Below are 102,946 nucleotides of genomic sequence, written 5' to 3' on the forward strand. Positions count from 1 at the left end.
AGCTAAACCATCGTGAACTAAACCATCATGAGCTAAACCATCATGAGCTAAACCATCGTGAGCTAAACCATCGTGAGCTAAACCATCGTGAGCTAAACCATCATGAGTTAAACCATCATGAGCTAAACCATGGTGAGTTAAACCATCATGAGTTAAACCATCATGAGCTAAACCATCGTGAACTAAACCATCATGAGCTAAACCATCATGAGTTAAACCATCGTGAGCTAAACCATCGTGAGTTAAACCATCATGAGCTAAACCATCGTGAGCTAAACCATCGTGAGCTAAACCATCGTGAGCTAAACCATCGTGAGCTAAACCATGGTGAGCTAAACCATCGTGAGCTAAACCATCATGAGCTAAACCATCGTGAACTAAACCATCATGAGCTAAACCATCATGAGCTAAACCATCATGAGCTAAACCATCGTGAGCTAAACCATCGTGAGCTAAACCATCATGAACTAAACCATCATGAGCTAAACCATCGTGAGCTAAACCATCGTGAACTAAACCATCATGAGCTAAACCATCGTGAGCTAAACCATCATGAGCTAAACCATCATGAACTAAACCATCATGAGCTAAACCATCATGAGCTAAACCATCATGAGCTAAACCATCATGAGCTAAACCATCGTGAGCTAAACCATCGTGAGCTAAACCATCATGAACTAAACCATCATGAGCTAAACCATCGTGAGCTAAACCATCGTGAGCTAAACCATCATGAGCTAAACCATCGTGAGCTAAACCATCGTGAGCTAAACCATCATGAACTAAACCATCATGAGCTAAACCATCGTGAGCTAAACCATCGTGAACTAAACCATCATGAACTAAACCATCATGAGCTAAACCATCATGAGCTAAACCATCGTGAGCTAAACCATCGTGAACTAAACCATCATGAACTAAACCATCATGAGCTAAACCATCATGAGCTAAACCATCGTGAGCTAAACCATCGTGAGCTAAACCATCGTGAGCTAAACCATCGTGAGCTAAACCATCATGAGCTAAACCATCATGAGCTAAACCATCGTGAACTAAACCATCATGAGCTAAACCATCATGAGCTAAACCATCGTGAGCTAAACCATCGTGAGCTAAACCATCATGAGCTAAACCATCGTGAGCTAAACCATCATGAACTAAACCATCATGAGCTAAACCATCATGAGCTAAACCATCATGAACTAAACCATCATGAGCTAAACCATCATGAGCTAAACCATCATGAGCTAAACCATCATGAGCTAAACCATCATGAGCTAAACCATCATGAGCTAAACCATCATGAGCTAAACCATCGTGAGCTAAACCATCGTGAGCTAAACCATCATGAGCTAAACCATCATGAGTTAAACCATCGTGAGCTAAACCATCATGAGATAAACCATCGTGAGTTAAACCATCGTGAGCTAAACCATCGTGAGTTAAACCATCGTGAGCTAAACCATCATGAGATAAACCATCGTGAGTTAAACCATCGTGAGTTAAACCATCGTGAGCTAAACCATCGTGAGTTAAACCATCGTGAGCTAAACCATCGTGAGTTAAACCATCGTGAGCTAAACCATCGTGAGATAAACCATCATGAGCTAAACCATCATGAGCTAAACCATCGTGAGCTAAACCATCATGAGTTAAACCATCATGAGCTAAACCATCGTGAGCTAAACCATCATGAGTTAAACCATCGTGAGTTAAACCATCGTGAGCTAAACCATCGTGAGATAAACCATCATGAGCTAAACCATCATGAGCTAAACCATCATGAGTTAAACCATCATGAGCTAAACCATCGTGAGCTAAACCATCGTGAGCTAAACCATCATGAGCTAAACCATCATGAGTTAAACCATCATGAGTTAAACCATCATGAGCTAAACCATCGTGAGCTAAACCATCATGAGTTAAACCATCATGAGTTAAACCATCATGAGTTAAACCATCATGAGCTAAACCATCGTGAGTTAAACCATCGTGAGCTAAACCATCGTGAGCTAAACCATCGTGAGCTAAACCATCGTGAGCTAAACCATCGTGAGCTAAACCATCATGAGATAAACCATCGTGAGTTAAACCATCGTGAGCTAAACCATCGTGAGTTAAACCATCGTGAGCTAAACCATCGTGAGATAAACCATCATGAGCTAAACCATCGTGAGCTAAACCATCGTGAGTTAAACCATCGTGAGCTAAACCATCGTGAGTTAAACCATCGTGAGTTAAACCATCGTGAGTTAAACCATCGTGAGTTAAACCATCGTGAGTTAAACCATCATGAGCTAAACCATCGTGAGTTAAACCATCGTGAGTTAAACCATCGTGAGCTAAACCATCGTGAGCTAAACCATCGTGAGTTAAACCATCGTGAGCTAAACCATCGTGAGCTAAACCATGGTGAGCTAAACCATCATGAGCTAAACCATGGTGAGCTAAACCATCATGAGCTAAACCATCGTGAGCTAAACCATCGTGAGCTAAACCATCATGAGCTAAACCATCATGAGCTAAACCATCGTGAGCTAAACCATCATGAGCTAAACCATCGTGAGCTAAACCATCATGAGCTAAACCATCGTGAGCTAAACCATCGTGAGCTAAACCATCGTGAGCTAAACCATCGTGAGCTAAACCATCATGAGTTAAACCATCATGAGCTAAACCATGGTGAGTTAAACCATCATGAGCTAAACCATCATGAGCTAAACCATCATGAGCTAAACCATCGTGAGCTAAACCATCGTGAGTTAAACCATGGTGAGTTAAACCATCATGAGCTAAACCATCGTGAGCTAAACCATCATGAGCTAAACCATCGTGAGCTAAACCATCATGAGCTAAACCATCGTGAGCTAAACCATCGTGAGCTAAACCATCGTGAGCTAAACCATCGTGAGCTAAACCATCATGAGTTAAACCATCATGAGCTAAACCATCGTGAGCTAAACCATCATGAGTTAAACCATCGTGAGTTAAACCATGGTGAGTTAAACCATCATGAGCTAAACCATCATGAGCTAAACCATCATGAGCTAAACCATCATGAGTTAAACCATCATGAGTTAAACCATCATGAGCTAAACCATCGTGAGCTAAACCATCATGAGCTAAACCATCATGAGCTAAACCATCGTGAGCTAAACCATCGTGAGCTAAACCATCGTGAGCTAAACCATCGTGAGCTAAACCATCGTGAGCTAAACCATCATGAGCTAAACCATCGTGAGCTAAACCCTCGTGAGCTAAACCATCATGAGCTAAACCATCGTGAGCTAAACCATCATGAGCTAAACCATCATGAGCTAAACCATCGTGAGCTAAACCATCGTGAGCTAAACCATCGTGAGCTAAACCATCATGAGCTAAACCATCATGAGTTAAACCATCATGAGCTAAACCATCGTGAGCTAAACCATCATGAGCTAAACCATCATGAGCTAAACCATCATGAGCTAAACCATCATGAGCTAAACCATCGTGAGCTAAACCATCGTGAGCTAAACCATCATGAGCTAAACCATCGTGAGCTAAACCATCATGAGCTAAACCATCGTGAGCTAAACCATCATGAGCTAAACCATCATGAGTTAAACCATCATGAGCTAAACCATCGTGAGCTAAACCATCATGAGCTAAACCATCGTGAGCTAAACCATCATGAGCTAAACCATCGTGAGCTAAACCATCGTGAGCTAAACCATCGTGAGCTAAACCATCGTGAGCTAAACCATCATGAGTTAAACCATCGTGAGCTAAACCATCGTGAGCTAAACCATCATGAGCTAAACCATCATGAGTTAAACCATCATGAGCTAAACCATCGTGAGCTAAACCATCATGAGCTAAACCATCATGAGCTAAACCATCATGAGCTAAACCATCATGAGCTAAACCATCGTGAGCTAAACCATCGTGAGCTAAACCATCATGAGCTAAACCATCGTGAGCTAAACCATCATGAGCTAAACCATCGTGAGCTAAACCATCATGAGCTAAACCATCATGAGTTAAACCATCATGAGCTAAACCATCGTGAGCTAAACCATCATGAGCTAAACCATCGTGAGCTAAACCATCATGAGCTAAACCATCGTGAGCTAAACCATCGTGAGCTAAACCATCGTGAGCTAAACCATCGTGAGCTAAACCATCATGAGTTAAACCATCGTGAGCTAAACCATCGTGAGCTAAACCATCATGAGCTAAACCATCATGAGATAAACCATCGTGAGCTAAACCATCGTGAGCTAAACCATCGTGAGCTAAACCATCGTGAGCTAAACCATCGTGAGTTAAACCATCGTGAGCTAAACCATCGTGAGCTAAACCATCGTGAGCTAAACCATCATGAGCTAAACCATCGTGAGCTAAACCATCGTGAGCTAAACCATCATGAGCTAAACCATCATGAGCTAAACCATCGTGAGCTAAACCATCGTGAGCTAAACCATCGTGAGCTAAACCATCATGAGCTAAACCATCGTGAGCTAAACCCTCGTGAGCTAAACCATCGTGAGTTAAACCATCATGAGTTAAACCATCATGAGTTAAACCATCGTGAGCTAAACCATCATGAGTTAAACCATCGTGAGTTAAACCATCGTGAGTTAAACCATCATGAGCTAAACCATCGTGAGTTAAACCATCATGAGTTAAACCATCGTGAGCTAAACCATCGTGAGTTAAACCATCATGAGTTAAACCATCGTGAGCTAAACCATCGTGAGTTAAACCATCATGAGTTAAACCATCGTGAGCTAAACCATCGTGAGTTAAACCATCATGAGTTAAACCATCGTGAGCTAAACCATCGTGAGTTAAACCATCGTGAGTTAAACCATCGTGAGTTAAACCATCGTGAGCTAAACCATCGTGAGCTAAACCATCGTGAGCTAAACCATGGTGAGCTAAACCATCGTGAGCTAAACCATCGTGAGCTAAACCATGGTGAGCTAAACCATCGTGAGTTAAACCATCGTGAGCTAAACCATCATGAGCTAAACCATCGTGAGCTAAACCATCGTGAGCTAAACCATCATGAGCTAAACCATCATGAGCTAAACCATCGTGAGCTAAACCATCATGAGCTAAACCATCGTGAGCTAAACCATCATGAGCTAAACCATCGTGAGCTAAACCAATCGTGAGCTAAACCATCGTGAGCTAAACCATCGTGAACTAAACCATCGTGAGCTAAACCATCGTGAGCTAAACCATCGTGAGCTAAACCATCGTGAGCTAAACCATCGTGAGCTAAACCATCGTGAGTTAAACCCTCGTGAGCTAAACCATCATGAGTTAAACCATCGTGAGCTAAACCATCATGAGCTAAACCATCGTGAGCTAAACCATCGTGAGCTAAACAATCGTGAGTTAAACCATCGTGAGCTAAACCATCATGAGCTAAACCATCATGAGCTAAACCCTCGTGAGCTAAACCATCGTGAGTTAAACCCTCGTGAGCTAAACCCTCGTGAGCTAAACCATCGTGAGCTAAACCATCGTGAGCTAAACCCTCGTGAGCTAAACCATCGTGAGCTAAACCATCGTGAGCTAAACCCTCGTGAGCTAAACCATCGTGAGCTAAACCCTCGTGAGCTAAACCCTCGTGAGCTAAACCATCGTGAGCTAAACCATCGTGAGTTAAACCATCATGAGCTAAACCATCGTGAGCTAAACCATCATGAGCTAAACCATCGTGAGCTAAACCATCATGAGCTAAACCATCATGAGCTAAACCATCGTGAGTTAAACCATCATGAGCTAAACCATCGTGAGCTAAACCATCGTGAGCTAAACCATCGTGAGCTAAACCATCATGAGCTAAACCATCATGAGCTAAACCATCATGAGTTAAACCATCGTGAGCTAAACCATCATGAGCTAAACCATCATGAGCTAAACCATCGTGAGCTAAACCATCGTGAGCTAAACCATCATGAGCTAAACCATCATGAGCTAAACCATCATGAGTTAAACCATCATGAGCTAAACCATCATGAGCTAAACCATCATGAGCTAAACCATCGTGAGCTAAACCATCGTGAGCTAAACCATCGTGAGTTAAACCATCATGAGTTAAACCATCATGAGCTAAACCATCATGAGCTAAACCATCATGAGTTAAACCATCGTGAGCTAAACCATCGTGAGCTAAACCATCGTGAGTTAAACCATCATGAGCTAAACCATCATGAGCTAAACCATCATGAGTTAAACCATCGTGAGCTAAACCATCATGAGCTAAACCATCATGAGCTAAACCATCATGAGCTAAACCATCGTGAGCTAAACCATCGTGAGCTAAACCATCGTGAGCTAAACCATCGTGAGCTAAACCATCATGAGTTAAACCATCATGAGCTAAACCATCGTGAGCTAAACCATCGTGAGCTAAACCATCATGAGCTAAACCATCGTGAGCTAAACCATCGTGAGCTAAACCATCATGAGCTAAACCATCGTGAGCTAAACCATCATGAGCTAAACCATCGTGAGCTAAACCATCATGAGCTAAACCATCGTGAACTAAACCATCGTGAGCTAAACCATGGTGAGTTAAACCATCATGAGCTAAACCATCATGAGCTAAACCATCATGAGTTAAACCATCGTGAGCTAAACCATCATGAGCTAAACCATCATGAGCTAAACCATCATGAGCTAAACCATCATGAGCTAAACCATGGTGAGTTAAACCATCATGAGCTAAACCATCATGAGCTAAACCATCGTGAACTAAACCATCATGAGTTAAACCATCGTGAGCTAAACCATCATGAGCTAAACCATGGTGAGTTAAACCATCATGAGCTAAACCATCATGAGCTAAACCATGGTGAGTTAAACCATCATGAGCTAAACCATCATGAGCTAAACCATCGTGAGCTAAACCATCGTGAGCTAAACCATCGTGAGCTAAACCATCATGAGCTAAACCATCATGAGCTAAACCATCATGAGCTAAACCATCGTGAGCTAAACCATCATGAGCTAAACCATCGTGAGTTAAACCATCATGAGCTAAACCATCATGAGCTAAACCATCGTGAGCTAAACCATCATGAGCTAAACCATCATGAGCTAAACCATCATGAGCTAAACCATCATGAGCTAAACCATCATGAGCTAAACCATCGTGAGCTAAACCATCATGAGCTAAACCATCGTGAGCTAAACCATCATGAGCTAAACCATCGTGAACTAAACCATCATGAGTTAAACCATCATGAGCTAAACCATCATGAGTTAAACCATCATGAGCTAAACCATCATGAGCTAAACCATCGTGAGCTAAACCATCATGAGCTAAACCATCGTGAGCTAAACCATCGTGAGCTAAACCATCGAGAGCTAAACCATCATGAGCTAAACCATCATGAGCTAAACCATCATGAGCTAAACCATCGTGAGCTAAACCATCGTGAGCTAAACCATCGTGAGCTAAACCATCATGAGCTAAACCATCATGAGCTAAACCATTGTGAGCTAAACCCTCGTGAGCTAAACCATCGTGAGCTAAACCATCATGAGCTAAACCATCATGAGCTAAACCATCATGAGCTAAACCATCATGAGCTAAACCATCGTGAACTAAACCATCATGAGCTAAACCATCATGAGCTAAACCATCATGAGCTAAACCATCATGAGTTAAACCATCATGAGCTAAACCATCGTGAACTAAACCATCATGAGTTAAACCATCATGAACTAAACCATCATGAGTTAAACCATCATGAGCTAAACCATCGTGAACTAAACCATCATGAGTTAAACCATCATGAACTAAACCATCATGAGCTAAACCATCGTGAACTAAACCATCATGAGTTAAACCATCATGAACTAAACCATCGTGAACTAAACCATCATGAGCTAAACCATCGTGAGCTAAACCATCATGAGCTAAACCATCATGAGCTAAACCATCGTGAGCTAAACCATCGTGAGCTAAACCATCATGAGCTAAACCATCGTGAACTAAACCATCGTGAGCTAAACCATCATGAGCTAAACCATCGTGAGCTAAACCATCGTGAACTAAACCATCGTGAGCTAAACCATCATGAGCTAAACCATCGTGAGCTAAACCATCGTGAACTAAACCATCATGAGCTAAACCATCATGAGCTAAACCATCATGAGCTAAACCATCGTGAGCTAAACCATCATGAGCTAAACCATCGTGAGCTAAACCATCGTGAACTAAACCATCATGAACTAAACCATCATGAGCTAAACCATCATGAGCTAAACCATCATGAGTTAAACCATCATGAGCTAAACCATCATGAGCTAAACCATCATGAGCTAAACCATCGTGAGCTAAACCATCATGAGCTAAACCATCGTGAACTAAACCATCATGAACTAAACCATCATGAACTAAACCATCATGAACTAAACCATCATGAGCTAAACCATCATGAGCTAAACCATCGTGAGCTAAACCATCATGAGCTAAACCATCATGAGCTAAACCATCGTGAACTAAACCATCATGAACTAAACCATCGTGAGCTAAACCATCATGAGCTAAACCATCGTGAGTTAAACCATCATGAACTAAACCATCATGAGTTAAACCATCATGAGCTAAACCATCATGAGCTAAACCATCGTGAGCTAAACCATCGTGAACTAAACCATCATGAGCTAAACCATCGTGAGCTAAACCATCGTGAGCTAAACCATCGTGAACTAAACCATCATGAGCTAAACCATCATGAGCTAAACCATCATGAGTTAAACCATGGTGAGTTAAACCATCATGAGCTAAACCATCATGAGCTAAACCATCATGAGCTAAACCATCATGAGCTAAACCATCGTGAGCTAAACCATCGTGAACTAAACCATCATGAGCTAAACCATCGTGAGCTAAACCATCGTGAGCTAAACCATCGTGAACTAAACCATCATGAGCTAAACCATCATGAGCTAAACCATCATGAGTTAAACCATGGTGAGTTAAACCATCATGAGCTAAACCATCGTGAACTAAACCATCATGAGCTAAACCATCATGAGCTAAACCATCATGAGCTAAACCATCGTGAGCTAAACCATCATGAACTAAACCATCATGAACTAAACCATCATGAGCTAAACCATCATGAGCTAAACCATCATGAGCTAAACCATCGTGAGCTAAACCATCGTGAGCTAAACCATCGTGAGCTAAACCATCGTGAGCTAAACCATGGTGAACTAAACCATCATGAGCTAAACCATCATGAGCTAAACCATCATGAGCTAAACCATGGTGAGCTAAACCATCATGAGCTAAACCATCATGAGCTAAACCATCATGAGCTAAACCATGGTGAGCTAAACCATCATGAGCTAAACCATCATGAGTTAAACCATCATGAGTTAAACCATCATGAGTTAAACCATCATGAGCTAAACCATCGTGAACTAAACCATCGTGAGCTAAACCATCGTGAGCTAAACCATCGTGAGTTAAACCATCATGAGCTAAACCATCATGAGCTAAACCATCATGAGCTAAACCATGGTGAGTTAAACCATCATGAGCTAAACCATCGTGAACTAAACCATCATGAGCTAAACCATCATGAGCTAAACCATCATGAGTTAAACCATGGTGAGTTAAACCATCATGAGCTAAACCATCGTGAGTTAAACCATCATGAGCTAAACCATCGTGAGCTAAACCATGGTGAACTAAACCATCATGAGCTAAACCATCATGAGCTAAACCATGGTGAGTTAAACCATCATGAGCTAAACCATCATGAGCTAAACCATGGTGAGTTAAACCATCATGAGTTAAACCATCGTGAGCTAAACCATCATGAGCTAAACCATCATGAGCTAAACCATCGTGAGCTAAACCATGGTGAGTTAAACCATCGTGAGCTAAACCATCGTGAACTAAACCATCATGAGCTAAACCATCATGAGCTAAACCATCATGAGTTAAACCATGGTGAGTTAAACCATCATGAGCTAAACCATCGTGAGTTAAACCATCGTGAGCTAAACCATCATGAGTTAAACCATCGTGAGTTAAACCATCGTGAGCTAAACCATCATGAGCTAAACCATCGTGAGTTAAACCATCATGAGTTAAACCATCGTGAGCTAAACCATCGTGAGTTAAACCATCATGAGTTAAACCATCGTGAGCTAAACCATCGTGAGTTAAACCATCATGAGTTAAACCATCGTGAGCTAAACCATCGTGAGTTAAACCATCATGAGTTAAACCATCGTGAGCTAAACCATCGTGAGTTAAACCATCGTGAGTTAAACCATCGTGAGTTAAACCATCGTGAGCTAAACCATCGTGAGCTAAACCATCGTGAGCTAAACCATGGTGAGCTAAACCATCGTGAGCTAAACCATCGTGAGCTAAACCATGGTGAGCTAAACCATCGTGAGTTAAACCATCGTGAGCTAAACCATCATGAGCTAAACCATCGTGAGCTAAACCATCGTGAGCTAAACCATCATGAGCTAAACCATCATGAGCTAAACCATCGTGAGCTAAACCATCATGAGCTAAACCATCGTGAGCTAAACCATCATGAGCTAAACCATCGTGAGCTAAACCATCATGAGCTAAACCATCGTGAGCTAAACCATCATGAGCTAAACCATCGTGAGCTAAACCAATCGTGAGCTAAACCATCGTGAGCTAAACCATCATGAGCTAAACCATCGTGAGCTAAACCATCATGAGCTAAACCATCGTGAGCTAAACCAATCGTGAGCTAAACCATCGTGAACTAAACCATCGTGAGCTAAACCATCGTGAGCTAAACCATCGTGAGCTAAACCATCGTGAGTTAAACCATCGTGAGCTAAACCAATCGTGAGCTAAACCCTCGTGAGCTAAACCATCATGAGCTAAACCATCGTGAGCTAAACCCTGGTGAGTTAAACCATCATGAGCTAAACCATCGTGAGCTAAACCATCATGAGCTAAACCATCGTGAGCTAAACCCTGGTGAGTTAAACCATCATGAGCTAAACCATCGTGAGCTAAACCATCATGAGCTAAACCATCGTGAGCTAAACCATCATGAGCTAAACCATCATGAGCTAAACCCTCGTGAGCTAAACCATCATGAGCTAAACCATCGTGAGCTAAACCCTGGTGAGTTAAACCATCATGAGCTAAACCATCGTGAGCTAAACCATCATGAGCTAAACCATCGTGAGCTAAACCATCATGAGCTAAACCATCATGAGTTAAACCATCATGAGCTAAACCATCATGAGCTAAACCATCGTGAGCTAAACCATCATGAGCTAAACCATCGTGAGCTAAACCATCGTGAGCTAAACCATCATGAGCTAAACCATCATGAGCTAAACCATCGTGAGCTAAACCATCGTGAGCTAAACCATCATGAGCTAAACCATCATGAGCTAAACCATCGTGAGCTAAACCATGGTGAGTTAAACCATCATGAGCTAAACCATCATGAGCTAAACCATCATGAGTTAAACCATCGTGAGCTAAACCATCATGAGCTAAACCATCATGAGCTAAACCATCATGAGCTAAACCATCGTGAGCTAAACCATCGTGAGCTAAACCATCGTGAGCTAAACCATCGTGAGCTAAACCATCATGAGCTAAACCATCATGAGCTAAACCATCGTGAGCTAAACCATCGTGAGCTAAACCATCATGAGCTAAACCATCATGAGCTAAACCATCATGAGCTAAACCATCGTGAGCTAAACCATCGTGAGCTAAACCATCATGAGCTAAACCATCATGAGCTAAACCATCGTGAACTAAACCATCGTGAGCTAAACCATGGTGAACTAAACCATCGTGAGCTAAACCATCATGAGTTAAACCATCGTGAACTAAACCATCGTGAACTAAACCATGGTGAGCTAAACCATCATGAGCTAAACCATCATGAGTTAAACCATCGTGAGCTAAACCATCATGAGCTAAACCATCATGAGCTAAACCATCATGAGCTAAACCATCATGAGCTAAACCATGGTGAGTTAAACCATCATGAGCTAAACCATCATGAGCTAAACCATCGTGAACTAAACCATCATGAGTTAAACCATCGTGAGCTAAACCATCATGAGCTAAACCATCATGAGCTAAACCATGGTGAGTTAAACCATCATGAGCTAAACCATCATGAGCTAAACCATCGTGAGCTAAACCATCGTGAGCTAAACCATCGTGAGCTAAACCATCATGAGCTAAACCATCATGAGCTAAACCATCATGAGCTAAACCATCGTGAGCTAAACCATCATGAGCTAAACCATCATGAGCTAAACCATCATGAGCTAAACCATGGTGAGTTAAACCATCATGAGCTAAACCATCATGAGCTAAACCATCGTGAGCTAAACCATCGTGAGCTAAACCATCGTGAGCTAAACCATCATGAGCTAAACCATCGTGAGCTAAACCATCGTGAGCTAAACCATCGTGAGCTAAACCATCGTGAGCTAAACCATCATGAGCTAAACCATCATGAGCTAAACCATCATGAGCTAAACCATCGTGAGCTAAACCATCGTGAACTAAACCATCATGAGTTAAACCATCATGAACTAAACCATCATGAGTTAAACCATCATGAACTAAACCATCATGAGCTAAACCATCGTGAGCTAAACCATCGTGAGCTAAACCATCATGAGCTAAACCATCGTGAGCTAAACCATCGTGAGCTAAACCATCGTGAGCTAAACCATCGTGAGCTAAACCATCGTGAACTAAACCATCATGAGTTAAACCATCATGAACTAAACCATCATGAGCTAAACCATCGTGAGCTAAACCATCGTGAACTAAACCATCATGAGCTAAACCATCATGAGCTAAACCATCATGAGCTAAACCATCGTGAACTAAACCATCATGAGTTAAACCATCATGAACTAAACCATCATGAGCTAAACCATCGTGAACTAAACCATCATGAGTTAAACCATCATGAACTAAACCATCGTGAACTAAACCATCATGAGCTAAACCATCGTGAGCTAAACCATCATGAGCTAAACCATCATGAGCTAAACCATCGTGAGCTAAACCATCGTGAGCTAAACCATCGTGAACTAAACCATCATGAGCTAAACCATCGTGAACTAAACCATCGTGAGCTAAACCATCATGAGCTAAACCATCGTGAGCTAAACCATCGTGAACTAAACCATCGTGAGCTAAACCATCATGAGCTAAACCATCGTGAGCTAAACCATCGTGAACTAAACCATCATGAGCTAAACCATCATGAGCTAAACCATCATGAGCTAAACCATCGTGAGCTAAACCATCATGAGCTAAACCATCGTGAGCTAAACCATCGTGAACTAAACCATCATGAACTAAACCATCATGAGCTAAACCATCATGAGCTAAACCATCATGAGTTAAACCATCATGAGCTAAACCATCATGAGCTAAACCATCATGAGCTAAACCATCGTGAGCTAAACCATCATGAGCTAAACCATCATGAGTTAAACCATCATGAGCTAAACCATCATGAGCTAAACCATCATGAGCTAAACCATCGTGAGCTAAACCATCATGAGCTAAACCATCATGAGTTAAACCATCGTGAACTAAACCATCATGAGCTAAACCATCGTGAGCTAAACCATCGTGAGCTAAACCATCGTGAGCTAAACCATCATGAGCTAAACCATCGTGAACTAAACCATCGTGAGCTAAACCATCATGAGCTAAACCATCATGAGCTAAACCATCATGAGCTAAACCATCATGAGCTAAACCATCATGAGTTAAACCATCGTGAACTAAACCATCATGAGCTAAACCATCGTGAGCTAAACCATCGTGAGCTAAACCATCGTGAGCTAAACCATCATGAGCTAAACCATCGTGAACTAAACCATCGTGAGCTAAACCATCGTGAGCTAAACCATCATGAGCTAAACCATCGTGAGCTAAACCATCATGAGCTAAACCATCGTGAACTAAACCATCATGAGTTAAACCATCGTGAACTAAACCATCATGAGCTAAACCATCGTGAGCTAAACCATCATGAGCTAAACCATCGTGAACTAAACCATCATGAGCTAAACCATCGTGAGCTAAACCATCATGAGCTAAACCATCGTGAGCTAAACCATCATGAGCTAAACCATCGTGAGTTAAACCATCATGAACTAAACCATCATGAGTTAAACCATCGTGAACTAAACCATCATGAGCTAAACCATCGTGAGCTAAACCATCATGAACTAAACCATGGTGAGCTAAACCATCATGAGCTAAACCATCGTGAACTAAACCATCATGAGCTAAACCATCGTGAGCTAAACCATCATGAGCTAAACCATCGTGAGCTAAACCATCATGAGCTAAACCATCATGAGCTAAACCATCATGAGCTAAACCATCGTGAGTTAAACCATCATGAACTAAACCATCATGAGTTAAACCATCATGAGCTAAACCATCATGAGCTAAACCATCGTGAGCTAAACCATCGTGAACTAAACCATCATGAGCTAAACCATCGTGAGCTAAACCATCGTGAGCTAAACCATCGTGAACTAAACCATCATGAGCTAAACCATCATGAGCTAAACCATCATGAGTTAAACCATGGTGAGTTAAACCATCATGAGCTAAACCATCATGAGCTAAACCATCATGAGCTAAACCATCATGAACTAAACCATCATGAGCTAAACCATCATGAGTTAAACCATGGTGAGCTAAACCATCGTGAACTAAACCATCATGAGCTAAACCATCATGAGCTAAACCATCATGAGCTAAACCATCGTGAGCTAAACCATCATGAACTAAACCATCATGAACTAAACCATCATGAGCTAAACCATCATGAGCTAAACCATCATGAGCTAAACCATCGTGAACTAAACCATCATGAGCTAAACCATGGTGAACTAAACCATCATGAGCTAAACCATCATGAGCTAAACCATCATGAGCTAAACCATCATGAGCTAAACCATCATGAGTTAAACCATCATGAGTTAAACCATCATGAGTTAAACCATCATGAGCTAAACCATCGTGAACTAAACCATCGTGAGCTAAACCATGGTGAGCTAAACCATCGTGAGCTAAACCATCGTGAGTTAAACCATCATGAGTTAAACCATCGTGAGTTAAACCATCATGAGCTAAACCATCGTGAACTAAACCATCATGAGCTAAACCATCATGAGCTAAACCATCATGAGTTAAACCATGGTGAGTTAAACCATCATGAGCTAAACCATCGTGAGTTAAACCATCATGAGCTAAACCATCGTGAGCTAAACCATGGTGAACTAAACCATCATGAGCTAAACCATCATGAGCTAAACCATGGTGAGTTAAACCATCATGAGTTAAACCATCGTGAGCTAAACCATCATGAGCTAAACCATCATGAGCTAAACCATCGTGAGCTAAACCATGGTGAGTTAAACCATCGTGAGCTAAACCATCGTGAACTAAACCATCATGAGCTAAACCATCATGAGCTAAACCATCATGAGTTAAACCATGGTGAGTTAAACCATCATGAGCTAAACCATCGTGAGTTAAACCATCGTGAGCTAAACCATCGTGAGCTAAACCATCATGAGCTAAACCATCGTGAGCTAAACCATCGTGAGTTAAACCATCATGAGTTAAACCATGGTGAGTTAAACCATCATGAGCTAAACCATCGTGAGTTAAACCATCGTGAGTTAAACCATCGTGAGCTAAACCATCGTGAGCTAAACCATCATGAGCTAAACCATCATGAGCTAAACCATCGTGAGCTAAACCATCATGAGCTAAACCATCATGAGCTAAACCATCATGAGCTAAACCATCATGAGCTAAACCATCATGAGCTAAACCATCGTGAACTAAACCATCATGAGCTAAACCATCATGAGCTAAACCATCGTGAGTTAAACCATCATGAGCTAAACCATCATGAGCTAAACCATCATGAGCTAAACCATCATGAGCTAAACCATCATGAGTTAAACCATCATGAGTTAAACCATGGTGAGTTAAACCATCATGAGCTAAACCATCATGAGCTAAACCATCGTGAGCTAAACCATCATGAGCTAAACCATCGTGAGCTAAACCATCGTGAGCTAAACCATCATGAGCTAAACCATCGTGAACTAAACCATCGTGAGCTAAACCATCGTGAGCTAAACCATCATGAGCTAAACCATCGTGAGCTAAACCATCATGAGCTAAACCATCGTGAGCTAAACCATCGTGAGCTAAACCATCATGAGCTAAACCATCATGAGCTAAACCATCGTGAGCTAAACCATCATGAGCTAAACCATCGTGAGCTAAACCATCATGAGCTAAACCATCATGAGCTAAACCATCGTGAGCTAAACCATCATGAGCTAAACCATCATGAGCTAAACCATCGTGAGCTAAACCATCATGAGCTAAACCATCGTGAGCTAAACCATCATGAGCTAAACCATCATGAGCTAAACCATCATGAGCTAAACCATCATGAGCTAAACCATCATGAGCTAAACCATCATGAGCTAAACCATCATGAGCTAAACCATCATGAGCTAAACCATCATGAGTTAAACCATCATGAGCTAAACCATCATGAGTTAAACCATCATGAGCTAAACCATCGTGAGCTAAACCATCGTGAGCTAAACCATCGTGAGCTAAACCATCGTGAGCTAAACCATCGTGAGCTAAACCATCATGAGCTAAACCATCGTGAGCTAAACCATCATGAGCTAAACCATCATGAGCTAAACCATCATGAGCTAAACCATGGTGAGCTAAACCATCGTGAGCTAAACCATCATGAGCTAAACCATCATGAGCTAAACCATGGTGAGTTAAACCATCATGAGCTAAACCATCATGAGCTAAACCATCGTGAGCTAAACCATCATGAGCTAAACCATCATGAGCTAAACCATCATGAGCTAAACCATCATGAGCTAAACCATCATGAGCTAAACCATCGTGAGCTAAACCATCGTGAGCTAAACCATCGTGAGCTAAACCATCGTGAGCTAAACCATCATGAGTTAAACCATCATGAGCTAAACCATGGTGAGTTAAACCATCATGAGCTAAACCATCATGAGCTAAACCATCATGAGCTAAACCATCGTGAGCTAAACCATCGTGAGTTAAACCATGGTGAGTTAAACCATCATGAGCTAAACCATCGTGAGCTAAACCATCATGAGCTAAACCATCGTGAGCTAAACCATCATGAGCTAAACCATCGTGAGCTAAACCATCGTGAGCTAAACCATCGTGAGCTAAACCATCGTGAGCTAAACCATCATGAGTTAAACCATCATGAGCTAAACCATCGTGAGCTAAACCATCATGAGTTAAACCATCGTGAGTTAAACCATGGTGAGTTAAACCATCATGAGCTAAACCATCATGAGCTAAACCATCATGAGCTAAACCATCATGAGCTAAACCATCATGAGTTAAACCATCATGAGTTAAACCATCATGAGCTAAACCATCGTGAGCTAAACCATCATGAGCTAAACCATCATGAGCTAAACCATCGTGAGCTAAACCATCGTGAGCTAAACCATCGTGAGCTAAACCATCGTGAGCTAAACCATCGTGAGCTAAACCATCGTGAGCTAAACCATCATGAGCTAAACCATCGTGAGCTAAACCCTCGTGAGCTAAACCATCATGAGCTAAACCATCATGAGCTAAACCATCATGAGCTAAACCATCATGAGTTAAACCATCATGAGTTAAACCATCATGAGCTAAACCATCGTGAGCTAAACCCTCGTGAGCTAAACCATCATGAGCTAAACCATCGTGAGCTAAACCATCATGAGCTAAACCATCATGAGCTAAACCATCGTGAGCTAAACCATCGTGAGCTAAACCATCATGAGCTAAACCATCATGAGCTAAACCATCATGAGCTAAACCATCGTGAGCTAAACCATCATGAGCTAAACCATCATGAGTTAAACCATCATGAGCTAAACCATCGTGAGCTAAACCATCATGAGCTAAACCATCATGAGCTAAACCATCGTGAGCTAAACCATCATGAGCTAAACCATCATGAGTTAAACCATCATGAGCTAAACCATCGTGAGCTAAACCATCATGAGCTAAACCATCGTGAGCTAAACCATCATGAGCTAAACCATCGTGAGCTAAACCATCGTGAGCTAAACCATCGTGAGCTAAACCATCGTGAGCTAAACCATCATGAGTTAAACCATCGTGAGCTAAACCATCGTGAGCTAAACCATCATGAGCTAAACCATCATGAGCTAAACCATCATGAGCTAAACCATCATGAGCTAAACCATCGTGAGCTAAACCATCATGAGCTAAACCATCATGAGTTAAACCATCATGAGCTAAACCATCGTGAGCTAAACCATCATGAGCTAAACCATCATGAGCTAAACCATCGTGAGCTAAACCATCATGAGCTAAACCATCGTGAGCTAAACCATCGTGAGCTAAACCATCGTGAGCTAAACCATCGTGAGCTAAACCATCGTGAGCTAAACCATCATGAGCTAAACCATCGTGAGCTAAACCCTCGTGAGCTAAACCATCATGAGCTAAACCATCGTGAGCTAAACCATCATGAGCTAAACCATCATGAGCTAAACCATCGTGAGCTAAACCATCGTGAGCTAAACCATCATGAGCTAAACCATCATGAGCTAAACCATCATGAGCTAAACCATCGTGAGCTAAACCATCATGAGCTAAACCATCATGAGTTAAACCATCATGAGCTAAACCATCGTGAGCTAAACCATCATGAGCTAAACCATCATGAGCTAAACCATCGTGAGCTAAACCATCGTGAGCTAAACCATCATGAGTTAAACCATCATGAGTTAAACCATCATGAGCTAAACCATCGTGAGCTAAACCATCGTGAGCTAAACCATCATGAGCTAAACCATCGTGAGCTAAACCATCGTGAGCTAAACCATCGTGAGCTAAACCATCATGAGCTAAACCATCATGAGCTAAACCATCGTGAGCTAAACCATCGTGAGCTAAACCATCATGAGCTAAACCATCGTGAGCTAAACCATCATGAGCTAAACCATCGTGAGCTAAACCATCGTGAGCTAAACCATCGTGAGCTAAACCATCGTGAGCTAAACCATCATGAGTTAAACCATCGTGAGCTAAACCATCGTGAGCTAAACCATCGTGAGCTAAACCATCGTGAGCTAAACCATCGTGAGCTAAACCATCATGAGCTAAACCATCATGAGATAAACCATCGTGAGCTAAACCATCGTGAGCTAAACCATCGTGAGCTAAACCATCGTGAGCTAAACCATCGTGAGTTAAACCATCGTGAGCTAAACCATCGTGAGCTAAACCATCGTGAGCTAAACCATCATGAGCTAAACCATCGTGAGCTAAACCATCATGAGCTAAACCATCATGAGCTAAACCATCGTGAGCTAAACCATCGTGAGCTAAACCATCGTGAGCTAAACCATCATGAGCTAAACCATCGTGAGCTAAACCCTCGTGAGCTAAACCATCGTGAGTTAAACCATCATGAGTTAAACCATCATGAGTTAAACCATCGTGAGCTAAACCATCATGAGTTAAACCATCGTGAGTTAAACCATCGTGAGTTAAACCATCATGAGCTAAACCATCGTGAGTTAAACCATCATGAGTTAAACCATCGTGAGCTAAACCATCGTGAGTTAAACCATCATGAGTTAAACCATCGTGAGCTAAACCATCGTGAGTTAAACCATCGTGAGTTAAACCATCGTGAGTTAAACCATCGTGAGCTAAACCATCGTGAGCTAAACCATCGTGAGCTAAACCATCGTGAGCTAAACCATCGTGAGTTAAACCATCGTGAGCTAAACCATCATGAGCTAAACCATCATGAGCTAAACCATCATGAGCTAAACCATCATGAGTTAAACCATCATGAGCTAAACCATCGTGAGCTAAACCATCGTGAGCTAAACCATCATGAGCTAAACCATCATGAGCTAAACCATCGTGAGCTAAACCATCATGAGCTAAACCATCGTGAGCTAAACCATCATGAGCTAAACCATCATGAGCTAAACCATCGTGAGCTAAACCATCGTGAGTTAAACCATCGTGAGCTAAACCAATCGTGAGCTAAACCCTCGTGAGCTAAACCATCATGAGCTAAACCATCGTGAGCTAAACCCTGGTGAGTTAAACCATCATGAGCTAAACCATCGTGAGCTAAACCATCATGAGCTAAACCATCGTGAGCTAAACCATCATGAGCTAAACCATCATGAGCTAAACCATCATGAGCTAAACCATCGTGAGCTAAACCATCGTGAGCTAAACCATCGTGAGCTAAACCATCGTGAGCTAAACCATCATGAGCTAAACCATCATGAGCTAAACCATCGTGAGCTAAACCATCGTGAGTTAAACCATCATGAGCTAAACCATCGTGAGCTAAACCATCGTGAGCTAAACCATCATGAGCTAAACCATCGTGAGCTAAACCATCATGAGCTAAACCATCGTGAACTAAACCATCGTGAGCTAAACCATGGTGAGTTAAACCATCATGAGCTAAACCATCATGAGCTAAACCATCATGAGTTAAACCATCGTGAGCTAAACCATCATGAGCTAAACCATCATGAGCTAAACCATCATGAGCTAAACCATCATGAGCTAAACCATGGTGAGTTAAACCATCATGAGCTAAACCATCATGAGCTAAACCATCGTGAACTAAACCATCATGAGTTAAACCATCGTGAGCTAAACCATCATGAGCTAAACCATGGTGAGTTAAACCATCATGAGCTAAACCATCATGAGCTAAACCATGGTGAGTTAAACCATCATGAGCTAAACCATCATGAGTTAAACCATCGTGAGCTAAACCATCATGAGCTAAACCATCATGAGCTAAACCATCATGAGCTAAACCATCGTGAGTTAAACCATGGTGAGTTAAACCATCATGAGCTAAACCATCGTGAGCTAAACCATCATGAGTTAAACCATCATGAGCTAAACCATCGTGAACTAAACCATCATGAGTTAAACCATCATGAACTAAACCATCATGAGTTAAACCATCATGAGCTAAACCATCGTGAACTAAACCATCATGAGTTAAACCATCATGAACTAAACCATCATGAGCTAAACCATCGTGAGCTAAACCATCATGAGCTAAACCATCATGAGTTAAACCATCATGAACTAAACCATCGTGAACTAAACCATCATGAGCTAAACCATCATGAGTTAAACCATCATGAACTAAACCATCGTGAACTAAACCATCATGAGCTAAACCATCGTGAGCTAAACCATCATGAGCTAAACCATCATGAGCTAAACCATCGTGAGCTAAACCATCGTGAGTTAAACCATCGTGAACTAAACCATCATGAGCTAAACCATCATGAGCTAAACCATCGTGAGCTAAACCATCGTGAACTAAACCATCGTGAGCTAAACCATCGTGAACTAAACCATCGTGAGCTAAACCATCATGAGCTAAACCATCGTGAGCTAAACCATCGTGAACTAAACCATCATGAGCTAAACCATCATGAGCTAAACCATCATGAGCTAAACCATCGTGAGCTAAACCATCATGAGCTAAACCATCGTGAGCTAAACCATCGTGAACTAAACCATCATGAACTAAACCATCATGAGCTAAACCATCATGAGCTAAACCATCATGAGTTAAACCATCATGAGCTAAACCATCATGAGCTAAACCATCATGAGCTAAACCATCGTGAGCTAAACCATCATGAGCTAAACCATCGTGAACTAAACCATCATGAACTAAACCATCATGAACTAAACCATCATGAACTAAACCATCATGAGCTAAACCATCATGAGCTAAACCATCGTGAGCTAAACCATCATGAGCTAAACCATCATGAGCTAAACCATCGTGAACTAAACCATCATGAACTAAACCATCGTGAGCTAAACCATCATGAGCTAAACCATCGTGAGTTAAACCATCATGAACTAAACCATCATGAGTTAAACCATCATGAGCTAAACCATCATGAGCTAAACCATCGTGAGCTAAACCATCGTGAACTAAACCATCATGAGCTAAACCATCGTGAGCTAAACCATCGTGAGCTAAACCATCGTGAACTAAACCATCATGAGCTAAACCATCATGAGCTAAACCATCATGAGTTAAACCATGGTGAGTTAAACCATCATGAGCTAAACCATCATGAGCTAAACCATCATGAGCTAAACCATGGTGAGTTAAACCATCATGAGCTAAACCATCGTGAACTAAACCATCATGAGCTAAACCATCATGAGCTAAACCATCATGAGCTAAACCATCGTGAGCTAAACCATCATGAACTAAACCATCATGAACTAAACCATCATGAGCTAAACCATCATGAGCTAAACCATCATGAGCTAAACCATCGTGAACTAAACCATCATGAGCTAAACCATGGTGAACTAAACCATCATGAGCTAAACCATCATGAGCTAAACCATCATGAGCTAAACCATGGTGAGCTAAACCATCATGAGCTAAACCATCATGAGTTAAACCATCATGAGTTAAACCATCATGAGTTAAACCATCATGAGCTAAACCATCGTGAACTAAACCATCGTGAGCTAAACCATCGTGAGCTAAACCATCGTGAGTTAAACCATCATGAGCTAAACCATCATGAGCTAAACCATCATGAGCTAAACCATGGTGAGTTAAACCATCATGAGCTAAACCATCGTGAACTAAACCATCATGAGCTAAACCATCATGAGCTAAACCATCATGAGCTAAACCATCATGAGCTAAACCATGGTGAGTTAAACCATCATGAGCTAAACCATCGTGAGTTAAACCATCATGAGCTAAACCATCGTGAGCTAAACCATGGTGAGCTAAACCATCGTGAGTTAAACCATGGTGAGCTAAACCATCATGAGCTAAACCATGGTGAGTTAAACCATCATGAGCTAAACCATCATGAGCTAAACCATGGTGAGTTAAACCATCATGAGTTAAACCATCGTGAGCTAAACCATCATGAGCTAAACCATCATGAGCTAAACCATCGTGAGCTAAACCATGGTGAGTTAAACCATCGTGAGCTAAACCATCGTGAACTAAACCATCATGAGCTAAACCATCATGAGCTAAACCATCATGAGTTAAACCATGGTGAGTTAAACCATCATGAGCTAAACCATCGTGAGTTAAACCATCGTGAGCTAAACCATCGTGAGCTAAACCATCATGAGCTAAACCATCATGAGCTAAACCATCATGAGCTAAACCATCATGAGCTAAACCATCATGAGCTAAACCATCGTGAACTAAACCATCATGAGCTAAACCATCATGAGCTAAACCATCGTGAGTTAAACCATCATGAGCTAAACCATCGTGAGCTAAACCATCATGAGCTAAACCATCATGAGCTAAACCATCATGAGCTAAACCATCATGAGCTAAACCATCGTGAGCTAAACCATCATGAGCTAAACCATGGTGAGCTAAACCATCGTGAGCTAAACCATCGTGAACTAAACCATCATGAGTTAAACCATCATGAGCTAAACCATCATGAGTTAAACCATCATGAGCTAAACCATCATGAGCTAAACCATCATGAGCTAAACCATCATGAGCTAAACCATCGTGAACTAAACCATCATGAGCTAAACCATCATGAGCTAAACCATCGTGAGTTAAACCATCATGAGCTAAACCATCATGAGCTAAACCATCATGAGCTAAACCATCATGAGCTAAACCATCGTGAGCTAAACCATCGTGAGCTAAACCATCATGAGTTAAACCATCATGAGTTAAACCATGGTGAGTTAAACCATCATGAGCTAAACCATCATGAGCTAAACCATCGTGAGCTAAACCATCATGAGCTAAACCATCGTGAGCTAAACCATCGTGAGCTAAACCATCATGAGCTAAACCATCGTGAACTAAACCATCGTGAGCTAAACCATCGTGAGCTAAACCATCATGAGCTAAACCATCGTGAGCTAAACCATCATGAGCTAAACCATCGTGAGCTAAACCATCGTGAGCTAAACCATCATGAGCTAAACCATCATGAGCTAAACCATCGTGAGCTAAACCATCATGAGCTAAACCATCGTGAGCTAAACCATCGTGAGCTAAACCATCATGAGCTAAACCATCATGAACTAAACCATCGTGAGCTAAACCATCGTGAGCTAAACCATCGTGAGCTAAACCATCATGAGCTAAACCATCGTGAGCTAAACCATCGTGAGCTAAACCATCATGAGCTAAACCATCGTGAACTAAACCATCGTGAGCTAAACCATCGTGAGCTAAACCATCGTGAGCTAAACCATCGTGAGCTAAACCATCATGAGTTAAACCATCGTGAGCTAAACCATCGTGAGCTAAACCATCATGAGCTAAACCATCGTGAGCTAAACCATCATGAGCTAAACCATCGTGAGCTAAACCATCGTGAGCTAAACCATCATGAGCTAAACCATCATGAGCTAAACCATCATGAGTTAAACCATCATGAGTTAAACCATGGTGAGTTAAACCATCATGAGCTAAACCATCATGAGCTAAACCATCGTGAGCTAAACCATCATGAGCTAAACCATCGTGAGCTAAACCATCGTGAGCTAAACCATCATGAGCTAAACCATCGTGAACTAAACCATCGTGAGCTAAACCATCGTGAGCTAAACCATCATGAGCTAAACCATCGTGAGCTAAACCATCATGAGCTAAACCATCGTGAGCTAAACCATCGTGAGCTAAACCATCATGAGCTAAACCATCATGAGCTAAACCATCGTGAGCTAAACCATCATGAGCTAAACCATCGTGAGCTAAACCATCATGAGCTAAACCATCATGAGCTAAACCATCATGAGCTAAACCATCATGAGCTAAACCATCATGAGCTAAACCATCATGAGCTAAACCATCATGAGCTAAACCATCATGAGCTAAACCATCATGAGTTAAACCATCATGAGCTAAACCATCATGAGTTAAACCATCATGAGCTAAACCATCGTGAGCTAAACCATCGTGAGCTAAACCATCGTGAGCTAAACCATCGTGAGCTAAACCATCGTGAGCTAAACCATCATGAGCTAAACCATCGTGAGCTAAACCATCATGAGCTAAACCATCATGAGCTAAACCATCATGAGCTAAACCATGGTGAGCTAAACCATCGTGAGCTAAACCATCATGAGCTAAACCATCATGAGCTAAACCATGGTGAGTTAAACCATCATGAGCTAAACCATCATGAGCTAAACCATCGTGAGCTAAACCATCATGAGCTAAACCATCATGAGCTAAACCATCATGAGCTAAACCATCATGAGCTAAACCATCGTGAGCTAAACCATCGTGAGCTAAACCATCATGAGCTAAACCATCATGAGCTAAACCATGGTGAGTTAAACCATCATGAGTTAAACCATCGTGAGATAAACCATCATGAGTTAAACCATCGTGAGTTAAACCATCATGAGTTAAACCATCATGAGCTAAACCATCATGAGTTAAACCATCATGAGTTAAACCATCGTGAGATAAACCATCATGAGCTAAACCATCATGAGTTAAACCATCATGAGTTAAACCATCATGAGTTAAACCATCATGAGTTAAACCATGGTGAGTTAAACCATCATGAGTTAAACCATGGTGAGTTAAACCATCATGAGCTAAACCATCATGAGCTAAACCATCATGAGCTAAACCATCATGAGCTAAACCATCATGAGCTAAACCATCATGAGTTAAACCATGGTGAGTTAAACCATCATGAGCTAAACCATCGTGAGCTAAACCATCATGAGTTAAACCATCGTGAGTTAAACCATCGTGAGCTAAACCATCATGAGCTAAACCATCATGAGCTAAACCATCGTGAGCTAAACCATCATGAGCTAAACCATCATGAGCTAAACCATCGTGAGTTAAACCATCGTGAGTTAAACCATCGTGAGCTAAACCATCATGAGCTAAACCATCGTGAGTTAAACCATCGTGAGCTAAACCATCATGAGCTAAACCATCGTGAGTTAAACCATCGTGAGTTAAACCATCGTGAGCTAAACCATCATGAGCTAAACCATCATGAGCTAAACCATCGTGAGCTAAACCATCGTGAGCTAAACCATCGTGAGTTAAACCATCATGAGCTAAACCATCATGAGCTAAACCATCATGAGCTAAACCATCGTGAGCTAAACCATCATGAGCTAAACCATCATGAGCTAAACCATCGTGAGTTAAACCATCGTGAGTTAAACCATCGTGAGCTAAACCATCATGAGCTAAACCATCATGAGCTAAACCATCATGAGCTAAACCATCATGAGCTAAACCATCATGAGCTAAACCATCGTGAGCTAAACCATCGTGAGATAAACCATCATGAGTTAAACCATCGTGAGATAAACCATCATGAGCTAAACCATCGTGAGCTAAACCATCGTGAGCTAAACCATCGTGAGCTAAACCATCGTGAACTAAACCATCATGAGCTAAACCATCATGAGCTAAACCATCGTGAGCTAAACCATCGTGAGCTAAACCATCGTGAGCTAAACCATCGTGAGCTAAACCATCATGAGCTAAACCATCGTGAGCTAAACCATCATGAGCTAAACCATCGTGAGCTAAACCATCGTGAGCTAAACCATCGTGAGCTAAACCATCGTGAGCTAAACCATCGTGAGCTAAACCATCATGAGCTAAACCATCGTGAGCTAAACCATGGTGAGTTAAACCATCATGAGCTAAACCATCATGAGCTAAACCATCATGAGCTAAACCATCGTGAGCTAAACCATCGTGAGCTAAACCATCATGAGCTAAACCATCATGAGCTAAACCATCATGAGCTAAACCATCGTGAGCTAAACCATCGTGAGCTAAACCATCATGAGCTAAACCATCGTGAGCTAAACCATCATGAGCTAAACCATCGTGAGCTAAACCATCGTGAGCTAAACCATCATGAGCTAAACCATCGTGAGCTAAACCATCATGAGCTAAACCATCGTGAGCTAAACCATCGTGAGCTAAACCATCATGAGCTAAACCATCGTGAGCTAAACCATCGTGAACTAAACCATCATGAGTTAAACCATCATGAGCTAAACCATCATGAGCTAAACCATCATGAGCTAAACCATCGTGAGCTAAACCATCGTGAGCTAAACCATCATGAGATAAACCATCGTGAGTTAAACCATCGTGAGCTAAACCATCGTGAGCTAAACCATCATGAGCTAAACCATGGTGAGCTAAACCATCGTGAGCTAAACCATCGTGAGCTAAACCATCGTGAGCTAAACCATCATGAGCTAAACCATCGTGAGCTAAACCATCATGAGCTAAACCATCATGAACTAAACCATCATGAGCTAAACCATCGTGAGCTAAACCATCGTGAGTTAAACCATCATGAGCTAAACCATCGTGAGCTAAACCATCGTGAGCTAAACCATCATGAGCTAAACCATCGTGAGTTAAACCATCATGAGCTAAACCATCGTGAGCTAAACCATCGTGAGCTAAACCATCGTGAGCTAAACCATCATGAGCTAAACCATCGTGAGCTAAACCATCATGAGCTAAACCATCATGAACTAAACCATCATGAGCTAAACCATCGTGAGCTAAACCATCGTGAGTTAAACCATCATGAGCTAAACCATCGTGAGCTAAACCATCGTGAGCTAAACCATCATGAGCTAAACCATCGTGAGTTAAACCATCATGAGCTAAACCATCATGAGCTAAACCATCATGAGCTAAACCATCGTGAGCTAATCCATCGTGAGCTAAACCATCGTGAACTAAACCATCATGAGTTAAACCATCATGAGCTAATCCATCGTGAGCTAATCCATCGTGAGCTAAACCATCATGAGCTAAACCATCATGAGCTAATCCATCGTGAGCTAAACCATCATGAGCTAAACCATCATGAGCTAAACCATCGTGAGCTAAACCATCATGAGTTAAACCATCATGAGCTAAACCATCATGAGTTAAACCATCATGAGTTAAACCATCATGAGCTAAACCATCGTGAGCTAAACCATCATGAGCTAAACCATCATGAGCTAAACCATCATGAGCTAAACCATCATGAGCTAAACCATCGTGAGTTAAACCATCATGAGCTAAACCATCATGAGCTAAACCCTCGTGAGCTAAACCATCGTGAGCTAAACCATGGTGAGCTAAACCATCGTGAGTTAAACCATCATGAGCTAAACCATCATGAGCTAAACCCTCGTGAGCTAAACCATCGTGAGTTAAACCATCGTGAGTTAAACCATCATGAGCTAAACCATCATGAGCTAAACCCTCGTGAGCTAAACCATCGTGAGCTAAACCATCATGAGCTAAACCATCGTGAGCTAAACCATCATGAGCTAAACCATCATGAGCTAAACCATCATGAGCTAAACCATCATGAGCTAAACCATCATGAGCTAAACCATCATGAGCTAAACCATCATGAGCTAAACCATCATGAGCTAAACCATCATGAGCTAAACCATCATGAGCTAAACCATCATGAGCTAAACCATCATGAACTAAACCATCATGAGCTAAACCATTGTGAGCTAAACCATCATGAGCTAAACCATTGTGAGCTAAACCCTCGTGAGCTAAACCATCGTGAGCTAAACCATCGTGAGCTAAACCATCATGAGCTAAACCATGGTGAGTTAAACCATCATGAGCTAAACCATGGTGAGTTAAACCATCATGAGCTAAACCATCATGAGTTAAACCATCGTGAGCTAAACCATCATGAGATAAACCATCATGAGTTAAACCATGGTGAGCTAAACCATCGTGAGCTAAACCATCATGAGCTAAACCATCATGAGCTAAACCATCATGAGCTAAACCATCATGAGTTAAACCATGGTGAGCTAAACCATCGTGAGCTAAACCATCGTGAGCTAAACCATCATGAGCTAAACCATCATGAGTTAAACCATGGTGAGCTAAACCATCGTGAGTTAAACCATGGTGAGCTAAACCATCATGAGCTAAACCATCATGAGTTAAACCATGGTGAGCTAAACCATCGTGAGTTAAACCATCGTGAGCTAAACCATCATGAGATAAACCATCATGAGTTAAACCATGGTGAGCTAAACCATCGTGAGCTAAACCATCGTGAGTTAAACCATCATGAGCTAAACCATCATGAGCTAAACCATCATGAGCTAAACCATCATGAGTTAAACCATGGTGAGCTAAACCATCGTGAGTTAAACCATGGTGAGCTAAACCATCATGAGCTAAACCATCATGAGTTAAACCATGGTGAGCTAAACCATCGTGAGTTAAACCATCGTGAGCTAAACCATCATGAGATAAACCATCATGAGTTAAACCATGGTGAGCTAAACCATCGTGAGCTAAACCATCGTGAGCTAAACCATCGTGAGTTAAACCATCATGAGCTAAACCATCATGAGCTAAACCATCATGAGCTAAACCATCATGAGCTAAACCATCATGAGCTAAACCATCATGAGCTAAACCATCATGAGCTAAACCATCATGAGCTAAACCATTGTGAGCTAAACCATCATGAGCTAAACCATTGTGAGCTAAACCATCATGAGCTAAACCATCATGAGCTAAACCATCATGAGCTAAACCATCATGAGCTAAACCATGGTGAGTTAAACCATCATGAGCTAAACCATCATGAGCTAAACCATCATGAGCTAAACCATGGTGAGTTAAACCATCATGAGCTAAACCATGGTGAGTTAAACCATCATGAGCTAAACCATCATGAGCTAAACCATCATGAGCTAAACCATCATGAGTTAAACCATCGTGAGCTAAACCATCATGAGATAAACCATCATGAGTTAAACCATGGTGAGCTAAACCATGGTGAGTTAAACCATCATGAGCTAAACCATGGTGAGCTAAACCATCGTGAGTTAAACCATCGTGAACTAAACCATCGTGAGCTAAACCATCGTGAGCTAAACCATCGTGAGCTAAACCATCGTGAGCTAAACCATCATGAGCTAAACCATTGTGAGCTAAACCATCATGAGCTAAACCATCATGAGCTAAACCATCATGAGCTAAACCATCATGAGCTAAACCATCATGAGCTAAACCATCATGAGCTAAACCATCATGAGCTAAACCATTGTGAGCTAAACCATCATGAGCTAAACCATTGTGAGCTAAACCATCATGAGCTAAACCATCATGAGCTAAACCATCATGAGCTAAACCATCATGAGCTAAACCATGGTGAGTTAAACCATCATGAGCTAAACCATCATGAGCTAAACCATCATGAGCTAAACCATGGTGAGTTAAACCATCATGAGCTAAACCATGGTGAGTTAAACCATCATGAGCTAAACCATCATGAGCTAAACCATCATGAGCTAAACCATCATGAGTTAAACCATCGTGAGCTAAACCATCATGAGATAAACCATCATGAGTTAAACCATGGTGAGCTAAACCATGGTGAGTTAAACCATCATGAGCTAAACCATGGTGAGCTAAACCATCGTGAGTTAAACCATCGTGAACTAAACCATCATGAGCTAAACCATGGTGAGCTAAACCATCATGAGATAAACCATCGTGAGCTAAACCATCGTGAGCTAAACCATCGTGAGTTAAACCATCGTGAGCTAAACCATCGTGAGCTAAACCATCGTGAGCTAAACCATCGTGAGCTAAACCATCGTGAGCTAAACCATCGTGAGCTAAACCATCATGAGCTAAACCATCATGAGATAAACCATCGTGAGTTAAACCATCGTGAGCTAAACCATCGTGAGCTAAACCATCGTGAGCTAAACCATCATGAGATAAACCATCGTGAGTTAAACCATCATGAGATAAACCATCGTGAGTTAAACCATCGTGAGCTAAACCATCGTGAGCTAAACCATCGTGAGCTAAACCATCGTGAGCTAAACCATCATGAGATAAACCATCGTGAGTTAAACCATCGTGAGCTAAACCATCGTGAGTTAAACCATCGTGAGCTAAACCATCGTGAGCTAAACCATCATGAGCTAAACCATCATGAGCTAAACCATCATGAGCTAAACCATCATGAGCTAAACCATCGTGAGTTAAACCATCATGAGTTAAACCATCGTGAGCTAAACCATCGTGAGCTAAACCATCGTGAGCTAAACCATGGTGAGCTAAACCATCATGAGCTAAACCATCGTGAGTTAAACCATCATGAGTTAAACCATCGTGAGCTAAACCATCGTGAGCTAAACCATCGTGAGCTAAACCATCGTGAGCTAAACCATCGTGAGCTAAACCATCGTGAGCTAAACCATCGTGAGCTAAACCATCGTGAGCTAAACCATCGTGAGCTAAACCATCGTGAGCTAAACCATCGTGAGCTAAACCATCGTGAGCTAAACCATCGTGAGCTAAACCATCGTGAGCTAAACCATCGTGAGCTAAACCATCGTGAGCTAAACCATCGTGAGCTAAACCATCGTGAGCTAAACCATGTTCACGTCTCCAGAGAAAAAGAGCTACAGCGTCCGCTGTGGCGTGAACGCGAAGCAAAACAAAAGCACATGTTCACCCCACACTCCCACAACCACTCTCCTGGAGGCGGAGTCGATCTGGTTGGAGGAAAATGTGTGTCTCCACCCACTTAAATGCGCTCAGTCTGGAGCAAGATCACAAAGTGCTGCTACTGAGGCAACATGTCTCGCTATCGTCTCTGTTATGATGCACAAGATCCGGCCCTCTGTGTTCTGTGTGTGTTGCTTTCACTTGTGAAATCTTCTTTCCCCTGGCACTCGTCCACAGTGACTCTTGTCTGACTGTGTTTTCTCACCCACAGCTTGAGCACAAGCTGATGCCCAGTGATCTCCAAACACCAGGCTCAAGAAGGTCAGTCAAAAACACACATTTTAATGAACTAAAGAAATGTACAGAGATATTTCCCGGGTCATTATTTGGAAGTGATTGGATTAAAAAAGCTGCTACATTCATCTGTGGAAAGTCCTTTTGTCTCCACTCTAGGACGCCTTTTTGAGACAGTCATGTGACCTTAGTTCATCTGTGGAAAGTCCTTTTGTCTTCACTCTGGGACGCCTTTATGAGACATGAGTCATGTGACCTTAGTTCATCTGTGGAAAGTCCTTTTGTCTCCACTCTGGGACGCCTTTATGAGACAGTCATGTGACCTTAGTTCATCTGTGGAAAGTCCTTTTGTCTCCACTCTGGGACGCCTTTATGAGACATGAGTCATGTGACCTTAGTTCATCTGTGGAAAGTCCTTTTGTCTCCACTCTAGGACGCCTTTATGAGACAGTCATGTGACCTTAGTTCATCTGTGCGGAGAGAGAAGACACTGGACTTTGGGACAGTTTTTGTTTCATGTGGAAAAGTCCAGCCGTTACAGAGGCTTTAAAGGGGCAAGATGCAAGTTAGCCCTTTTATACTCACTCCTGCCACCTCAGGTCATACGTGTAACTGCAGCTTCTATATTAAGCTCGTGCATGACGGCACTTCAGACCTGAAGTGACACCTTCCTGAGTGACAGGATCTCAGAGGCAGTTGTGGTGAACAGGTCTGAGCTCATTCTACACATGAGGACATGGAGGAACATGTGGGGGAGGAACATACTTCATTTTAAAATGTTTAAACTCTGTATAGTCCCTTTAAACAAGAACCCGAGTTAGGAACAGCCTGCCGGGACATCACTCACTACAGTTATTTAATGGTCTCTCACTCAGGTGTATTTGTCTCCTCAGGGCCACAGACATCTCAAAGAGTGATAAATTAGACGATGGTCCTCCGGCTCGTCACCAGCTGAGAACAGACAGAGTGAATCTGGACGGACTTTCTGATGAAGACTCTAAACTCAGGAGGTTCACTGTTGGAAAGAGAGATGATCAATATCCAAACAAAACTATCCTCCTGGTGGGGGCCACAGGGTCAGGGAAGTCCACTCTCATCAACGCCCTGGTCAACTTTGTGATGGGGGTGAAGTTTGAAGATAAAGTCTGGTTTGAGATCGTTGAAGAGGAGAAGAACAGGCCTCAGTCAGAAACTCTAACCTCTGCAGTGTCTGTTTATGAAGTGTTTGGGTTCGAGGAGAAAACTGTTCCTTATTCTCTGACCATCATTGACACTCCAGGATTCAGAGACACCAGTGGACCAGAGCATGATGAGGTGATCAAACACCTCCAGGCCCTGCTCTCTATTCCTGATGGAGTGAGAACCATCGATGCAGTAGGTTTGGTGCTGAAGTCCACAGAGAACAGACTGGACGAGAGAACCGCCTCAATCTTTAACTCAGTCACTTCTCTGTTTGGGAGAGACTTGGAGCAGAACACTGTGGCCTTGATGACTCACTCAGATGGAAGGGAACCCTCAGATGCTCTCAGAGCTTTAGAAGAAGCAGAGGTTCAATGTGCCAGAGACCAGAACGACGACCCAGTTCATTTCTGCTTCAACAACCGTCAAAAGGAAAGGATCGAAGATGGAGAAGCTGAAAGAGCAGAAAAGGATTTTGAAATGTCAAATAATGGAATGAAAGACCTGACAGAGTTCCTTGGACGATGTCGTCCTCGGTCCCTGATGAAAACACAGTTGAGGGAGGGAGACCATCTCAAGGCCTGTATCCAGAACCTGAAGGAGAGAGTTGAAACTATACTGATGAAAGAAAAGGTGATTGAGACAAACAAAGAGGAACTGATGAGATATGAAGCAGAGATGAAGGAGGACGAGGACTTCACCTTAGACGTAGAAGAACACTACAAAAGCAAAGAGACGATTCCAGGCTCTGGGTTTTGGGCCAGGGCTTTTCGTAGTGGAGCCACTGTTTGTGACAAATGTGGGGAGAACTGTCATTTCCCAGGATGCACCATTGCCCTCACTTCATCCTGGTGTGAAGCAATGAAAGATGGAAGATGCACCTCCTGCACCAGGAAATGTCCAGTGGAAGATCATGTGAAAGATAACAAGATCTATGTGAACAAGACCAGACGTGTGACAAAGACCTTTAAAGAAATGAAGGCCAGATACGAGGAGAACAAAGCCCAGGGTGAGGAGGAGACCAGCCTGCTGGAGGATCAGTTGGAGGATCTGGAGAAGGAACTGGCCGCACTTCAACGACAGAGAAAAATGTGCCTGTATGAAGCCGAACAGATTAAGCAGCTGATCGATCGGAACCCAGATTTAGTTTCCAAATATGACTATCTGGATTCGCTGATTGAGAAGATGATGTTGAGTGGAAATTGAGTGAATGAGAGGATGAACGAGAGGAACAGGGCATGCACTTACTTTAGTTCAGGAGGCTGAGTTTTGGTCCAGTTAAAAATATCATCTGTTTATTATTTGAATCAACTTTTCTGACATTGTTCATGTCAAATGTAAATAAAGCCACAGATTGAAGAGATTCCTCAGTCTCTGCTTCTGTGTGTGATGTTTACAGTGAAATCACTCAGAAAAGCAGCAAAGTGATTTATGCTTTATCTGTGTATTTTTATCTGTGTATTTTTATCTGTGTTTATTTTTATCTGTGTATTTTTATCTGTGTTTATTTTTATCTGTGTATTTTTATCTGTGTTTATTTTTATCTGTGTTTATTTTTATCTGTGTATTTTTATCTGTTTATTTTTATCTGAGTATTTTTATCTGTGTTTATTTTTATCTGTGTATTTTTGTGTTTATTTTTATCTGTGTATTTTTATCTGTTTATTTTTATCTGAGTATTTTTATCTGTGTGTATTTTTATCTGTGTATTTTTGTGTTTATTTTTATCTGTGTATTTGTATCTGTGTGTATTTTTATCTGTGTTTATTTTTATCTGTGTATTTTTGTGTTTATTTTTATCTGTGTATTTTTATCTGTGTATTTTTATCTGTGTATTTTTATCTGTGTTTATTTTTATCTGAGTATTTTTATCTGTGTATTTTTATCTGTGTTTATTTTTATCTGTATATTTTTGTGTTTATTTTTATCTGTGTATTTGTATCTGTGTATTTTTATCTGTGTTTATTTTTATCTGAGTATTTTTGTGTTTATTTTTATCTGTGTATTTTTGTGTTTATTTTTATCTGTGTTTATTTTTATCTGTGTATTTGTATCTGTGTGTATTTGTATCTGTGTTTATTTTTATCTGTGTATTTGTATCTGTGTGTATTTTTATCTGTGTATTTTTGTGTTTATTTTTATCTGTGTATTTGTATCTGTGTATTTGTATCTGTGTTTATTTTTATCTGTGTATTTGTATCTGTGTGTATTTGTATCTGTGTTTATTTTTATCTGTGTATTTGTATCTGTGTTTATTTTTATCTGTGTTTATTTTTATCTGTGTATTTTTATCTGTGTATTTGTATCTGTGTTTATTTTTATCTGTGTATTTTTGTGTTTATTTTTATCTGTGTATTTGTATCTGTGTTTATTTTTATCTGTGTATTTTTGTGTTTATTTTTATCTGTGTATTTGTATCTGTGTGTATTTTTATCTGTGTTTATTTGTATCTGTGTGTATTTTTATCTGTGTTTATTTTTATCTGTGTATTTGTATCTGTGTGTATTTTTATCTGTGTATTTTTGTGTTTATTTTTATCTGTGTATTTGTATCTGTGTTTATTTTTATCTGTGTATTTGTATCTGTGTGTATTTGTATCTGTGTTTATTTTTATCTGTGTATTTGTATCTGTGTTTATTTTTATCTGTGTTTATTTTTATCTGTGTATTTTTATCTGTGTATTTGTATCTGTGTTTATTTTTATCTGTGTATTTTTGTGTTTATTTTTATCTGTGTATTTGTATCTGTGTTTATTTTTATCTGTGTATTTTTGTGTTTATTTTTATCTGTGTATTTGTATCTGTGTGTATTTGTATCTGTGTTTATTTTTATCTGTGTATTTGTATCTGTGTATTTTTATCTGTGTATTTTTGTGTTTATTTTTATCTGTGTATTTTTGTGTTTATTTTTATCTGTGTATTTGTATCTGTGTTTATTTTTATCTGTGTATTTTTATCTGTGTTTATTTTTATCTGTGTATTTTTATCTGTGTTTATTTTTATCTGTGTTTATTTTTATCTGAGAATTTTTATCTGAGATTATTTTTATCTGAGTATTTTTATCTGAGTTTATTTTTATCTGAGTATTTTTATCTGAGATTATTTTTATCTGAGTATTTTTATCTGAGTTTATTTTTATCTGAGTATTTGTATCTGTGTTTATTTTTATCTGTGTATTTGTATCTGTGTTTATTTTTATCTGTGTTTATTTTTATCTGTGTATTTTTATCTGTGTATTTGTATCTGTGTTTATTTTTATCTGTGTATTTTTGTGTTTATTTTTATCTGTGTATTTGTATCTGTGTTTATTTTTATCTGTGTATTTTTGTGTTTATTTTTATCTGTGTATTTGTATCTGTGTGTATTTGTATCTGTGTTTATTTTTATCTGTGTATTTGTATCTGTGTATTTTTATCTGTGTATTTTTGTGTTTATTTTTATCTGTGTATTTTTGTGTTTATTTTTATCTGTGTATTTGTATCTGTGTTTATTTTTATCTGTGTATTTTTATCTGTGTTTATTTTTATCTGTGTTTATTTTTATCTGAGAATTTTTATCTGAGATTATTTTTATCTGAGTATTTTTATCTGAGTTTATTTTTATCTGAGTATTTTTATCTGAGATTATTTTTATCTGAGTATTTGTATCTGTGTTTATTTTGTCACTTATTCACTAATGCTCATGTTTTCATTGTTTCACATTTATCATTTTTTGCAAAATCCAAATAAACAGTTAAACGTTTCTATCCCAGGTTTGTTTTGTTTGTTTGACATTTCAGTGAAAGTATCAAAGTATTTAATTTAAAACCTTTGTTTTGTTCAAAAGGTTGATTTAGTTTGAAATACATTGAACTGATCAAACTTGGTGATACTGAGCACCTGGTCCACAAACCATGTGAATGTTTTAACCTCAACAGCGGAAAACATCTGGATTGTTCATCATAAACTTACCGTAAATGCACCTAAAATATTAGGTTCATTTATTACTTAACATTTCAAACCCTCTCCCAGCGGCTGGAACATTGACGCCTTTTATTTTGTCGGGACAACAGGAAGTGTTTCGTTGCTGTTAGCGGAGCTTTGACATCAATGTCACTGCAGGTTTCTGTTTCGTTTTTACCGGACCGGATTATTTGTTGTTATCTTGTGTAAAGGCGAGTTTAGACGGAGCGTTTGTGTTTGTGATCGATCATGAGACTGACCCGAGAGAAGACGAGACGCTCGCGCTGATGGGAGGAGTTATTTTGAGGCGTGGGACTGACCTGCACACGGAGCAGCTGGACGTGCTTTGAAGACGCGATGGAGACTTTATTAAAACCCTGGAGGGTCATAAACATTTGCCCTGTTTCCAAATATGGTCACAGGAGGTTTGAAAAGTGGCTAAATCTGTGTCAAAGTTACGCTCGGATCAGCTCCTCCGCAGCGTCCCCCTCGGCCCGGGTTCAGTTTGTTACTTCCTGCACGTGAGTTTTCATTTACACCAGGATGACCCGGCCTCTGTCGGACACCAGGGGGCGCTCTCAGACACCAGGGGGCGCTCTCAGACACCAGGGGGCGCTCTCAAACAGACGCACAAACAGGTTTTTTAAACTTTATTGAAAGTGTAATAAATACTTGACGGTTTAAGGCACTAAATCATTAACAAAAATAAACAGCACTGAAGGAGGGGGCGGGGCCAGCACCGCTCTGTCCGGGGGGGCGGGGCCAGGGGGCGGGGCTCCGGCTGTAACAAACCTTTGGCAACACAGTCCGGGAGGTCGAGGGTCACGAGGTCTTGGTCTGTTTCCGTTTCTGAACCAGCTCCGCCAGAGCCTTGTACCGAGCCGTGCACTCGTCCTGAGGGAACAGGAAACCAAACCAGAAACATAGAAACATATCAGAAACTCGGAAACCAAACCAGAAACTAAACCAGAAACATGTCAGAAACTCAGAAACTAAATCAGAAACTAAATCAGAAACTAAATCAGAAACTCAGAAACTAAATCAGAAACTAAGTCAGAAACTAAATCAGAAACTAAATCAGAAACTAAGTCAGAAACTAAGTCAGAAACTAAGTCAGAAACTAAGTCAGAAACTAAATCAGAAACTAAGTCAGAAACTAAGTCAGAAACTAAGTCAGAAACTAAATCAGAAACTAAATCAGAAACTAAATCAGAAACTAAGTCAGAAACTAAGTCAGAAACTAAGTCAGAAACTAAATCAGAAACTAAGTCAGAAACTAAATCAGAAACTAAGTCAGAAACTAAATCAGAAACTAAATCAGAAACTAAATCAGAAACTAAGTCAGAAACTAAGTCAGAAACTAAGTCAGAAACTAAATCAGAAACTAAGTCAGAAACTAAATCAGAAACTAAATCAGAAACTAAACCAGAAACTAAATCAGAAACTAAATCAGAAACTAAATCAGAAACTAAATCAGAAACTAAGTCAGAAACTAAGTCAGAAACTAAATCAGAAACTAAATCAGAAACTAAGTCAGAAACTAAGTCAGAAACTAAATCAGAAACTAAATCAGAAACTAAGTCAGAAACTAAATCAGAAACTAAGTCAGAAACTAAACCAGAAACTAAATCAGAAACTAAATCAGAAACTAAATCAGAAACTAAATCAGAAACTAAGTCAGAAACTAAGTCAGAAACTAAATCAGAAACTAAGTCAGAAACATCAGAAACTAAATCAGAAACTAAGTCAGAAACTAAATCAGAAACTAAGTCAGAAACTAAGTCAGAAACTAAACCAGAAACTAAATCAGAAACTAAGTCAGAAACTAAACCAGAAACTAAATCAGAAACTAAGTCAGAAACTAAGTCAGAAACTAAACCAGAAACTAAATCAGAAACTAAATCAGAAACTAAGTCAGAAACTAAGTCAGAAACTAAATCAGAAACTAAGTCAGAAACTAAATCAGAAACTAAGTCAGAAACTAAATCAGAAACTAAGTCAGAAACTAAATCAGAAACTAAGTCAGAAACTAAATCAGAAACTAAGTCAGAAACTAAATCAGAAACTAAATCAGAAACTAAATCAGAAACTAAGTCAGAAACTAAACCAGAAACTAAATCAGAAACTAAGTCAGAAACTAAACCAGAAACTAAATCAGAAACTAAATCAGAAACTAAGTCAGAAACTAAATCAGAAACTAAGTCAGAAACTAAATCAGAAACTAAGTCAGAAACTAAGTCAGAAACATCAGAAACTAAATCAGAAACTAAATCAGAAACTAAACCAGAAACTAAGTCAGAAACTAAATCAGAAACTAAATCAGAAACTAAATCAGAAACTAAATCAGAAACTAAATCAGAAACTAAATCAGAAACTAAACCAGAAACTAAATCAGAAACTAAACCAGAAACTAAACCAGAAACTAAGTCAGAAACTAAATCAGAAACTAAATCAGAAACTAAACCAGAAACTAAGTCAGAAACTAAATCAGAAACTAAATCAGAAACTAAATCAGAAACTAAGTCAGAAACTAAATCACAAACTAAATCACAAACTAAATCAGAAACTAAACCAGAAACTAAGTCAGAAACTAAACCAGAAACTAAGTCAGAAACTAAATCAGAAACTAAATCAGAAACTAAATCACAAACTAAATCACAAACTAAATCAGAAACTAAGTCAGAAACTAAACCAGAAACTAAGTCAGAAACTAAATCAGAAACTAAATCAGAAACTAAATCAGAAACTAAATCAGAAACTAAGTCAGAAACTAAATCAGAAACTAAGTCAGAAACTAAACCAGAAACTAAGTCAGAAACTAAATCAGAAACTAAACCAGAAACTAAATCAGAAACTAAATCAGAAACTAAACCAGAAACTAAATCAGAAACTAAATCAGAAACTAAACCAGAAACTAAACCAGAAACTAAATCACAAACTAAATCACAAACTAAATCAGAAACTAAACCAGAAACTAAATCAGAAACTAAACCAGAAACTAAATCAGAAACTAAGTCAGAAACTAAGTCAGAAACTAAATCAGAAACTAAGTCAGAAACTAAACCAGAAACTAAACCAGAAACTAAGTCAGAAACTAAATCAGAAACTAAACCAGAAACTAAACCAGAAACTAAACCAGAAACTAAACCAGAAACTAAATCAGAAACTAAATCAGAAACTAAACCAGAAACTAAACCAGAAACTAAATCACAAACTAAATCACAAACTAAATCAGAAACTAAACCAGAAACTAAATCAGAAACTAAACCAGAAACTAAGTCAGAAACTAAGTCAGAAACTAAATCAGAAACTAAGTCAGAAACTAAACCAGAAACTAAATCAGAAACTAAGTCAGAAACTAAGTCAGAAACTAAATCAGAAACTAAACCAGAAACTAAATCAGAAACTAAACCAGAAACTAAATCAGAAACTAAACCAGAAACTAAACCAGAAACTAAATCACAAACTAAATCAGAAACTAAATCAGAAACTAAGTCAGAAACTAAGTCAGAAACTAAACCAGAAACTAAATCAGAAACTAAACCAGAAACTAAACCAGAAACTAAACCAGAAACTAAATCAGAAACTAAATCAGAAACTAAATCAGAAACTAAGTCAGAAACTAAATCAGAAACTAAGTCAGAAACTAAATCAGAAACAAATCAGAAACTAAACCAGAAACTAAATCAGAAACTAAATCAGAAACTAAATCAGAAACAAATCAGAAACTGAACCAGAAACTAAACCAGAAACTAAATCAGAAACTCAGAAACTCAGAAACTAAATCAGAAACTAAATCACAAACTAAACCAGAAACTAAATCAGAAACTCAGAAACTAAATCAGAAACTAAACCAGAAACTAAATCAGAAACTAAGTCAGAAACTAAACCAGAAACTAAATCAGAAACTAAATCAGAAACAAATCAGAAACTGAACCAGAAACTAAATCAGAAACTAAATCAGAAACTAAATCAGAAACTAAATCAGAAACTAAGTCAGAAACTAAATCAGAAACTAAGTCAGAAACTAAATCAGAAACTGAACCAGAAACTAAATCAGAAACTAAATCAGAAACTAAATCAGAAACTAAGTCAGAAACTAAATCAGAAACTAAATCAGAAACTAAATCAGAAACTAAGTCAGAAACTAAGTCAGAAACTAAATCAGAAACTAAATCAGAAACTAAGTCAGAAACTAAGTCAGAAACTAAATCAGAAACTAAATCAGAAACTAAATCAGAAACTAAGTCAGAAACTAAATCAGAAACTAAGTCAGAAACTAAATCAGAAACTGAACCAGAAACTAAATCAGAAACTAAATCAGAAACTAAATCAGAAACTAAATCAGAAACTAAATCAGAAACTAAATCAGAAACTAAGTCAGAAACTAAATCAGAAACTGAACCAGAAACTAAATCAGAAACTAAATCAGAAACTAAATCAGAAACTAAACCAGAAACTAAGTCAGAAACTAAACCAGAAACTAAATCAGAAACTAAATCAGAAACTAAATCAGAAACTAAGTCAGAAACTAAACCAGAAACTAAATCAGAAACTAAATCAGAAACTAAATCAGAAACTAAATCAGAAACTAAACCAGAAACTAAATCAGAAACTAAGTCAGAAACTAAGTCAGAAACTAAACCAGAAACTAAATCAGAAACTAAATCACAAACTAAATCACAAACTAAATCAGAAACTAAGTCAGAAACTAAATCAGAAACTAAATCAGAAACTAAGTCAGAAACTAAGTCAGAAACTAAGTCAGAAACTAAGTCAGAAACTAAGTCAGAAACTAAGTCAGAAACTAAACCAGAAACTAAGTCAGAAACTAAATCAGAAACTAAATCAGAAACTAAATCAGAAACTAAGTCAGAAACTAAGTCAGAAACTAAGTCAGAAACTAAGTCAGAAACTAAGTCAGAAACTAAACCAGAAACTAAGTCAGAAACTAAATCAGAAACTAAATCAGAAACTAAATCAGAAACTAAGTCAGAAACTAAGTCAGAAACTAAGTCAGAAACTAAGTCAGAAACTAAGTCAGAAACTAAACCAGAAACTAAGTCAGAAACTAAATCAGAAACTAAATCAGAAACTAAATCAGAAACTAAATCAGAAACTAAGTCAGAAACTAAATCAGAAACTAAACCAGAAACTAAGTCAGAAACTAAATCAGAAACTAAACCAGAAACTAAATCAGAAACTAAATCAGAAACTAAACCAGAAACTAAATCAGAAACTAAATCAGAAACTAAACCAGAAACTAAACCAGAAACTAAATCACAAACTAAATCACAAACTAAATCAGAAACTAAACCAGAAACTAAATCAGAAACTAAGTCAGAAACTAAGTCAGAAACTAAATCAGAAACTAAGTCAGAAACTAAACCAGAAACTAAATCAGAAACTAAGTCAGAAACTAAGTCAGAAACTAAATCAGAAACTAAACCAGAAACTAAATCAGAAACTAAATCAGAAACTAAACCAGAAACTAAATCAGAAACTAAACCAGAAACTAAACCAGAAACTAAATCACAAACTAAATCAGAAACTAAATCAGAAACTAAGTCAGAAACTAAGTCAGAAACTAAACCAGAAACTAAATCAGAAACTAAACCAGAAACTAAATCAGAAACTAAATCAGAAACTAAATCAGAAACTAAGTCAGAAACTAAATCAGAAACTAAGTCAGAAACTAAATCAGAAACAAATCAGAAACTAAACCAGAAACTAAATCAGAAACTAAATCAGAAACTAAATCAGAAACAAATCAGAAACTGAACCAGAAACTAAACCAGAAACTAAATCAGAAACTCAGAAACTCAGAAACTAAATCAGAAACTAAATCAGAAACTAAATCACAAACTAAACCAGAAACTAAATCAGAAACTCAGAAACTAAATCAGAAACTAAACCAGAAACTAAATCAGAAACTAAGTCAGAAACTAAGTCAGAAACTAAACCAGAAACTAAATCAGAAACTAAACCAGAAACTAAATCAGAAACTAAATCAGAAACTAAATCAGAAACTAAGTCAGAAACTAAACCAGAAACTAAATCAGAAACAAATCAGAAACTAAGTCAGAAACTAAACCAGAAACTAAATCACAAACTAAATCACAAACTAAATCAGAAACTAAATCAGAAACTAAATCAGAAACTAAACCAGAAACTAAGTCAGAAACTAAACCAGAAACTAAATCAGAAACTAAACCAGAAACTAAATCAGAAACTAAATCAGAAACTAAATCAGAAACTAAGTCAGAAACTAAACCAGAAACTAAATCAGAAACTAAATCAGAAACTAAGTCAGAAACTAAACCAGAAACTAAATCAGAAACAAATCAGAAACTAAGTCAGAAACTAAACCAGAAACTAAATCAGAAACAAATCAGAAACTAAGTCAGAAACTAAACCAGAAACTAAATCAGAAACTAAATCAGAAACTAAATCAGAAACTAAGTCAGAAACTAAACCAGAAACTAAATCAGAAACAAATCAGAAACTGAACCAGAAACTAAATCAGAAACTAAACCAGAAACTAAGTCAGAAACTAAACCAGAAACTAAATCAGAAACTAAATCAGAAACAAATCAGAAACTAAGTCAGAAACTAAACCAGAAACTAAATCAGAAACTAAGTCAGAAACTAAACCAGAAACTAAATCAGAAACTAAATCAGAAACTAAATCAGAAACTAAATCAGAAACTAAACCAGAAACTAAATCAGAAACTAAGTCAGAAACTAAGTCAGAAACTAAACCAGAAACTAAATCAGAAACTAAACCAGAAACTAAATCAGAAACTAAACCAGAAACTAAACCAGAAACTAAACTCAGAAACTAAACCAGAAACTAAACCAGAAACTAAACTCAGAAACCAAACCAGAAACTAAATCAGAAACTAAGTCAGAAACAAATCAGAAACTGAACCAGAAACTAAATCAGAAACTAAACCAGAAACTAAGTCAGAAACTAAACCAGAAACTAAATCAGAAACTAAATCAGAAACAAATCAGAAACTAAACCAGAAACTAAATCAGAAACTAAGTCAGAAACTAAACCAGAAACTAAATCAGAAACTAAATCAGAAACTAAATCAGAAACTAAATCAGAAACTAAATCAGAAACTAAGTCAGAAACTAAGTCAGAAACTAAACCAGAAACTAAATCAGAAACTAAACCAGAAACTAAACCAGAAACTAAATCAGAAACTAAACCAGAAACTAAATCAGAAACTAAATCAGAAACTAAGTCAGAAACTAAATCAGAAACTAAGTCAGAAACTAAATCAGAAACAAATCAGAAACTAAACCAGAAACTAAATCAGAAACTAAATCAGAAACTAAATCAGAAACAAATCAGAAACTGAACCAGAAACTAAACCAGAAACTAAATCAGAAACTCAGAAACTCAGAAACTAAATCAGAAACTAAATCAGAAACTAAACCAGAAACTAAATCAGAAACTAAATCAGAAACTAAACCAGAAACTAAATCAGAAACTAAATCAGAAACTAAATCAGAAACTGAACCAGAAACTAAACCAGAAACTAAATCAGAAACTAAACCAGAAACTAAATCAGAAACTAAATCAGAAACTAAGTCAGAAACTAAATCAGAAACTAAATCAGAAACTAAACCAGAAACTAAATCAGAAACTAAATCAGAAACTAAATCAGAAACTGAACCAGAAACTAAACCAGAAACTAAATCAGAAACTCAGAAACTCAGAAACTAAATCAGAAACTAAATCAGAAACTAAATCAGAAACTGAACCAGAAACTAAACCAGAAACTAAATCAGAAACTAAACCAGAAACTAAGTCAGAAACTCAGAAACTCAGAAACTAAATCAGAAACTAAGTCAGAAACTGAACCAGAAACTAAATCAGAAACTAAACCAGAAACTAAATCAGAAACTAAGTCAGAAACTAAACCAGAAACTAAATCAGAAACTAAATCAGAAACTAAATCAGAAACTAAACCAGAAACTAAATCAGAAACTAAGTCAGAAACTAAATCAGAAACTAAGTCAGAAACTAAACCAGAAACTAAATCAGAAACTAAACCAGAAACTAAATCAGAAACTAAGTCAGAAACTAAACCAGAAACTAAATCAGAAACTCAGAAACTCAGAAACTAAATCAGAAACTAAATCAGAAACTCAGAAACTAAATCAGAAACTAAATCAGAAACTAAATCACAAACTAAACCAGAAACTAAACCAGAAACTAAATCAGAAACTAAATCACAAACTAAACCAGAAACTAAACCAGAAACCAAAGTCAGTCCGCGCTGTAGGTCCCGCCTCCCGCTCCTGAACCAATCGTCTGCTCAGCTTCATGATCGTCTGTACTTTTGCAAAGTGAAGAGAGACTATAGATAATGTCCCTCCCTCTTCTTTCAAGCTCCGCCCCCTCTCTCCTGATTGGACCCGACAGGCGGGCTCACAGGAAAAGCTCGTCTCATTGGTCGACTCAGAGGAAGCCAGACTCTGATTAGTCTATTTAGACAGTTTAGTACAGTGGGCGTGTCCTGTGCTAAGTGGGCGTGTCCTGTGCTAAGTGGGCGTGTCCTGTGCTAAGTGGGCGTGTCCTGTGCTAAGTGGGCGTGTCCTGTGCTAAGTGGGCGTGCCATTTGCTAAGTGGGCGTGTCCTGTGCTAAGTGGGCGTGTCCTGTGCTAAGTGGGCGTGTCCTGTGCTAAGTGGGCGTGTCCTGTGCTAAGTGGGCGTGTCATGTGCTAAGTGGGCGTGGCCTGTGCGTGGTGGGCGTGTCCTGTGCTAAGTGGGCGTGCCCTGTGCGTGGTGGGCGTGCCCTGTGCGTGGTGGGCGTGCCATGTGCTAAGTGGGCGTGCCCTGTGCGTGGTGGGCGTGTCCTGTGCTAAGTGGGCGTGGCCTGTGCTAAGTGGGCGTGGCCTGTGCTAAGTGGGCGTGTCCTGTGCTAAGTGGGCGTGGCCTGTGCGTGGTGGGCGTGCCATGTGCTAAGTGGGCGTGCCCTGTGCGTGGTGGGCGTGCCCTGTGCGTGGTGGGCGTGCCATGTGCTAAGTGGGCGTGTCCTGTGCTAAGTGGGCGTGCCCTGTGCGTGGTGGGCGTGCCCTGTGCGTGGTGGGCGTGCCCTGTGCGTGGTGGGCGTGCCATGTGCTAAGTGGGCGTGTCCTGTGCTAAGTGGGCGTGTCCTGTGCTAAGTGGGCGTGGCCTGTGCTAAGTGGGCGTGGCCTGTGCTAAGTGGGCGTGTCCTGTGCGTGGTGGGCGTGTCCTCTGCTAAGTGGGCGTGTCCTGTGCTAAGTGGGCGTGGCCTGTGCTAAGTGGGCGTGTCCTCTGCTAAGTGGGCGTGTCCTGTGCTAAGTGGGCGTGGCCTGTGCTAAGTGGGCGTGTGCTGTACGTGGTGGGCGTGGCCTGTGCTAAGTGGGCGTGTCCTGTGCTAAGTGGGCGTGCCCTGTGCTAAGTGGGCGTGTCCTGTGCGTGGTGGGCGTGTCCTCTGCTAAGTGGGCGTGTCCTGTGCTAAGTGGGCGTGGCCTGTGCTAAGTGGGCATGTGCTGTACGTGGTGGGCGTGGCCTGTGCTAAGTGGGCGTGTGCTGTACGTGGTGGGCGTGCCATGTGCTAAGTGGGCGTGTCCTGTGCTAAGTGGGCGTGTCCTGTGCGTGGTGGGCGTGGCCTGTGCGTGGTGGGCGTGTCCTGTGCTAAGTGGGCGTGTCCTGTGCTCAGTGGGCGTGGCCTGTGCTAAGTGGGCGTGTCCTGTGCGTGGTGGGCGTGTCCTGTGCTAAGTGGGCGATTCCTGTGCTAAGTGGGCGTGTCCTGTGCTAAGTGGGCGTGTCCTGTGCTAAGTGGGCGTGTCCTGTGCTAAGTGGGCGTGTCCTGTGCTAAGTGGGCGTGGCCTGTGCTAAGTGGGCGTGTGCTGTACGTGGTGGGCGTGGCCTGTGCTAAGTGGGCGTGTCCTGTGCGTGGTGGGCGTGGCCTGTGCTAAGTGGGCGTGTCCTGTGCGTGGTGGGCGTGCCATGTGCTAAGTGGGCGTGTCCTGTGCTAAGTGGGCGTGTCCTGTGCGTGGTGGGCGTGCCATGTGCTAAGTGGGCGTGTCCTGTGCGTGGTGGGCGTGGCCTGTACCTTGCTCCGCCCCGGCACAGCTCCGGCGATGCGAGTCCATCTCTCAGCTGTTCCTCGGGGAAACTGCTGCAGCGCCGCCTCCAGGAGGCGCTGTTGGTTCTGTGTCCAGGGGGTGGAGCCTGTGGGAGGACAGGGGGCGGGGTCCGGCTCAGGCTCCTCCTCCTCTTCCTGGGCGTTGGGGTCGAAGTCCGCCTGACGACGACCTTTGGCCTTCACCTGGCCCCGCCTCCTCACAGGAGACTCCTCCCCCTCCTCGCAGACCACGTCCTCTCTCTGCGTGATGTCATCGTCTGCCGGTAGTGATGTCACTGGGGGCGTGGCCTTGAGCTCGGACAGCTTCACCTTCTGCAGCCCTGGACCAATCACAGAAAACAGGAAGGATCAGTTTTGTAGGTCTTAGCTTTCAAATGAGGCGCTTCACTGTCGCTCTCCAGTCCAGAAGCGTTCAGATTTGGGTAAAGCCGAGCTGGTCTCACCTGTGTGGCTGTGGATCACCTGCTCCTTCACCTGCTTCACTTTGGTCGTGACCTGAAACAGAACTCCTGGTCAGCACAGACACAGACGCACCTCGTCACAGAAGAGGGCGTGGCCTCGTCGAGGGGAAACAGAAGCTTTAGAGAAACAACATTTTCCCTCTTTTCAGCCATTTTCTGATTAAATATATAAGATAATATAATAATATAAACTTATTTATAAAGTCAAGTGTAAATCGGGCCCATATGGATATTTTCTCACAGCAGATTGTTCAGTAGAAGTGAAAAAACGGCAGTTGTAGCAAGCGCTAGCTAACCGTTAGCATTAGCCCGATGCTAACATGTAGCATCATGTTAGCATTCTCCGTTATTCATGTATTTATGGGCTGTTGAACCACTTTGCTCCTCCCCATGTCTTTGAATCTTTATTTAGTAGAAACTATATTCATAATTCAGCGTTTGTTACAGAAGTTTTTGAATAATTAAAGTTTAGATTTTTCTCAAAATTGTTTTCCCCCTTAACTGTTTTCAAATATGACCATATATGGGCAACTCCAGAGATGCGTCTGGATCTATTGATACAAACTTTCTCTAATTATTCAAAAACTACTTTAACAAACGCTGAATTATGAATAAAGTTTCTACTAAATAAAGATTCAAAGACATGGGGAGGAGCAAAGTGGTTCAACAGCCCATAAATACATAAATAACGGAGAATGCTAACATGATGCTACATGTTAGCATCGGGCTAATGCAAACGGTTAGCTAGCGCTTGCTACAACTGCCGTTTTTTCGCTTCTACTGAACAATCTGCAGTGAGAAAATATCCATATGGGCCTGATTTACACCTGACTTTATTTATGTGATAAATAAGTTGATATTCCACCAGAAAATGGCTAAAAAGAGGGAAAATGTTGTTTCTCTAAAGCTTCTATTTTCCCCCTCGCGAGGCCCCGCCCCCTTCTATGACGAGATGCGTCTGTGTCTGTCCACGTCTCATAAAGCTGTTTCTGAAGCGTGACCTCTGACCTCTGCCACGCCGCGGTTCAGCTCGTGGGCGATTCTCTCCCACCGACCCGGAGTCCCCCCGGGAAACTTCACCATGAGGCGGGACAGCAGACTCAGGTCCTCCTCCGACCAATCAGAGGCCTGCGGCAGATCATGACATTACTCTACTGGGGCCCCGGACCCCGCTTTGGGAACCCGTTAAAAACACAGACCTTCTTCTTGGGCCGCTGCTCCTGGAGCCAGTCGTCCATCTGGTCCTCGATCTCCTCCAGGGCGGCGTCGTATCCATGGAGACCGTTCCCGGGCTGGAGGTTACCGTGGAGACCGTCGTCGAGGGAGGGGTCGTACACGGGAAACTCCACCTTCGGCTTCTTCACCTTCACCTTCCGCTCCCCTGGACACACACCTGGTTCTTACTGATGCTCCTGGTTCTTACTGATGTTCCTGGTTCTTACTGATGCTCCTGGTTCTTACTCATGTTCCTGGTTCTTACTGATGTTTCTGGTTCTTACTGATGCTCCTGGTTCTTACTGATGCTCCTGGTTCTTACTGATGCTCCTGGTTCTTACTGATGCTCCTGGTTCTTACTGATGTTCCTGGTTCTTACTGATGCTCCTGGTTCTTACTGATGCTCCTGGTTCTTACTGATGTTCCTGGTTCTTACTGATGCTCCTGGTTCTTACTCATGTTCCTGGTTCTTACTGATGCTCCTGGTTCTTACTGATGCTCCTGGTTCTTACTGATGCTCCTGGTTCTTACAGATGTTCCTGGTTCTTACTGATGTTCCTGGTTCTTACTGATGCTCCTGGTTCTTACTGATGCTCCTGGTTCTTACTGATGCTCCTGGTTCTTATTCATGTTCCTGGTTCTTACTGATGTTCCTGGTTCTTACTGATGTTTCTGGTTCTTACTGATGTTTCTGGTTCTTACTGATGTTTCTGGTTCTTACTGATGCTCCTGGTTCTTACTGATGTTCCTGGTTCTTACTGATGTTCCTGGTTCTTACTGATGCTCCTGGTTCTTACTGATGTTTCTGGTTCTTACTGATGCTCCTGGTTCTTACTGATGCTCCTGGTTCTTACTGATGCTCCTGGTTCTTACTGATGCTCCTGGTTCTTACTGATGCCCCTGGTTCTTACTGATGTTCCTGGTTCTTACTCATGTTCCTGGTTCTTACTGATGTTTCTGGTTCTTACTGATGCTCCTGGTTCTTACTCATGTTTCTGGTTCTTACTGATGCTCCTGGTTCTTACTGATGCTCCTGGTTCTTACTCATGTTTCTGGTTCTTACTGATGTTCCTGGTTCTTACTGATGTTTCTGGTTCTTACTGATGTTTCTGGTTCTTACTGATGCTCCTGGTTCTTACTGATGCCCCTGGTTCTTACTGATGCTCCTGGTTCTTACTGATGCTCCTGGTTCTTACTGATGTTCCTGGTTCTTACTGATGCTCCTGGTTCTTACTGATGTTTCTGGTTCTTACTGATGCTCCTGGTTCTTACTCATGTTTCTGGTTCTTACTGATGTTTCTGGTTCTTACTGATGCTCCTGGTTCTTACTCATGTTTCTGGTTCTTACTGATGTTCCTGGTTCTTACTGATGTTCCTGGTTCTTACTGATGTTTCTGGTTCTTACTGATGCTCCTGGTTCTTACTCATGTTTCTGGTTCTTACTGATGTTCCTGGTTCTTACTGATGCTCCTGGTTCTTACTGATGTTTCTGGTTCTTACTGATGCTCCTGGTTCTTACTGATGCTCCTGGTTCTTACTGATGTTTCTGGTTCTTACTGATGCTCCTGGTTCTTACTGATGCTCCTGGTTCTTACTCATGTTTCTGGTTCTTACTGATGTTCCTGGTTCTTACTGATGTTCCTGGTTCTTACTGATGTTCCTGGTTCTTACTGATGTTCCTGGTTCTTACTGATGTTCCTGGTTCTTACTGATGTTCCTGGTTCTTACTGATGCTCCTGGTTCTTACTCATGTTCCTGGTTCTTATTGATGCTCCTGGTTCTTACTGATGTTCTTGGTTCTTACTCATGTTCCTGGTTCTTACTGATGCTCCTGGTTCTTACTGATGCTCCTGGTTCTTACTGATGCTCCTGGTTCTTACTCATGTTCCTGGTTCTTACTGATGCTCCTGGTTCTTACTGATGCTCCTGGTTCTTATTGATGTTCCTGGTTCTTACTGATGCTCCTGGTTCTTACTGATGTTCCTGGTTCTTACTGATGTTCCTGGTTCTTATTGATGCTCCTGGTTCTTACTGATGCTCCTGGTTCTTACTCATGTTCCTGGTTCTTACTGATGCTGATGGTTCTTACTGATGTTCCTGGTTCTTACTGATGTTCCTGGTTCTTACTGATGCTCCTGGTTCTTATTCATGTTCCTGGTTCTTACTGATGTTCCTGGTTCTTACTCATGTTCCTGGTTCTTACTGATGCTGATGGTTCTTACTGATGTTCCTGGTTCTTACTGATGTTCCTGGTTCTTATTGATGCTCCTGGTTCTTACTGATGCTCCTGGTTCTTACTGATGTTCCTGGTTCTTACTGATGCTCCTGGTTCTTACTCATGTTCCTGGTTCTTACTGATGCTGATGGTTCTTACTGATGTTCCTGGTTCTTACTGATGTTCCTGGTTCTTATTGATGCTCCTGGTTCTTACTGATGCTCCTGGTTCTTACTCATGTTTCTGGTTCTTACTCATGTTTCTGGTTCTTACTGATGTTTCTGGTTCTTACTGATGTTCCTGGTTCTTACTGATGCTCCTGGTTCTTACTGATGTTCCTGGTTCTTACTCATGTTCCTGGTTCTTATTGATGCTCCTGGTTCTTACTGATGTTCCTGGTTCTTACTCATGTTCCTGGTTCTTACTGATGCTCCTGGTTCTTATTCATGTTCCTGGTTCTTACTGATGTTCCTGGTTCTTATTGATGCTCCTGGTTCTTACTCATGTTTCTGGTTCTTACTGATGCTCCTGGTTCTTACTGATGTTCCTGGTTCTTACTGATGCTCCTGGTTCTTACTGATGTTCCTGGTTCTTACTCATGTTCCTGGTTCTTACTGATGTTCCTGGTTCTTACTGATGCCCCTGGTTCTTACTGATGCTCCTGGTTCTTACTGATGTTCCTGGTTCTTACTGATGTTCCTGGTTCTTACTCATGTTCCTGGTTCTTACTGATGCTCCTGGTTCTTACTGATGCTCCTGGTTCTTACTCATGCTCCTGGTTCTTACTGATGCTCCTGGTTCTTACTGATGTTCCTGGTTCTTACTCATGTTCCTGGTTCTTACTCATGCTCCTGGTTCTTACTGATGCTCCTGGTTCTTACTGATGTTCCTGGTTCTTACTCATGTTCCTGGTTCTTACTGATGCTCCTGATTCTTACTCATGTTTCTGGTTCTTACTGATGTTCCTGGTTCTTACTCATGCTCCTGGTTCTTACTGATGCTCCTGGTTCTTACTGATGCTCCTGGTTCTTACTCATGCTCCTGGTTCTTACTGATGCTCCTGGTTCTTACTCATGTTCCTGGTTCTTACTCATGTTCCTGGTTCTTACTGATGCTCCTGATTCTTACTGATGTTCCTGGTTCTTACTGATGCTCCTGGTTCTTACTGATGTTCCTGGTTCTTACTGATGCTCCTGGTTCTTACTGATGTTCCTGGTTCTTACTGATGCTCCTGGTTCTTACTGATGCTCCTGATTCTTACTGATGTTTCTGGTTCTTACTGATGTTCCTGGTTCTTACTGATGCTCCTGGTTCTTACTGATGTTCCTGGTTCTTATTCATGTTCCTGGTTCTTACTGATGCTCCTGGTTCTTACTCATGTTCCTGGTTCTTACTGATGCTCCTGGTTCTTACTGATGCTCCTGGTTCTTACTGATGCTCCTGGTTCTTACTGATGCTCCTGGTTCTTACTGATGCTCCTGGTTCTTACTCATGTTTCTGGTTCTTACTCATGTTCCTGGTTCTTACTGATGTTCCTGGTTCTTACTGATGCTCCTGGTTCTTACTGATGCTCCTGGTTCTTACTCATGTTCCTGGTTCTTACTGATGTTCCTGGTTCTTACTGATGCTCCTGGTTCTTACTCATGTTCCTGGTTCTTACTCATGTTCCTGGTTCTTACTCATGTTCCTGGTTCTTACTCATGTTCCTGGTTCTTACTGATGCTCCTGGTTCTTACTCATGTTCCTGGTTCTTACTGATGCTCCTGATTCTTACTGATGTTCCTGGTTCTTACTGATGCTCCTGGTTCTTACTGATGTTTCTGGTTCTTACTGATGCTCCTGGTTCTTACTGATGCCCCTGGTTCTTACTGATGCTCCTGGTTCTTATTCATGTTCCTGGTTCTTACTGATGCTCCTGGTTCTTACTCATGTTCCTGGTTCTTACTGATGCTCCTGGTTCTTACTCATGTTCCTGGTTCTTACTCATGTTCCTGGTTCTTACTCATGTTCCTGGTTCTTACTCATGTTCCTGGTTCTTACTGATGCTCCTGGTTCTTACTGATGCTCCTGGTTCTTACTCATGTTCCTGGTTCTTACTCATGTTCCTGGTTCTTACTGATGCTCCTGGTTCTTACTGATGCTCCTGGTTCTTACTGATGCTCCTGGTTCTTACTGATGTTCCTGGTTCTTACTGATGCCCCTGGTTCTTACTCATGTTCCTGGTTCTTACTGATGCTCCTGGTTCTTACTGATGCTCCTGGTTCTTAATGATGCTCCTGGTTCTTACTCATGTTCCTGGTTCTTACTGATGCTCCTGGTTCTTACTCATGTTCCTGGTTCTTATTCATGTTCCTGGTTCTTACTCATGTTCCTGGTTCTTACTGATGTTCCTGGTTCTTAATGATGCTCCTGGTTCTTACTGATGCTCCTGGTTCTTACTGATGCTCCTGGTTCTTACTGATGTTCCTGGTTCTTACTCATGTTCCTGGTTCTTACTGATGTTCTTGGTTCTTACTGATGTTCCTGGTTCTTACTGATGTTCTTGGTTCTTACTAATGTTTCTGGTTCTTACTGATGTTCCTGGTTCTTACTGATGTTCCTGGTTCTTACTGATGCTCCTGGTTCTTACTGATGCTCCTGGTTCTTACTGATGTTCCTGGTTCTTACTCATGTTCCTGGTTCTTATTCATGTTCCTGGTTCTTACTCATGTTCCTGGTTCTTACTCATGTTCCTGGTTCTTACTGATGCTCCTGGTTCTTACTGATGCTCCTGGTTCTTACTGATGTTTCTGGTTCTTACTGATGTTCCTGGTTCTTACTGATGTTCCTGGTTCTTACTCATGTTCCTGGTTCTTATTCATGTTCCTGGTTCTTACTCATGTTCCTGGTTCTTACTCATGTTCCTGGTTCTTACTCATGTTCCTGGTTCTTACTGATGTTCCTGGTTCTTACTGATGTTCCTGGTTCTTACTCATGTTCCTGGTTCTTATTCATGTTCCTGGTTCTTACTCATGTTCCTGGTTCTTACTGATGTTCCTGGTTCTTACTCATGTTCCTGGTTCTTATTCATGTTCCTGGTTCTTACTCATGTTCCTGGTTCTTACTGATGTTCCTGGTTCTTACTCATGTTCCTGGTTCTTACTCATGTTCCTGGTTCTTATTCATGTTTCTGGTTCTTACTCATGTTCCTGGTTCTTACTGATGTTCCTGGTTCTTACTGATGCTCCTGGTTCTTACTGATGCTCCTGGTTCTTACTGATGCTCCTGGTTCTTACTGATGCTCCTGGTTCTTACTCATGTTCCTGGTTCTTACTCATGTTCCTGGTTCTTACTGATGCTCCTGGTTCTAACTGATGTTTCTGGTTCTTACTGATGTTCCTGGTTCTTACTGATGTTCCTGGTTCTTACTGATGTTTCTGGTTCTTACTGATGTTCCTGGTTCTTACTGATGTTCCTGGTTCTTACTGATGCTCCTGGTTCTTACTGATGTTTCTGGTTCTTACTGATGCTCCTGGTTCTTACTGATGCTCCTGGTTCTTACTCATGTTCCTGGTTCTTACTGATGCTCCTGGTTCTTACTGATGTTCCTGGTTCTTACTGATGCTCCTGGTTCTTACTGATGTTTCTGGTTCTTACTGATGCTCCTGGTTCTTACTGATGCTCCTGGTTCTTACTCATGTTCCTGGTTCTTACTGATGCTCCTGGTTCTTACTGATGTTCCTGGTTCTTACTGATGTTTCTGGTTCTTATTCATGTTTCTGGTTCTTACTGATGTTTCTGGTTCTTATTCATGTTCCTGGTTCTTACTGATGCTCCTGGTTCTTACTGATGCTCCTGGTTCTTACTGATGTTCCTGGTTCTTACTCATGTTTCTGGTTCTTATTCATGTTCCTGGTTCTTACTGATGCTCCTGGTTCTTACTGATGTTCCTGGTTCTTACTGATGTTTCTGGTTCTTACTGATGCTCCTGGTTCTTACTGATGCTCCTGGTTCTTACTCATGTTCCTGGTTCTTACTGATGCTCCTGGTTCTTACTGATGTTCCTGGTTCTTACTCATGTTCCTGGTTCTTACTCATGTTCCTGGTTCTTACTGATGTTCCTGGTTCTTACTGATGCTCCTGGTTCTTACTGATGTTCTTGGTTCTTACTGATGTTCCTGGTTCTTACTCATGTTCCTGGTTCTTACTCATGTTCCTGGTTCTTACTCATGTTCCTGGTTCTTACTGATGTTTCTGGTTCTTACTCATGTTCCTGGTTCTTACTCATGTTTCTGGTTCTTACTCATGTTCCTGGTTCTTACTGATGCTCCTGGTTCTTACTCATGTTCCTGGTTCTTACTCATGTTTCTGGTTCTTACTCATGTTCCTGGTTCTTACTGATGCTCCTGGTTCTTACTCATGTTCCTGGTTCTTACTCATGTTCTTGGTTCTTACTGATGCTCCTGGTTCTTACTGATGCTCCTGGTTCTTACTGATGTTCCTGGTTCTTACTCATGTTCCTGGTTCTTACTCATGTTCCTGGTTCTTACTCATGTTCCTGGTTCTTACTGATGTTCCTGGTTCTTACTGATGCTCCTGGTTCTTACTCATGTTCCTGGTTCTTACTGATGCTCCTGGTTCTTACTCATGTTCCTGGTTCTTACTCATGTTCCTGGTTCTTACTCATGTTCCTGGTTCTTACTGATGTTCCTGGTTCTTACTGATGCTCCTGGTTCTTACTGATGTTCTTGGTTCTTACTCATGTTCCTGGTTCTTACTCATGTTCCTGGTTCTTACTGATGTTCCTGGTTCTTACTGATGCTCCTGGTTCTTACTCATGTTCCTGGTTCTTACTCATGTTCCTGGTTCTTACTGATGTTTCTGGTTCTTACTCATGTTCCTGGTTCTTACTGATGCTCCTGGTTCTTACTCATGTTCCTGGTTCTTACTGATGCTCCTGGTTCTTACTCATGTTTCTGGTTCTTACTCATGTTCCTGGTTCTTACTGATGCTCCTGGTTCTTACTCATGTTCCTGGTTCTTACTCATGTTTCTGGTTCTTACTCATGTTCCTGGTTCTTACTGATGCTCCTGGTTCTTACTCATGTTCCTGGTTCTTACTCATGTTCTTGGTTCTTACTGATGCTCCTGGTTCTTACTGATGCTCCTGGTTCTTACTGATGTTCCTGGTTCTTACTCATGTTCCTGGTTCTTACTCATGTTCCTGGTTCTTACTCATGTTCCTGGTTCTTACTGATGTTCCTGGTTCTTACTGATGCTCCTGGTTCTTACTCATGTTCCTGGTTCTTACTGATGCTCCTGGTTCTTACTCATGTTCCTGGTTCTTACTCATGTTCCTGGTTCTTACTCATGTTCCTGGTTCTTACTGATGTTCCTGGTTCTTACTGATGCTCCTGGTTCTTACTGATGTTCTTGGTTCTTACTCATGTTCCTGGTTCTTACTCATGTTCCTGGTTCTTACTCATGTTTCTGGTTCTTACTGATGTTCCTGGTTCTTACTCATGTTTCTGGTTCTTACTGATGTTCCTGGTTCTTACTCATGTTCCTGGTTCTTACTCATGCTCCTGGTTCTTACTGATGTTCCTGGTTCTAACTGATGCTCCTGGTTCTTACTGATGTTCCTGGTTCTTACTCATGTTTCTGGTTCTAACTGATGTTCCTGGTTCTTACTCATGTTCCTGGTTCTTACTGATGCTCCTGGTTCTTACTGATGTTCCTGGTTCTTACTCATGTTCCTGGTTCTTACTGATGTTCCTGGTTCTTACTCATGTTCCTGGTTCTTACTGATGTTCCTGGTTCTTACTCATGTTTCTGGTTCTTACTGATGCTCCTGGTTCTTACTCATGTTCCTGGTTCTTACTGATGTTCCTGGTTCTTACTCATGTTCCTGGTTCTTACTCATGTTCCTGGTTCTTACTCATGTTCCTGGTTCTTACTGATGTTTCTGGTTCTTACTGATGCTCCTGGTTCTTACTCATGTTCCTGGTTCTTACTGATGTTCCTGGTTCTTACTGATGCTCCTGGTTCTTACTGATGTTCCTGGTTCTTACTGATGTTCCTGGTTCTTACTGATGTTCCTGGTTCTTATTCATGTTCCTGGTTCTTACTGATGCTCCTGGTTCTTACTGATGCTCCTGGTTCTTACTGATGTTCCTGGTTCTTACTGATGTTCCTGGTTCTTACTGATGTTCCAGGTTCTTACTGATGCCCCTGGTTCTTACTGATGCTCCTGGTTCTTACTGATGCTCCTGGTTCTTACTGATGCTCCTGGTTCTTACTCATGTTTCTGGTTCTTACTCATGTTCCTGGTTCTTACTCATGTTCCTGGTTCTTACTGATGCTCCTGGTTCTTACTGATGTTCCTGGTTCTTACTGATGCTCCTGGTTCTTACTGATGTTCCTGGTTCTTACTGATGCTCCTGGTTCTTACTCATGTTCCTGGTTCTTACTGATGCTCCTGGTTCTTACTGATGCTCCTGGTTCTTACTGATGCTCCTGGTTCTTACTGATGCTCCTGGTTCTTACTCATGTTCCTGGTTCTTACTGATGCTCCTGGTTCTTACTGATGTTTCTGGTTCTTACTGATGCTCCTGGTTCTTACTGATGCTCCTGGTTCTTACTCATGTTCCTGGTTCTTACTGATGTTCCTGGTTCTTACTGATGTTCCTGGTTCTTACTGATGTTTCTGGTTCTTACTGATGTTCCTGGTTCTTACTGATGTTCCTGGTTCTTACTCATGTTTCTGGTTCTTACTGATGCTCCTGGTTCTTACTGATGTTTCTGGTTCTTACTGATGTTTCTGGTTCTTACTGATGCTCCTGGTTCTTACTGATGTTCCTGGTTCTTACTGATGTTTCTGGTTCTTACTGATGCTCCTGGTTCTTACTGATGTTCCTGGTTCTTACTGATGTTTCTGGTTCTTACTGATGTTCCTGGTTCTTACTGATGTTCCTGGTTCTTACTGATGTTCCTGGTTCTTACTGATGTTCCTGGTTCTTACTGATGTTCCTGGTTCTTACTGATGTTCCTGGTTCTTACTCATGTTCCTGGTTCTTACTGATGTTCCTGGTTCTTACTGATGTTCCTGGTTCTTACTGATGTTTCTGGTTCTTACTGATGTTCCTGGTTCTTACTGATGTTCCTGGTTCTTACTCATGCTCCTGGTTCTTACTGATGCTCCTGGTTCTTACTGATGCTCCTGGTTCTTACTCATGCTCCTGGTTCTTACTGATGCTCCTGGTTCTTACTCATGTTCCTGGTTCTTACTCATGTTCCTGGTTCTTACTGATGCTCCTGATTCTTACTGATGTTCCTGGTTCTTACTGATGCTCCTGGTTCTTACTGATGTTCCTGGTTCTTACTGATGCTCCTGGTTCTTACTGATGTTCCTGGTTCTTACTGATGCTCCTGGTTCTTACTGATGCTCCTGATTCTTACTGATGTTTCTGGTTCTTACTGATGTTCCTGGTTCTTACTGATGCTCCTGGTTCTTACTGATGTTCCTGGTTCTTATTCATGTTCCTGGTTCTTACTGATGCTCCTGGTTCTTACTCATGTTCCTGGTTCTTACTGATGCTCCTGGTTCTTACTGATGCTCCTGGTTCTTACTGATGCTCCTGGTTCTTACTCATGTTCCTGGTTCTTACTGATGTTCCTGGTTCTTACTGATGCTCCTGGTTCTTACTCATGTTCCTGGTTCTTACTCATGTTCCTGGTTCTTACTCATGTTCCTGGTTCTTACTCATGTTCCTGGTTCTTACTGATGCTCCTGGTTCTTACTCATGTTCCTGGTTCTTACTGATGCTCCTGATTCTTACTGATGTTCCTGGTTCTTACTGATGCTCCTGGTTCTTACTGATGTTTCTGGTTCTTACTGATGCTCCTGGTTCTTACTGATGCCCCTGGTTCTTACTGATGCTCCTGGTTCTTACTCATGTTCCTGGTTCTTACTGATGCTCCTGGTTCTTACTCATGTTCCTGGTTCTTACTCATGTTCCTGGTTCTTACTCATGTTCCTGGTTCTTACTCATGTTCCTGGTTCTTACTGATGCTCCTGGTTCTTACTGATGCTCCTGGTTCTTACTCATGTTCCTGGTTCTTACTCATGTTCCTGGTTCTTACTGATGCTCCTGGTTCTTACTGATGCTCCTGGTTCTTACTGATGCTCCTGGTTCTTACTGATGTTCCTGGTTCTTACTGATGCCCCTGGTTCTTACTCATGTTCCTGGTTCTTACTGATGCTCCTGGTTCTTACTGATGCTCCTGGTTCTTAATGATGCTCCTGGTTCTTACTCATGTTCCTGGTTCTTACTGATGCTCCTGGTTCTTACTCATGTTCCTGGTTCTTATTCATGTTCCTGGTTCTTACTCATGTTCCTGGTTCTTACTGATGTTCCTGGTTCTTAATGATGCTCCTGGTTCTTACTGATGCTCCTGGTTCTTACTGATGCTCCTGGTTCTTACTGATGTTCCTGGTTCTTACTCATGTTCCTGGTTCTTACTCATGTTCCTGGTTCTTACTGATGTTCTTGGTTCTTACTGATGTTCCTGGTTCTTACTGATGTTCCTGGTTCTTACTGATGTTCTTGGTTCTTACTAATGTTTCTGGTTCTTACTGATGTTCCTGGTTCTTACTGATGTTCCTGGTTCTTACTGATGCTCCTGGTTCTTACTGATGCTCCTGGTTCTTACTGATGTTCCTGGTTCTTACTCATGTTCCTGGTTCTTATTCATGTTCCTGGTTCTTACTCATGTTCCTGGTTCTTACTCATGTTCCTGGTTCTTACTGATGCTCCTGGTTCTTACTGATGCTCCTGGTTCTTACTGATGTTTCTGGTTCTTACTGATGTTCCTGGTTCTTACTGATGTTCCTGGTTCTTACTCATGTTCCTGGTTCTTATTCATGTTCCTGGTTCTTACTCATGTTCCTGGTTCTTACTCATGTTCCTGGTTCTTACTCATGTTCCTGGTTCTTACTGATGTTCCTGGTTCTTACTGATGTTCCTGGTTCTTACTCATGTTCCTGGTTCTTATTCATGTTCCTGGTTCTTACTCATGTTCCTGGTTCTTACTGATGTTCCTGGTTCTTACTCATGTTCCTGGTTCTTATTCATGTTCCTGGTTCTTACTCATGTTCCTGGTTCTTACTGATGTTCCTGGTTCTTACTCATGTTCCTGGTTCTTACTCATGTTCCTGGTTCTTATTCATGTTTCTGGTTCTTACTCATGTTCCTGGTTCTTACTGATGTTCCTGGTTCTTACTGATGCTCCTGGTTCTTACTGATGCTCCTGGTTCTTACTGATGCTCCTGGTTCTTACTGATGCTCCTGGTTCTTACTCATGTTCCTGGTTCTTACTCATGTTCCTGGTTCTTACTGATGCTCCTGGTTCTAACTGATGTTTCTGGTTCTTACTGATGTTCCTGGTTCTTACTGATGTTCCTGGTTCTTACTGATGTTTCTGGTTCTTACTGATGTTCCTGGTTCTTACTGATGTTCCTGGTTCTTACTGATGCTCCTGGTTCTTACTGATGTTTCTGGTTCTTACTGATGCTCCTGGTTCTTACTGATGCTCCTGGTTCTTACTCATGTTCCTGGTTCTTACTGATGCTCCTGGTTCTTACTGATGTTCCTGGTTCTTACTGATGCTCCTGGTTCTTACTGATGTTTCTGGTTCTTACTGATGCTCCTGGTTCTTACTGATGCTCCTGGTTCTTACTCATGTTCCTGGTTCTTACTGATGCTCCTGGTTCTTACTGATGTTCCTGGTTCTTACTCATGTTTCTGGTTCTTATTCATGTTCCTGGTTCTTACTGATGCTCCTGGTTCTTACTGATGTTCCTGGTTCTTACTGATGTTTCTGGTTCTTACTGATGCTCCTGGTTCTTACTGATGTTCCTGGTTCTTACTCATGTTCCTGGTTCTTACTGATGCTCCTGGTTCTTACTGATGCTCCTGGTTCTTACTGATGCTCCTGGTTCTTACTGATGCTCCTGGTTCTTACTCATGTTCCTGGTTCTTACTGATGCTCCTGGTTCTTACTGATGTTTCTGGTTCTTACTGATGCTCCTGGTTCTTACTGATGCTCCTGGTTCTTACTCATGTTCCTGGTTCTTACTGATGTTCCTGGTTCTTACTGATGTTCCTGGTTCTTACTGATGTTTCTGGTTCTTACTGATGTTCCTGGTTCTTACTGATGTTCCTGGTTCTTACTCATGTTTCTGGTTCTTACTGATGCTCCTGGTTCTTACTGATGTTTCTGGTTCTTACTGATGTTTCTGGTTCTTACTGATGCTCCTGGTTCTTACTGATGTTCCTGGTTCTTACTGATGTTTCTGGTTCTTACTGATGCTCCTGGTTCTTACTGATGTTCCTGGTTCTTACTGATGTTTCTGGTTCTTACTGATGTTCCTGGTTCTTACTGATGTTCCTGGTTCTTACTGATGTTCCTGGTTCTTACTGATGTTCCTGGTTCTTACTGATGTTCCTGGTTCTTACTGATGTTCCTGGTTCTTACTCATGTTCCTGGTTCTTACTGATGTTCCTGGTTCTTACTGATGTTCCTGGTTCTTACTGATGTTTCTGGTTCTTACTGATGTTTCTGGTTCTTACTCATGTTCCTGGTTCTTACTCATGTTTCTGGTTCTTACTGATGCTCCTGGTTCTTACTGATGCTCCTGGTTCTTACTGATGTTCCTGGTTCTTACTCATGTTCCTGGTTCTTACTGTTGTTCCTGGTTCTTACTGATGTTCCTGGTTCTTACTGATGTTTCTGGTTCTTACTGATGCTCCTGGTTCTTACTGATGTTCCTGGTTCTTACTGATGTTCCTGGTTCTTACTCATGTTCCTGGTTCTTACTGTTGTTCCTGGTTCTTACTGATGTTCCTGGTTCTTACTCATGCTCCTGGTTCTTATTCATGTTTCTGGTTCTTACTGATGTTTCTGGTTCTTACTGATGCTCCTGGTTCTTACTGATGTTCCTGGTTCTTACTGATGTTCCTGGTTCTTACTGATGTTTCTGGTTCTTACTGATGCTCCTGGTTCTTACTGTTGTTCCTGGTTCTTACTGATGCTCCTGGTTCTTACTCATGTTCCTGGTTCTTACTGATGTTCCTGGTTCTTACTGATGTTCCTGGTTCTTACTGATGTTCCTGGTTCTTACTGATGCCCCTGGTTCTTACTCATGTTCCTGGTTCTTACTGATGCTCCTGGTTCTTACTGATGTTTCTGGTTCTTACTGATGCTCCTGGTTCTTACTGATGTTCCTGGTTCTTACTGATGCTCCTGGTTCTTACTGATGTTTCTGGTTCTTACTGATGTTTCTGGTTCTTACTGATGTTCCTGGTTCTTACTGATGTTCCTGGTTCTTACTGATGTTCCTGGTTCTTACTCATGTTCCTGGTTCTTACTGATGTTCCTGGTTCTTACTGATGCTCCTGGTTCTTACTGATGTTCCTGGTTCTTACTGATGCTCCTGGTTCTTACTGATGTTTCTGGTTCTTACTGATGTTCCTGGTTCTTACTGATGCTCCTGGTTCTTACTCATGTTTCTGGTTCTTACTGATGCTCCTGGTTCTTACTGATGTTCCTGGTTCTTACTCATGTTCCTGGTTCTTACTGATGTTCCTGGTTCTTACTGATGTTTCTGGTTCTTACTGATGCTCCTGGTTCTTACTCATGTTCCTGGTTCTTACTGATGCTCCTGGTTCTAACTGATGTTTCTGGTTCTTACTGGTCTGTGTCTCCCGCTCCTCCTCCTCCTCTTCCTCCTGGAGCCTCCTCTTCATCAGCTGCTGCTCCTCGTAGAAGCACCTCACCTCCTGAACACAGGGGGCGCCACCGTCAGTGTGACTGTACAGTAACAACCTCAGACTCAGCTGGTGTTTGATCAGACCTGGACCGTCTGAGGCAGGTTCCTCAGCGACACGTACAGCCAGATGGAGATCTTCAGAGGCAGCAGGTCCTGCCAGTGGGGGCGCTCCTGAGCCCTGCACACACACACACACAGGGGATAACCACTGAGCCACGGGGGGGAACTGCAGAAGAAGAAAGAGCCACAGGGGCAGAACTGCAGAAGAAGAAAGAGCCACAGGGGCAGAACTGCAGAAGAAGAAAGAGCCACAAGGGGGGGAACTGCAGAAGAAGAAAGAGTGACAAAAAAGTGACAAAAATCCAGCAAAAAAGTGACAAAAAAGTGACAAAAATCCTTCAAAAAAGTGACAAAAATCCTTCAAAAAAGTGACAAAAATCCAGCAAAAAAGTGACAAAAATCCAGCAAAAAAGTGACAAAAATCCTTCAAAAAAGTGACAAAAATCCAGCAAAAAAGTGACAAAAATCCATCAAAAAAGTGACAAAAATCCAGCAAAAAAGTGACAAAAATCCATCAAAAAAGTGACAAAAATCCAGCAAAAAAGTGACAAAAATCCTTCAAAAAAGTGACAAAAATCCAGCAAAAAAGTGACAAAAATCCTTCAAAAAAGTGACAAAAATCCAGCAAAAAAGTGACAAAAATCCTTCAAAAAAGTGACAAAAATCCAGCAAAAAAGTGACAAAAATCCATCAAAAAAGTGACAAAAATCCAGCAAAAAAGTGACAAAAATCCTTCAAAAAAGTGACAAAAATCCAGCAAAAAAGTGACAAAAATCCAGCAAAAAAGTGACAAAAAAGTGACAAAAATCCAGCAAAAAAGTGACAAAAATCCTTCAAAAAAGTGACAAAAATCCTTCAAAAAAGTGACAAAAATCCAGCAAAAAAGTGACAAAAATCCAGCAAAAAAGTGACAAAAATCCAGCAAAAAAGTGACAAAAATCCATCAAAAAAGTGACAAAAATCCAGCAAAAAAGTGACAAAAAAGTGACAAAAATCCTTCAAAAAAGTGACAAAAATCCAGCAAAAAAGTGACAAAAATCCTTCAAAAAAGTGACAAAAATCTAGCAAAAAAGTGACAAAAATCCAGCAAAAAAGTGACAAAAATCCATCAAAAAAGTGACAAAAATCCAGCAAAAAAGTGACAAAAAAGTGACAAAAATCCAGCAAAAAAGTGACAAAAATCCAGCAAAAAAGTGACAAAAATCCTTCAAAAAAGTGACAAAAATCCAGCAAAAAAGTGACAAAAATCCTTCAAAAAAGTGACAAAAATCCAGCAAAAAAGTGACAAAAATCCAGCAAAAAAGTGACAAAAATCCTTCAAAAAAGTGACATGGGCAGAACTGCAGAAGAAGAAAGAGCCACAGGGGGAGAACTGCAGAAGAAGAAAGAGCCACAGGGGGAGAACTGCAGAAGAAGAAAGAGCCACAGGGGCAGAACTGCAGAAGAAGAAAGAGCCACAGGGGCAGAACTGCAGAAGAAGAAAAAGCCACAGGGGCAGAACTGCAGAAGAAGAAAAAGCCACAGGGGCAGAACTGCAGAAGAAGAAAGAGCCACAGGGGGGGAACTGCAGAAGAAGAAAGAGCCACAGGGGCAGAACTGCAGAAGAAGAAAGAGCCACAGGGGCAGAACTGCAGAAGAAGAAAGAGCCACAGGGGCAGAACTGCAGAAGAAGAAAGAGCCACAGGGGGAGACCTGCAGAAGAAGAAAGAGCCACAGGGGCAGAACTGCAGAAGAAGAAAGAGCCACAGGGGCAGAACTGCAGAAGAAGAGCGAGCCACAGGGGAAGAACTGCAGAAGAAGAAAGAGCCACAGGAGCAGAACTGCAGAAGAAGAAAGAGCCACAGGAGCAGAACTGCAGAAGAAGAAAGAGCCACAGGGACAGAACTGCAGAAGAAGAAAGAGCCACAGGGGCAGAACTGCAGAAGAAGAAAGAGCCACAGGAGCAGAACTGCAGAAGAAGAAAGAGCCACAGGGGGAGAACTGCAGAAGAAGAAAGAGCCACAGGGGAAGAACTGCAGAAGAAGAAAGAGCCACAGGGGCAGAACTGCAGAAGAAGAAAGAGCCACAGGGGCAGAACTGCAGAAGAAGAAAGAGCCACAGGAGCAGAACTGCAGAAGAAGAAAGAGCCACAGGAGCAGAACTGCAGAAGAAGAAAGAGCCACAGGGACAGAACTGCAGAAGAAGAAAGAGCCACAGGGGGAGAACTGCAGAAGAAGAAAGAGCAGGTGAACACAGACCTGTCTCTGTCGGCGTCCGGCTTGGAGCTCACTTTCTTCTTCTTCTCTCGCTTTTTACGAGTCAGCAGCTCGTCCTGGGGAGGAGACGAGGGGTCAGGGGTCAGGGGTCAGGAGGCGAGGGGTTAGGTAAGTGTGTGTGTGTGTGTGTGTGTGTGTGGGTGGTACCAGCTGCTTCTCCAGGTAGATGGACCACAGCACGGCGAAGTGTCCCACGGTCAGCGTGATGAAGAGGATGATTCCCAGCTCACTGTTGCTCATCTTCCTCACTCGGCGATAGTAAAACACCGGCTGCCTCCAGTCGGGGAGACCGTGCTCCAGGACGTCATTGTACCTGAGGGGGGGGGGAAACAAATCAGAAACTCAGAAAACAAATCAGAAACTCAGAAAACAAATCAGAAACTCAGAAAACAAATCAGAAACTCAGAAAACAAATCAGAAACCAAATAAAACAGTGACAAAAATCCAGCAAAAAAAGTGACAAAAATCCAGCAAAAAAGTGACAAAAATCCAGCAAAAAAAGACAAAAATCCAGCAAAAAAGTGACAAAAATCCAGCAAAAAAGTGACAAAAATCCAGCAAAAAAAGACAAAAATCCAGCAAAAAAGTGACAAAAATCCAGCAAAAAAAAGTGACAAAAATCCAGCAAAAAAAAAGACAAAAATCCAGCAAAAAAAGACAAAAATCCAGCAAAAAAAGACAAAAATCCAGCAAAAAAGTGACAAAAATCCAGCAAAAAAAGACAAAAATCCAGCAAAAAAAAGACAAAAATCCAGCAAAAAAAGACAAAAATCCAGCAAAAAAGTGACAAAAATCCAGCAAAAAAGTGACAAAAATCCAGCAAAAAAAAAGACAAAAATCCAGCCAAAAAGTGACAAAAATCCAGCAAAAAAGTGACAAAAATCCAGCAAAAAAGTGACAAAAATCCAGCAAAAAAAAGACAAAAATCCAGCAAAAAAGTGACAAAAATCCAGCAAAAAAGTGACAAAAATCCAGCAAAAAAAAGACAAAAATCCAGCAAAAAAGTGACAAAAATCCAGCAAAAAAAGGGACAAAAATCCAGCAAAAAAGGGACAAAAATCCAGCAAAAAAGTGACAAAAATGAAGCCAAAAAAAGACAAAAATCCAGCAAAAAAAGAGACAAAAATTCAGCAAAAAAAGACAAAAATCCAGCAAAAAAAGGGACAAAAATCCAGCAAAAAACGACAAAAATCCAGCAAAAAAAGGGACAAAAATCCAGCAAAAAAAGGGACAAAAATCCAACAAAAAAAATGACAAAAATCCAGCCAAAAAAAGACAAAAATCCAGCAAAAAAAGACAAAAATCCAGCAGAAAAAAAGACAAAAATCCAGCAAAAAAAGACAAAAATCCAGCAAAAAAAGTGACAAAAATCCAGCAAAAAAGTAATAAAAAAATGGCAAAAACACATAAGGGAAATAAAAAGTGACGACAATGGCAAAGAGGAGAGAGTGCATTTGGTTTTGGCGGGTGGTAAGAGGTTAAAGCAGCGTTTGGGGGGGGGGGGGGGGACATTCTTACAGATCTGTGACATTTGCAGAAATTTGCAGAAATCATCCTCGTTATGAAGGAGGTTCATCCTCGTCCTCTTACCTTTGGCGCCGCTCCTCGTCCTTCAGAACCTCGTACACGGCCACCAGCTGTAACAGAGAGGGAGGATCAGAGCCCGGTCCAGTCGTAGCTGAACCTTCTCCTGAGGCGTACCTGTCTGAAGCGCTCCTCGGCGTCCGCCTCCTTGTTCTTATCAGGGTGAAGCACCAGGGACAGTCGTCTGTACGCCTTCTTTATGTCGGCCGCCGGGGCGTCCTGCAAACAGTGCAGTCTAAATGTTACACAGTGTTCCTTTAATCAGTAAAGTCCCTTTGAGATTAGAAAGCTGCTTTAAAGAGGGGGACAAAAATGGGATACAAAATTGACAAAAAAATTACAAAAATTTGACCAAAAAAATGGCAAAAATGTGACATAAATGTGATAAAAATGGACGAAAAAATTACAAAAAATTTTTACTAAAAATTCACAAAAAATATACAAAAATTTGATAAAAAATGACAAAAATGTGACAAAAATGTGACAAAAAAATGACAAAAATGAGTTGAATACCCAACAAAAAAATGATGGAAAAAAAATCTGACAACGTGAGGAAAAAGATCCTCTTGGTTCAGGCGGGACTTAAGAGGTTAAAGTGGGGGTATTTTGTTTTAAAGAGGGGGTGTTCTGCTTTAGACACGCCCCCTCCACACGCTGTCTGTGGCATCAGTGGGGAGGGGGTTCTGCTGAGGAGCAGTGGTTGGTTACTCGGCTGGTGACCAAAGCTCGGAGGCGTCTCCAGGAGGTGGGGGCGTTCCTAGGAGGACTCAGGCAAACCTATCCCTAAAATGGCCGCCATCAGAGTTTTTACAGATTACTCAGAAATACGTGAATGTGCCAAGGCAACACTTCAGGCATGTTTTTAATGAGGGAGTGACAGAATAACAGGAGGGAAAGCTTTTTGCAGAATACCCCCCCCCCCCTTTAAGGCGTCAGTCACAGATACTGTTTAACCTCTTAACTCCCGCCTGAACCGAGAGCATTTTCTCCAGTTTAGCTTTACCCAAATCCCGTAGGCCAGTGTAACGCCTCATTTGAAAGCTAAGATCTACAAAACTCATCTAAATGGATCTTTTTCCTCATGTCGTCAGATTTTTTTTCTCCATCATTTTTTGGGGTATTGAACTCACTGTTTTTTCTTCATTTTTTTTCACTTTTTGTCACATTTTTTGTCAATTTTTTGTGATATTTTTGGCACTTTTTCATAATTTTTTTGTCTTTTTTTGTGCCATTATTTGTGCCATTATTTGTGATATTTTTGGCACTTTTCCATCATTTTTTTGTCATTTTTTTTGTCAATTTTTGTGACATTTTTGTCCATTTTTTGTCATTTTTTTGGTCATTTTTTTCATCATTTTTCATCATTTTTCGTCATTTTTTGTCATTTTTTGTCAATTTTTTGTGATATTTTTGGCACTTTTCCATCATTTTTTTGTCAATTTTTTGTCATTTTTTTGTGTCATTTTTCATCATTTTTTGTCATTTTTCATCATTTTTCATCATTTTTTGTCATTTTTCATCATTTTTCATCAATTTTCGGTCACATTTTTGGCACTTTTTTTTTTTTTTTTTTACCAATTTCTGTAATTTTTGGTCAAATTTTTGTACATTTCTTGTGACATTTATCATTTTTTGACACATTTCCATCATTGTTTTCGTCTCAGTTCTGTCACTATTTTCACACCTTTCTTCCAGAAGCTTTTGGATTGGGGTAAAGCCACACTGGAGAAAATGTGCTCGGTTCAGGTGGGAGTTAAGGGGCTAAAGTGCAGCTCGTTCCTGGAGGAGGCGCAGAGTAAACAGAGTAAACTCTTTTATGTTTGTTTAATAATCAGATACTTCCGGGTCCAAACGGTTCCTCAGATAAACCGGCCTGAAGCACCGGAGATGTTCACTCTGAGGAAGTTTCACCTCAAATAAAAGATAAAAAATGTAAAATAAATAAAATAGAAGAAAAACGTGTAAATGAACATTATTATCTGTTTAATATACTTTAGCATCGGCATCGCAAACCGCGCATATATGACGTTATAGACGATATTTTACACAGAGAAAAGTGTTTTCGTGGCATCAACTCAAACAGCTGTTAGCATCGTTAGCATCGTTAGCATCGTTAGCATCATAAGCAAACGTGTATTTTTAGCTTCAACTCTAAACACACCATCAGCAGCGACATGAACACGGCCCAATGAACAAGTAAAGATGACGACTATTAAAACTTTAACGGCTTAAACTGGAGGGAAATGATCCAAATCACATTTATGTCCAGTTTGATGCTGAATGTTGACATTTCCCTGGTCTCTGCGTGAGTGTCCGCTCATCTAACGCGTCTGTCTTTATAAATATAGCATTTCAGGGTAAAGAATCTCCTTATAAAGAGTGATTAAAGCCTGGACGGACCTGAGGAACCGCCAGCAGCTGGTAGAAGTTCTGGTCCACCTCCTCCACCAGGTCATACAGCTCCATGTCCTGGTCCCAGGCTCCGGAGGACAGCGGGCACAGCAGCAGCAGCAGGCCGAGCAGGAGGCGCCCTGGGCCGGCCACAGCCATGAGGAGAGCCGCGGGAGGAGAACCAGAGCGGGGGAGAACCGGGGACAGAACCGGGAGAGAACCGGGAGAGACACCGGAGTCAGGAGGGAGAGGGAGACCGGAAACACGTCTGTCAGAGCGGCCACGCACAGCGCCCCCTGCCGCCAGGAGTCAGGACGGCACAACGTCATGAACCACGTGACAATCCGGAACTTGCAGTTCGCTGTAAAAATAGAAAATTAATCAAAGAAAAAAAGGAGAAAGAAAAGAAAGAAATGAAGAAAAAGAAAATTAGATTATTTTTTTTTTTTTAAAGGAAAAAAAATACATTAAAAAAGTCCCCCATTGGCAAGAGTTTAATGGCACGACGCCGGCTAATCAGCTGTGTGGTAACTACCGACACTTGTGCGGGTATTTTACAAGAAAGAAACAAACAATACTTGAAAATACAACGAAATTACTTTTATCATTTTGCAGTTTATAACGTTTAAGACAAATCTTCAATGTTACCTTGTATGTTTCATGTCTGTGAGTTAGCACATAGCTGATTAGCCGTGAGTTAGCACATAGCTGATTAGCCGTGAGTTAGCACATAGCTGATTAGCCGTGAGCTAGCACATAGCTGATTAGCCGTGAGCTAGCACATAGCTGATTAGCCGTGAGTTAGCGACACGTGAGGCGGGACTGTGGAGCTCTATAGTCTGTGAGCTCCAGACAAGAAGCTTTTAGATTTGGGTAAAACAGAACTGGAGAAAATGCGCTGGGTTATAGTGGGGGTAGGAGTGCAGTTCGTTATCCTTGCGTTGTCGTCACTTATTTGTTTTTCTCGTCACTTTTTTGTTGCTCTTTCCTTGTTTTGTTCTTTTGTTGTGTTTTCATCCTCGCTTACGGCTCGTTTTCGTAGCTAATTTTTAATCTAAATTCTGTGTTATATGTTTTATGTTGCACGATTGTGCGGAGAAAAAAATCCTAGTTTGTGAACCTGTTCTCAAACAATGGCAATAAATACTATTCTGATTCTGATTCAAGAAGCTTTTAGATTTGGGTAAAGCCGAACAGGAGATAATGTGCTCGGTTCATGTGGGGATTTAGAGGTTTTTGTCGGATTATTGTCACTTTTTTTTACTGCTCTTTTGTCACTTTTTTGCTGGATTTTTGTCACTTTTTTGATGGATTTTTGTCACTTTTTTTGCTGAATTTTTGTCTTTTTTTGCTGTATTTTTGTCTTTTTTTGCTGGATTTTTGTCTTTTTTTGCTGGATTTTTGTCACTTTTTTTGCTGGATTTTTGTCACTTTTTTTGCTGGATTTTTGTCACTTTTTTTGCTGGATTTTTGTCACTTTTTTTGCTGGATTTTTGTCACTTTTTTGCTGAATTTTTGTCATTTTTTTGCAGAATTTTTGTCTTTTTTTGCTGAATTTTTGTCACTTTTTTTGCTGGATTTTTGTCTTTTTTTGCTGGATTTTTGTCACTTTTTTAGCTGGATTTTTGTCACTTTTTTGCTGAATTTTTGTCACTTTTTTTGCTGGATTTTTGTCACTTTTTTTGCTGGATTTTTGTCACTTTTTTTGCTGGATTTTTGTCACTTTTTTGCTGAATTTTTGTCATTTTTTTGCAGAATTTTTGTCTTTTTTTGCTGAATTTTTGTCACTTTTTTTGCTGGATTTTTGTCTTTTTTTGCTGGATTTTTGTCACTTTTTTAGCTGGATTTTTGTCACTTTTTTGCTGAATTTTTGTCACTTTTTTTGCTGGATTTTTGTCACTTTTTTTGCTGGATTTTTGTCACTTTTTTTGCTGGATTTTTGTCTTTTTTTCTGGATTTTTGTCTTTTTTTGCTGGATTTTTGTCACTTTTTTTGCTGGATTTTTGTCACTTTTTTTGCTGGATTTTTGTCACTTTTTTTGCTGGATTTTTGTCACTTTTTTTGCTGGATTTTTGTCACTTTTTTTCTGGATTTTTGTCATTTTTTTGCAGAATTTTTGTCTTTTTTTGCTGAATTTTTGTCACTTTTTTTGCTGGATTTTTGTCTTTTTTTTGCTGCTCTTTTGTCACTTTTTTGCTGAATTTTTGTCATTTTTTTGCAGAATTTTTGTCTTTTTTTGCTGAATTTTTGTCACTTTTTTTGCTGGATTTTTGTCTTTTTTTGCTGGATTTTTGTCACTTTTTTAGCTGGATTTTTGTCACTTTTTTGCTGAATTTTTGTCACTTTTTTTGCTGGATTTTTGTCACTTTTTTTGCTGGATTTTTGTCACTTTTTTTTGCTGGATTTTTGTCTTTTTTTCTGGATTTTTGTCTTTTTTTCTGGATTTTTGTCTTTTTTTGCTGGATTTTTGTCACTTTTTTAGCTGGATTTTTGTCACTTTTTTGCTGAATTTTTGTCTTTTTTTGCTGGATTTTTGTCTTTTTTTGCTGAATTTTTGTCACTTTTTTGCAGAATTTTTGTCTTTTTTTGCTGAATTTTTGTCACTTTTTTGCTGGATTTTTGTCTTTTTTTTGCTGGATTTTTGTCATTTTTGCTGAATTTTTGTCTATTTTGCTGAATTTTTGTCTTTTTTTTTGCTGGATTTTTGTCACTTTTTTGCTGAATTTTTGTCTTTTTTTGCTGAAGTTTTGTCACTTTTTTGCTGGATTTTTGTCACTTTTTTGCTGAATTTTTGTCTTTTTTGCTGAATTTTTGTCTTTTTTGCTGAATTTTTGTCTTTTTTTTTGCTGGATTTTTGTCACTTTTTTGCTGAATTTTTGTCTTTTTTTGCTGAAGTTTTGTCACTTTTTTGCTGGATTTTTGTCACTTTTTTGCTGAATTTTTGTCTTTTTTGCTGAATTTTTGTCTTTTTTTTTGCTGGATTTTTGTCACTTTTTTGCTGAATTTTTGTCTTTTTTTGCTGCTCTTTTGTCACTTTTTTGCTGGATTTTTGTCATTTTTTCTCGTTTTTTGTCGCTGTTTTGAAGAAGCTTTTAGATTTGGAGAATTTGAGGAGAAAACATGTTCAGGTGGAAGTTAAGAGGTTAAAACAGAATAATTCACCAAAAACATGGATTATTCCTGAACATTTGCAGCTGCACGTGCCGGACACAGGTGGCGCCAAGCCTTTCCCGCGCTGACCCCGTGAGGAAGAAGAAGAAGGAGAAGAGCATTAAAGATGGCGGAGGGCAGTTACGGAACAGGACACGCTTCTTACCCGCAGTCACAGCGTCCGTGTTCCGCCTGAGAGCAGCCAGAGAGCCGCTGCCCGTGACGCCATGGCCCACCGGCTCCTGCGGCTGCCCCTGCGGCTCTCCCCGGGCCCCAGAGCCGGCGTCAGGCTGCTGTTCCCCCGTAGAGCCCCCGCAGTCTGCCCGGTGAGCTAATGCTAAAGCTAACGGGGTAAACACAGGGGCAGAGCTAATGCTAAAGCTAACAGGTTAAACACAGGCAGGACAGAGCTGTAGCTTTGGTTCGTTTCACTGCAGAGAAAGAACATTTATGAGGGAAAGTCCAAAGGAAGGTTCAAATCCAATAAAGAGGTTTTCTGACTGAGATTGACACGTTTGTGTGAACATTGTGTGAAATGGTTTAGTTAAGTAATATCACTAAAATATTAATATCCCAGTATTTCTCCTCATTTTGTTTGGCCTCTCTTTACAAAAGCTAGAATCAGAACAGCATTAACTCGAGCAGTGATTCTCAACCTGGGGGTCGCCAGACAAATTTGGGGGTCGCCATATCATTTAGATAAAATATACACATTTTTATTAGCGTACACTGCAAAAAAGTATTTAACTAGATCAGTATAAACATCTCAGTTTGAGCACAATAATCCACATGTTAGTTGTTTTGATTGGTTAAGAAGTTGTTGGGCATTTGTCCCAGATTATTTCACTTGTTCTGAGATGTTTCTGACTCGTTTCGATACATGTCGTCCTTATTTCAGGTCAGTTTCTTTGCCAATGGGGAAAGAAAATTGGTCTTATCTCATTGGCAATTTTACTTTTTCTTATTTCAAGCGAGATTTACCCTAGAACTGGTGTGAAATGTCCTCAAACAAGCAAAGCAAACTCGGTCCGATCAGGGAAAGTGTCTAAATGAGTGAAAACCGCTCAAAACAAGAAACATTTCCTCAATTCAAGTCATTTAGGACAATGCTTGATATTCACTTTTGTAGTGCATAACCTAATATTTCATTGTAGCACGTGTTTACTATTTTACCAGAGGGCCATTATTTGTTCATAATTTGATGAATGTATTTCAGCCATTTGTTTTTTTCTTCTTTGTTTTTTCAGAACTATATCGGCTAATGTTCCTATTTCTCACAATGTGTCACGAACCCCCTTTACCTGTTAAAATGGGGGTCGCGGCTCCAAAAGGTTGAGAACCACTGAGCTAGAGTAGGACGTCGTAACTTTGTGACTAACGTTTGTTAAGTGTGACTGATTGAGTTGGTTTATGAAATGAAGTCCATGTGGCTTTGTTTGAGCCCACTTAGTTTCATGAATATGGTATTTGGCTATAGGTGGATGACAGTTTGTGTCAGAAGGGAAAGGTCTTTGGGAATATTTGGTTTATGGAGATAAAACATGATGTCACTCTCCTGGAGGCCGGTCACATGGCCAGTTCTGTTCTGGATCAGTTGTTGTACATGTGACCATAGGCTGTGACTGTTTGTGCAGTGATGAAACAGGTGGATGATGGTTTCTCCTTCAGTGTAACAGAAGTCATTTATAATCTATGTCGAGTTTGAATCTTTCAAGTGTTTTTTTAGCAGAGTATAGAGTTCGGGAATGTCCACAGTTGCCATGGAGATCGGCCATCTTTGCAGCTGTTAGCATACATTTCCATAGACTAACATTAGCTAAAAACAGTATAAAAAGTGGAGAAAAAAACAGTTGAACGACTCCGTTAGCTGCTGAGATACTGCCGGTAAATACATCTAACTCAGTGTGGTCTCCAAGTGTTTTAATGTGAAACAATAACTCCAGTATTTTAACTTTTAAAATCTCCATTAGTTTACAATGGCTGCTCATCCCATAATGCTTAGCGATATGACGTCACATTCCCGAGCTCTATATGTTATGTAGGATTTTATAGGATATTTCTTTGTGGCTAATCAAAAAGCCTTCAAAATCCATAATGCATCCTGCAAACACCACATGTTAACACAGTAAATGCTATATCTGTAGTGAGGTGGGGTAGGTGTCCCTGCATTAAGCCAATGGCACGTAGGGGGCGCGCTATAAAAGGGGCTCTTCCCCATCACCTGCCCTCTCACCTCTCTGACGTCACACCTGCTGCAGGGCTTCGCTAGCGGCTAGTCTGGGGTTGCTGGGTTGTGCGTCGTGTCGGGAGCGTCAAGCCGGCGACGTAGGCTTAAGGCCGTCAACTTTGTATGCAACTTCCATGCCTCGATGCGCTGCTGATGCCGGTCCGAGTGGGGCCGTATAGCTGGACGTGGTCCGGGGTCTGCGGGCTCGTAGGGTGTCGCTTCGCTTTCGCTACCTGGGTCTTTGCAGCACCATCATGCCTCCCCTGCCTGTATGTCTGTCCACTTTCTCTCCTCTGAACGTCCTGGATTCAGCTTTTAAAGAACGAAACAACAACATGAACTTTTTAAGAAACCAAACTTAATTGGTGTAATAAAACAAACAGTCTTTTGTAAATCATTTGCCTCTGCCCGGTCCTTTTTTAACGAACTTGTGTGCCTTAGACTTGTTTTAAGGTATTTCCCAGTTATACTGGGTGGCGTTGTGGCAACATATTTATTTTTATTTATTTTATCGTAACCTCCACTCTGCTACATATCTACATGTCATCCTGTATTATAATGACTTGATTCAGAAATCCCCTTGTTCCCTCTTCTTTTTTTTTTTCTTTTCTCTCTGTTCGTTTTGTTTTGGTTCTACGTCTCCCTCCTGGCCTTTAAACATGAGAATATGTTTTACATGTACACACGTACCTCTGCAGTACTTTTGTTTTGTAATTACATTTCTGTTAAATAAAAAATAAAAAAGTTAAGTGTGACGTCAGGATTCCGGGTCCGAGCAGAGCGGTAAATATTCGAGAAAAAAACATTAAAACTCTTAAAAACAAGCATCAATATTTCCGAAACTCAGCGGAGAGTTCCTGAACCGACTCATTTCTCAGACTCATTAGCCTAAAATGCCGCACCTGCTGCTACAAAAGTCATATTTACTACGATAAGTCACTACAGCCTGGGTTAGCGTAGCTGCTGCGCCGTTAGCATTGATCTCCGCTAACCCGGATGTGGTGATTTTGGTAAATGTTGCTTTTATTGTAGCAGGTTCAGCATGTTTGGCTCATGGGCCCGATCAATAAGTCTGTTCTGTGATTCTCTGTTGACTTTCACATGTAATGATTGTGGTATTAAAGGAACAGGCCACCGTTTTTCCACGCTGAGATATGTTCTTACCTTAGACCAGTTCAGGTGTACCTGTAAGTTGCATTGAGCGTTTACAGAAAGTCCACTAGAAAATAAAAAAATGGACAAAATAACGGGCTGTCAACAAAAAATCAACAAAAATGTGACAAAAAATCAACAAAAATGTGAAAAAATCAACAAAAATGTGAAAAAAATCAACAAAAATGTGAAAAAAATCAACAAAAATGTGAAAAAAATCAACAAAAATGTGAAAAAAATCAACAAAAATGTGAAAAAAATCAACAAAAATGTGAAAAAAATCAACAAAAATGTGAAAAAAATCAACAAAAATGTGACAAAAATTCTACAAAAATGTGACAAAAATGTGACAAAAAATCAACAGAAATCAACAAAAAATCAACAAAAAAATCAACCAAAATATGGAAAAAAATCAACAAAAATGTGACAAAAATTCTACAAAAATGTGACAAAAAATCAACAAAAATGTGACAAAAAATCAACAAAAATGTGACAAAAAATCAACAAAAAATCAACAAAAATGTGAAAAAAAATCAACAAAAAATCAACAAAAAAATCGACAAAAATGTGACAAAAATTCTACAAAAATGTGACAAAAAATCAACAAAAAAATCAACAAAAATGTGAAAAAAAATCAACAAAAATGTGACAAATCAACAAAAATCAACAAAAAATCAACAAAAAATCAACAAAAAAACGACAAAAATCTGACAAAAAATTGACGAAAAATCAACAAAAATGTGACAAAATAAATAAATTAAATAAAGTTTAAACATTTCTCATTTAGTTTTAACGCGGCTGGAAAATGAAGGAACCACCTGCTCATCAGAACATGTGGAGCTTTGAACAGCTGTGTTTGTTTCCTTCAGTCACTGTAACGCAGATCTCTGAGGCGAGCTCTGCCACAGGGGGCGCTAGAGCACATCCTCACGCAGACTCACCGCAGAGACGACGGTCGGAGGAAGCAGGAGCTGACGGCGCCGCTTCTTCTTCTGTGCAGGTGCTGATGGAAGCGGCAGGTGCGCAGGTGGACAGGGGGCGTGGCCTGTGTGATGTCAGAGCGCTGCAGACAGACACTCACCTGAGCTCCAGGCCTCCCAAAGGTAAATCTCCTCCTTCACCAGGGTCCTGCAGACGGTCAGGCTGACGCTGGAGCTTATGGGAATAAACGGCACAAACACCAGGGCGGTTTTCAGTCTAATGCTGCGTCCACACCAAACGCGATTTGGCGCCTCCAAAGTGTCAGGTTTACATTTAAAATACATGGAGGACGCGCCTCCGGGGGGCGTCAGGAGGTCCGGCAGCGCCTCACGCGCCTCCTGTGCGCGCTTGGTGAGCGTTTGACGCCTCCAGGGCGTCGAGCGCGGCCGACGCTCGAGTTGGGAAATGTTGAACTTTTTGAGAAATTCGCGAGCGTCGACCAATCAGGAGCTTTCTCCCCACAGTGACGTTGTAGCTGAGCCACCGGGGCAGATCCTACGCCGGCCCCTCAGGTGTCAACAAGTCACAAGTCACGGAGGTTTAGCTTCTTTGTGAACCGGAGCTACAGCAGCTCTGGGACTTCTACAAAGACACTTCAGTGTTTCTTTATCTAAACATCAGGATTAAAAGCAGCGACAAGAAAGTTTATTTCAGAGGCTGAATCTGGGAATGTGTTTGAGCCTCGAGGAGCCTGTTGTAGCATTAGCACCGGAGAAAGCTAATGCTAAGCTAAACCTCCGGTCCTCACGTGAAAACAAGAAATCTGCACAAATAAAGTCGATAAAGAACAATGATCACACACTGAGCTGGGCTGATGTTTAGTTTATTACTCACAACATCTACAATTAGCTCCGGGAGAAAACCACAGTTAGCTCAGTTAGCCCAGTTAGCCCAGTTAGCCCAGTTAGCTCAGTTAGCTCAGTTAGCCCAGTTAGCTCAGTTAGCCCAGTTAGCTCAGTTAGCCCAGTTAGCCCAGTTAGCCCAGTTAGCTCAGTTAGCTCAGTTAGCTCAGTTAGCCCAGTTAGCTCAGTTAGCCCAGTTAGCCCAGTTAGCTCAGTTAGCCCAGTTAGCCCAGTTAGCCCAGTTAGCCCAGTTAGCCCAGTTAGCCCAGTTAGCCCAGTTAGCTCAGTTAGCCCAGTTAGCCCAGTTAGCTCAGTTAGCCCAGTTAGCCCAGTTAGCTCAGTTAGCTCAGTTAGCCCAGTTAGCCCAGTTAGCCCAGTTAGCTCAGTTAGCCCAGTTAGCCCAGTTAGCCCAGTTAGCCCAGTTAGCCCAGTTAGCCCAGTTAGCTCAGCTAGCTCAGTTAGCTCAGTTAGCCCAGTTAGCTCAGTTAGCTCAGTTAGCCCAGTTAGCCCAGTTAGCCCAGTTAGCTCAGTTAGCTCAGTTAGCCCAGTTAGCCCAGTTAGCCCAGTTAGCCCAGTTAGCCCAGTTAGCCCAGTTAGCCCAGTTAGCCCAGTTAGCCCAGTTAGCCCAGTTAGCTCAGTTAGCTCAGTTAGCTCAGTTAGCCCAGTTAGCCCAGTTAGCCCAGTTAGCCCAGTTAGCTCAGTTAGCTCAGTTAGCTCAGTTAGCTCAGTTAGCCCAGTTAGCCCAGTTAGCCCAGTTAGCCCAGTTAGCCCAGTTAGCCCAGTTAGCTCAGTTAGCTCAGTTAGCCCAGTTTTTGACGCTTAAAACACGTTTGGTGTGGACGCAGCATAAGTCATGGACGAAGAAACTCCAAAGGTTTCCAGGTCTGCTCATACATCTGAAGACCTCAGAACCTCCTCCACGACCTTTGACCTCTGTGTTTCAGGCTTCGAGAAGTACTTCCCCGAGAGCCGCAAACCGCCCCCGACCGGCGAGGACCCGGGCGCCAAGAGGGAGGAGCCTAAAGCGGCGACAGAACCCAGAGAAGAGGGAGGGTCTGGAGGAGGAGATGGAGGAGGAGGGACAGGAGGTGGAGGAGGCGGGACAGGAGGAGGAGGAGGTGGGGCAGGAGGAGGAGGAGGCGGGAAACGTGGAGGGAGGAAGGATGACTCTCATTGGTCGAGCCGCCTGCAGAGGGTGAGGAGCGTGTGAGGAGCGTGTGAGGAACGTGTGAGGAGCGTGTGGGTCTGCAGATGACGTCCCTGACAGTGTTTTTCGGTGTTTTTCTGGGCGCGGCGCAGGGCGAGATCCCGTGGGACGACCGTGAGTTCCGGCTGCTCGTGCTCGGCGCCGGCGGCCTCTGGGTGCTCGCCGTGTTCTCCATGTGGGGGGACGGCGGCCGCGAGGTCACCTGGAAGGACTTCGTCAACAACTTCCTGTACAAAGGCGCGGTGAGTGCGGAGGGGGCGGGGCCAGAGGGGGCGGGGCCAGGGGGATCCATTAAAGTGCAACTAAACGGGCGTGGCAGAGCCTTTCCCCACCCACAAACACAAGTCAAAAAGTGCTGAGAAAGGGGTGGTCTCGGAGGCTTTGGGGGAGACGAGGGGGGTGAGTGTGTGGGCGGGGTCTGCTCTGTTGACAGTCTCAGGCCACGCCCCTCGATCTGACAGGACTGACAGACTGCTGTTACCGCTGTCACCGCTGTGCGCAAGCTTTATTTTTTCGTAGGAGAGTTGGTGCATCTCATGACTTGTGATTGCTTGATGTAGCAACTAGTGATGCGGGTCAGGGTTTTTTTCAACCCGCGGGTCCCGCATTTGGAGCAGGTTCTAACCCGACCCAGCCCGCCCCGCAACGTTGTTCTATTTTTACAACCCGCCCCGCTCCGCACCCGCAACCATTAAATATTACGCGTCACAAATATGATCCGTATGAACAGCACTGGCGTGTCATCGCGCGCTCTCTCCCTCTCCCTCCGAAGAGCGCTGGGCGAGAGGGAGAGAGAGAGAGAGCAGAGGTCTGCCTAACCGAAGTCACACACAGTCGCACATACGGTGGAAAACAGGAGACATGAGCTCCACAAAAGCGTTCTCTGGATCACAAGCTGCAAAACGCTGCTTGTTTTATGAAAATCCGACGTATATTTACGCCAAAAACCTGCTGTAAAGACAACGGTGGAACCCGCAACCCGCGCATCACTAGTAGCAAATCTTACTAAAAAAGATCTACTCGCTCGCTGTCAGTGACTGCGAACAGAGAGAGCATCGCACAGTAGCTTTTCTAAGGGATTTATTCCTCTGCACCACCTCAGCCGAAGTGTGAGCATCGCAGGGGCGCCACCTACTGGTTTGACTCATGAGCTCAGGCGGTGTGTGCGCGACGCGTGTCCTGGTTGCTGCGTGGCGGAGGCGTGTGTGGGCGGGGCCACAGAGGCGTGTGTGGGCGGGACCACAGAGTCGTGTGTGGGCGGGGCCACACAGGCACAGAGGCAGAACCACGGGCAGAACTGATGACGTTTTGTGGACGCCGTGGACACACTCTCCTCCAACCACAAAATATCAAATGTAGTTGCTGCGTGACACCAGTAGAGGCGCGAACCCTGCGGTTTTAGACACTAAAGTGAGATTTTGAACAAGTTTGCACCAAATGTCAACATATTGACTGGGACATGTAGCTAACTCTATTCAACAACCACTTAGACCGTTTATCAGCAAAAAAAAGTGGATTTGGTGTTTAGTTACTCTTTAACCTCTTAACTCCCACCTGAACGGATCCCATTTTCTCCAGTTTGGCTTTACCCGAATCAAAAAGCTTCTTGGGGAAAAAAGCACCAAAAAATGAGAAGAAAACAAGGATGTAAACGCAACAAAAATGTGACAAACTCAACAAAAATTCAACAAAAAATGTGACAAAAAATCAACAAAAATGTGACAAAAAATCAACAAAAATGTGACAAAAATTCAACAAAAAAATGACAAAAAATCAACAAAAATGTGACAAAAAATCAACAAAAATGTGACAAAAAATCAACAAAAAAATGACAAAAAATCAACAAAAATGTGACAAAAAATCAACAAAAATGTGACAAAAAATCAACAAAAATGTGACAAAAAATCAACAAAAAAGTGACAAAAAATCAACAAAAATGTGACAAAAAATCAACAAAAAAATCAACAAAAAAATGACAAAAAATCAACAAAAATTTAACAAAAATGGGAAAAAAAGAAAAAAAAACATACAAAAGGTGACACAACACAGCAACGACGCGATAAAACATTTTTTTTGTGGGTCTTAGCTTTCAAATGAGGCGTTCCACAGGCCTATACAATAGAGGACAGAATGCATTGGTTTAGGCGGGAGGTCAGAGGTTAACGCTGAACATTACAGATTTATTTGCTCATTTCGATCACGGCCCGACCGATCTGGATGTTTGGGTCCGATACCGATATATTGCGGTTTGGCCGATATTTTAACCTCTTAACCAAGTGCTTTTTCTCCAGTTCAGCTTTACCTAAATCTAAGAGTTTCTCTCAGCCAGTGCAGCGCCTCATGATAACTGAACACACATTAGATATTGCTTTTAAGGCGAGACACGGCAGGTGAAAGTATTGGTTTTTCACGCAGTGGTGGAGATTTGTATCTATTTTCCTCCCTTTACATCTTAGTTTTCATGTCAGATATAAAAATGACAAAACTCACCCGCATGATGTTTATTTTATGATGTTTTGTCACATTTTTGTCACTTTTTTTTGAATTTTTGTCACTTTTTTGTTGATTTTTTGTCATTTTTTTGTTGATTTTTTGTCATTTTTTGTCGATTTTTTGTCATTTTTTGTTGATTTTTTGTCATTTTTTTGTCATTTTTTTGTTGATTTTTTGTCACTTTTTTGTTGATTTTTTGTCATTTTTTTGTTGATTTTTTGTCATTTTTTTGTTGAATTTTTGTCACTTTTTTGTTGAATTTTTGTCATTTTATTGTTGATTTTTTGTCATTTTTTGTTGATTTTTTGTCATTTTTTGTTGATTTTTTGTCATTTTTTTGTCATATTTTTGTTGATTTTTTGTCACTTTTTTGTTGATTTTTTGTCATTTTTTTGTTGATTTTTTGTCATTTTTTGTTGATTTTTTTGTCACTTTTTTGAATTTTTGTCACTTTTTTGTTGAATTTTTGTCATTTTTTTGTTGATTTTTTGTCATTTTTTGTTGATTTTTTGTCATTTTTTGTTGATTTTTTGTCACTTTTTTGTTGATTTTTTGTCATTTTTTTGTTGATTTTTTGTTGATTTTTTGTCATTTTTTGTTGATTTTTTGTCATTTTTTTGTTGATTTTTGTCATTTTTTTGTTGAATTTTTGTCATTTTTTTGTTGATTTTTTGTCATTTTTTTGTCATTTTTTGTTGATTTTTTGTCATTTTTTGTTGATTTTTTGTTGATTTTTTGATGATTTTTTGATGATTTTTTGTTGATTTTTTGTTGATTTTTTGTCACATTTTTGTTGATTTTTTGTCATTTTTTGTTGATTTTTTGTCATTTTTTGGTCATTTTTTTGTTGATTTTTTGTCATTTTTTTGTTGATTTTTTGTCATTTTTTGTCATTTTTTGTTGATTTTTTGTCACTTTTTTGTTGAATTTTTGTCTTTTTGTCATTTTTTGTTGATTTTTTGTTGAATTTTTGTTGATTTTTTGTCATTTTTTTGTTGAATTTTTGTCATTTTTTTGTTGATTTTTTGTCATTTTTTGTTGATTTTTTGTCATTTTTTGTTGATTTTTTGTCATTTTTTTTGTTGATTTTTTGTCATTTTTTTGTCATTTTTTGTTGATTTTTTTGTCATTTTTTGTTGATTTTTTGTCATTTTTTGTTGATTTTTTGTCATTTTTTGTTGATTTTTTGACACTTTTTTGTTGATTTTTTGTTGATTTTTTGACACTTTTTTGTTGATTTTTTGTTGATTTTTTGTCATTTTTTGTCGATTTTTTGTCATTTTTTGTTGATTTTTTGTCATTTTTTTGTCATTTTTTTGTTGATTTTTTGTCACTTTTTTGTTGATTTTTTGTCATTTTTTTGTTGATTTTTTGTCATTTTTTTGTTGAATTTTTGTCACTTTTTTGTTGAATTTTTGTCATTTTATTGTTGATTTTTTGTCATTTTTTGTTGATTTTTTGTCATTTTTTGTTGATTTTTTGTCATTTTTTTGTCATTTTTTTGTTGATTTTTTGTCACTTTTTTGTTGATTTTTTGTCATTTTTTTGTTGATTTTTTGTCATTTTTTGTTGATTTTTTTGTCACTTTTTTGAATTTTTGTCACTTTTTTGTTGATTTTTTGTCATTTTTTTGTTGATTTTTTGTTGATTTTTTGTCATTTTTTGTTGATTTTTTGTCATTTTTTTGTTGATTTTTGTCATTTTTTTGTTGAATTTTTGTCATTTTTTTGTTGATTTTTTGTCATTTTTTTGTCATTTTTTGTTGATTTTTTGTCATTTTTTGTTGATTTTTTGTTGATTTTTTGATGATTTTTTGATGATTTTTTGTTGATTTTTTGTTGATTTTTTGTCACATTTTTGTTGATTTTTTGTCATTTTTTGTTGATTTTTTGTCATTTTTTGGTCATTTTTTTGTTGATTTTTTGTCATTTTTTTGTTGATTTTTTGTCATTTTTTGTCATTTTTTGTTGATTTTTTGTCACTTTTTTGTTGAATTTTTGTCTTTTTGTCATTTTTTGTTGATTTTTTGTTGAATTTTTGTCATTTTTTGTTGATTTTTTGTCATTTTTTTTGTTGATTTTTTGTCATTTTTTTGTTGATTTTTTGTCATTTTTTTGTCATTTTTTGTTGATTTTTTTGTCATTTTTTGTTGATTTTTTGTCATTTTTTGTTGATTTTTTGTCATTTTTTGTTGATTTTTTGACACTTTTTTGTTGATTTTTTGTTGATTTTTTGACACTTTTTTGTTGATTTTTTGTTGATTTTTTGACACTTTTTTGTTGATTTTTTTGTCATTTTTTGTTGATTTTTTTGTTGAATTTTTGTCGATTTTCGTTGAATTTTTGTCACATTTTTGTTGATTTTTTGTCATTTTTTTGTCGATTTTTTGTTGAATTTTTGTCACATTTTTTTCTCATATTATATCTGTGATGTTCAGCAAAAGTTTCAAATTGGCATTGTCACATTTATTTATTTCCCCCTATTCACCTGCAGTGTCTCGCCTTAAAGATGGAAATGTTCACAGGTCCAGGTAGAGCTTCATTTCTTTCTCCTGCTGATGATGTGATGTCGTTTTTCCCGCTCTTTCAGGTGGAGCGGCTCGAGGTGGTCAACAAGCGCTACGTCAGGGTGGTGTTCAGCCCCGGCAAGACTCCAGTGGACGGGGTGAGTGCAGCTGTAGTCCAGCAGAGGAACCTCCTGCTCCTCACAGCAGAGGAACCTCCTGCTCCTCACAGCAGAGGAACCTCCTGCTCCTCACAGCAGAGGAACCTCCTGCTCCTCACAGCAGAGGAACCTCCTGCTCCTCACAGCAGAGGAACCTCCTGTGTCTCACAGCAGAGGAACCTCCTGTGTCTCACAGCAGAGGAACCTCCTGTGTCTCACAGCAGAGGAACCTCCTGTGTCTCACAGCAGAGGAACCTCCTGCTCCTCACAGCAGAGGAACCTCCTGTGTCTCACAGCAGAGGAACCTCCTGCTCCTCACAGCAGAGGAACCTCCTGCTCCTCACAGCAGAGGAACCTCCTGTGTCTGACCCGCTTCTCTCTCTCGCAGCAGTACGTGTGGTTCAACATCGGCAGCGTCGACACGTTCGAGAGGAACCTGGACACGGCTCAGAGCGACCTGGGCATCGAGTCCGAGAGCAGAGTCCCTGTGGTTTACTCTGCGGAGAGCGACGGGTGAGGATCTTCCTTCTCTCTGTGGGTCCTAAAACTATGAAAAAATGACTGAATTCAAAATGTGGTACATGTGCATGTAGTGGAGGCTCTGTGGAGTGTATATTTAAAAAAGTTATGGATTTGGAGTTGAAATGAAGTTTGTATGAAAGGCAAAAGTCAAAAATATAGCTGGAATCACAGACATGGAGGACACTGCCATTGAAATGAATGGAGCTGCTGCTGTTTTCAGGCTTTAGGGCCTGTAACTATTGTAAAAATATGTGACTTCTAAATCTGGTGAATGTGCTTGTAGAGGAGGTCCTCTGGGATGGAAACATAATAATGGTTTCATATCTGAAGCACAAATGAAGTCGGTACAAAAGGTCAAAGACAGAAAACATGCAGGATCGGCTCATGTCCATTGAAATGAATGGGGTTTTGCCCCAGAGACCACGAGTGTAACTATTTGCTCTCATTCAAAAATGAAACATTTTTCAGAAACAGAACCTGCTCTACCTTTGAGCCTCTCCCAGGGCCCAATTCACCAAATACTTAGAGTTATATCCACTTCAGGATTTTCAGTGTTACAGGGACATTTTTGGCTCAAAATTAGACTTTTTTTACATAAACATGTCCCACCGACTCAAAAAATGATAAAAACTGGTAAATTTACTATCAGTGCATTTTTATGAAGTCAAACTAAAGATAGAACCACATTTATTTCATAATGTTATTTTATGAGTGAAATATTAGAGAAACAAAATGGGGTCAAAAATGACCACAGGTGACCACGAGTGTAACTCTTTCTCATAACATTGTAATCACTTAATCAAAAAATGTAAAAAAAAAAAAATACTGGTAAAAGTCATGGATGTTAACGCATATCCGAAAATTCAGACCATTTGATAAAACTATGACAGAGATACGCATCGACAAAGTGGCCCTGGGGACGACACAAGGGTGAAGCTTCCTTCTCTCTGTAGGACCTTCCTCTTCAGCTCAGTCTTAAAGCTTCCTTCTCTCTGTAGGACCTTCCTCTTCAGCTCAGTCTTAAAGCTTCCTTCTCTCTGTAGGACCTTCCTCTTCAGCTCAGTCTTAAAGCTTCCTTCTCTCTGTAGGACCTTCCTCTTCAGTACAGTCTTAAAGCTTCCTTCTCTCTGTAGGACCTTCCTCCTGAGCACAGTCTTAAAGCTTCCTTCTCTCTGTAGGACCTTCCTCCTGAGCACAGTCTTAAAGCTTCCTTCTCTCTGTAGGACCTTCCTCTTCAGCACAGTCTTAAAGCTTCCTTCTCTCTGTAGGACCTTCCTCCTGAGCACAGTCTTAAAGCTTCCTTCTCTCTGTAGGACCTTCCTCTTCAGCACAGTCTTAAAGCTTCCTTCTCTCTGTAGGACCTTCCTCCTGAGCTCAGTCTTAAAGCTTCCTTCTCTCTGTAGGACCTTCCTCTTCAGCTCAGTCTTAAAGCTTCCTTCTCTCTGTAGGACCTTCCTCTTCAGCACAGTCTTAAAGCTTCCTTCTCTCTGTAGGACCTTCCTCTTCAGCACAGTCTTAAAGCTTCCTTCTCTCTGTAGGACCTTCCTCTTCAGCTCAGTCTTAAAGCTTCCTTCTCTCTGTAGGACCTTCCTCCTGAGCACAGTCTTAAAGCTTCCTTCTCTCTGTAGGACCTTCCTCTTCAGCTCAGTCTTAAAGCTTCCTTCTCTCTGTAGGACCTTCCTCCTGAGCACAGTCTTAAAGCTTCCTTCTCTCTGTAGGACCTTCCTCTTCAGCACAGTCTTAAAGCTTCCTTCTCTCTGTAGGACCTTCCTCCTGAGCACAGTCTTAAAGCTTCCTTCTCTCTGTAGGACCTTCCTCCTGAGCAAAAAATCGACAAAAATGTGAAAAAAAATTAACAAAAAATCAATAAAAAAAATGACAAAAAATCAATAAAAAAATGACAAAAAATCAATTAAAAAACGACAAAAAATCGACAAAAAAATGACAAAAAATCGACAAAAAATCGACAAAAATGACAAAAAATCAATTAAAAAATGACAAAAAATCAATAAAAAAATGACAAAAAATCAATAAAAAAATGACAAAAAATCAATTAAAAAATGACAAAAAATCAACAAAAATTTAAAAAAAAATCAATTAAAAAATGACAAAAAATCGACAAAAATGTGAAAAAAATCAACAAAAAAATGACAAATCAACAAAAAATGACAAAAAAATGACAAAAAATGACAAAAAAATCAACAAAAAAATGACAAATCAACAAAAAATAACAAAAAAATGACAAAAAATCAACAAAAAAGTGACAAAAAATGACAAAAAATGACAAAAAATCAACAAAAAAATGACAAAAAAATGACAAAAAATCAACAAAAAAATGACAAAAAAATGACAAAAAATGACAAAAAAATCAACAAAAAATCATCAAAAAATCAACAAAAAAGTGACAAAAAAATCAACAAGTCTTAAAGCTTCCTTCTCTCTGTAGGACCTTCCTCTTCAGCTCAGCCTTAAAGCTTCCTTCTCTCTGTAGGACCTTCCTCCTGAGCACAGTCTTAAAGCTTCCTTCTCTCTGTAGGACCTTCCTCCTGAGCACAGTCTTAAAGCTTCCTTCTCTCTGTAGGACCTTCCTCCTGAGCACAGTCTTAAAGCTTCCTTCTCTCTGTAGGACCTTCCTCTTCAGCTCAGTCTTAAAGCTTCCTTCTCTCTGTAGGACCTTCCTCTTCAGCACAGTCTTAAAGCTTCCTTCTCTCTGTAGGACCTTCCTCTTCAGCTCAGTCTTAAAGCTTCCTTCTCTCTGTAGGACCTTCCTCTTCAGCACAGTCTTAAAGCTTCCTTCTCTCTGTAGGACCTTCCTCTTCAGCACAGTCTTAAAGCGTTCTTCTCTCTGTAGAACCTTCCTCCTGAGCAAAAAAACGACAAAAATGTGAAAAAAAATTAACAAAAATGACAAAAAATCAGTTAAAAAATGACAAAAAATCAACAAAAAATGACAAAAAATCAACAAAAAAATGACAAAAAATCAACAAAAAAATCACAAAAAATCAACAAAAAAATGACAAAAAATCAACAAAAAAATCACAAAAAATCAACAAAAAAATCACAAAAAATCAACAAAAATGTGAAAAAAATCAATAAAAAAATGACCAAAAAATGACAAAAAATCAACAAAAAATCCACAAAAAATGACAAAAAATCAACAAAAAATCAACAAAAATGTGACGAAAAAATGACAAAAAAATGAACAAAAAAATGACAAAAAAAATGACAAAAAATCAACAAAAAAATGACAAAAAATCAACAAAAAAATGACAAAAAATCAACAAAAAAATGACAAAAAATCAACAAAAAACAACAAAAAAATGACAAAAAATGACAAAAAATCAACTAAAAAATGTTTAAAAAAATGACCAAAAATCAACAAGTCTTAAAGCTTCCTTCTCTCTGTAGGACCTTCCTCCTCAGCACAGTCTTAAAGCTTCCTTCTCTCTGTAGGACCTTCCTCCTCAGCACAGTCTTAAAGCTTCCTTCTCTCTGTAGGACCTTCCTCTTCAGCACAGTCTTAAAGCTTCCTTCTCTCTGTAGGACCTTCCTCTTCAGCACAGTCTTAAAGCTTCCTTCTCTCTGTAGGACCTTCCTCCTGAGCTCAGTCTTAAAGCTTCCTTCTCTCTGTAGGACCTTCCTCTTCAGCACAGTCTTAAAGCTTCCTTCTCTCTGTAGGACCTTCCTCTTCAGCTCAGTCTTAAAGCTTCCTTCTCTCTGTAGGACCTTCCTCTTCAGCACAGTCTTAAAGCTTCCTTCTCTCTGTAGGACCTTCCTCTTCAGCTCAGTCTTAAAGCTTCCTTCTCTCTGTAGGACCTTCCTCTTCAGCAAAAAATCAACAAAAATGTGACGAAAAATTAACAAAAATGTGAAAAAAATCAATAAAAAAATGACAAAAAATCTACAAAAAAATGAAAAAAAATCTACAAAAAAATGACAAAAAATCAACAAAAAAATCACAAAAAATCAACAAAAAAATCACAAAAAATCAACAAAAATGTGAAAAAAATCAATAAAAAAATTACCAAAAAATGACAAAAAATCAACAAAAAATCAACAAAAATGTGACGAAAAAATGACAAAAAAATGAACAAAAAAATGACAAAAAATCAACAAAAAATCAACAAAAAATCAACAAAAAAATCAACAAAAATGTGACAAAAAGTCAACAAAAAAATGACAAAAAATGACAGAAAAAATGACAAAAAATCAACAAAAAAATGACAAAAAATCAACAAAAAAATGACAAAAAATCAACAAAAAAATGACAAAAAATCAACAAAAAACAACAAAAAAATGACAAAAAATGACAAAAAATCAACTAAAAAATGTTTAAAAAAATGACCAAAAATCAACAAGTCTTAAAGCTTCCTTCTCTCTGTAGGACCTTCCTCTTCAGCTCAGTCTTAAAGCTTCCTTCTCTCTGTAGGACCTTCCTCTTCAGCTCAGTCTTAAAGCTTCCTTCTCTCTGTAGGACCTTCCTCTTCAGCACAGTCTTAAAGCTTCCTTCTCTCTGTAGGACCTTCCTCTTCAGCACAGTCTTAAAGCTTCCTTCTCTCTGTAGGACCTTCCTCCTCAGCACAGTCTTAAAGCTTCCTTCTCTCTGTAGGACCTTCCTCTTCAGCTCAGTCTTAAAGCTTCCTTCTCTCTGTAGGACCTTCCTCTTCAGCACAGTCTTAAAGCTTCCTTCTCTCTGTAGGACCTTCCTCCTGAGCATGCTGCCCACGGCGCTCATCATCGGCTTCCTGCTCTTCATGGTGCGGCGGGGGCCCGCGGGGGGGCGGCCGGGCCGGGGCATGGGCGGCCTCTTCAGCGTCAGTGAAACCACGGCCAAAGTCCTGAAGGAACAGATCGACGTGAAGTTCAAAGACGTGGCCGGCTGCGAGGAGGCCAAGCTGGAGATCATGGAGTTCGTCAACTTCCTGAAGAACCCGCGGCAGTACCAGGACCTGGGGGCCAAGATCCCCAAGGTAACGGGGGGGGGGGTCTGATCACGTGCAGGCTTTTGTCTTTGAAGCTTTTAGATTTGGTTAGACTCTCCTCAGAGCAGTGGTTTCGCTGAGGATCATTCTCTCCTTAAATAAATGTGTGTATATATATAACAGGCTGCATATTATATGTTAGTAAGAATGTGAGACTGCAGGATAAATGGAGCTAAACTAAACCTGATCTGAACAGTCCTGGTACATTTTGCAACAGAAATGTGAATAAACTGGTGTAAAAGTCTGAGAGGAGACGACTTTCAGTCTCCTGCTCCTCAACATCAGGCTCAGATTACGCTCATACAAATGTAAAGTGGAGCTTATTATTTGCATTTTTTCAATTTTAACGGACTGTAAGAGACGGTGGGTGAACGGGACAATATTTACCAGTTCCATCACTGCACTACGGCCCGCTATGCACATGGGGAGGGAAAGAGAGAGAGAGGGGGGGGGCATAGATGAGCTCGTCCTGAGACGTAAGTGAGAAGAGCGGCTCCACATGGGAAGGATATTATTAGCCTTTAACCGCGTTTGCGTCGTGGTTTTTCTCCCCGTGTTGTTGTTGCGCCCGGGTCAGGAAAGTTAGCGCGCTAGGCAGTGATACAACTGTAAGAGCTCATCCAAGACAAGACGCGCTGGGAAACTATAGAGAGAGAGAGATTCTGAAAAGCAGAGCTGCGTCTTTATTTTCGTTACGCCTTGATTTTCAATCCTTCAAAATGACGGACGGCCTTTGAAATATTCCGTCAAAGTAAAAAATATTCCGTAAATGACGGAGAATGTTCGGTTAATGTGACCCGTGTGTCCACAGGGGGCCATCCTGACCGGACCTCCTGGGACGGGGAAAACTCTTCTGGCCAAAGCCACGGCCGGAGAAGCCGACGTCCCGTTCATCACCGTCAACGGCTCCGAGTTCCTGGAGATGTTCGTGGGCGTCGGCCCCGCCCGAGTGAGTGACGACCACCCGACCACATGACCACATGACCACATGATCACATGACCACCTGACCACCCGACCACCCGACCACGTGACCACGTGACCACATGACCACATGACCACCCGACCACCCGACCACATGACCACCCGACCACCCGACCACATGACCACGTGACCACCCAACCACCCGACCACCCGACCACCCGACCACCCGACCACCCGACCACCCGACCACATGACCACATGACCACATGACCACGTGACCACGTGACCACGTGACCACATGACCACATGACCACCCGACCACCCGACCACATGACCACATGACCACCCGACCACCCGACCACATGACCACCCGACCACCCGACCACATGACCACGTGACCACCCAACCACCCGACCACCCGACCACCCGACCACCCGACCACCCGACCACCCGACCACATGACCACATGACCACATGACCACATGACCACCCGACCACCCGACCACGTGACCACGTGACCACATGACCACATGACCACCCGACCACCCGACCACATGACCACATGACCACCCGACCACCCGACCACATGACCACCCGACCACCCGACCACATGACCACATGACCACCCGACCACCCGACCACATGACCACCCGACCACCCGACCACATGACCACGTGACCACCCAACCACCCGACCACCCGACCACCCGACCACCCGACCACCCGACCACCCGACCACATGACCACATGACCACATGACCACGTGACCACGTGACCACGTGACCACATGACCACATGACCACCCGACCACCCGACCACATGACCACATGACCACCCGACCACCCGACCACATGACCACCCGACCACCCGACCACATGACCACGTGACCACCCAACCACCCGACCACCCGACCACCCGACCACCCGACCACCCGACCACCCGACCACATGACCACATGACCACATGACCACATGACCACGTGACCACCCAACCACCCGACCACCCGACCACCCGACCACATGACCACATGACCACCCGACCACATGACCACCCGACCACCCGACCACATGACCACGTGACCACCCAACCACCCGACCACATGACCACCCGACCACCCGACCACATGACCACGTGACCACCCAACCACCCGACCACCCGACCACATGACCACATGACCACCCGACCACATGACCACCCGACCACCCGACCACCCGACCACATGACCACATGACCACCCGACCACATGACCACCCAACCACCCGACCACATGACCACATGACCACCCGACCACATGACCACCCGACCACCCGACCACATGACCACATGACCACCCGACCACATGACCACCCAACCACCCGACCACATGACCACATGACCACCCAACCACCCGACCACCCGACCACATGACCACATGACCACCCGACCACATGACCACCCGACCACCCGACCACATGACCACATGACCACATGACCACATGACCACATGACCACCCAACCACCCGACCACCCGACCACATGACCACCCGACCACATGACCACGTGACCACCCAACCACCCGACCACCCGACCACATGACCACCCGACCACATGACCACATGACCACCCAACCACATGACCACCCGACCACCCGACCACATGACCACATGACCACATGACCACATGACCACCCAACCACCCGACCACCCGACCACATGACCACATGACCACCCGACCACATGACCACCCGACCACCCGACCACATGACCACCCGACCACCCGACCACATGACCACCCGACCACCCGACCACCCGACCACATGACCACATGACCACCCGACCACCCGACCACATGACCACGTGACCACCCAACCACCCGACCACCCGACCACATGACCACATGACCACCCGACCACATGACCACCCGACCACCCGACCACCCGACCACATGACCACCCGACCACCCGACCACCCGACCACATGACCACATGACCACCCAACCACCCGACCACCCGACCACATGACCACATGACCACCCAACCACCCGACCACATGACCACATGACCACATGACCACCCAACCACCCGACCACATGACCACATGACCACCCAACCACCCGACCACATGACCACCCGACCACCCGACCACATGACCACATGACCACCCAACCACCCAACCACCCGACCACCCGACCACCCGACCACATGACCACATGACCACATGACCACCCGACCACGTGACCACATGACCACATGACCACCCGACCACCCGACCACCCGACCACCCGACCACGTGACCACGTGACCACCCGACCACATGACCACATGACCACATGACCACCTGACCACCCGACCACCCGACCACCCGACCACCCGACCACCCGACCACATGACCACATGACCACCCGACCACCCGACCACCCGACCACATGACCACCCGACCACCCGACCACATGACCACATGACCACATGACCACCCGACCACATGACCACATGACCACCCGACCACCCGACCACCCGACCACATGATCACATGATCACATGACCACCCGACCACCTGATCATCACATAATGTTTTACTCACATGCTTAAGTACAAATACTGTGAACTGTATGTATGTATTTGTGTTATTGTTTACATGTGATCGGGTTCAAGGCTTATATTTAGCATCAGATTTTTTAGGCTCTTTTTCGTCACAAACTCCAAACTCTCCATCGTTTCCACGACACCAAAAGAAAAGTGTTTGTTTTTGCTCAGTGGAAACGTAGAGTCTGGTTTTATGACCATGAACTTGACGTTTCTCTAAATAACGGCTGAAGGAGGAGGAGACTTTCCCCGCCCCTAAAGCCCCGCCCCTAAAGCCCCGCCCCTAAAGCCCCGCTCCTAAAGCCCCGCCCCTAAAGCCCCGCCCCTAAAGGGACGATGGAAGTATCTCCACTGAAGGAACAGAGACGATCACAAAACATCAGCTTTTATTTCCTCTTTAATACTTCCTAAATAACATGAAGTGAAGGAGCCCAGAGCAGATGTTCCCAGATGTGCTCAGGCCTCGTGTCGTCTTCAGGTGAGGGACCTGTTTGTCCTGGCGAGGAAGAACGCGCCCTGCATCCTCTTCATCGACGAGATCGACGCCGTGGGACGAAAACGCGGACGAGGAAACTTCGGAGGCCAAAGCGAACAGGAGAACACGCTCAACCAGCTGCTGGTGGAGATGGACGGTAAGAACATCTGCAGGAGAACACGCTCAACCAGCTGCTGGTGGAGATGGACGGTAAGAACATCTGCAGGAGAACAGAGCAGCTGCTGGTGGAGGTGGACGGTAAGAACATCTGCAGGAGAACAGAGCAGCTGCTGGTGGAGGTGGACGGTAAGAACATCTGCAGGAGAACAGAGCAGCTGCTGGTGGAGATGGACGGTAAGAACATCTGCAGGAGAACACGCTCAACCAGCTGCTGGTGGAGATGGACGGTAAGAACATCTGCAGGAGAACACAGACCAGCTGCTGGTGGAGATGGACGGTAAGAACATCTGCAGGAGAACAGAGCAGCTGCTGGTGGAGGTGGACGGTAAGAACATCTGCAGGAGAACAGAGCAGCTGCTGGTGGAGATGGACGGTAAGAACATCTGCAGGAGAACACGCTCAACCAGCTGCTGGTGGAGATGGACGGTAAGAACATCTGCAGGAGAACACAGACCAGCTGCTGGTGGAGATGGACGGTAAGAACATCTGCAGGAGAACAGAGCAGCTGCTGGTGGAGATGGACGGTAAGAACATCTGCAGGAGAACACGCTCAACCAGCTGCTGGTGGAGATGGACGGTAGAACATCTGCAGGAGAACAGACCAGCTGCTGGTGGAGATGGACGGTAAGAACATCTGCAGGAGAACAGACCAGCTGCTGGTGGAGATGGACGGTAAGAACATCTGCAGGAGAACAGACCAGCTGCTGGTGGAGATGGACGGTAAGAACATCTGCAGGAGAACAGACCAGCTGCTGGTGGAGATGGACGGTAAGAACATCTGCAGGAGAACAGACCAGCTGCTGGTGGAGATGGACGGTAAGAACATATGCAGGAGAACAGACCAGCTGCTGGTGGAGATGGACGGTAAGAACGTCTGCAGGAGAACACGCTCAACCAGCTGCTGGTGGAGATGGACGGTAAGAACATCTGCAGGAGAACAGACCAGCTGCTGGTGGAGATGGACGGTAAGAACATATGCAGGAGAACACGCTCAACCAGCTGCTGGTGGAGATGGACGGTAAGAACATCTGCAGGAGAACACGCTCAAGCAGCTGCTGGTGGAGATGGACGGTAAGAACATCTGCAGGAGAACACGCTCAACCAGCTGCTGGTGGAGATGGACGGTAAGAACATCTGCAGGAGAACACGCTCAAGCAGCTGCTGGTGGAGATGGACGGTAAGAACATCTGCAGGAGAACAGACCAGCTGCTGGTGGAGGTGGACGGTAAGAACATCTGCAGGAGAACAGACCAGCTGCTGGTGGAGGTGGACGGTAAGAACATCTGCAGGAGAACACGCTCAAGCAGCTGCTGGTGGAGATGGACGGTAAGAACATCTGCAGGACGTGGAGGTGTCACATGTAAACTGACAGAACTCCTGGTCTTTGTTCCTCATCTCCACAGTTTGATCCTGGTACCACCTTCTCCCTCAGTCTGTTATTAGTTTGTTTATGTTTAAAGTCTGGTTTCCGGGCCTGATAAAGTCCTGATTCTGAATCGTTTCCAGGTTTCCAGACGGCGACGAACGTGGTGGTTTTGGCCGGAACGAATCGTCCCGACATCCTGGACCCGGCTCTGATGAGGCCGGGGCGCTTCGACCGGCAGATCTACATCGGTAACGCACACATAGCCCCGCCCCTAAGCTGTAGCCCCGCCCCTAAGCTGTAGCCCCACCCCTAAGCCCACCCTTAAGCTGTAGCCCCGCCCCTAACCCCACCCTTAAGCTGTAGCCCCGCCCCTAAGCTGTAGCCCCGCCCCTTAACTGTAGCCCCACCCCTAAACTGTAACCCCACCCTTAAGCTGTAGCCCCGCCCCTAAACTGTAGCCCCACCCCTAAACTGTAGCCCCGCCCCTAAACTGTAGCCCCGCCCCTAAACTGTAGCCCCGCCCCTAAACTGTAGCCCCGCCCCTAAGCTGTAGCCCCGCCCCTAAGCTGTAGCCCCGCCCCTAAGCTGTAGCCCCGCCCCTAAGCTGTAGCCCCGCCCCTAAACTGTAGCCCCGCCCCTAAACTGTAGCCCCGCCCCTAAACTGTAGCCCCGCCCCTAAACTGTAGCCCCGCCCCTAAACTGTAGCCCCGCCCCTAAACCGTAGCCCCGCCCCTAAACCCTAACCCTGGTCTTCAGGCCTGTAGCTGGTTTTATTCTGAAGGTCCTGGTCTTCAGGTCTGCAGCTGCTTTTATTCTAAAGGTCCTGGTCTTCTTCAGGTCCTCCCGACATCAAAGGCAGAGCGTCCATCTTTAAAGTTCACCTTCGACCTCTGAAGCTGCACCCGGAGCTGGACGCCGACGCCGTGGCCAAGAAGATGGCCGCCCTCACGCCGGGATTCAGCGGTAACTCCTCCCCCTGCCTGTCCCTGTGCTGCAGAGGATTGTGGGTAACGTGATCCTGTGCTGCAGAGGATTGTGGGTAACGTGGTCCTGTGTTGCAGGCGCGGACATCGCTAACGTGTGCAACGAGGCGGCTCTGATCGCAGCTCGCCATCTGTGCGACGCCATCGAGAGCAAACACTTCGAGCAGGCGGTGGAGCGCGTGATCGGAGGTACTGGAGCCCCGCCTCCTACACGGCCCCGCCTCTTTCACAGCTCCGCCTCCTACACAGCCCCGCCTCTTACAGAGCCCCGCCTCTTACACGGCCCCGCCTCCTACAGAGCCCCGCCTCTTTCACAGCCCCGCCTCCTACACAGCCCCGCCTCCTACACAGCCCCGCCTCCTACACAGCCCCGCCTCTTTCACAGCCCCGCCTCCTACACGGCCCCGCCTCTTTCACAGCCCCGCCTCCTACACGGCCCCGCCTCCTACAGAGCCCCGCCTCTTTCACGGCCCCGCCTCCTACAGAGCCCCGCCTCTTTCACGGCCCCGCCTCCTACAGAGCCCCGCCTCCTACAGAGCCCCGCCTCCTACACAGCCCCGCCTCTTACACAGCCCCGCCCCCTACAGAGCCCCGCCTCTTACACGGCCCCGTCTCCTACACGGCCCCGCCTCCTACACGGCCCCGCCTCCTACACTGTAAAGCTTTGGTTCTCTCTCCCCCAGGGCTGGAGAAGAAGACCCAGGTGCTCCAGCCTGAGGAGAAGAAGGTGGTCGCGTACCACGAGGCGGGGCACGCCGTGGCCGGGTGGTACCTGGAGCACGCCGACCCCCTGCTGAAGGTCAGACGCCATGACACGCCCGGATAACTCACTCTTAACCCCGCCCTCACGCTGCTCTGTGATTGGCTCTCCCAGGTGTCCATCATCCCTCGGGGGCGGGGCTTGGGGTACGCCCAGTACCTGCCGAAGGAGCAGTTCCTCTACACCACGGAGCAGCTGCTGGACCGGATGTGCATGACCCTGGGGGGCCGCGTGTCCGAGCAGCTGTTCTTCCAGCGGGTCACCACGGGGGCGCAGGACGACCTGAGGAAGGTCACGCAGTCGGCCTACGCACAGGTACGAGCCCCGCCCAGGCCCAGGTACAGGCTCCGCCCACGCCCAGGTACAGGCTCCGCCCAGGTACAAGCTCCGCCCAGGTACGAGCCCCGCCCACGCACAGGTACAAGCTCCGCCCACGCCCAGGTACAGGCTCCGCCCACGCCCAGGTACAGGCTCCGCCCAGGTACAAGCTCCGCCCAGGTACGAGCCCCGCCCACGCACAGGTACAAGCTCCGCCCACGCCCAGGTACAGGCTCCGCCCACGCCCAGGTACAGGCTCCGCCCACGCCCAGGTACAGGCTCCGCCCAGGTACAAGCTCCGCCCAGGTACGAGCCCCGCCCACGCACAGGTACAAGCTCCACCCACGCCCAGGTACAGGCTCCGCCTACGCACAGGTACAGGCTCCGCCCAGGTACAGGCTCCACCCACGCCCAGGTACGAGCCACGCACAGGTACAGGCTCCACCCATGCCCAGGTACGAGCCCCGCCTACGCCCAGGTACGAGCCCCGCCTACGCCCAGGTACAAGCTCCGCCTACGCACAGATACGAGCTCCGCCTACGCCCAGGTACAAGCTCCGCCCACGCCCAGGTACGAGCCCCGCCCACGCCCAGGTACAGGCTCCGCCCAGGTACAAGCTCCACCTACGCCCAGGTACGAGCCCAGGTACTGGCTCCGCCTACGCACAGGTACAGGCTCCGCCTACGCCCAGGTACGAGCCACGCCCAGGTACAGGCTCCGCCTACGCCCAGGTACGAGCCACGCCCAGGTACAGGCTCCGCCTACGCACAGGTACAGGCTCCGCCCAGGTACAAGCTCCGCCCACGCCCAGGTACGAGCCCCGCCCACGCCCAGGCTCCGCCTACGCCCAGGTACGAGCCACGCCCAGGTACAAGCTCCACCTACACCCAGGTACAAGCTCCACCCAGGTACGAGCCCCGCCTACGCCCAGGTACGAGCCCAGGTACAGGCTGAGCCCAGGTACAGGCTCCGCCCAGGTACAAGCTCCGCCCAGGTACAAGCTCCACCCACGGGCAGGTACGAGCCCCGCCCAGGTACGAGCCCCGCCCACGGGCAGGTACGAGCCCCGCCCAGGTACGAGCCCCGCCCATGCCCAGGTAGGGCCAGCCTCTCTCTGATTGGCTGCTCTCTCTGATTGGCTGCTCTCTCTGATTGGCTGCTCTCGGCCCCGCCTCTCTCTGATTGACTGCTCTCGGCCCCGCCTCTCTCTGATTGGCTGCTCTCTCTGATTGGCTGCTCTCTCTGTGGCAGATCGTGCAGTTTGGGATGAACTCCGCCGTGGGCCAGTTGTCCTTTGACCTCCCGCGTCAGGGCGAGATGGTTCTGGACAAACCGTACAGCGAGGCCACGGCGCGCCTCATCGACCGCGAGGTCCGAGGCCTCATCGCTCAGGCCTACGACCGGACTGTGGAGCTGCTGAGCCGACACCGCGACGACGTGGAGAAGGTACCACCACCTAGCACCACCTCACACCATCTCACACCACCTCACACCTGAACGTTCCTCTGTGACCGGCTGCTGCCTCTGCTCTGCCCGTCCTGTAGGTGGCGCTGCGGCTGCTGGAGAAGGAGGTGCTGGATAAGGCGGACATGGAGGAGCTGCTGGGGAAGCGTCCGTTCGCAGAGAAGAGCACGTACGAGGAGTTCGTGGAGGGAACGGGAAGCGCAGATGAGGACACCAGCCTCCCAGCGGGTCTGAAGGACTGGAACCAGGAGAGAGGAGGAACCGCAGAGGAGACCACGGAGGAGCAGGTGGCACGGCAGATCTCCAAAGGCATGCCCTTCTGAGGAGAGGAGCAGGTCTGAGGGAGAACACGGAGGAACACATTTTCACAACACATTTCTTCTAAATTTTCCACCATTTTTTTTCACTTCTTTCCCAATTTTCCTTAAAGAAGGGGTGTTCTGCTTTAAAGAGGGGGTGTTCTGCTTTAAAGAGGGGGTGTTCTGCTTTAAAGAGGGGGTGTTCTGCTTTAAAGAGGGGGTGTTCTGCTTTTGTCAGTCCCATAGCACCAGTCTATATCTCACTACAATGATGACAAACCTTCTGTTGGTCTGTAAATGCAGTAAATTAGAATAACTGCCTTGTATAAAATGTCTCTCTCAAAATGGCTGTAGTGAATGTCTTGAAATAGGCCTCTGTCTCTTTAAGAACCTCTGAGCCTTTAGACACGCCCCCTCCACACGCTGTCTGTGGCATCAGTGGGGAGGGGGTTCTGCTGAGGAGCAGTGGTTGGTTACTCGGCTGGTGACCAAAGCTCGGAGGCGTCTCCAGGAGGTGGGGGCGTTCCTAGGAGGACTCAGGCAAACCTATCCCTAAAATGGCCGCCGTCAGAGTTTTTACAGATTACTCAGAAATACGTGAATGTGCCAAGGCAACACTTCAGCCATGTTTTTAATGAGGGAGTGACAGAATAACATGATGGAAAGCTGGAAAAAGTCCATTTTGCAGAATACCCCCCACTTTAAGATTTTCTGCCAATTTTTTTCAGTTTTTTTTTTTAAACTTTTGACAAAAAAAACAACACATATTTTCACTTTTTTGTTGTTGTCCTCATCCGTAATTTCTTCCCTTTTTCCACCACATTTCTTCTTCATTTTTTTTATCTGATCTTCACGTTTATCGCCTCGTTCAACACGGCTCCTCTGACGCCTCCTCAGAGGAGCCGCTCCCGACGCCTCCTGGACCTCCTCCTGGACCTCCTCCGTCGCCGTTGGAGACAGATGTTTCCACATGTTTTAGCTTTAGCCTCAACCGTCGCACATCATGAACGGTCCAGATGTTTGTGACTCGAACTGAGAGACGATCAAGTCTGAGGAAAATCTGAACTTTTTATTTAAGGATCCAGAGAATCAGAGATTTGTATTTTATGAAATATGAATAAAGTCCCAGAGCGTCGCCCCCACATGGGATTCACTCCACCATCATCTTACTCCTGCAGGGGGCGCTCCTGTCCTCCTGCAGGGGGCGCTCCTGTCCTCCTGCAGGGGGCGCTCCTGTCCTCACTGGAAACTGCTGCACTGCTGTGGGTCATGTGACTATAAATGTGTTTAAATAAAGACTGTTCAGCCAATCAGCGCTCGGGCCTCACTCCTCCATCACCGACGTCCATTTTGTTTACGCCTCACGATGTTGCTCCTCTTTTTATCCACATGTTTAATTATATACATATAATTATATATAATGATATACTTGGATCATGTAACTGTACTTAAACAGGGAAACGTGGCAGTGCTCGGTCACTTCTAACTCGCCCCTTTGGCCCATAGAGGAGGAGGAGGAGCTAAATGCTAAACGACATGTTTATTAGCATCGACTGAGCGTAAAGAGGTACACATGAACTCGTCTAAGCTTTAAAGAGGCCGCAAAGTCCATTAGAGCCGCCTCCATGTGGAATGATGATATAATTAAATCAAAAGGTCAGAAAAACAAAAGTCAGAGGTCAAAGGTCAGAGTCATGTATTCTGTGCTCATTGCTCTAAAACTAAACATGTAAAAGGTAAAAAACGATCCACGTTTGTCTAAGTCCAAGAGTCTCTTTAAGGGACAGAGTTTCTGGTGTTTTATCGCGTGTCGTATTTCCACTCCGCTCTCCTCTCAGCGTCCCCCACGCCGCCGTTGGCTTTCTTCATCTTCAGGCTCCGCCCCTTCACCACACGTCCAATCAGCTGCGAGAGCCCGCGGCCAGGGGCGTGGCCTAAACAGGACGTGTCGACGCTCGGCCTGAAACAGAAGCAGAGTGAGCTGGATCCTCCAGGGGGCGGCACTGAGCCTCCTCTAGGGGGCAGCGCTGAGCCTCCTCCTCCAGGGGGCGGCACTGAGTCACTCACCGTCTGTCACCGCTCTCCCATTGCTCCGCCCCCTCTGTGCCGCGCTCTGATTGGTCGTAGAGGATGGTCTCGGTGTTGGCGAGGCAGAAGCCGACGCAGCGAAGAGCGTCTTTATTCACGACTGTAACAACAAAGGCACTTTAACCTTTAACCTCTGCCTTTAACCTTTAACCCCCTTTAACCTCTAGCATCGTTAGCGTCGTTAGCATCAGTGTCGTTAGCATTGCTAGTGTCGTTAGCATCGTTAGTGTTGTTAGCATCGTTAGTGTCGTTAGCATTGTTAGCGTTGTTAGCATCGTTAGTGTCTTTAGCATCGTTAGTGTCGTTAGCAATGCTAGTGTCGTTAGCATTGTTAGTGTCTTTAGTATCGTTAGTGTCGTTAGCATCGTTAGCATCGTTAGTGTCTTTAGCATCGTTAGTGTCGTTAGCATTGTTAGTGTCGTTAGCATCGTTAGCAATGCTAGTGTCTTTAGCATCGTTAGTGTCGTTAGCATCGTTAGTGTCGTTAGCATTGCTAGTGTCGTTAGCATCGTTAGCGTCTTTAGCATCGTTAGTGTCGTTAGCATCGTTAGTGTCGTTAGCAATGCTAGTGTCGTTAGCATCGTTAGTGTCGTTAGCAATGCTAGTGTCGTTAGCATCGTTAGTGTCTTTAGCATCGTTAGTGTCGTTAGCATCGTTAGTGTCGTTAGCATTGCTAGTGTCGTTAGCATCGTTAGTGTCGTTAGCATTGTTAGTGTCGTTAGCATCGTTAGTGTCGTTAGCAATGCTAGTGTCGTTAGCATCGTTAGTGTCTTTAGCATCGTTAGTGTCGTTAGCATCGTTAGTGTCGTTAGCAATGCTAGTGTCGTTACCATCGTTAGTGTCGTTAGCAATGCTAGTGTCGTTAGCATCGTTAGTGTCGTTAGCATCGTTAGTGTCTTTAGCATCGTTAGTGTCGTTAGCATCGTTAGTGTCGTTAGCATTGCTAGTGTCGTTAGCATTGCTAGTGTCGTTAGCATCGCTAGCGTTGTTTGCATCGTTAGTGTCGTTAGCATTGTTAGCGTCGTTAGCGTCGTTAGCATCGATAGCGTCGTTAGCATCGTTAGCGTCGTTAGCGTCGTTAGCATCGTTAGCATCGTTAGTGTTGTTGGCATCGTTAGTGTCGTTAGCGTCGCTAGCGTTGTTTGCATCATTAGTGTCGTTAGCATTGTTAGTGTCGTTAGCGTCGTTAGCATCGTTAGCATCGTTAGTGTCGTTGGCATCGTTAGTGTCGTTAGCGTCGCTAGCGTTGTTTGCATCATTAGTGTCGTTTGCATCGTTAGTGTCGTTAGCATTGTTAGCATCGTTAGCATCGTTAGTGTTGTTGGCATCGTTAGTGTCGTTAGCGTCGCTAGCGTTGTTTGCATCGTTAGTGTCGTTAGCATTGTTAGTGTCGTTAGCGCCGTTAGCATCGATAGCGTCGTTAGCATCGTTAGTGTTGTTAGCATCGTTAGCGTCGTTAGCATCGTTAGTGTCTTTTGCATCGTTAGCGTCGCTAGCGTCATTAGCATCGTTAGCGTCGTTGGCATCGTTAGTGTCTTTTGCATCGTTAGCGTCGCTAGCGTCATTAGCATCGTTAGCGTCGTTGGCATCGTTAGTGTCTTTTGCATCGTTAGCGTCGCTAGCGTCATTAGCATCGTTAGCATCGATAGCGTCGTTGGCATCGTTTGTGTCTTTTGCATCTTTAGTGTCGTTGGTGTCTTAGCATCGCTAGCGTCATTAGCGTATAATTTAAAGTGCATATTGTATTTTGGTCACTTTATCTGGCTGTTATATCAGATTTACAAACTTTAATGTCAGTTTGTGTTTCTGGTTTGTTTCTGAAAATCAAAATCTGCCCATGAGGAAAAAGGAATAATTATTAACAGAAAACATTAAGTTAAAATATAGATATAATATAATTTGAACGCTGCCCTCTACTGTTTGTCTGGGTCAATGACAGGTAAATTATGGCCTGTTCCATAAAAGCTTCATAAAATGTAAATATCATTTTAAAATGTGGATGAATATAAACTGATCAGAATCGTGTTGTTCCATCACATCAACGCCTTAATCACAAGATGGCGGCGTCCGAAGTGCGACGCTGGAGCGAAGCCACTAAGGC

The 102,946-nt window shown here is 42.4% G+C and overlaps 2 protein-coding genes across 2 annotated transcripts; one reads left to right on the forward strand and one right to left on the reverse strand.

Annotated features, from left to right (window-relative positions):
- Positions 1-37,736: 37,736 nt before the first annotated feature.
- dnajc1 (DnaJ (Hsp40) homolog, subfamily C, member 1) lies at positions 37,737-69,499 on the reverse strand. The gene is made up of 12 exons (XM_079583090.1): positions 69,221-69,499; positions 66,938-67,039; positions 66,827-66,873; positions 65,384-65,549; positions 65,219-65,292; positions 63,006-63,099; positions 62,844-62,931; positions 48,883-49,064; positions 48,692-48,811; positions 47,666-47,717; positions 47,190-47,542; positions 37,737-37,983 (listed from the first exon to the last, which is right to left on the reverse strand). Exons 1-12 carry the CDS (start codon positions 69,368-69,370, stop codon positions 37,912-37,914), a joined length of 1,500 nt encoding a protein of 499 aa, XP_079439216.1. The 5' UTR covers positions 69,371-69,499; the 3' UTR covers positions 37,737-37,911.
- An 8,917-nt stretch (positions 69,500-78,416) lies between these two features.
- On the forward strand, positions 78,417-98,812 carry LOC306982626 (mitochondrial inner membrane m-AAA protease component AFG3L2-like; the record flags this gene model as incomplete). Its single annotated transcript, XM_079583094.1, has 14 exons — positions 78,417-78,758; positions 78,863-79,012; positions 83,853-83,927; positions 84,316-84,440; positions 89,149-89,419; positions 90,243-90,380; positions 93,391-93,544; positions 95,074-95,181; positions 95,771-95,896; positions 95,995-96,105; positions 96,600-96,715; positions 96,791-96,991; positions 98,246-98,440; positions 98,539-98,812. 14 exons carry the CDS (start codon positions 78,417-78,419, stop codon positions 98,779-98,781), a joined length of 2,355 nt encoding a protein of 784 aa, XP_079439220.1. The 3' UTR covers positions 98,782-98,812.
- Between the last annotated feature and the right edge of the window lie 4,134 nt (positions 98,813-102,946).

This window comes from Gobius niger (genome assembly GCF_951799975.1).
Source record: "Gobius niger genome assembly, contig: SCAFFOLD_46, whole genome shotgun sequence".
Taxonomy (NCBI): Eukaryota; Metazoa; Chordata; class Actinopteri; order Gobiiformes; family Gobiidae; genus Gobius; species Gobius niger.

Bases quoted from the DNA above. Each gene is read 5' to 3' on its own strand.
- dnajc1 (XM_079583090.1), bottom strand. From the start codon at position 69,370: ATGGCTGTGGCCGGCCCAGGGCGCCTCCTGCTCGGCCTGCTGCTGCTG. The intron at 67,040-69,220 runs GTCCGTCCAGGC...CACTGTTTGCAG, and splicing joins AGCTGCTGGCGGTTCCTCAG to GACGCCCCGGCGGCCGACAT. The intron at 63,100-65,218 runs GTCTGTGTTCAC...GTGTGTGTGCAG, and splicing joins CCGGACGCCGACAGAGACAG to GGCTCAGGAGCGCCCCCACT.